Source organism: Neolamprologus multifasciatus, chromosome 5 (genome assembly GCF_963576455.1).
Source record: "Neolamprologus multifasciatus chromosome 5, fNeoMul1.2, whole genome shotgun sequence".
Lineage (NCBI taxonomy): Eukaryota > Metazoa > Chordata > Actinopteri > Cichliformes > Cichlidae > Neolamprologus > Neolamprologus multifasciatus.
The window spans coordinates 23,719,180-23,863,358 of record NC_140443.1 but is presented as its reverse complement, the minus strand read 5'-3'; the positions used below and the strand labels follow the sequence as shown (position 1 = coordinate 23,863,358).

Below are 144,179 nucleotides of genomic sequence, written 5' to 3'. Positions count from 1 at the left end.
TTGCACTTAACTCTCCTGTCTTTCATTTCCAGACCTTTCTCACTATTCAAAGACATATTAAAAAACAAGAGCAGACCAGGTGAGAGTAACGGGGGGCAATGATGTGATAGATGTTCATTTTTGGCAACACAGGGCCCATCACATTTTCACTAAAGAGAATCAAACACATGCACTTCAGGGCATGACAGACTGGGTTTCACCCCTCTAGTGACAGTCTAATCTTCTGCCAGCTATTGTTGTCACATCTAAACTGGACCAAACCTCCTCCAGCAGGGGAGTGATACTTAATCCCCACTCACTGAACCTTTGATATGATAGCCTTCACCCATGGGCCTCTAAGGTTTGTGTATACAACGACACAGAATGACACACACACACACATATGCACACACAACAAAAACCTGTCTGGGGAACTTCCATGTAGCTTCTGGTGTCTGTTTGTCTCCATGTAAGGCTTTAAATCTAGAGGGAAAAACAAAGTGGCATAGCCCTCATAGATGTACACACACACACACAGAGTACTGTACACACTACCATAAGAGGAGTTTATGGCTGGCATGTCGGGTGACTTCAACCAGCACTGGGACATTTTTAGTTATTCTTTCCAAAACAGAGCCAAAGACTGTATCACTGAAAAAGAGTGATGCTAAAATCAGCTGCCAACCCACAAAAACAGAAACACTCGTGTCCACACACAGACGCACTACCGTTTACTTTAAACTAAACTGTGAGGAAGCGTTTTCTTCTTGTCATAAGATAATGACTATTAAAATAAACTTTTGGGGTTGCTGTTGCCATGTGCATGTTTCTCTGAGGAGACTCAAAGTGTGAGTGTTTCCAATCTAAAAGCACAGAGAGCATTACTGGTGAGGAGAAGAAAGATGTAATGGAAGGAGGGAATGCAAAAAAGGCAAAACAACTACAGAGAGATCGCAACATGTCTCCTGACAGCGGGTTGCAACCTCAGCTCTGTGGGGAAAACACGCTAACGTGCTTCTTTCTCAACTGTGCCGCAGAGGCACTGCGCTCTCAGCGGAGGCTCTTCACCCTGAAATGTAGCGTTATGTTTGTGTTTTGGGGGGGGGGGGGGGGGTATGCCCCACAGCAAGGTATACCACCCCTCCAGGTAAGGGTGACATCCCCCTCAGGTGAGGTGAGGTGAGGTGAAATGGAGAGAGCTGATCCCGCTGGCGGTGCTCTGGGAGGAACCGGAGGGTGCTGCTAATCCCATGAAAATGAAAGCAGCAGAGGACAGAGGATATAGTTATGGTAAGGAAAGGAAAAAAAGAGATAAATAAACTGAGGAGGACAAAATAAAATTAGATGGAATGCAAGGAGAAGTGGGTGGAGCTTGAATCCTTCTCTCCTGCTTGCAGGCCACTCATGGAAGAAAAACAGCTTTGAAGGAGAAAGGCGAGGCAACAGGCAGGAAAAGGGCTGAACGAGAAAGAAAGAAAAACAAGGAAAGGTAAATCTAATTACACAGGGCAGATATGGCATCAATGTGAGTTAACACTAAGACAATAAACAGCGCTCTCATGCAGTCACACTGTGTCCATGTGTGTTTTCATGGGAGTGATAGGGACCGGAGGAGGGCAACAGGGAAAGACGAGCCTGTGTTTGTTTGTACATGGCTGTTTCTCAGGCCCTTGACACTGGCATTCCAGAACCACACACACATATGCAGGTCAGTGTTTTGTAAGCACCGGAGGCCAAATCCCATCACACCCTGTGGCTAACTTAAGTACCCTCTCCTGCACTTAGCCCCTAAACAACTATTCAGTCATATTAATAAAGCATACAAACTCACAAAAGCGCCACATACACACCAGCATAAGACTTTTTGTTCCTGAATTAGTTTAACTAGAGATGTTTATAGCTCATAGTGGCAGTGAGAATTCATGGAGATGAATCCTGCCAGCGTGCCGGCCTTGACACGCAGCTAAGAGCATCAGTGGAGAAGGTCTGAAGGGTTTTAATTGATGCTATGCAGTGTATGGTGGAATTACAGGGCTTAAGTAAGAAAGGGAGTTAATTCTGTCTTTACATATTAATTAACATTGCTTTGAAACATGACATTTCTTTTGCGTGCCTACTATGCCTGCACAATGCTGCATGTCGTCTCTTTCTCTCCTGCTCATGCTCATTCCTCCCTTGAATACTTGGACACGTTCACAGCAGGTCCCACTCAATAACACCTGTCCGCTTTGTGAATTGTGAACGTGTGCATGTGTGAATGCATGCGTATGTCAGACACAGGGACCCCCAATCTAACGTAAACACTTCAGAGAGAAGCTTTTTATGCAGCCCGACATTCAAAACAAACCACTGCCTCAGCCACTATCTGTCTATGTAGACAAGCGAGACGTTTTTAAAAGGTGCTTTTACCATACATCAGATATTGAATGCCTCGCAGGCATGGTCTGTGCACGTTCAAACGCACACACGCGCAAGTGCAAACGCACACCCAATCCTTGGTACCCCATCAAGCAGGTCAGAATAAGGAGGGGGAGGTGGGTAGCATACCGTTGTATTAGCGAACTTTTACCGTGGATGAAGAATGGCCATAAAAGGTAAAACCATCCTGCTCAGACCTGCTTACTGTAAACAAGCAGAGAGGAAAGTGGAGCGGACGAGAGATGCCGTCTGGAGAGGTGCAGAAAATGAAGAAAGCAGCAAGAAGTGGAGGAGAGGGGGGACGGGCACAGCGCTGATGATGAGGCCAGAGTTCGAAAGCTGTTTCACCCGGGTGGCAAAGTCTTATTTAAGTGCTTAAAAAAACACAACCAAATTCTGATTATCAAATGAATGTTTACCAAAAAATGCTTTCAATTATCAGTTTTATACCACATAACTTCAACTAACATATAAGTAGAAAACTGCAGCAAACTTCTCACTCATGTTTCCTCAGTTAGAAAACCATTATAGAAACAGCATCCACATGCTTTATGTTACATAATGAATAGACCGTTCTTTCAATTTTCCACTCAATATGTTTATTTTTTTTCTTTTCTCCGCATGTTGAGCAAGTTTTGGCCTTATCTGACTTTTTTCCTCAGTTCAAGGCAATAACAAACCTTCCTTGCAATGCACACAAATCAACTCCACTACATTATTTTGCACCTCAATTTCCAGGTGGACAGAAGTTCAAAGATCAGGGAGAATGTCAATTTGTGCGCCAATTCCCACGAGCAGAGTTAATTTTGCATACATGCGGCCATAGCTGTCAGTTAATTCAATCATCTTTCTGTTTTTTATTACACAATTATTTTGTTCATTCAGTCTACAGGGACTTTAATGCTGCGTGTGACTGAATTAGGTTTTTGTTATTGTGTTTGGAATACATATATGCACAGCCTTGATGGACTTCAATGCAACTCAAATTCATATCTTGTATCCAGGATGTTGTGTATGAATTTAAAAATGACAACAAAATTAGTCTATCCATCGCTTAAATTCACAACTATTGATCGTCCTGCTGTGAAGGAGGCATGGTTTGCGTCTGCTAATTCTACTAGAGGGAAGTGTCACTGCATTCCCCACAGAAATTATCCTGAAAGACTGATCTTATGATAAAGCATTTCTATGGGCTGATCTCTTCCAGGATGACGAAACCCCCACCTGAAAAGCAAGAAAAAGTAATTGAATGCTTTGATGAGTATGAAAATAATATGGATTATATTTATTATTTGTTAGATTTTGGACTGATGTGTTTTATCCCTGCTGCAGAGCTCAAAAGTAATTGCTGAGGTGCAATAAAGCCAGTGGGGAGTGGTGGTGTAAAGCCTTATTGGCTCAGGATGACAATTTCTTTGCAACAAGAAACAAAACCATGGTTCCCTAGTGCAATTTATTCACATTGGCAAAAAACTGTAAGTACCTGTGATGATCAGCTGGTTTCCCAGAGTTTGAACATGCAACACCGTCAACCTCTGGGTGATCGCCATTGCTTAGGTCACCTGTTAGGAGGCAGTCACTCACAGACAGATTGGCAAAGGTTTAATTTGTGTCTGATTAATAAATTCAGCCAGATTTCCACCAGTTTGCAATCAGTCCAACATCATTACCATTACATTCCTGAGTGATTTGGCTGCACTCTAATGATAGTTTTATAGTTTTTGTGTATTCTGTTGTTTTCCTCGCCTGGAATTAATTGCACCATTATAGTTAAATACGTTTTTTTTATTGATAAATTACTTTGACCCTATAAATAGATATATATTTTTTTGTTTTCTTCTACATCAATGAGTACAACTGGTCTGTGATTTGCATCTTTGCAGTGAGGGATTTGATTCAAGTGGTTGCCATCTTGATGTATTGATAAACAAAAGCCAGGTTACCAAGGGGCCTGTGTAATTTTGCAGTTAAATCACCACCCTGCATGAAATCTATTTATTACTTCTAGGCTCAACTATTGCAGTTCATCATTATCACCTCGTCCTAAATACTCCCTGAAACACCTTCACTTGAAAATGCGGACTTCATTTTATTTGACTAAATTCAGAATCAAATTTAAAATCCTTCTCCTCATATACAAGGTCATGAATCATCAAGCCCCGTCTTATTTAAAGACCTCATAATTCCATATCACCCCATCAAAATACTTTACTCTCAGACTGCTGGTTTACTTGTGGTAGAATGGGAGGCAGAGCCTTCAGTTTTCAGGCTCCTCTGTGGAACCAACTCCCAGTTTGGATTCAGAACACAGACACCCTCTCTACTTTTAAAATTAGGCTTAAATTTTTGTTTGATAAAGTTTATAGCTAGCACTGCATCAGGTGATTCTGTAACAGGCTAGGCTGCTGAGAGCTTCCCATGATGCACTTGTTTCTTCTTCACTCACCTTTTTGCATTTCATGTTTTGTCTCTCCAAAATGTGAAGTGGATACCCATGCACAAGGTGCATTATTGTATACAGAAAATACCCGTAGGGGGAGATAATATATTTAAAGCCATGAAGTCATTAGTAAGGAAAAAAAAAAAGAAAAGAAAACCATTTTTTTCCTCCCCAATATCACCAAGTGCTTGCTCATAGGGGGTTGTCTGATTGTGTTATTGTGCCTTACAATATAAAGTGCCTCAAGGTGACTATTGTTCTGATTTTGAAGTATATAAATGAAACTAACCTGAACTATGAGGTTTTGACTATGCAACTTAACTCCATTCAGTCACAAACTGATAGCAGTGTGACTTCCTATAATCGCTGTTTTATCGCCGTCTTGGGGTTCCAAAGTTGCTTTAAAGACGACAACTGAATGCAAGTGGTCAGAGACATTTGTGCCATCTTCAAGGCAACCATTTCAAAGGCAATGAGATCAGACAATGAGTTTATTGTAAAAAACTGCAATGCTTTAAATTGGTCTCTTGTCTTTCAGATCTTCCCGCCACCAATCGCAAGCAAAAATTAATCTGTTTTCACATCAAGACAATTTAAAATAATCTATCCACTGCGCATCAGGTATTACCGGTACCATAGCGACATCTTTTACCAGACTGAAAGATTGTTATGATCAGAATTTCTTAATGCACAAAAGTAGATTTCCACCTACACTGAATGACAGAAAGGTTGATTCAGAGTGAGATGGGATTGTGGGAAAATAATGTGTGCTTTGTGCACCCCCGTCTTCTTGTCCTAACTTATTTCACAGACACAATTTCACCACTTCCCACTCTTTCAAGGTGATATATACTAATGAATAGATAGAAAGATAAATAAATAACTCCCTCTTCTAATTATAAAACTGCATTGACCAGAAGCATTAAATTTTAGAGTTGTAATTGCTTTTAGGGTTTTTTTTAACCATTAAAAGGGCCTGGACAAGATATTTGTATATGCACACACACACACACACAAATAAGCAGCACACACACATAGAGATAGGTTGGCCTGGAGCAACATAATAATGCAAAGTGGAAAAACATGAGTCTGGCTGTTGAGCGTGAAAAAAGATGTCTTCAAATGAATAGAGTAAACCACGGCAAATGAAGAGATGCATCAAGGTGGAGGAGGATGACTGAGAGATGAATGGAAGCAAAAGGGTGAAACAGGGAGAGGCTGATTTGCGTAATCCCATCGTGGAAATTGACTTTTAAATGCAATATTCAATTTTCGCACTCCTGGAAGTGAGAGCGAGAGAGAGCCTGGCTTTTTTGGTTAATGATAATAACAAAATAATGTACTTGAGACATAAAAGCAAATAGAGAAATGAGAATGGGCGAGCTTTGGAAGGCAGAGACACATTTCTGCAGCGCGCAAACAAAGTGCGACAGCCTTCGCTAACAAGGCTGAAAGAATTAGTTCCACCTCGGCCTTTCAGGTTTTACAGTCAGAACACGAAAAATACTGAATTTCAATAAGAGTACAACAGTTACCACAGATATTCAGAAGGGGTGATAGTCTAAGAATGGAACCAATATTGGTCTGTGTGGATTGCTGGCTATTCACGGTTAAAGCTCTGAAAGGCGCGTAAATAAATCTATTCAAGGTGATGCAAAGGGCTGGGTAAAAAAATCCCAAACTCTCTTTGTGTGAGCTGAACAATAATCTCTTCTAAAACATATTCAGCTACTCAAAGTAAAACATAATCACGCTTAAATCACCAGTGTAACTTTCTAAACACCCAGTGAGCTCTGATTACTGTTTAGATGGTGTGTGTGTGCAGCACAGTGTAATTCCTGCTGGTGGACAGTTATTATGTATAGGCCAGATAACCCAGTTTGATAACCTAGTAACACTCGGAGTAATTGTTGTGTGTCATATTTATTATTTTTTGTTAATGTTTATGGAAATAAATCCATCAAGAGTGTGTAATATTTTGATGAATGTAATAATAATGTGTATATGTTAAAGTGCCAAAGCTCAGATTAGCAGAACACAGAAGAGCAGAACACAAGAGAAGAGAAAAAATCAGAACGGGACGTTTCTTGATACGTTTATTGAGCAATATTTTTTTACCAGAACTTTGGCATTGATTATTAAAGTCTGGAACTCTACAAGACGGGCACAAAACCATTTTTTCGAAAGCTTTTTCAAAATTGTTATTATGGGGGTTGAAACCATTTGCAGATAGACGTATATTATCACGGGGTATCATTTGATCAGTTATAAGTTTTCTCTACACACACTGGGGGGTAAAGTGGTTGGAGACCCATAACTATGACAAAAATTTGCAACAGACTTGCACTGTCATCGTCTCAGAAATGGTTGCTTTGAAGACAGAGACCAGGTCTTCGATTTGTCTTTTAAGCAACTTTGAAGCATCAAAATGGCAATAAATTATTGATAAGATAAGATCAGTCTGCCATTGGGGTCACTGTAATTGTTGCAAGATATTTAACTGCAAAATTACATAAAAATATACCCAGAATACAACCACGTAGCAACCAGATGAGTTGAATCCCCTGTTGCAACGAGACGACTACGACAATCTGTTAGTGATTATAAATTAGACAGCAAATACTTGCAAACCAACCTGAGAATTATTGTTAGGGAAAAGGTTGCCTGATACCAGATGATCTGTGCAAATAATCACTACAACTACTTGCAGTCAGTTGCCAAATGTGAGAATCACTGGACTAGCACCAATTTTTACACCCACAAACAGTTTCCCTTTCTATTCTTACTCTTGTGTGACAGAGCCGTAAGAGAGTGGACTAAATAAAAAAAAGTTGAAAACAGTGAAAAAATATATGTATTTATAGGGTCAAAGTAATTTATCAATCGAATACTTTATTTAACAATCATTGTGCAATTAATGCCAGGCTAGAACAGCAACAGCATATTAAACAATAAAAACTATCAATACACTGTAGTCAAATCAATCAGGAGGGTAATGAGGTCTATTGTTTCTTTAGGGCTCAGTTGAAATAGAAATACTTTATTTTTAATTCAACCTTCTGCTAATCCTGAAAGCCTCAACAACTAATATACGCATGCAGAGTGGAAATGTCACGTACCCCATAGAAGATGATGTGTTTTAGATTTCCACCATCACTAAAAAATTGAGTTTAATTCCATTTTATTCTTATAGCACCAAATGACAACAATAGTTACCTCACTGTGCTTTATATTGTAAGGTAAAGACCCTACAGTAATACATTGATATTACTGTAAATATTAATAGAAGCAATAAACAATAAAATAAAATATATGGTTTACAGAAACTTACATATATTCTATATATTCGCTCAATTCTTTAGAAATTATCTGCTAATAAAAAACTGCAGCTTTTATACAGATCAACCTGTGCAAAGGTGCTAAAAAAAAACCCACAACGTATGAAAACAATTTTAGTGTCTGGTCAGGGCATCTATTCACTAGAGAGCCGATCTCAAGTGGATAATATTAACCTCTGGCTTTGTGCTCTCCGGGTCAATCACTGCAATGAGAGGGAAAAAGAAAAGAAGTAGCAGCAGCTTCTTATTTAGGTCTGTCAGATGGTGATCTTTACCGCCTGCTCGGGTCTGTGTGCAGACCTAAATGCAGTGTCACGAGACACAAAACTGGCTATGACTAAATTTAGAGGAGAAGATAATTCCACCAATAAATACCTGGTATCATCACTTTCCAGCGAAATTCAGGTGTCTCCAAGTATGGTTATTTTGAAGCTTTCAATATACTTGAAGAACTGCATGCTCTTTCATGTCCTGAGCAAATTCCACCACTTGCTAGGCTCACAAAAAATCCTTTCAAAACATAACAGAGTGAAACAAAAGTACATTATCATTAAGTTTAACACAAGCCAGCTTTCTTTGTTCCTTAAAACATGGTGTGTTAGGCTCTGTTTAAATAACGAGTTTCAGAGATCGACCGTGCCAAGGATAAATGCAGAAAACATTCCTGCTGTTTTCCTTATTAACTAATCATTTAGATTCAGTGTATAAAGTGGCCATCGGAGTCTCTGAAACAAAGTTTGCAGCACTATTACCCAAACACCTCGGTGCCAAATATCCTACCATGTTGAGAGAAAAACCTGCGCATAGCACAGAATTTATTTTCTAAAGAGAAACATTTGATTCAGTTCAGTTTTCATTCAGCTAAAAAATGTTTCATCATGCATTTATCCAACCCATGCCTCCAAGGGCATGTTGTCAATTCAGTCTTGAGATTAATGGATATCAAAGTATGATGCACAGGTGTGTTTTATGCAGTCTCAAAGTTAATTAGACATTCTTGGAAATTAACCCAACAAAAAAGGGCGTATCTTTGTGCTTTTGAAGCAGACGTAATGGAATAGATGGCCCGCTGAAAGATGCTGCTGCAGCGCTAACACCTAAACACAGGTGTGCTTTTGGCACCGGCCTCTCACACACACACACACACACACATATACACAAACGCATGCTCACAAACACACACATACTGGTCCCATAGCTCTAGTTTTAATCAGTGTGTTTATACAGAGGGTCAAGGAACCTGGGTAGCTCTGACAAAAAGCACCAAGCTAAATGAGGAATGCGAAGACAACTCGCCATGGCGTAGACCTCACCGTACTCCCTCATAACTACACGCGCACACATACACACCCGTACACGCACACACTAACTCGCAGAGTTGTCTACGGCCGGTCACTGACGAGGACTGATAGAGTGAACGGAGATGAGGACAGAGGAGTCAAACAATGGAGTGAAATATGAAGACAAGAGGAAACAGAGAGCCAAAATAAGAGAGAAGGAAGCAGAGGGATGGAGCACAGGATGAAGATGACAGATATTAAAACAGCCAGAACACATGGAGAGAGCTTTCCCTTCCTGAGAGCTAATATACAGAGATTAGTGGGGGGTGGGGATGACTTTCTGGAAACAAAAAAGAGACAAAAGAAAGTTAAAACTGCATAAAGATAGAAAATTCTTTAAACCCTAAACAAGTCTTATAAGTTAATATTACTCTCCATGTGATTCCTGCATGTTAACCTCTTAAGCCCCAACGCCCCCTGATACGGGGGCAAAAGGCAGGAAATCAGTTAGGCTTGGGGCTTAAGAGGTTAAAAAGACATTTGATAGAAAAAAACAAACAAAAATAAACTTCAACTTAACTCAGTTCATTTAAATACTACTACTGTAGTAAAATGTCTTTCGAGGCATCTGTGAAAATAAGGCCTCTTTCACTTCACTCCCAGCCAACAAATAAAGGTATAACTGATGTGCCACAAGCTGCCAGTTAGAGGTTGTTTTATGTCTCATGGTGGTGGAATCTCTTTCACTGTTCTTACCAGTTATATAAGCTTCGTAGGGGACTGGAGGTAAATTTGAGACAAGCTGAGAATGTTGTTTTTTTTCTGTCGTTGTGCTCACTGCACACTGCTACACTCATCCAGACACCATGTACACACACTTTCAAATCCAGCCAGAAAAACACATACGCAACCCCGGCCCTCTTCCACTATGTGTGGGTGGGGGGGAAGGAAGGTGGGGGAAACTAATATTTCTCTTGAGAGAGATTGATGTGATCTGTTCAGCACTTCATTGTTTGAGGATGATTTGAGCGAACAGCCCGTTCTCAGTGGACCTGGTCGTCTATGTATTTCTCTCTGTGTGTGTGTGTGTGTGTGTGTGTGTGTGTGTGTGTGTGTGTGTGTGTGTGTGTGTGTGTGAGTCAATAGCAGATCGTGAGCATTAAGGAAAGAAATTGCTCTATTATTTTAGCGACTGCAACAAATCAGTTGGTTCACCTTTGTCCCTCTCAATTGTTGGAGTGAACATGGACAAACTCAGCTAGCACACATGGGACTGGCTGCTTGTTCGTGCACTGCATAAGCCCAGCCAAGTGAATAGACCCTTTCACATCTACAGATAAAGGGATGAAGGGTAATAAAATGTGTATACTTTATTCGCTTGTACACTTGGGTTGTCCTTTCATGCTATTCATCCGAGCCATCTCCGAGGGAATCAGCAACATGCTGACACTCACGACAAATTACCAAGCTAAAGGCCTGAATACAATAGAAAAACTTTACTCCAAGTGCTGCTTGATCGGTTTGTTTGGTGCGCAACCATTATTTAATAATAACAGACATCCTATTGGCCACTCACAGAAGCTATGCAATAATTTGAGTCATTGCGACAGAGCACGCGGTGATTCAAATCAGTAATGTATTTGTATTGGTAACCCCAATATCGCTCATGATTTTGTTTTTCAGAATTCTGTGGAAAAAAGTCATGTTTTTGTAGTCCTGATCCCTTTCCAAGCAAAAGTTCAGAATTATGAGGTTAAAGACAGAATAATGAGGAAAAAAGTAAAGTTGCGTACACTAGAGATGGGCGCGTTACTGTAATCCAATTACTTTTTTCAAGTAACAAGTAATGTAAGGATTACTGTTGCAAAAAAAGTAATTAGATTACTGTTACGTTCCCATAAGCATGCTGCATTACTGCGCTACTAAACAGTGATTTTGTTTGTGAGAGTGTCTCATGACAATGACGTAAGCAGATTTGACATCCGTGGCAGCAAAAGGCGTGTGTAGATCAACAATGGATAATATAGAGTGCAGGAGAGAGTACAATCATGTAGCGTTAAAAGTGTGGAAGTACTTAAATATGTTTGATTCCGTAAAAAGTGACAAAAACATTAGCGTTCGCTGTACACTCTACGTGGGAAGAAAACTTATCTCTACAGCTATAGATTTAAGAGTGACAGAACTGTGCTGCTGAATCTTTGATTTTATTTATTTTTTGCTGTGTTTTACTTTATCTATTTGAAAGAGTGAGTGTAAACACAAAAAACATTTTATTTTATATAAAATAATTTGAACCAGAAATTTGAACCAGAAAATGGTTTAAATTTCTTCAAGTCAAAGACTGTTGCATGTAATTACATTTTTGCTTAATGCAATGTGCATAAAATAAAAGATTAAAACTAATAAAACTATTTTTATTTTCATTTCATTCAATTTTATATGATGGATTGTGCAGAAAAAAAAACTTGGGCTGAAAGGTCTATTGCATTATTAACTATTCAGTGTGTGTGTCATGTTTTTTAAAAGTAACTAAGTAATAAGTAACTAATTACTTTTGAAAATAAGTCATCAGTAATGTAACAGAATTACTTTTTTTGGAGAAGTAATTAGCAGTGTTGGGTAAGTTACTTTAAAATAGTAACTTAGTTACATTACTAGTTACTTCTATCAAAAGTAACTCAGTTACTTCAAGTTACTCGTTACTTTCAAAGTAACTAGTTCCTAGGGAAAGTAACTTTGGTTTTACTCAAAATTCTCTTGTTAATGTGTTGCTTCCATAACTTTGCCAGTCTTCTAGCTTGCTTACTTGCCACAAGTGCACTGTGCCACCTACCAATAGAAAGGAAAAGATAATACATATTTCCACGAGAGAAATCCCACGCCTGGACCGTCATTGACTGCTGCCAGGATTCTAGCCTACGTCACAGCGTCATGTGCGCCTTTTACATCCAACACAAAAAACTGTAGTCGTGGTGCTTTGATTGTACTCAGAACTCAGAAATTCTGCCTTCTGAATAGGAAGATGTAGGTAACACCAAACTGCAGATGAGCTGCATACAGGGCTGGATGGGGACAAAAAATCGGCCCGGGCATTTTGACTAGAGACCGGCCCGCCATTATAGGAAAAATCATAAAGCCTTTGAATGAAAACAAACGCTGTTGTGACAGTGATGTTCACTGTTTTGATGGTATATATGCATCAATCGTTTGTTGTAAGATTCAGATAATTATTTTTTAAAAGCTAGACATTTTAAATGAGAATAAGAAAGAAAAGTATTTCTTTGTGCCCACCTCTCCCTGTTAATGCCCCACCTGGCGCCCCTGGCAAAACTTTGCTAGATCCGCTCCTGCACAGTTACCAGCTGTCAGCTACCTAAAAAGGATCCTGGGGTTATCTGTCTCTCAGAAACAGTTCATAACTTCCCTTCAACTCATTCATGTCACCTAAAAGGTAAACCTGTATCTCCATCACCTGTTCAGCTCTGATGATTCAGTAAGGACATCTCCTGGTTTCATGTTTCCCTCTCACCAGATAAACAAACCGATATCATGACCAGCAGCTTTTTTGCAGCTGTGGCTCCAGCAAACATCAGCTGATACTAGAAATTAATATTAAATAAATTCTAACAACTGCTGATCAAGCTTAAACGTGCTGCTGTTGTTTAACGCGACATCGGCTGGTTTCCTCTTTCTGGCGCAAAGTGGGCGATAAACAAACAAGAGAGCCGATCAGCTGATCATTGATCAGTTTTCATGATTGAAGTAGAAACGGGAGAGGGAGGGAGGAGAATGAGAGAAGAAGAGGCAGCTGTGCAGCAAAGACACAGAATAACTCCAGCTTTGTGCCTTTTTCAATGTAGCCGAATTACGGGACAAACTGTTCCTTTTCACCTCAATAAGAAATGCGTAATATTTTCTCTGAATACCAGACGGGACGGTTGGCAACTCTAATAACTTATGAACAAAATAAAGTTTAACATCGTTAACATCATAGCACCCACCCAGCTGTATAGAAACTCCGTCATGCTAGCTAGTACGCAGTACGGAAAAAGTCAGCACAACAAAAATAAACTCCACCTAAACTTGGTTTATATCTGACCCAGATAGACTGCAGGTCATAACTTCTTACCTGTAGTTCAGTTCACACTTGGACCGGCGGCCGCCTCGGGTCTCTTTTCCTTCTCTTCCACCTGCTGGCCTCCAACACTTGCTAATGTTATTGAATCTGTGGAAGCTCCGCGATAGCCACCACACGAAGTAACGAGTAACGACCCTATCTAAATCCCAGTAACGACTAACGCGTTCCTGATTTTGGCATAATAACTAGTTACCGTGCTCGTTACCACAATAATAACGTAGTTACTGTAACGCGTTACTTAATAACGCGTTAGTCCCAACACTGGTAATTAGTAATAAGTAACAAATTACTTTTTTCAAGTAACTTGAAGAATACTGGCGTACACACTGGTCGCCACGTGGTGACACAGGGTGAAATTACCGCTTCTAATGTAACCGGCAGGACCCAAGATCACTCACCTGGAAGGTGAGTGCCTGAAGCAACCACCAACAGAAGTGAAGAATACCATTAACTGCAATATCACCTGGTAGGAAATACATTAGAAGGTTACCAAGGCAATCAAAGCCTGGAACATCCACGAGGAACTGGCTGTCAGCTGCATTTCCTCAATATTTTGATTATTTAGACAAAAAAAACCCTGTGACCTGTCCAGTATGTACCTTACATTTTGCCTATGGCAGCTTGAATAGGTTCCAGCACAGCCCATAAGCCCCCATTGGATAAACGGAAGAAAATGCATGGTTGGATGGAAATCGATGAATGGATGAAAAAATTCTGCTAAACGTCTAGCAGAATATGATGTGATGACAGTTTATATCAAAAAGGTTTTCTACAAGCCTCAGCCTGTCTTCACTACATAGAAACAAACATCCGCTTGATTAGTTCCAGCTGTCAAATGAAGGAATAGCAAGGGGTGACCGGTAGCCACCCAAACAAAGAGTTATGCTTGATAGTAGCTACGCTCATAATCATAGAACCGTGGTTACATACAGTAACCAGACATTTTCTGGCAGAATGTTTTTGTTGGAATTATTTATCTACTTCCACGGCATCCACGCAGACACATTTCAGCTCACCAAGAGCGCACTGAATTCCAGTTATCTTATAAACTCTATGCAAAAAATGATATATAAAACCTAGAGTGACAATGTAACTATTGATCGGTAGATGAATGAGGAGCAGGCTAAATATGTTGAACTTTCTGAATTACTGCTAGAAACGCACAAGAGAGATTTTCATCAAAGGTCAGCTTACTCAGCTGTCAGGGTCAACTTGATAAATGGTATCATGAAAGAGAGCAGAGACTATGCACAGCCCTGTGTTGTCTCTGCAAAAAAAGAGGTTTGCAGGACAGGTCCCTCCTGCACAAACTGTATAGCAGTCACACTAGCTCTCTCAGTTCAGCAAATGTTTCATTCATCTCATTCATGTCAGGTGAAAACATGCAAATAATATGTGTTATTGACAAGCAACCTTCAATATTGCCCCAGCACAATTACATCTCACTGCAAACTGTTTCTACATGTAAACTGGGTTTTTAAAATACTTAGTGTCTGACAAGGACTGCTTAGGTTAAAGTGTTGTAGACATGGCATCATATCTGTTGCATTAAATAAAGGTAATTAAAGACTGAAATCAAATGAGAGAGATGTTTAGGCAGAGCTGAACATGATTTTGAAAGAGCACTCATGAGTGTTTAGATGTTCAAAGATAAGTGGGGGGATTAAGTGCATGGTTGTGTTTATGAACACTGCATAATTCACTGGTAAATTGGATGCAGTTGCTGGATGTTTTGTGTGACACATTTGCTTGCTGATATCATTAACCAGTCATAAGAGTTATCTGAAAGTTTCCTAAAGCATGTAACATTCATTTATGAGGAGTGAAACCAGAAATGCATGAAGCAATAAAAAAAAAATGATGGTAAAACATACATGGATGAGTGGGAAAGAAGCAAATACAATATGTAAATACAGTAAAGCCGTGACAACAAATAGTGAATGGGTTGGCACCGCTTTCTAGAGGCTTCGCTAAGTTTGTTGTTTCTTTTGTTTTGCCCTTTTCTGTCTTCTCTTTATGTGCCAAACAATACCTTTATCTTTGTCTTTTATTTTATCACCTCTCATTGTTCGTGACCACAGTAGCATGGCAGTCAAGTTTGCTGCTGCGGCATGTTAAGAACAAAACACGGTTCATTCTCTAGTCTCTGTGGCACACCAGTCTTTCAACTGGATGGGACAACACCGTGTGAAAGCACTGTTAATGAACAACAAGTAACAAAAGAGAGTGCTGTGGTTTTTACAAATCAGTAACCAAATGAGGCAAGGCATGAATTGAATGAAGCTTTCTTTTAAGGTGGTGTGCAGAGAGGAGAAGCTGGTAAATAGTGAGGCAAATACCAACTTTGTCACATATCAGGTTGTGTTTAGTCAAGATATTTCTCTGAAAGACAAGAGGAGCTGTTTTGTTAACATTAGCACAAGTTGTACATGTCTTTGTTAGTTTAATATTCACATCACTGTGGTTCATGACTGTTATTCTAGATATAATTAACTTAAGACATTCACAAGTTGAACCCTTAAAAAAAGAATTATTCCCTGCTGCACTCTCCTCTCAAGTATTTTAACATCCCGCACCAAAAGTGCAACAGAAACTTCATTTAGCTGCACTAAATGAAACTGACATCAGATTTGTTAGCACTTTGAAAGAAACGTAAAATGGGATGTGCCCCTTCCCGTCAGCGTCTTTATGAGATGTGCTTATGATGCTTCGTAATGCCTTATGAGCCGCACTTCAGGCGAAGTGTCGCTACTTTGTTCTTTTCTCAGATGTGTCACGTTAATGAGAAGCGTCAGGTTCCATCAAGCAGAAGAGGACAGGTCCACATTACAGATGCATACATCACTGCTCTCATTTCAATGTAATAACACCTGTCAGGCCCGATGATGGGGGAGCAATGATGGCTTAGTCTCAGAGCAATACGCCCACGCTCTCATGCATGTTGTCACACATGTGCTGATACGCACATAAAATAATCAAATAAACAAAACACATGTTTTTGTTATTATTATTTAGAGGACCAAGGGAATGGCGAGCGTTTCGTGTTTAGGCGTATTCATCTGCCCGTCGCATATCATATTAGCTTTGAAAGCCTGAGTGTTGTCCAACTCCATTATGATCACATACTCAGTCTGTAACGGTGATTATATTTTGTATTGCTCTCTGAGTAAGCAGGGCAAGGAATAAACTACTGGTGTGGTACTGACGACAGTTTTATAGTCACAAAGACCTAAAAAACAAAAGCAAGCTGTTGAGGACTCACCAGTGGGTTGCACCAATTAGATGGCATGGGTTTAACTTTAACTTCCAAACACTGTGCATTGAACAGTGTTTCGGGAAGTTTGTTTTGTGATAAGGAATCTTTGTGTTAAGGATTACACAGTGCTTCACAACTCTGCTCTTTAAAATTTTCAGTAGCATCCATAGACTTTAACTATAATTGCAGTGCATTCCACAGCCTCCTTTAGTCCCCTTTAGTTTTCACACGTCATCACATGAAAACAAGCCTAAATAAAATTCTGACATGCACGCCATTGTTGTACTGTCACATAAATGCTGGACTGATTGGCGACAGCTACGCAAAATGTGCAACCCCTTTTTCTTTTTCAAATCAGGTTTTATTTGCACCAGTAGCATTTATTAAGAGCCTAGAAAATGACGCTGGCTGTGGGACTTTAGTTTTGCTAAGGTTTCAAACTGATACACAGAGTAGGAGTAACAAATACTTAAATAAGAGAATTTAAGAGGCCTAAAAGACATATTTGTGATGACTGCAAACTAATTTGTTCAGCAGAGGGGCCTAATAAATATATGGTTACAATCTGTATCAGTATATGATTGCCAACAAGCAGCTAATGTGTGGTCAAATGGAAAAATGCTAAACTTTATTTAGCAAAGTTTGAGAGAAATGTAAAAAAGTAATTGGCTTCTGCTTCATTTAAAGTTTTATTTTGATTGTTTGGCTTTGATCGTGGCTCAAGAGTTGGGCGTTCATCTTGTAATCGGAAGGTTGCCGGTTCGAGCCCCGGCTCCGACAGTCTCGGTCGTTGTGTCCTTTTTTTTTTTTTTTTTTTTTTTTTTTTTTTTTTTTTTTTTTGCCTGTCCCGTTTGGTTCTTTTGCCATCAGAATTATTGTCTAAAGGCGAAGAAAGATGCCCAACGGATTTTCTTTACCAAATTGACCATCCCAGCTTTGCCGTAATGGTCCATTTGATTCACCTTTTATTCTTTATTTTATTTTCACTTGCTGAATACGGGACAGACTTGACTGGGGGAAAGAAAAGGGAGAAAGAAAGAGGGGAAGAAAAACAGTTGAGAAGAGGGACGGGGGAGAAGGGCAAAAAACAAAAACCAACAGAATAAGCAGAAGAAAAAAAAAAAAAAAAAAAAAATACATATATCGATCACCTGGATCACCTGTTGAGAAAGAAAAAAGAAAACAAGCAGAAGAAAACGAGAGTAATACAATAAACCACATCACAATGATATATGGGAATATGACAGTAAATACTAAATATTAAACATTATTGTGCAGCACGTAAGATCGACAGCACAGTGTGCATTGAGGTAGGAGCCAAAAAGGGTGTAGTTTGTGTGTGTGATCACCCGTGTGTACACCTGTGAGCATGGACGCGCTTGTTTTCTTAAAAGGTTCCCTCATGTAATGATCTGCTAGAGGGTGTGGGGGGCCACTGCCCCGTCCTCCAGGGCATGAAGCAGGTATGGAGGAGATCAAAACCCCAGACATCCAGAGGCCCCCAGAACACAAGAGACCAAGGAAGACCAACAGAGGGGCAGCCGCGCCACTGTCCCAGAAAGAGCTGAGGAGAGTCCCAGATGAGGGGTCACCCAGCAGCCACGGAGCAGAAGCCAGGGGGGGCTGCAGTGACGTGCCCGTGAGCTCCGCCGGCAGCCAGCTGTGCCTGAGTGACCGAGCCCCAGGCCGAGAGGCCGGGGGCACCCCACCTCCGAAGTGGCCCAAGCGAGCCCCAGGCTCCAGGCCCCGATAAGCAGCCGCCAAGGAGTGAGCCGGTGTGTACCCGGACGCCCACCCCCGGACACAAAGAACCACCAACGCACCGACGTCTGAGGGAGTCCGCCCCCGGCAGGGGAAGTGGTGGGGGGAGATAGGCCTCCAAACCTTGGAGGGCCTGAGCTGTCCTCAGAGAGGTGGCATCTGATACCCAACCTGACATACAGACACAGACATACAGGCACACACAGATACAAACATCCATTCCCACCCTCATGCTCTCATATGCACTTACTCCACACTCAACCAACGTGGAGACAGACATAAAGAGACGCTGTACACACAATCACACTCCCCAAGCGTACTCTACGAACCGGGTCTAGGTACCCTTGCCCCTGGAGGGGGGAACTGCACCCAGACCCAGGTTGTGTTACCCTTTTCCCTGCAGTGGGGAGAAGCAGACCGCCCCGACTCCGCAGCAGCAGGGAGGCCCCACACTCCGGACCCCAGTCGGACGGCCAACTCCTCCTCCTAGCCCCCCTGCTCCAGCAGAAAGCAGAGAACGAGGGTGAGAGAAGACTCCTAACCTCCCTCCACCCGCTCATTGTAGTGTTGATGTATGTGTGTTCTAAGGTGCGTTTAAAACCCAGGAGGGCATGGAGCTACCTGCCAGAGAGCAGCAGGTAAGCGCATAGTCCCTCCTGCTAGCCCTCAATGTCTACGTGTATTTAAAATTGAGAGGTGGGCAACGACGCCGGGGGTGAGGTGTACACCCTGATGGTAATTGGGATTCCGTGTAGCGTGCCCACCCCCAAGATCCTATATTTATGTGTAATGAGAATGTGAGTAATGTGAATGTCTAAGTTGCGGGATAAAATTGAGGCAGAGGCAGCCAGAAGGGGACAGAGGGGGGGGGGTTACCTCCTCTGCACCCTGGTGACACACCCCCACTCCAAGGCCCTGCATGTGTGGGTGGTTGTGGTGGAGCGGGAAGAGGGAGGCAGCTGGAGATGGGGAGGGAAGGAAGGGAGGAGCAAGTGACCCCTCCCTGGGGCCAGCTCCCCCGCTGACCCCAGTAGGCACCCCCATACTCCGCGACCCACCAGGGAAGGGGGGCCCAGGCCCATCCGAACCGGGGCCCAGCGCAGCGGCGCCGCCCGGCCCCACAGAGCCCGGGGCAGTCCACTCAACCCCACAACAGAGAAAACTGCACCCACCCCATCATCCACTCATCTTCCAGACTACATAAGACAATAGACGCCCAGGCTGAGATCTTCCTCCACCTCTCCTGTATCTCCCCCTCTTGCAGAGAGAGTTCCTGAGAGAGGAAAGCCCCTGCAAGATGTGACAACCCCCCCCCCACCAGTTGAAGAGCCCCCCAGCTGGCTCGGCGCACCGGCGGCACCCTGCGCCAGTGGCGGGCCCCCATATACCCACCGGCCCACAACCCCGGCAACACACCAACCAGGACCCAGGTCCCCGAGGCCCGGCCAGGGCCCCAGGCCAGAGCCGGAGCGCCCCCAGAACCTCACGCCCGTCCCGGACCCACCCAGGGGCAGCCAGGCTACCAGGTCAGTAACCCCCGTCCGTCAGCACAGACCCTCCCCTAGCCCCGCTGCACGTAGCCACGAGGAAGCCGTCACCTAAGAGCCAACAGAGCCCCTAATTGGCCATGACCGCTACCCCGGGTTGAGCCCCCCAAGGAAGATGCTCCTGGGGAACCCCCCGACGCCCCAAGCCTGACCCTACCCCCACACCAATCACAACAGTGAAGGCGAGACCAAAATATGACCCCCCACCCCCACTAGGTGATGGAGCTGATCAGAGGAGCCCCATCTTGTAATCGGAAGGTTGCCGGTTCGAGCCCCGGCTCCGACAGTCTCGGTCGTTGTGTCCTTGGGCAAGATACTTCACCCGTTGCCTACTGGTGGTGGTCAGAGGGCCCGGTGGCGCCAGTGTCCGGCAGCCTCGCCTCTGTCAGTGCGCCCCAGGGTGGCTGCGGCTACAATGTAGCTTACCATCACCAGTGTGTGGATGTGTGTGCGAATGGGTGGATGATTGTGTATAGTGTAAAGTGCTTTGGGGTCCTTAGGACCAAGTAAAGCGCTATACAAATCCAGACCATTTACCATTTTGTTGCCAAAGTTCGTAATGGGCCTTTGGTAGACATGTCTCGCAGTGCTCTCACAGTGCACTCTTTTCGACTGAGTAATTAAAAATCTCCGAGTCATTCTCGTAGGATTTTTAAAATTAATTCAGGACAGCCCAGCTGTGGTATACCACCCAACCAATATGCTGCTTCCAAGTTCTGGAAGGACTGGAACTTTTAAGTAACAGTTGTACTTAAAAAGTAACATAGCAGGCAGGATCACTCTGTGAAAGACACAGTCCAGTTAGAATTGCTTTTTTAATGAGCATACCTTGGTTTGCTCTTTGGTGTGCTTTCCATCACTGGAAACATTTATTATACATGTTTGTTTTTTTTTAACAAACAAGGAAAAGCAGTGATCTAAGACTCCAACAAGTAAATGGCAAGTTTAATAATGTGCACACATTTCAAGTGGCATTAGCTGTCTCCGCCATGTGTTTAAAAAATCGTCAAATCGTCATATGCTTCATTATTAAAAGATCAGATCTTGCTGCGGTAAGCTGAAATGAAGTAAATGGAATAAAAAAGAGTTGGTTTGCTAATGGACTTCGTACTGTGGCACATTGCTTCATAACAGTCATTCAATGCTTGATGCTGTCACGGGTTTTAAGCTTTTAAACAGGCTGTATGCACCAGGAAATAAAACCTCCTTCAGAAACATCAGAAACCAGTAAAATGTGTGCAGCACTCCCTAGAAGAGTGGTAATGCATGCACACTCACACCTCGCACACATAAGCAGAAGCATACAGCAGGAGCAGTAGAACAAGACATTACCATAAATTCATTAGAGTGGTTGGGCAGCATTTATAAACATGCAGAGATGTTGTTTACAATGTCTGACTGGATGGATTACATGTCCACACAGCCTAGTGTAGGAAATACTCCCAGTATACTCACTGTTTACACTGGAGGAGAGAGGGAAGAAAGAGAGAGAAAGGGGTTTGAGTACATCGCTCCACGAGGTCCCTGAGTGGCATGTTTTACAGAGCGAAATAAACATCCAATAAAATAAACACCCCCTCAGCTGTGCACCGCTGCACACTGCTGCCATGTTCTGCACTGAGACAGCACAAAGTGACCTTTGTGTGCATCTAAACAACATGTAGGTATACGTGCCTGGGTGTCCACAGGTGGGAGAGGAGAGTACATCCGAGTACAAAAACAAAATGTTTATTAATCCAAAAAACAGACAAAGAGTCTGTTAGTATTAATGCACTAATGTGGTGCAGAAATATAAAGGTAGACTGACTTTTATTAAATAAATGTATTGATTTTATTTAAAATAAATAAACGAGTTCACCGATGAATTGGTTTATCCAGGGGGCCTGGGGCCATTCTGTGTGGAGTTTGCATTTTCTCCCCGTGTCTCTGCATACTCCAGCCATGTATGGTACATGTATGGTATCTTTAGGACACTATAAGTGGTGATCCTAAACTGGCCGTAGATGTGAATGCGAGTGGTTGGCCATCTCTCTGTATTAGCCCTGCAACAGATTAGTAACTGCTGATGCTGAGCTTTGCTAGGGGCTCCTGGTAAGAGCAGGATTGAAGGTTATTACTGGTCTGATTCAGAAACTGTGCCATTGTAACGCTTTTATGTGGATCAGAGAAATACTGCAAGCAGGTGTTGGTTCCACCTGCTGCTTCCAAAGTTTGTCCTAAACTCTGCAGTAAGCTAGTTTTATGCCATATTTGGCTATCTTTTCTTTATCTGGCTGCTTTTTATATCTGAAATCTGAGTATGAATACAACGACACATACTGTGTGTACCATTATGCAAACACAAAACAATATGCTGGAATAAATATCCCACAATGCAATGCAAAAAATGACGCAAATGAAAGACTGACAAAGGCAGCTCAGCTTTAACCAGTGACTCTTAGGTTTGAATGTAAGAAAAGTTTATCTGAGAAGATACTATACTTTATTTACACAAATGTATGCTGGGATTTAGTGCATATATTGAGCATATAGTACATAATATGGGATTTAGGACACATTGTGTGTCTATAGTAGAGCAGTGAGAAAGAGAGCACTATACCTTTAAAGTTATTTTGTATTTACTGACAGTTATTTGCTGTTGTGACATTGTTTGTTAAATTAAAGCGTTTCCACTTAATTATTGACTGAATTGCATTTAAGACTGCACAAACAGTATGGGACCTTTACAGATGATTTCTATTGATCTGTGATAGCTTTTTTGCTAAAAGTCACTAAAATAAAACAGTTTTTTATGAATTATTGTTGGCTCTGGCCTTGCCACTTGGTATGATAAACCATACGATAGCAAAGGGAGGCAGAATGGATTAGTAGAAAAAGTGATGAGAGTGTTGATGGAGCAAAAAAAAAAAGATGGAGAGATTTGGAGATTTGTAGAAAAGAGGATGAATTTATTGCTCTTTAGAGAAGCGTATTTAGGGGAGACGCAAGGAGGGGGAAGGTGGTTGGGGTGGAGGAGAGGGAAATAAGACAGGTTGGACTATGAGAGCACACACAGACGCACTCTGTTTAATGTCTCGCTGACATTTCTGCTCTCCATCTCCTCCCCACCGACCCTCTCTCACTGGAAACGAATGGGCAGAGAGGAAAAGCCAGAGGAAAGAGAGAGGAAAAAGAGAACAGATGAGAGTCTGGAAGGAGATTCAACACTCTGCCTGCACTTCACCCAAGGTCACAAGCCCCAGACAAAGTCAAGGGTCAGAGTTCACGGGAGGGACAGCCAATCAGGAGGTGGGCAAGTCTGAGCGAGATCAGGTTTCTCTGCCCAGGAGTCCCCCTGATGGTTCTGTCCAGACGCGGGGCGACTCGCTGGATCATCTTGTGCTTCTCAGTCTTTTCCATTCTTTGCCTTTTTGTCTTTTTGATACCGCTGTTTGTCTTTGGACTTGATTCTTGTTAAGACATATGACAAAGACAATGCATTGTAATGTGAAAAAAAGAATGTGTACAGGGCAGTCCAGGGGCTACCTTATGGTTGACTCCCGAGTCCTTGATAAATTCCTTCTGGATTGCATCACTCCATTAACCCAAGCAGTCAGCGCTTCATGTATACGCATGTATGTGTGTGTATGTGCATCACTGAGGCTTTCATTCACTGACACTGCTCTGTGTCTGGTGCTCATTTCATTGCTTTAAACCAAACCATCTGTGTATTCAGTGGGTGGAATATTCTCCACACATATTGCTGCCTAAACACCTCCCATCCACTGACCCGGTGCTAAATGGCGGTGTCCATATCAACAGATGAAAAATGTTAGCTACCAGCTTCCATGCTGACCTCATATTAATATATTAACTGTCAGCTGCTTTGCTTTTGTGCACCGCTCAAATTCAAAATCTGCTTTTCAGCTGGCCCTGATATATCAAAAATGCACCAGAACTAACAAAAATCATCCTCTCTGTCCTTTATTGCCCCTTTACCAGTTGATAGTGCATGTCCCCACTCTTAGTGTACTTCTGTTTAAACAGTCCCTCAGAGATCTGACTGAGGCAGCTGGCTAGAGTCGTGGAGTGCGGTGCAGTGAGCAGCAGGGACAACAGGCAGTAGTATGCGGACTCCTGGCCAGGCCTGAAAACACTTCACTAACCTGATCAGCACCAAGACAAATAGAGAGGTGATTGCTTCCCCGTGGCCCATCTGGCTTCTCTTAAGGGAACTGGATGGGGGTGAGGGGGGAATGGTGGCAGGCATGTGTGTGCGCGTTCTCTTAAGACTGCCACTTTACATAGGGTATTTCAAACATACCACTGACTTGCCGACCAATTACAGCCAATCGGTGCTGTCGGTCTAACTGCTTTCAGCCGTCAATAAAAACATTTTGCTTGGGACAGCTTGAGCCTCTCTGGACTGCAGCCCGGCCCAAACAAACAGCTCACACGGAGTTCTGACTTTCCGAAACGGAAGCAGCAGAATTCTAGCACCGAGGAATAAAGTTCTGTGTAATTTAACAACGGAAACCAAGGGTAAGTTTAGTCCTGGAGAAGGAGGGGGGAGCAAGCTCACCAAGTAGGTGTGGGTGGCTCAGTATTACAGAAGGGGATGTTTGAACCCTCTGTAGGCAAGTGGATTCCTTCAGTCCTCATAGCAGAGAGAAGTGCAAGGGGACCTCCTCAGTTTTCAGGGCACAGACTGAAACTGAACTGATGAAGTGAAATGCTTCAACCTTAAAGCTATCGCTGGGTCAAAGTTGGAGCAAGACGCTCAGCTCCACGACTGCCTGATGTCCATATCCCCACCTCCTGGTCACCCAGAGAACAGCAGGCAGATAAACTCTGAGGTCCTCGACAGTTCCACGGCATCAACTAAAACACATGTTTATTCTAATAAAAGTCACTTTTTGTATCCACTCAGCCACGCATCTGCCTCTCACTTTCACTGTCTCTGTTCTCCATCTTCTTCTTTCTGTTTCTTTCTTTCAAAGCTAATAGTAAACAGAGATGCTGGGGGCTTGGAGCTGTCCAAACAGCAGGACAATAATAACTGTTTGTTGTCACCACGGATACATACTTTCATTACTGCCAACACACACTAGAGCATCTGGCTTCTGTTAACTGTAACCCAGCTTCTCACAAACATTTGATGTTGTGTGTGTGTGTGTGTGTGTGTGTGTGCGCGCGCGCAGTGGACACAGTTATCTCCAATTTAAATAGATTATATGAGAGTGGGGAACCCTAAAGTTGTTGCCACCTGCAAATTACAATGCAGCACTCAATGAGTTAATATTGTGTTCTCTCCGCTCAGTTTGTGTGTCTGTGCAGGCACATGCATTTGCGCATGCGTGTGAGTGAGTTTGTGTATGCACACGCGTGTACAAGGGTTGAGGAATGCCCTTCCCGGTTAGAGAGTGGGGGCCCAAGCTGGGGGCTTTAGAGAGGAGCCCAGAGTGTGTGTGTGTGTGTGTCTGTGTGTGTGTGTTTGAGTTCAGTCAGAGCTTAGCAAGGGGCCCTGTGTTTTGTTCTGTTCCACATCAATGGGACGTCAAGCCGGGTTTGGGCCTGACAGCACCCGGATTAAAGGTTTTCTACCAGACACTCTCTACCCCTCCCCCGACACACACACACACACACATGCACGCGCGCACACACACACAAACACACAGTGGGCTGAAAGAACACAGTCTTAACTCTTGGAGTACTAAATTGTAATTTGCAGGCAGCTACAGCCAGCAGGACAAGCCCTCCTATTAATTAGGAAAGGGGTTAAGAAATGTGTGTGTGTGTGTGTGTGTGTAGGTGTGTGTGTGTGTGTGTGTGTGTGTGTGTGTTGCAGAACACACACACGCACACACACACACACACGCAACATCACTACACTACAACATCACTACACTACAACATCACTACACTAAACAAAACAAAACAAAAACAATCTCCAGATTTAGCTTAGACTGTTAATAACCTCGTAGTTGACTTTGATCCAGAACCTCCTCGGCTATTCACAATTTTCTTTAGGATGCCAAACAACTAAATTTGTCATTAATTAATTACAGCCATTAAGTCCTATCAAGAATATTTTATCCTTTCTTTTTTTATTCATACAGAAACTGATGTTGGGGGAGGCAGGTGATGCTTTCACAGACCTTCAAATCAGTTAAAATATAGAAAAACTGCATAGAAGGAAACAGAAGGCAGGTGTACAAGGGAAAAAATGTAAGAATGATGCATGTAAGTACACACAGAGGCCAAGCCAACACAAGGACAAATTACAAAACTGGCACTGAAAAGAAAAGCAAATACAGCCCAACACTTTAAAGGCAGTGTTCCTGTTCTAGATCTGGTCACCTTCATCAGTGGCTTTGCAAACAAACAATCACTGAAGATACAATTTCAAAGACGCGGTGAGTAAATACACATGCACGCACACACACAGACACACGGATAAACGGCACACACATACGCAAATGCGCGCACACAATTTTGCACAAAATGAATCTATTCAGTGTCTGCCGAGGTCGTAGAGCAAACAATGATGCTTCAGCTATTCAGAGCTGTGATCATGAAGAATGCAACATCTCCACTTAAACATAGTAATATCCATTCTATTGAAATTAAAATTGAAAACTGAATGTAACATGCTGACACTGACCTGAAAGACAAGTTCATAAATCCATAATTTGTCAGATTTTTAAAGAAATATTAGTCTAAAGGTTCTTTTTTTCCTGCCTGAAAACCAATTAAATGCTGTTTAGTTTTAGAAATAAAAAATGTGAGGTTAAATGAAGGGGTTTTTGCTTCATTATGCTAATATCTATTTACATGTTAGATAGACACTGGCTGTACACATTTGGACACAAAATGGTATTTGGTGCAACTTTCTCAGCTCTACTGGGGCGGTGAGATGGAGAGTCGAAAAAGAGGAGTAAAGACAAGCAAGGGTAAGAAGCTGTAGCTAGTGCTTTTTTTTTTTTTTTTTTGCCCCTCTGGCTTTGAACATCCAGCGGTTCATGCCTCCACCGGACATTCAGCTGACAATAAACACCTTTGATGCTGACTGCTGTTGGGCTGTAAAGTTCCTACTAAACCCCTACGGTCTGGGTGTTGGGGAACACATCCAAGCCAACCGCCTCAGATCCCACATGACTTAATTAGTGCTCTCTGATTCTCCGCATTAGTTTACTGTATAGGAACAACTTTTATCCTTAACTGTAATCAGCTTGCCCAGAAGAGTAGAACACAATAAGAAGCCTGTTTGAAGTTTTCTTTGTGTTATCTCTAGCACTTCAACAAAAGCCCAGTGCAGCTTGCCGAGAGTATAATCTTGGGCCAGTAGGCAGCCTAGTTGTTGAAAACCTGCACTGTTGCACATGCCACCTGCAGTTCCTTTTCCCCAGACTAAGCTTGGAAAAGCAATTGTTTTTATTATGCCTTAATCATAAAACGAGTGTTCTCAAGCTCAGGGGCTGATTAGTTCCTAAAGGATGTGTTTTTGTGGATAGGTAATCATAACCCATTACACACACACGCACACACAGACAAAAATCGATTTTCTTAAATTATTTAAGAACTCAAGCAGCCTGCCTACCAGTCTCATGAAAGTTTCCTCCCCTGATTAAAGGAATTATTCCTAAAGTGAATAAATTCAGCCATTTATTACCATTTGCCCTCCTCGCCCACTGAAGAAAGATTTTTTTTGTGATGAATTCTTGAGGTGTCATTAATATGCATAATCAAGCAAAGCTGGACATTAGTCTAGCCTTTTAGGTCTGTTATCAAGAGATGACCATGACAGACTGCAGCGCTATAATATAATATTATAAAATATTCTGCTCCCACTGATGATCAAGGTGACCGCTAATTTGATGGCAGTCCTCTTCATCTGTCCTAGCCAGTGCAATTATGACATTTGCTTCGAGTGTCTGAATGTAAAATTATTTATTCCATGTGAAAAGGGCAGTAACTCGGTCTTTTCACACTGACGCCCTTTCTGAAAAATAAGCTGGTGGTTTTTGCGCAGAGAGAAATCTCTCTTTTTCTTTTTTTTATTACAGATTACACAACCTGTTAATGAGAAATCAATCAGATTCTGTTTTGTTTTGGGGGTTTTAAATTAAGAATCTATGAGATTTGTCCTTTAGGTTCTTTTTTCCCTGCATCCTCCAAATACAATAACTCCAGCACCAGTGTGGCAAGTCAGCCAAAGTTAGTGATGGTGTCTTTATTCTAAAATGGTTCTTTTATCGGGCTGTCCCTCTACCCATGTGGGCTAATGATGGCCTCTATTTATGGTACAACTGCGCCATCTAGTGTCAAAAACCAAATTTTTATACTTTTCTTTTTAAGTAGACGTACAACACTGATGAGCAACTGCTTTATGGATTGTTTGGAGATGATAGCCTTTCTTCATGTTCTACAGTAAACACTGTCAATCAATGCAAGGAAGCAATTAGTTGTTCTTTTTGTACAGGAACCAGCAACAATCAAACAGTGTGTGGAAAACATGCAAAGATGTTTATACACCGATCAGGCGTAATATTAGGACCACCTGCCTAACACTGGGCTGGTCCCCCCTATTGCTGCCAAAGCAGCTCTGACCCATCAAGGCATGGACTCTGCTAGACAGCTGAAGATGTCCTGTGGTGTCTGGCACAAAGATGTTAGCAGCAGATCCTTTAATTCCTGTAAGTTGCTGTTCCTGTAAGTGGAGCCTCCATGGATCGGATTTGCTTGTCCAGCTCATCCCACAGATGCTCGATTGGATTGAGATGTGGGGAAACTGGAAGCCGAGTCAACAGCTCAAACTAATTGCTGTGTAGGCTACACACCCTATAGCATTAAAGAAATATAAAACACAAAGAAATAAAGCAAGATGAAAACAAATGAGAACAAAAAGACGGTCCCTGTGAGCTAACATTTGACAACAGAGGGATGGAAAAACTAAACTTCCATTTAACAGAAAGAGTTCTTTGAGCTCAGATTGTCCCCAGTCTATGGGCAGCACAAAGTGCATTAAGTCTTTTTGAGTATGATGCTAAAGGCTTGGCACACTAGTTTTGGGCAGTTTCTCACAATCTTCTTTGCAGAATCTCTTGAGCTCCATCACGAATGATGAGGAACGTCTGTGCACATCCGTTTTCAGATATGTCTACCACTCAAGTATGTTCACAGAGTGGGCCTGAAATTGCTCCTTTGTTATTTTGGCTTAGGGTCCTGCTGGAAGATGAAGCGTCACCTCAGTCTGAGGTCCAGAGAGATCTGGAGCAGGATATCTTCATGGATGTCTCTTTATGTTGCTGTATTCATTGTTGCCTCAATCCTGACTAGTCTCAGTCCCAGTTCCTGCTGCTAAAAAACATCCCCACATCATGATGTTGTCACCACCATGCTTCACTGTAGGGATGATATTGGGCAGGTTATGAACAGTGCCTGGTTTCCTTCAGGCATGACACTTGGCATTCAGACCAAAGACTCTAATCTTTGTTTCATCAGTCCAAAGAATTTTGTTTCTCATGGTAGGAGAGTCCTTCAGGTGCCTTTTGGAAAACTAGTTTTACTGAGAAGTGACTACTCTGTCTGGCCACTCTGCCATACGGGCGTGATATGTTCTATATGTATCAGTCAGGTTGGTCGGGCTGTCAGCTCCAGGAAGAGTCCTGGTGAGTTCAAATTTCTTCAGTTTATGGATGGTGGAGGCCACTGTGTTCACTGGGACCTTCAGTGCAGTAGAAACTTTTCTGTACCCTTCCCTAGATCTGTGCCTTGATATAATTCCTTGGACTTCACGGCTTGGTTTGTACAGTGACATGATCAGTCAGCTATGGGACCTTATATAAACAAGTGTGTGCCTTTCCAAATCATGTTCAATCAACTGAATTTACCACAGGTGGACTCGAGTCAAGTTTTAGAAAAGTCTAGCAGATGATCAGTGGAAACAGATCAACTGAACACACCTGAACTAGCGTTTGAGTGTCCTGGCAACAGCAATGCTTTATTTCTGTATAATAGAACATGTACCCTAACTGATCTGTGACCATGCAGTCCCATACATAACAAACTGAGACACAGTTTTGGGGGTTTTTTTTAATGCATTTACAAGAATTTCAAGCATACTTTTTTTATTTAGTCACTACAGGGTTGTGTGTAGAATTTTGAGGTAAAAATGAATTTGCAACCTTGCACTGTTATATCATAGCAATGACCTCCATAAATACAGTACTAGTGTGTTCATTGAAATGCCTCTTTTTGATAGTTTTCCGTCTGGCTCTGGTGACTGAGGTGATCAGCCCATCAAAGAAAACACAAAAATGATTAGACAGGGCTTCATTCACCACGACATTAATAAAAGTAATACTAAGGTCATCACCATGAAATTATCATAACTGAATCAAAAGTACGTTTTTACAAAAACCTGTCTACCAACGAAACCAAAAAAAAGTTTTCCCTGAAGGACACCTCCAACAGTCCAGGTTTGATTTACAGTCGTTGTCTTAAAGATCAAAGAGGTGACACCACATTATTGTATTTTTTCTCAGATTACCAAAATGATGCAGGAACAAAAATCTTATAGGTTCTCCCACTAATTAATCTAATCAGATGTTAATACTTAAAATAGGCAAGGTTTTAAAAGAAAAGAAAAGAAGAGAAAAGAAAAGAAAAGAAAAGAAAAGAAAAGAAAAGAAAAGAAAAGAAAAGAAAGAATAACAAACAATAAAAGTGTGGTTTTAGTGTATTGTAAAAGAGGCCAGTCTGTACTCAAACAGAAATCATATGATGCCATTTATATTTACTGCCTGAAATGTCCACCATTGACAGCAGATCGTTTCTGTGGAAGTTTCTGTGGGTGTTATTCCACCTTACATCCAACAGAGGGAGCCACTGTGCTCTGTTTGAGAATTGTCCACCGAATCACCAGGTATGTGCTATCATATGCTTGGACAACTAAATGCTGGAGGTGTGTGGTTGAGACGAAGTAGTTGCAGACGACTGCGCTGCAGTCAGATTTCCTCTTTTTTATTTATTGGTACAGGCAGTAAATAAAAACACATATCTTTATCTTTCTTATACGAATACTTAAAGTATACCTATAGTAGTAGGTTTACTAAATTAAGTTCTGGAGCTATCTAAAAAACAATCCTGATTTACCATCAAAAGAAAAAAAACAGATTTTTGAACTGCAGTAATTATGATTGCTTTGTGGATTTGATTGAGCAACATACTCTCTTTGTTCACCAGAGGCACTAAATATTTGAATGGAAGAATTTTTTTCACAAGTCATAGCAGGAAGAACGGGACTAATTATGAAGATTAATTATGGCTTCACCTCCAAACTTTCTCCGAACTGTGGCTTACAGAGCATGAAAGTGATCGTTGCGCACAAACAGACATATTCAGCCTTGAAAACATGGCAGCGAACATACGTTATAAGTAGCAAACCCATAGTTGGATACCACGGGGTTGCATATGTCAGTTTTTTGCCACCACAAAACTCTGATTAAACAAAGTGAGTTGGTATGAATGTGTTTGTTTTATCATCTGAAAGTTGTTCATGTGGGATGAAAATTTTAGAATTAGGGCTATCTGGTGTTTCCAGAAGTGTTTTCAATATTGATCTTTAACTTTCCTAAATTGATATTAGGAAGATTTTTTGCACATTCATGAAAAATCACAATAAATCAAGATCAACACTGTGTCAACAGCAGTAAACCAAACCAAGACTGTTAGACTTGCACTAGCCCGTTTTCCTGTAAACCTGGTTCTGCCTGATTAACCACTTAGGCAAAGACAGAATATTGGATTTAATTTATCCACTACTTTTCTATGAAATGAGACTACGCACTATTCATTTGCCCTGCTACACATTCATTCAGAGTCTTACAGATACCTGGAAGCTCTCCTGGAAAACTGGTCTCCTTTTGACTACTTTGTACTTCAAAAGTACAACAATGGTTTAACAGATGGAGTCAAATTTAGATGCAACCTAACATTTGGACCTGTGGTGACATCTATGGTGGAGTTGTTTAAATTGCAGATAAGAATCGACAGCTTGAAACATTCTGCGAAGCGATGCAAGATAAACTCAAAGAAAGGGCAGACGCTGTGTGGGCATGGGCTGTAATGTACGCAGTTGCTACAAAAACATGTGAAAACAGGGCAAGGCACAAGAATCAGATATTTATATCTTTTTTCTCTCTCTTTTTTTTCACTACCTGAGTTGCCCAGTACTTGTCCCAACAGCAACAAAGAATGCTTCATATGAAGGCATGCAAAAACAAATTCCAAAACTTCAGGCAGACCGTTCCAGAAAAGAAGTGAGTCCCTCTGTGCTCTTGTGGAAGTTTACAGTTGCACACCCTGTACTACTAAAAACTGCAGACGAAAGGATTTTTACTTATCCCAGATATGCTCTCTTACTCGTATTCTTCCAAGGCAAATACTCTTTCTCTTTGTAGTTAAGATGTCTACTGGCATGCTTCTCCATCTTCTGGCGTAGTATCCCCATCACTGAAAAGAGCTCTCCTTACACTGTAAACTTTCCAAACAAAGGCTTTCTCCTTGACCTGTCTGTGGAGGAGATTTCACAGACTTCACAGGTAATAATAGGTGGAAAAAACTATTCTTTGGTGTCATGTTAGTTATGAATTTCATACCTTTGCACTGTGGTATAACATAAAACACAACATTCAGATTCTGTATTGTGCTTGTTAAATAAAATAATTCACAGTCAAAACACAATTTGCTTTCCTCGTGATCATACAGGTTTTTGGGCGGGAAATATGCCATCGGTACAAGCGTGCTGACACCATCAAATGTATTCTAAGAATTAAGACTAAATCAACAAAGCAAATTATTAATTACAATAATTAGTTTTTAATTGCTTTTTGTTACAAAATGATCAAATTTAGTTACAGGTGATATTTCTTTTTTCATTTTTATGCAGTATTCAAGGTGTCGTGTCAGGTTGCATCCACATCCACAGCATGTCTCCGAAGTAAACAGCCTGTAGCATATTAACCCTCCTGCTGTCTTGAAGATATCCTCATTTAATAATTTAATATTTAATAATAATTTGGAATGACACCAACTTATCTTGCTCTTCGCTTTTTTTCTGTCATTCACTTTAAAGATGGGGAAGTGCTCTGTTATGCACACATGGTGATGAACTTTGTGATTTGTGCCCATAGTTAAATATTCATTAGACAAATTCATTATCATAATCATGATAATCATATCAGCTGTGTGGATTGGAAAGACTTGAGGGATAGTGTTTTGATGATTATGATGATGAACATAGAAGAACAAGTACAATATTCCACTTTATAAAATTAATTATATTACGCTTTTTTTCACTATTGCAAAAGTCTTTTTCTCTGGTTTTAATGTGCACCAGTGGTTTAGACGGGCTCGTACTAAATGATTTGTGAGTTTGTAAAAACATTCTGTAATAGAGCTCAAGTGAACAGGCCATAAATACCTTTTATATGATAAATTTATGAGATAAGAAGCGGGATTAAAAATTCTGGCTGAAGCAGCTGGGATAGCGTTGGGGTCTGTTGTCAGCAAATTAAAAATATGTGAAGAACTTGCAAGTCTTCCCTATAATTAAATGATACTCCAGGGATGCGGAGGATTTACGGAATATAAAACAGAGCAGAACGCTTTTTCTGGATCCTAACTGGGGTGTTCAGAGACATGGGATGGATTCCTGGCTCAATAGGATTAAAATGTGAAATGATAAAGGCAGTGGAGTCATCTGCTTAATTTGACAGAACAAATAAATAAGTAAAAGATGGGGTAAATAGCACAGTTGTTGCTGATTTGTCGGCTGCACATCCATTATGTGACTCTCCCTTTCCACCACATCCCAAAGGTGCTCAGTTGGATTGAAATCTGGACACTCTGGAGGCTGTTTGTGCAAAATGAACGCATTGTCATATTAAGAATCTAGTCTGAGATGATATGAGCTTTGTGACGCTGCATGTTATCCTACAGAAAGAAGCAATCAGACGATTTGTACAAAAACAAAAGACATCATCAGCAATAATGCTCAGTTGGTGCCAAGTAGTCCAAAAAACTCCAAAAACATATCCTCCACAGTGACTCTACCATCGGAATTTTGCAGCAGAAATCAAGACTCATTAGACCAGAGTATGTTTCGCCAGTCTTCTATTGTCCTATACTGGTGAGTGCGTGTGATTTGTAGCTCGTTTCCTGTTCTTAGCTGATGGAAGTGGCACCTGATGTGGTGTTCTGCTGCTGTAGCTATATCCTCTTCTGCATACCTCGGTTGTAACAACAGATTATTTGAGTTACTGTTGTCTAATATTCAGACAAGATCCCCATGCCAACAACAGTCACTCCATATACAAAGTCACTTATATCATCTTTCTTCACTGATGCTCAGTTTGAACATGGATTGAGTTGCTGTGTGTCTTGGCTAAACAGATGCTTGCATTTGCAGTTGAGCAGTGTCTCTAATAAAGTGTCTGCTTGTTATATACCCAAAAAAAAAAAAAAACTGACAACAAAAAAAAGTTTGGGGCAACTGAGAAACTTTGAAAAAAAAAACAAACTTTATTAATTTAACAAGCATACAAAACAACAAATCATTTTCTTCAAACTACCAATGCAGTTTCAGTGCAATTCCAAAATATACATTTTCAGCAGGGCATGTTAATCAAAGTTATTCACATCCAGACACAGCCATTTAAATAGTTCTTCTGATTATCATTTGACAATTGTCCTAGCCAGAGGAAGCTCACGAGTAATACCTTCTTGAGGTAAAACTGCACACATTCAGTCTTTAAATGTACAAAACAAAGCACTACACAATTAAATATTAAATACAGAAACAGAAACATAAGTACTACAGCACAAAACAAAACAAGCAGTTGTAAACAAATTTTGTAAACAAAAAAACCCCAAAGTAAGTATGTGGTGATAGATATTTGGTTTGTGGATATAATAAATACCTAGCTGATGCACTGTATGGTATCCACACAGACAGTATTTGGTGTGAAAGTGTGACAGACTGTCAGTTATAATTTTTAAAAGGTGATAGATGTGGAAAATACAGAAAAAGTTTCCTCGTTTATGGGTGTATTTCCACAACTAAAGGCTATAGCATAGACAAACAGAGCCCAGTTAAACATTTAAAAAAAGCTGCTTCCTTTCTTCTCCTCTTCCTTCACATAAGAAGTGGGACATTCAACATTTGCTAATTTTTTCCTTTTTCTTTTTTAAAATAATGTTCACCGGCAACACAGGAAGTTGTCAATCATCCACAGAAACATTGTTACTTTAAGACAGGATCATAGTATTAGCAGGGCACAGCAGTGAAACAATAACAAGAGCTTAAGGATGGCACTGCGAAAAAGAGGCTTTGAGTTGAGTCTGTTGTGAATGGAGGATTTTGTAGCTTGCTGAGTAAATGGCCTGGTCACTCAGTGATGACAGGTTAATATACAGCAACAGCCCAGAGGTTACAGTTTAACAGAGGTTCATTTCAGTAAGGCTAAAATATTCAATTTTGGGAGCTTTGTAGCACTGGTTTAAGCATCATTTCAAACAGCTCACAAAAAAAAGTCAAAGGCTTTACTATAAATCAGGCGTCACATGAAGTAATTATCTTTCTAGACTAGGAGGCAATCTGTAAGTTAAACACTGATATGTCCCGTGATTCTTTGGAGTTCACTTTTTCCATCTCCTCATTTGCTACAGGTATGCTGCTACATAAAAAGTGAACAGTTGTGCGACAGAAACAGAGCTAGGACGCTTGCACCCATTTGAGCTCATGTTTTCACAATCTTGTTTCATGATCGGCATCCTTTTTTTAATTGTCACAAATGTAAGTGTTTGTTTATATTGAGCTATTTATTGTTTGAGCTCTGGGTGAATACTCCACTCAGCTGCTCCACAGGCTTGTGTGAAAGCACAACCCATTCATAGGTTAGTAAGTTAGTAAGGAACACTGCTACAGTCAGACTCGGGTGTTAAACACTTAAATGCTGCTATCACAAGTGTAGCAAACACTATTTCAACATCTCAAAATCCACCAATGACAGAAGAGCAGATTGTAAGGTAACCTAAATTAAATATGCCCTTTACGACCAAGGAACATAAATAGATACATCACTCTGTAATTGTGCTATTTCTTCAATATGAGGGATTCAAAAAGAATTCAAAGTTTCAGTTAGCGCCTTTTCATTAATTTGACAGCATCTGAGCATGTTAGCTTTGTGCCTGAATGAGCACTCCGATAACTTTTTAGCAAAAGTCGTGACAATAATTTTTCCGGGTAGAAAAAATTTGTGTCACATTCGACATGGCGTAAAACTGAATGCATGCCTCTGCTGCATCTGTGCGAGTTGAGTATCTCACGAGTTGATCCCAATAAGACAAAAATATTCTTGTATGATGCTTTTTTGCCATTCTTAATTCATAAGAAAGCTCTTTTTTCTTTACGCATCAATAGCTGCTGCCAATAATTCGACATATCACTCAAAATATTACAAACACACGTTTGTCTCTTTGTCAGTCCCCTTAGTATATCTTAATAAAACCGTGAGGAACATGAACGTAAAAGTCACCCATGTCTGAAGAACAGAATGCTGTCACTTTAACATTTTAATGTCCCATATCTGAAAAGGCCTCCAGAGATTAAAAGATTACCGTTAATAGATGTTTTACTTATTACAGCACATTCAACATAAAGATAAGTGCTATTAAAAAAAGGATATAGGTAAATTCCAGACCTCCTACCCAGAAAAATCTGATGATGTTAATGGTGTGAAAAAGCACAGCATTCACTGGTATGTACCATTAATTAATCACACCACACCCAACTTTTCATAAGGCTGATCAAAACAATGAGCTCTGAAAAGCAGAACACACTAGATTATGGAGTCTAGCTGTCTGTTATTTTCAATTTAATTCAGCTGCATGTTTTTTGTTTTTGTTTTTTTTTGTTTTTTTGTTTGTTAAAATAATAGCACACAAATTTACAAAAATGAGAGAAAGACTGAAAAGAATGTGTGAATGTGTGTGTCTGTGCTTTTAACAGTGAAAAGTGATCAGGAAAGGCATGGTCACAGGTTAAAGGGTAATTAAAACACTCAATTACGAGCACCAAAAGCTTCCCCTGTACCGCTCTCTTTGGGTTTAAACCTGCCAGTATTTACAGCCACACACCAAATCACTAATGTCAAGGCAGGTGTTCTCTGCCAGCTTATAGTGGGAAAACACCTGCTGTGACCCCACTTTTTTTCCCAGGTAGGGTCATAAGTGAACAATGGTTTAATCTTTCAGCCCACACAGAGTAGTACAGCAGGATTGCTGGTCCCATGTAACTGGGTGTTCATTTACCCTTTTGGTTCCTCTTCTTTTGTCTCATCCCAGCATGGATTATACACTTTTTTTCTTTTTTTAAATCTCCACCTCTCAAAAGCTGGCACTCCAGGTCTCTCACATTGTCCATATCCCACTCTACCTAATACACTCCTCCTCTGATGGGCTTTCTGATTCTTCATTCTCGCTGTCATCTAGCTCGGGAAGATCTCCCCAAAGGAGCAGATTAAGGCCTGCAGACACATGTGAAGGGGACTTATGAAGTCTTATGTACACATCTCATGGACTATGCAATTGCATAGCATTTCACTTTTATCAAAGGTGAGTTTATACTGACCCGTTGAATCCAGTCTGTTGAGAGTAGAAACAGCATCGCTATTGAACATCCAGAAGTGGCCGTTGTTACAGGAGAGCAGGCAGGGTTTGCAGGGGGCTACAACGTGATAGCCCACAACATTTCCACTAAAAGAGGGAGGGAGCGAGGATAAAGAAGAAACGTGAGTCAGCTATTTGCTGGGGGCACTTCTGAAAAGTGCCAACACTACTAGTGAGTTTCCATTATCTAACACATGTTTGTGTTTGCCCTGTGTACAATAACAAAAGCCCATGAACACAAATGAAACTCTATAAAGGTTCACTGTTTACTGTACTGTGTTGTGGTGTAAATATGATTTAAAATTAATATGTGCAGACATAAATGGCAATGGCTTTAATATTTATTTAACTGACATTTTTAAGTAAAAACAAGTATTTTCCGGTATCATTTGATCACTTGTGCTAAAGTGTATACAAGTGATATTGTGCTAAAGTGTATAAATTGTAATGTCGCTTTTCAAGCACTACCTAATGTTTAGTATAGCAACAGGCTCAAAAATAAAATAATCAGCATATAAACTTACAGTTGACAGGCCTGATTTGTACAGATATGTGTACATATGCAACTACCTGCTTGGTATCCTTTTTATGAATATCAACATATTATGTTTCCAAAGTAAACACTGCAAAGACGAAAAGGAATAATATAATATAATATATACCATTTGAGACATGCGATGTCTCTCAGTTTGCATTTACAGCTTTCAGTGGAGTAGCAGCTGGCCACAAAGTCAACAGTTCTGCGGGGAGGGTTCGTGCAAGGAGACACAAACACACCCATTAAAGGACAAAAACCACAACAACACACACACTCATTTTATATTGTCATACAACAAACCCTATTAATTGTAACGGCAGCTTGGCCAGAGCATTGCGGATCTCCTCCCATCGGTTAAGCAGACAGACATCACTTTGCCACAGTTTTGCCACTTGCCTTGGAAACCGACATAAACAAAAACTAGCAGCACTACTAAGAAAATTAGCTCTTACCTATTGGGAGGTATGTCAGTGGAAAACAGCTCGACCTCGGTGTCTGCAAGTAGCACTGCCTTCATGCCTCTCGTGCAGAGCAGGCTGTCACAAAATATGCAGTTCACCTGGGTCACACACTTGTTTTTAAAATTAGCGTTTGAAGTAGACATTGTTGTTTTGCTAAATGCGGTCTTCGCCCTTTTTTTCACGTTCTTTCTGCCTCCGGACAGCAAACGCAGAAAGGGAAAAAGAACCAGACACTGAGAATTCTCACTAACCGTTCACTTCGGTTTAATAAAGCTGTAAATTAACTTTGCAAGCGTCAACGCTAGCTCCAATGTCCTTGTGCAAACGTTTGCCTTTCCCTAACGATAAAACGGAAGGCAGCTAACGTTAGCTTGTGAAACGAACATACGGAGGGATATATATATATATTCTCGCGAAACCCGCTCTATATGTATAAAACAAGCTGTACTGTTAATTAATCCACGATATCGATGAACAACTGGCCTGTTTTCACGGCTTACTGGGCATCCATTCATGTACTTAACAGCTAACTAAATAGCTGTCAGCTTTGTTTACAACTTCCTGATATTTAACGGGACTTCCTTAAACTATCTTTAAAAGACCCCATACGCTATTTTGATTGGATGTAAACTTTATAGTAACCAACGCTATTGGTCAAATTCATTACGGATTCTGAATGCGATTGGGTAAAAATTCAAGTTGACGAACCCTGATTCAAAATTCTGAAAAAAGCTGATTGGTGGACTTGAATGTCGTTCACGTGTGACCGTTTGACCAATCGTGGTGGAGTGGTAGGTATGAGGCGGGGTCGTAGTTTAGTCAGTGTAAAAGAAAAAGAAAGTTGACGTAGTAATAGGCTGAAGATGGAATGCATTTTAATATATGTATACAGGTATTCTGTTCTTATAAAGGCTGAATTTATGAATGAATGTATGTATGTATTCACAACTAGCGTGTTACAGTTTAAGGGTTAGAATGTATATCTATTTACGCTAGTGTTCATAGCTAAATAAAGCACGAGGCTCTCTTACTTCAGCCACATTTTCAGTGGTCTTCTCCTAAATATTGAGGTGTTCCTCTCCCAACACATTTAAACTAAGCTCAACTAGGCAAATAAATACCCGTCGGTCCTGCAGCATGCAAGCTAAAGGCTTGCTGTAGCAGATTTAGTTGTATCTACTCAAACGTGAATGTGTGCATCCATGCCTGTCCTGCGCACTGGGGGCTGACCAGCAGCCAGCCCCTCCATCTCTCCAGTTGGTTTCTTCTTTCTCACTTCAGGAGGTGGGTAGTGGAAGAGAGGGCAGCACTTTAGACAAGCACACGGGCAGCAGTGAGATCGAGATTCGCTCGGAGCAAGTAACAAAAGAAAAAACTTTCCAAAGTGCTGAGTAAGAAGTTAATCGGGTTTTTTTTTTTTTTTTTTTTTGTAAAGGGAATGACTCTCCTTTCTCATGAAGCTGTTGGCACCATTACTCTTGAGGAGGCGGTGAGGCGCGGCGTCGGAAAGGAGCACACAGCAGCAGCAGCGCCAAACTCACAATGCGCCCTGAGTGAGCAGAGGCAGGGAGACAATACTTATCCACGGGAACACTGAAGAGCTGTAAATATCTCATTTTGGCTGTTTTGTTTCTTTTTTCCTTTTTTGAAAAACCGGCTCCAGATTGACAATCCTTCCATCTACGGCTGATTTGTTGAATTATTAAGAGAAATTTGACTTTACTGCGAGGACAAGTGGTTGATCTCCAAACTCAGCCATGACGTCTCCAGCGAAATTCCGAAAAGACAAGGAGATCGTGGCCGAATATGAGACTCAAGTTAAAGGTAAAACTTTTCAAAGCCCCTCAGATGTTTTCATGCAGCACAACCCGGAGAGATTTAGCGTTAAATCTGTGTTTACTTTACTGCGTGCTGTGTTTGATCTGACTTGGCGTAATGCTTCCCATTTTTTCTGTTACCCTCACCTCTCCTATCCTACCATATCCTATCAGGCGTAAAGGACAGACTTGCCTTTGCATTTCACCAACCATTCGAGAAGGTTGTCATTGTGCAGACGTGGCGGATCACTTTTTGTGTGTATAAATAATGGCAATCATAAATGGTACATGATGATCAGCGTGCCCCCAAGCGTGTGATCGCTCTCCTTTAAGGCAACGCGCCGATGGCCAACAAAAGGCGAAAGGAAACGCTCACAAATCAGAGGTGTCGTCCAGATGTGGTCTCACCCCGGCCTCCTATCAAAGCATACGTTAAGGTGATGTGTGTATGTTTGCGTAGAGGACCCGCAGGGCTGAGGTTTCGACACTGCACAAGGCAGGGCGTTTTCTTTCCCCTTCTGCGTCTCCTGCGTGTCTGTGCTGCTGCTGTGCACCGGCACCGCTCACTCACGCGTTAAACGCAGACTGCAATTAAATGATCGATTTGTGCCCTGGCTTGTTCATCGATCGCAGTTCATCGGTGCAGCTTCTGCCGGTGATCAAGGACACGAGAGGGCTGGGAGAGCAGATTGTAGCTGTTAGGAAGGATCGTTTGAGTTGTTAACTAGTCGCTAGCTGATTGTTGTGTTTGTTGTTTTTTTTTGTCCTGTCATCAGGCAGCACACACTGTCACTCAGAGTGACAGTGTGTGCTTATCAGATCTTGGGGGGTGAGGGGTTGTGTGGTATGTACTTGAGGCTGGAGAGGGAAGGAACAGGCTCAGAGGTACCAGGAAGGGAAGGGGAGTGGGTGTTACAGCATGTTTGCACTGTTACTGCAGTGCCAGATGACTAGATAAGATGGGCCACTGCTTGGCTTATCCCCCAACACCACCACCACCATGACTGCTTGATTCTTATTTCCATTTCAAAAGAAGACACCAGCCCACTTCACGCCCTCGCCTCTTTACTGGCACCTGTCAGCACTCCTCTTCTGCCGAAGAAATTCCCCATGGCGTTCTTTGACAAAGCTTGATAGTCAGTAAGGAACAAAATACTTTTGAAGCGTTATCGAAGATCACAGGGTTGTTAAACAGGAATTACTGGTGTCAATGCACATATGAGTGGCAAACACAAGGAAGAGCGCTCGTCGAGTGTCTCAGTGAGGTGTGGAGCAACGGAAAGCAGACAAAACACACCTTTGATGTCCCCGTTGGCATAGATTTAACAAGTTTATGGAACCTCAGGTCATTGAAGCTAGTCATCCATAAGCTGTTGTTTATTTGAGCAGTTGAGGTAATAAGCTGAGGTTTATTTTAGACCTCTCAAACCTTTCCTTTCAATATTCTTTATTTTATTTTTCTGACACTAAATCTGCAACAAATCCTGGCAGAGGTTTGATTTGGCGATGCACTAAAACAGGTATTTCTGGCATCTGAACAAAACACCAGAGTAATTCAGGGTAACCTGGCTCACAGTTAACCATTTCTTCCTTCTTTGCTTCATTTGAAAACTTTACCTGGCATCACAGTGGCATTAGCGCTGTTGTCTCTGTGTCCTTTTAGACTGCTGTTTATGCCCAGCGGCACGTGTAAAGACTTTCTGTCTGTGCTGTTTTGTGGGCACTGTCTGCTGTGTTTGTCAGACTGTGGACTTAATGTTTGCCCATCGACCCTCTGCATTGATTCCTCCTGTCACTTACCTCACTGCTCCCCATCCTATCTAGAATGAACTGATTATAGGGTAAACCTGTGCATCCTCGTATCTATTTGAGGTGTGTGTGTGTAGAGATGCATCGAGATGCTGTCTCTTCTGTGACATTCCCAACAGCATGCCTTCACTACAGCCTGTCATTACCCTGTGCGCTGCTGCTGCTAAAGACTCCCTTGTAGAAAGCATCAGGCAGCTCTCACTCTTTTTCTCTCTGTTTGCTAACGCGTGTCTGTCTTGTTTTCCAAATCTTCGCTAGATCCGCTCTACAAATTTCAGTCCTGCTAGCCAAGAAGGGCTCATGTGTACCTGCATGACTCCGCTATTATCAGGCAGAAGAGATAGACCTTACATGTCGCAGCCATGCACTGCAGCATCATGGGGAAAATGAATTTAAATCCTCCCCAGATGACATTCATGAAGCTCTGCAGGAAGAGAGGGAGAGGCATGAATGCTCACGCTCTCACTGATGAGTGTGCTTGACAGTGTTTGTCAAGCACACGGTGAATGGATTTCTGCTGATTATTCTGGCTCATTAGCTACTATAAATTTGTGTTTGTGGCCTGTGGTTTATTGTGTCTACAGACTGGTCACACTTCTGCAGTATTGTCATACATACGTACAATGATCATCTGTGCCATCATACTGTGTTCTAGCACAGTTGTTACTTGGTGGAAATAGAGACGGTATCCACGTGTTATGTAGTTTTAGTATTCCATGCAACATTAGGCAGTATTAGGCAGAAAAAGATGAAAAATCATCAAAAGCTCTGGTGAGATTTTGAGATTATTTGTCCCCTTTATATGGCTCAGTGTTTTAAAGCTTAAAATACACACAGTAACTGGTGACTTTGACTTTTACAGATGGAAAATACTTGTATTTGACATTATGATTTGTAATGCTCTGTATTCTTTTGATTACGAAAAAATGATGTTGTGACTCGATACCACAGGCACGGCGATGTCAGTAGACGTGGTCACCTCATCTGTTGACAGGGTACCTGAATAAGGTTTTAAATGCACACCGGCGCTCGAATGCTGTCATCTCTTTGTCTTTGTTATTTCACACAGACAGAGTCCTGATATTCTAATATTGGATTCTGGCTGATGAAAGGAATTTTCCTACTTGGTTTGGAAGAGGGTGTGTGTGTGTGTATATAAGTGCCTGAAGAGAGGCACACACACACACACAGACAGATGTGCTGAGAAGTAAAAGACAGACAGAAAGAGAATCAGGAATGGAGAAAGAGGAAGAGAAAATACGACATATTTGCAGAGGGATAGAGAGGTTATGACTTCAGAGTATTGAGTTTTTTGGGAACTTTAATTTTAAAAAAAGCACTTTAAGTAGATCTTTCTATTGTAATTTTAAAAATCCACACGTGTTTGCAGGCAGGTAAACGAGGGTTAGGGTGAACGCCTGTCAATGTGTGTCGACCAAACACTACAGAGCAACTTCCTATATTCCAGTGGCAGCTTTTAATATCAGGAGCAAGAAATATTTCAGTGGAAAATTAAGGTGTGCCGAGTCTTTTAACAGATGTTTCATTTTTCAAATGCATTTTGGCTCAGCCCTTAAGCAGCTGTCGGTGTTTTACACATCTGGGAATGTTAATAACTATCTGCCTTTGTTGCCACTGATCAATTTTGATTGGCCGTGGTGTTTTTGTGGTCTGCTGAAAAAAAAAAATACAAAAAGGGTACGAGTGGCCATTCAATTTGACGTCGAACTGAATAACTGTTGTTGAGTTTTAGAGTAAATACTGAGAGACCCATTTAAAGAAACAGTATCCTTACTTTACTTACTTTAATAAGCTCAGTCATCTCTGCAAGTGTGATGTGTGTCTGTCTATGTGTACATATAAACTGCGTGTTTACGGTTGCCAGAGAAACATATGATTTAGGATAAATGGCTGCTTTCACTAGCACACAATAGGAAAGGTGGTGTCACAGCAAGAGGTTATATCTGCATGACTGTGGCTCTCTGTCTTTGTTTTATGTTAGGTTCTGTGCTTGGCCTGTATTTCTCTTTGCGACTCCATTGTTGTTGAGTGATGTTTATTTGAAGAGAAGGTGCAGGGACAGTGTGGCGATCTCTGTTTTGTCTTTATCGACGTTAAGGGGCAGAAGGAAAAGTGAAACGACACTTGAAACACTGACCCACTTTTGTGATGGCTTTCATATCAAATGGTTTGTACTATGAACCAGGAATCAGGGTTAAGCTCTTAACTACTGCTTACTGACCAGTCAAGTTTAGTTGAAGGTCTTGCAAACCATAGTAAGACACTGTAGGCTTTTTAGCGAATGTCTTCACCTTTTGGCTGTACTGCAGGAACATCAGGTCTAGATTCTTAAATGGTATGAACTTGCTGGGAAGCCAACATTTCAAACATTTAATTGTTCTATATGTCACATTTATTTTGTGGCATGGCAAGTGGAAAATGGAGAGTTCCAAGTTCTTTAGGCTACTGGACTTTATAAAAGATAGTTAAAGCCTACTTATGGTTTTAAATAATGTTTTTTTTCCTCATATCTGTTATTTCAGTTGATAAACTGAGTCTGAAATGGTTATTATGTGTTACAAGAACATGTCTAGGTGTCATATCAGTTTAACAGTAAACAAAATTATAACCTGTTGCTTAATGACAGGGAAGTGATAGCAATAATCTATTAACTCAGTCTGTGGTTTTTGGTGCTGTTTTCCTCATATTTGTTTAGGATTATAGTTTGCTCTTCTTTTGGCTCCTCATTCCTAGATTCTGAAAACCTGGGTTTACTCATTGACCTTATAACCAGTGTCATTTGACCACTTGGCGTGACTGTGGTTAAGTTTAGTTAAGTCAGATGATGAAAAGATATCCTGGTTGTGTTGAACTTGTTTGCAGCACAGGCCCTGTTTGTGGGTGTGTGGTTGTGAGGACGAGGAAAAGCTTCGTGTGTGATCTTTTTAACGTCTGGCTAACTAGAGCTTGACTGCATTGACTTAGTGGTGCAATTATCAACCGTGAGTCAGTCACACAAGTCTCTGCCATTATTTGGCATATCCTGTGTCAGTGTTTGTGTGTGTGTGTTTATTTATCAGTGTGTGTTGGTATAATGGGGCAGAGGAGGGGGGCCTTGGATTTGAATGTTGTATTGTAAGCTGACTAAAAATGCTGACAGAGCTTAAAATAATCACTCAGGAAGGATGTTTGTGTGCAACTTAGGTTTCGGGGGCCAGGACACACAGGGATCATACAGGAGTGTGTGAAGCTTCCTGTTTGGATCCATGGCTTTGTGTTTGGGCAAAGGAAACAAATGTCTTTCATACACACACACATGCTGTGACCGTGATTCATGCGTGAGGGTCGTTTTCCCTGCAGTTACCGTATTTGCCTTTCATCATATAAAAGAATGGAGAGAAAGATTTTTAAAAAGAAGTTTATATATATATATAAATCCTCAGTTCTCTTTGCAAAGTCACAATAGAGCAATCTGTTCCAAACCAGGTGTCCCACTGTCCTTTCAGTTCTGTGTGTGTGTGGGACAGTGCGCAGTAGCAGTCGTCTTGTGCCATGTCAGTGGCAGACATAACGTGGCTGAAAAATCGCATTGATTTTCTGTTCCCGTTTGCTTGTCTGCTTCCCCATTCTTCACTATTCAGTATGACAATTTACTGTGAGGCTCCTGCGGCACCTGAGAGAAAACACACAGCATTAAATTGACTAACTCTGTAAGTGCTGATCTGGCCTCATTCAGTGCAGACACACACAAATGTAAACACAGATCACTAGTAAGTGAGTGTTTTGTTGCGATGTGGACCGAGATGTCTCACCGACAACGCAGCCGAGTGCTGAGAGATAACAGAGGAATGTCTGTTTCTTACCTGGTGCAGTAGCAGATCTAAGATGTGACAGCTCATTAATGTCTGTGACAGAGAGATGATGACATGTACGGTGCTTTAAAGTGAATGATAAACACAAGAAATAAAATAGCTGTTAGAGGGGCCAAGTGGGTAAGGACAGAGGTCATCTAGTCATCTAGATGACTGCTGTTCACTACTGCCAGATGTTCCAGATGCAAGGATTGGGCAACAGATGTTGTGTTTGCCCTGGTTGGCTACTCCCGACAGTTTGGCTGATACCCCTATACAAGGCCAACAGTGCTGAGGCATGCTGTGATTGGCTGAAATCTTCCCTCCCTCTTTTCAGGTGCCCTTTTTTTGAAGAGCTGCTTGTGTGTGTGTGCGTGTCCATGTGTGTGTTTGGGTGCACCTGAACTTAATTTGTTTGTCTGGTCAATATGTTGCCTCGTTTGTGACATTTTGAAACATGTGGAAGCTATTTGTTCATGCAGAACGAACACACACACACACACACACACACACACACACACACACACACACACACACACACACACACAGATGAAACCTTGCAGACTTTGTTGTTACCTGCTGTAGATTTTGTTTTTGCATAATTTCAACTGTAGCATTCCACCCAGACAGTTGGGTTTTGTAAGCTGATGAAGCTGAACAGTGTTGTGTTGGAGAAGTTACTACTTGCCTATGTTTGTGCATGTGCAGGCAATACGTTTCAAATCTTTTTTTGTAATATTGATCTGCTTTGGGTTTTTTTATTGCTGTATCATATATTTCCAAGAAACTCAACAGATAAACTTTCTGTAGATAAAATAACCAGATGGAAGCGCTTGATTGTGGCTGATACTGAAATTACTAGATATGCAATCGGTGTCGAATCACACTTCATTACAAACCAGTAATGACATAAATCTGTCTTTTTTTTAACCAGAGATATGGAGTAGATGGTTACCTTAGAATAAAACAGCTGGCATATATCAGTTGCAATAAAAGATTTCCGCAAATATCTGCTTCCTCTTTTCTACAGATGTGCTGCTGGTAGTGGTGCCTAAGCTGGATTAAGTTCCTAACATTTCTTTAAAAAACAAAACACAGTCACAAAAAGACATATTTAAACACAACTATTTTGTGATGAGCTTATTTGTACAGACCTGAAACGGTGCAACATCGAATAATCATTCCTCTGTAAACAATCTAACCCCTGAGGTATAATAGCAATGATAAAGCTACAGGTACAATTCCAGTTTGCAAAGCAAGAAAAGTTATATATCTTATCATTTGTCTTTTTTGTTTAATTTTATAAAAGCAAAATAAAAAACTAGCCTCAGATAAGCAAGCTTTTCGTAACGAGAATGCCCAGGAAGGACCTTGCTGAAGGAGATTTAGTAAACAGGAGCCAGAACAACATTTCATTTTGTAATTATTTTTCAACCAGGATGCAACATCTTGAAATTCAAACAATGATTACTGTGGGTCAGAATGTTTGCTTGTGTACACGCTCTGAAGCAAAAGGCTCATTTCAGTATTTATCAGTTTGCTAAAGTTTTTTTTTAAATTATTTGCTCTCCATCCACCCATCTATCCCTTTTCTTTCACTCAACCAATTCAAGGTCATGTAGAGGCTGAAACCTTTGCCACCTGTGATAGGGCAAAGGCAGGGTATACCCTGGCCTTTTGCAGGGTTTTTTGTCTCTAAATAATCAAAATCTAGAGGAAAAAGGCCAGACATGTTCCCCAGAGCCCAAGTTAATCCAAGTAATTGTTCATTTTTGCATAAAAGAACAAAATCGAGTCAAACCAAGTTCTTGATTACAGATGTTTGTAGAATCACATCAGCCAGTGTGAATGTGCATGTTACCGAAGCACCTTTGAGGTATTGACCTCTGTTTGGGTGCCTCTTTGCAGGTTTACTTTCTTTATCTGCCACACATGGCACCAGCAGAGCAGTCAATAACAGCCCCCCCAACACACACACCTTTTTTCCAAATTGTACTTTAATTATACTTCCAGTTTTCACAAGTTTCACAAGACCACTGTGAAAACTACCAGTCCCAAAGACAAATGTTTAGCCCCCCACCCCCTTTTAAATTATTTTGCTCTAATTGGTCTTTCTCATGATGTTGGTCAGCAGTGATGAAATGTGATGCACACACATTTTCAACACACCTCCTATGGCAGCTTAAACCTATAATCATCACTTTATAATTACAGCACACGGACTGTGCGTGCATGAGCCTCACTACCGGACACTGACTCACAACCAGCTGAGAGAGCGAGAGAAAGAGAGAGAGAGAGAGGATGTGTGTGTGTGTGAGAACATCTTTAAGAACAGAGGGATCTATATAAAGCTGAGCACGCAAAAGACAAAGCCCACTCATATCCTCTATAAAACAATCGATTGGGGGGGGGGGGGGGGGGGGAGAGAGAGAGAGAGAGAGAGAGACATCCAGCTGTAAATAAATAGGAGGGAGGCAGAAAGAAAGGAGCGAAAACACAACAGTAGGTTGGATAACACTCCCAAGGGATGCTAGAGGAAACAGGTTGTGTTTGAACAGCTCTCATACTGACCAGAGAGCAGGAGAAGAAAAAAGCAAGGGTTCTCACCGTGGAGGGGGAAAAAAAGGAGCAGGGCTGGGAAGAAGGAGGATTAGGTGAAAGAAGAGGAGGAGGGATCTGCATGAGGAGGGCTGAATAGCAAAGGATTGTGAAGAAAAAAAGTGAAGAAACCCCACTAGACTGTAAGATCCATCTGCTTACCTCAATAAGCGTGTGTGTCTAGTATGCACACTTATTAGCCTTTTCACTCCCCATCTCCATATCTCTTGCCTCTCCTTCCCCCTCCATCAGCAGCTTTTCTCAGCACGTAGGCAGAGTTGGTTGCTAGGGTTACTGAATTGCCCCCATTTTTCTAGGTTTGTGAGGAGCTGAGGGAAAATGTGAAAGAATAATGTAGATTTGCCTAGCCTGTAGGGTCTGGTTAATCAGGTTACTCATATACACAAACACACACCCTGGTTCCATTTTGAACCTTCAGACCTCAGTCCTTTCAGGGGTTTTTTTTTTTTTTGCTTTGCATCCTTGTGCTTTGTGTTTTCTCTCTTCTGCTGCCTTTATTCCCTCTTTTCATTGCTCTCTTTCTGCATGGTGTTACTGCTGTTTCCTCATCTCCCTCTGGCTCCCTCTTCCCATCAGTTTTTTTTAAGCGGGGAAATTATTAAAGCCTGAGGTTGTGTTTTAAACCTGCATTAAGATCAAACACTGTAAATCGGTAGTAGTAGTAATAGGGGGTGGATGAGTTTTACGGGTACCAAGGAGAGAATTTCAGTATTGTGACAAGTGTCTGTGTGTTGGAACAGAGCAATCGCGGCACTTTGGCACTCGCCAGTCGGGTTCACACCTCTCCTAATGCTGTTTTAATGAAGCCATTCATCACCTTTTCTCTCTGAAACTCCACACACAGACACGCTGATGCCCACACAAACATACACACACAGCCTCTTCCTCTCTCTTTTCTTCGGTATAACCGAGTGTGAGAACACAGAGTTCTTCCCCCTGCTATGTGAACCTGTTCTATTTTAGTTTTTCCCAGCGTCAGAGCTCCTCCGATGGAGATTAGTCCCCTCTTGTAGGCTTGTTTAAAGTGCTGATTCCTAGCTTTGGTTTAAATCTACTGTTGTGTGGGAATACTGTCGTTTTCTTTCCCACAGTCAATACATGCTTTTTTGCTGGCATCATGATAAAAAAAATGTTTAGGGGGTAGGTTGCTGCTCTGAAGAGGGAGCATCCCCTGCTCTTTGATCCTTAGAACACAAAAAGCCAGCCCTCAAATTTAGGCCCCTTACCCCACACTCAGACCATATGCACCACCTCTACAGGCAAACACTCGCTTTACTTAAACAGTGTTTTGGCTGAATGGCTCACATTTTGACTTTATCTAGAGGTTACATTGAGGTTAGCTGTTTTTTTAGGAGCAGGAAATAGATGTGTCAATTAAACTCTGCCTTAAACTTTTATTGCATCAATGCGCGGTAACTCATTACAGAGGGCTCTGCTTTGCCGGCAAGAAAACATGGCTGCATGTGAGTAGGAAACAACCACAAAGGCTAAAGGCTCATTTGCTTTTTCTGCATGACACAGCGGGGGTCGATCTCTCCCACAGTCATCCGACCAATCTGGGAATGTAGCTCTGGTGCCCTCTGGGTTTGGTTAACATGTGTGATGTTTCTATAGTGAAACACTGTATGGGCAATAAATACTGGAGTCTTAATCTTTAAATTCAGGTGTTTTCAGTCCCATTGACACAGGTGTATAAAAGCGCCCAGACATGCTGTCTGACTTTACACACAATTGTGAAAGAATGGGCTGCTGCAAAGAGTTCGTTGAATTGGAGCGTTGTTCTGTAATAGGATGCCATTATTGCAACAAGTCACTTCATGAAATTTCCTCCCTCCAGCTGTAAGTGGTGTTACTGCAAAGTGGAAGAGCTCAGGACCCGTGTATCCCGGGAAAACAAATGTAAACCTTTGACCAGTCAAGTTTTTGAATGTGGTCCAGCGTGGTTCAAACACACCTTCTAGGATGTGCATTGTTTAATCACTCTCCAGACTTATTTCAGGTACACTTCTGGGGGTGTGGTTGTATTAACACCTCTGTTTGCTTATCTTGCAGAATGCATTTATATATTTGTGTTAGTAAGACGTGTCGGTGCTGGTGCCAGGCCTGGAGTGGATGATCCACCCTAAAATGTGGTTTACCATGAGTACACGTTGTCCTACAGCTGTCAGAGGCTAGAGGCAGAAGCACATATACCATACCTAATGTCTGATATTTATCTGAATGCAGGAGCTGTAGCTGACTGTCACTGAGCATGGCCAGGGGGCAATACTCTGTGTGTACCTGTAAGAAGAGCTTGCTTATATGTGCTCTTCTCGTGTTTAAGTGTGGCTGGCTGTAGGCTGTGGAGTACAGTTGATACAGACAATAATCGCATACACTGATTTGCCATTTGTATTGTTGACTTATGCAACCAGATGCCATTTAACACAAATGCCCTGCAATCATTTGACTGTGTAGCCACAGTCAGTTTTTTATTGATTCTGTGGTAGACGTGTGTTCGTTCAGGCTGGAGTTAGATGCTTTGCATGACGGGGCTTGGGGGAAATGCAGCGTGTTTTGATGTATGGCTATGGGATTTGTTGAAAAACAATTTATGAACCATTATTTTTTCCAAAACTGATTGTAGTTCATTTCTCACTCTTGTCAGACTAGATGTTATTTATATTTTAGTGCTGCTTTTTTCCCTTTGTAAGTGGTTTAAACAGGGTGGTTTGAAGAATCCTGCATCATAGTACAGTCAGGCGTGTTTTGAAGCTGCAGTGATGCAACTGCAAATTATTAGCCAGAAGAAAAATATCTGGGCCTGGGTCTAATTTAAAGAAAAATAGAAGAAGAACAAACCCCCCAAAAACATGCACATAAGTTAAAGCTAGTGATTTTGCCCTATTTTTGTTTATTAAAGGAGAAGTATCCCCTCATGAAGAAAGTTGGAAGTAGCAGAATACTGAGTTAAAGTTTAAAGTGTAGGTGAGAACATGACTTGGATATTTTTAGGGGAAACAATGACTGTCATTTTGTCACTAAACAAGCATCGTAGGTGGTTAAAGTATGATGTGGTAACCCCTTCAGTATGCGCTGCTGTATTCCTCTATTGAGGCCTGTGATTGATAGTGAAGACTTTTTTGCTGGTATCGCTCTCCTTGTGCACCAGGCTCATAGTAGTGTGTAAAGACCATGTGCTGGCCTATCACCGTGGGATACCCTTCTCAGATTACCGCCTTCACCCATCCCCTGACCCTCCCACTGTTGCTTCCTCCCCCTTTACATTCCGACTCAGCCCATGTGCTTCAAACAGAGTGGAAACGGGAACATCCCACCCCTCATACGTGCACACACACTCATTCCTATTGTGCAGTGGCGCATGCAGGACAGGGGTTGGAGTGGGTCTCCATATAACTTTCCATACAGATAATATACCGTGTGTACTATAATAGAAGTTGTTTTTCACATGTATTACAGCCCTGAACTTGTCTAGACAGCACCTGGTGAAGTTGTACTTGGGAATGCAAACATCTGAATCAATCAGGCTGGACGTTATTGGTCTGCACTGACAGCTCTCTAGTACAAAGAGTGCATCGTGTCCGATTGAGCCCACGTGGGAGTAGAGCAGGTAACTGTCCTGAGAATTCACAGTGTTCACAGGTGTCATGCGTCCTGCCTCCTGTATCCTCTGCTTAGGTGTCACTCCTGACTGAATCCAAATGGAAGCAGTGAGGATCCAGAATACATATAGAAGCTCTTGTGTTCTACATCTGAGAGATAATGCCTGGACCTGATTCTCTCGAGGTCTGTAATAATGGTTCATGTATAAGAGACAGAAGTAGGGAGTCAGCTTCTGCTTGGATCTGTGCAAAACTGAAAATTGAGACCAGGGGGTTTAAAAAAAACTATCCAAAACCCCAAACAAAACTCAGTAATGAAAAGCCCTGAAATTCTGGATGACAGAGATTTTGCCAAAGAAAACCTAAAGGCGGGGGGAAGATGAAGGATGTCCTTCAGCACAGAGAACCTTCCCATCAATCACTTCAGCACATTTGTGGCATAGCTGTTTGACACAAGCACGTTCTTGTGACCTCTATCCCTTTTCTCTTCTTCTTTTTCCCTCAGTAACTTGCTTCACCCACATCTCTTTGTTTTCTTTCTGTCTGAGGGCAGTGTTGCGTGGTAAAGGTTGCTGTCCACAACACATATCTACACAGGCATTCTCTGTAATGTAAAGGCTGAAGTGGGAGGCAGGCAAGTGACTCAGTGTGAGTGGGGCTCTTGTCATGTGTCGTTGGTATTCCCTCTAAGGAATGCAGAGGAGAGTTTCCCAGCCTGGAATGGTGGATTCCTTCTTGCTGAGTCTGAGTATGAATGTGGACCAAGAGGAGTCATTATGGTTGTGTCGCTTTGCACATTTATTGTACTGTTAGCTTTATCTTTTCTTCTTTTTAAAGATCCTGTCGATAAATTGTGGCATCCCAGAAAGTTTTATGCAGACAGATGTGCATTAGGACTTAAGTGCTGGTTAATTTGGCAATAACTTTTAATAACCTAGGTTCAAGAGTTCTTGAAAATGTGCCACCTAGATTGGCTATTTTGAGTATCCAAACCAACAACAAGTCACAACTGTTACAAGTATTGTATTATACAACCCCAACTGCAAAACAAAAGTTGGGATGTAATGTAAAATGTAATTAAAAACACAATCCAATGATTTGCAAATCTCTTAAACCTGTATTTTATTCATAAGAGAACAAATAAAACATATCTGAAGTCTAAACTGAGACATTTTACTATTCGATGAGAAATATGAGCTCAGTGTAAGAGTTTAAAAAAGAGTGTCTTTGAAAGGCAGAAACATGGGCAGACATTCAGAAATCTGTAAAATTGTATCCTTAAAATTGTGGCATAATTTCACAATAATGTTCCTAAGTGTAAAACTGCAAAGACTTTGAATGTGTCATTATCTACAGTACATATTCTCATCAAAAGATAGAACACGAAGAAATCTTTTTTAGCCTTGCCATTTGCACAGAAATGGCAAGGCTAAAAATCAAAATCAGACGAATGTGATCTTCGAGCTCTCAGGCTACACTGCATTAAAAACAGGCGTGAGTGATTGTATCATAGAAATCACTGGAAGACCTCTAAATGAATCTAGTTCATGCAAAGACGAAGCCCTGTGTGGCCACTTTCCCATCTGGAAGGGCATTGTCAATGCTGAAAGACTTCTACAGGTTCTAGAGCAACGTACGCTCCCATCCAGGGAAGAGCTTGCATATTTCAGCAAGGTAACGCTAAACAGCAACCCAAGTGCTGAACTGAGCGTCCTGCAGTCCAAACATATCACTGAATGAAAACATTCAACGCATCATGAAGTGGAATCTACTACAAAGTATTCATTGGTTTCTTTGTTTAATTCTTAAATAATATTGATACTAAAAAGAAAAAATCTAATCAAATCTGGACGTTAATGAGAAATGAACATGGCTGTATGGATAAACTCGACAGTGTTTCTCACCATCTGTTCCTGATGCTGTACTTTTTAAAGACAGCTGAGAGTTATGTTAAATATACAAAAACTGTAGTTAATGAGCTATGACAGGCAACAGCATGTGGAAATCCAGTAAAACCAAGAAATAACAGGCGGGTACAATTTTTTTTGTGTGGTAAAGCTGCTATTGTATCACCACACAGCACGTTGACACTTACCACCCATTGTTCAGTGCCTTTGTTACCGAAAACAGCCAGGAAGCCTTACAGTATGTGTGAGTCAGGTCCCTGGCTGTATCCCTCTCCATTGTGTCCTGCTTTGCTGGTGATGACAATGATAGGCACTGTCCTCTGATTGAAATACATCGTCAACATAGCTTACATAGCTACATGGTCCATATGCACGCAGTGCAGCTGGCCTCAGCGCAGCTTCTACAGCAGCGAGGCCATTTTGAATTCATGAATTATTTAGTTGTTTCTTGTGCAAGAGGGAGAATGTGTCTGATTTCTAAAAAGGAGGGGGGGTGGAGGGCCTGTGATTCTCTCTTTCTCTCTCTTTTTTTCTTTTTTTGTGAAGCAGTAAGAAAAAGGGAGCTCTCCTCTGTAGTGAGTGAGGGAGGAGTGTGTGCCTGGTATCTGGGAGCTGAAGAGCCAGAACAGCAGGACTCCGTTAGATCAAACAGGCTTCCACTGCGGATAAGAAAGAGGACCTGGCAGGGAGACAGAAAAAACATGAGCAGGGAAGGGATAAAGCAAAGTAAGAAGACTGCTCTTTGTAGTATTTCAAGCTAATGAGAACTGCCAAATAATAAACGGTCCTAATGAGCATCTTATTTGCTTTGTGTACCTTGTGGCTTACTCCTAATACTCTGTCTGAGTCCGCTATTGCAAGTTTAGAACAGGTGTTGACCACATTCCTACCTCTGTTCTGCTGCAACCCTTGACCTTTTTGTTTTCCTGACAGCCACAGACTGTGCCTGGGGATCTGCTCCCATCTCTGGAGCCCATCCGGTTGTCAAGCATTAATGTCATGGTATCTTTTCCAGGTGACTCTACGTATATGAGCACAGGTACACTGGGAGATTACACTGAAGGTGCTCCTTCTTCTCATCCTTTAACTCATAGTCATCATCAATAATTCAGCTACACTTGCAGGACACAGCTCAGTGTTTTTGGTCTTAACCTCCCCTGTAGGTTCCCCTGTATTTATCTATGGCTTTTTAGACTATTACTGTACACCCATTTTGTTTCTTTCCATGCCCTCTCCCATTCTACTCAATTTTGTCTATAGAGTCTTGCTGTCAAGTTTCCATTAAAGCTAATAAGCTCTCAAATCTCTCACTCTTACTTATATTAGTATCTTATTTTCCCCTCTTCTCTCCCATGGTTTTCTTTTGCTCTTGTTGTGTTTAAAAAAAAGAAAGTGTCAGGGATTTTATTCTTTTCCCACCTCTGTGCTTTTCTTTTCTTTTTTTAAAAATCTTGTCAAGGCAGTTTTTTGGGGGCTGGAGAAAAGTCTGTTAAGGGGAGCTAAGAGGAAAGGGTGTGGCCACCCACACTGCGGTACTCTATTGTGTTGCAGTGATTCCACCATGTCCTCTCTCTGATAAACACACATGACATCACGCACAAAATTGAACACACACTCAGTGCAGAGTCACTGACCTCGTGTTCCACTCTCCACTCACTCAAGAGGTATATTCTCTCTTGGTATCAGGGCTGTCCATTCCTGAGCACAGATAGCTTTGTTTTCTGTCATGTGTTTGAAACTCACTAGATAGCAGACTTCCAAAGTTTCAAAGGGCAGAAAGCATGAGAAAGTTGACCAGTAGCATTTAACCACAGGGCCGAAAACAACTGGCAGTTTAATCAAAAAATCTGACGCTTCCAGAAGTTTATCTCGTCACTGTCTCTCCTCCTCGGGGAAGTCACCACTCGGGGTCAGCTACCGAGAGGCGATCCTCTGGTCAGCGTCTTGCTTATGCACATTTCAGTAGACATTTACTTGCTTTTATTGAGGATTCAACACAGACATGAAGTTTAATCATTAAGGCTGTCTTCACACTAATAGCAAGTGTGTGGGTTGGGACATGTTATTGAAGGTACTGAGGGAAAAAAGAACTCGGAAGTCCAGTTTTAATAATGCATTCATGAATGTGAAGCCTCATGAGAAGGGAAAACACTGCTCAGCAGGTTCTACTTATTTTGACCAGCAGTCCTCATATGTATCAAAGTAGATATAATTTTCTCCTTTGTCTTTTTGGACCTGTAAGTTAGAATAGTCCATAATAATATGTGTAAGAGCTTTCAATCCACAGCCTGTCCAGATGGGTAGGTGAAGACTAGCAGACCAGCAACACAACTGGCTCAAGACCTAGCGTAGCAAATTAAGGAAATACAACTAACGCAAAGGCTACAGCGACTCGTGTTTGTACAGTCCCAGAATATTGCGTTTGGTCAGTGATCCTAGTTATAGGTCAAGTGCTTATTGGTTAAAAGGATCAAAAACATGAACCACAGTCTACATCACACAGAAATCTACAGAAATCTGCCACTGTGACAGCAAACTACAAGTAGACATGAAGACTTGGACGATAAATGATTTTTAACCCGCTGGCTCCCTGGTATCAAGTCTGTGTGATTGATTACTATTAGCATTGAGTGGATGTCTTTCCTATATGGGAGTACCAGTGTCTTGGTTTATTTAGGTGTCTGACTACAAAGAGTGAAGGATTATGGGTACCAGACGTGCTTTGTGCAGACCGAGTACCAAATAGCCTGATGGGGGTGATGCTATGTGTGTTAGAGTTTATCACCACAAAATACATCAAGGAACAAAGTAAAAGCATGAGAAGGGCAGACGGTGGGTTTAATGAATACTTTTAATTGATTCTTTTTCCAACATAGTCAATTTTTTTTAAAGTGAAGTAGATTGTTCATCCAGCACGTCTGACTGTGCTGATATTCTGACATTGAATTAGAGGGTGATATTTGAGATGCTGATTTGAGGTGCTATGTCATGCTTGCTAATCAAATAAGTATGTGTGAGAAAGTAAAAATAACAGAGTGTTTTTGTGTGTTTGAGGAGCACAGAGGTTGTGACACGGTGTATTAGCATATCCGCAGGCTTACCCTGCAGTGCTTATAAACACATCCTCCAGGTATCACTTCTCTCAGGCTTTATCTGAGAGAATTCTGACAGGTGAGTTATTTCTGAACCTTTTTTTATTTTTATTTTTATTTTTCTAGTTTTTACTTCAGAGGTACAGTGAAGATTAGCTTAAGGCTTACCTGAGTGTACAGTGAAAACATGCAGCCTGTAACACTAGCCTATACAGTGTCTTTGTCCTGAGAGTATACGGTATTGGAAGAATCAGGTCTGGAAATTGCCTGAAGTTGCACTTTCTTACTTTATTCACTCAGCAACAGAAAAGAGCTTAAGTTACTGAACTTTAACTGACCTTAATTTGCTCTGCTGCAGGGAGGTTCATTTTTTTAGATCTTTATTTGGTAAACACCCAATCACAAACCTGCCATGTGCAAGAATGTCTTACTAGGTGTGCAAAAGTCTGCTTTAGTTTGATGCATTTGTGTATGAAAGGATGCTGTATCTTCATTATGAAGAAGTTCAAATGACAACCTGTCCTGTGCTTTTAATGACATTTGGCCAGCTGCAGACTGTCACAGGATATCAAACTTAGAAAGGTGTGAAAATAAATTATTTTTATACTGCTGGCCAGGTCAGGAAGTTCTTGCATGGTCTCTTGGTTTTTTTCTGGTTTTGCATCAGCATACTGCATTAGCATCTCTGTACCTCAAATCCTAAAAATATATGTATAGAGTTCTAACAAGCTTGAAAAGTATTTGGTATGATCACCTATTCTTCAACACAGCTTGAACTCTCTTAGTCAGCTTTCTTGTTGTTTCTTTAAGTATTTTAAGTAGTGCTCAGGAATAATTATCCAGACTTGTTGAAGGACATTCAAAGCTCGTGTTTGGATGTTGGCTGCCTTTTGTTCTGTTCTCTGTTGAGATGATCCCACACTGCGGGGAGGCCAGTCCATGACTGATAGTGTTGCATTGGGTGTTTTGTTTTACTAGGTATGTTTTTACTGCGTTAATAGCAGGGGTGGGTGATATAAACGATATCGCTCTATTACGATAGCGCATGTTGATGATGTCATCAAGCTGCGCCTGTTTTGGTCGAAAGCATTTGCAGCGGCTAAAACCATTATCATCTGCAAATTATGCCGGGCGACAGTCATAGCAAAGAGATGAAGCACTTTTGAAATATGGGGAAAGCCAAAAATTGCGCTTCCTCCACTTCCGTAACATTGATTCGTTAATGTTGAATTCTCTCGCAGCTGTTCTATTCCCATGTTGTTGCAGTATATTAATAACTAACCTCGTATTGTGGATGAATAATCTCAGTTGTTCTCCTGACTGAAGTTTGGCCCGTGTATAGCATCCTGCTATGTGATTGCATTTGTCCCTAACCACCAGAATCCCTCACGTTAACTTTTATCAGTGGAAAAAAAGTTGGCGTTCATCCTCCAGCTTCACTGTGCTAATGTTATGCTAACATAGCTGTGTCGCTTGCAATCACGTAGCACAATATTATGTACCAGGTAGTCCAACTTCAGTAACCCTGCAAACGCCACTGCTGTTTAGTTTCCTGTCTTCATTTATGTTGGAAGTGGTAGCAGAGCTGTACGTTTTAATTAGTTTCAGAAATCTCTCAGTCAGAACATGGTATGTCATGTTTAGGTGGAAACTAGCGGGCTAACTTCCTGTTAACTTCTAACTCCGTTAAATTTAATAAATTCTGTTTTCATGGATGCCTGGATGTTAAACTTAATTGTTACACCTGGTAAAGCAGCAACGCTAATGATTTTATTAAAGATGAAAGAATTTAGACCGTTTTTAACTCTCAGTGTTCGTTTGATTTGGGACTTGAAGTGGATGGAGTTTTGGACCCAGATTACTCCGTGCAGCTCCGCACTACGGCAGCCGTAATGCTCTGACAGTCTATCAAAACTTTTTTTAACAGATTTCTGCACGCCAAAATCGGTTCGAGGTCAGCAAGCACAACCAGAATTCATACAAAAGGCACACTCTCGATTTTTGAGAAAATTAAAGGATTTTAAGTGTGCCTTATAGTGTGGAAAATACATTATACAGAAAAAAAGAATATATCACGATATATATCGTTACTGCACTTCAAATTATATCTCGATATGGATTTTAGGCCATATCGCCCAGCCCTAGTTGGTAGTGTGTTTTTTCAATCACTGGTATGCTGAAAAATGAAGCTGTTGCCAATCAGATGCTTTCCAGATGTGTTGCATGCTGGATCAGAATTTGACCATATATACGTATTTATATTTATGAGTTTTAATTTTAACACAATTCATTTTAAGAGCCCCAGCACTGCTGGCTGAAATGGACCCCCAACAGTGACGGGGGCTTTCAGATACTGTTCATCTGCTGTAGATTGTGTTTTAAGGTCAGCTGCTTTTTCAGTTTCTTCTTTGGTTTTTGTGTTGTTTTGTTTCTCAGGGTAAATTGCACAGCATGCTAAAATGCTAAAAGCTCATACTATTTTATGCCTCTCAGACTGCTCTCAGACATATTTCTGCTAAAAAAAGTGTCAACTAATGGTGTACATTTGTGGCAGCCTGCTAGTAGCAAATGGCTAAAGATACAATTTAAAATTGGTTCTGCACTGCATTGTCTGTTATGTGTAGGTACAACACTGGTTCATCGCTTAATTTAGATGATTTTTTTTATGCTTAATGGTTTACAGGTCAATGGTGAGTTGCTGAACTCATGAAAGAGAAACCTTCCTTTAAAAATGGTGAGGACTGGACTGAAGTATTGTGCAAGACCGCTTTTAAAAAGTTACAAGAAAATCTGGCTCCATGGACACAAAATATAAAGAAATGAGACTTGGACTTTTTTTATTGTCACTGTGCAGTTTCTTGCACAGCGAAATTGAGGGCTGACTCGGGACTTTTGCACAGTACTGCTTGCAGTCTATGATTATTGTAATCTTGTTTCACTCTCATAGCACTCTCCTAAGCCTGCTGAAATGAATAACCTGACTTATGTGTTTTCTGTAATCTCATTTGCTGCTTTCCTTGGTAGGTCGAGAAGCCCAAAATATTAATTAAAGGGCTCAGCGCTAATGGAAGAGGGAAAAATGAACAGACAGAGTGTGGACAACTGAACAATGACCTAGGCCCTTCTTTATTCCCCCCTTTTACAGAAGTATCTGTTTTCATGACATGGGTACTTGGATACACCAAATCTGATAACCCATGATCCGAGCCTCATGGGTCAGTATGTGCGCTTGTGACTCTTCCTGCCCTCCTTCGGTCACTGCCTCAAATAGTTGATTTTGTCTTCAGGACACTGTGATTCCATCACACTTGAAGCAGTAACGTTCAGTAAAAATGTATTTAAATACTGTAAAAAAAGTGCATTTATTGGCCGTCTGTGAGAAGTCTCTTTTGTAACCCTTCGTTGATGATTGGATAATCCAAACCAGTTGATGCTGCAAGCATCTCATTATGTCTGCACATGAAATAATTATGTTTTTTTTTAAAAAAGGGGTGTAAATGTGATAGATGGAAGCCAAGTGTCTAAAATGAAAGCTGGTTAATTGCTTTCCCCCAAGTTACCCATCCTAATCGCAGGCGTAGGACTGTTGTTGTACATTGATTGCTCGGGGTGTAAGAAAAAGTTGTCCTCACTGTCTCGGTCTGCCCCAAGGAAGAAGAGTAACTGTTTTTTTTTTTTTTATCGTGAAAATCAGTGGAAAGCCAGTTAAAGCCCGAACAGTGCTGCAGGGAAAAAGAAGAAGAGGAGAAACAAAAAAAAAATCCCCTTTTTGAAGTTTTTGTGCCGTTACACAGAACTGCATGTGATGGTTTGTTGTGCTGAGGTGTGGAGTTGTTGTCTTTGCTGGTAGCCTCCTCTTGAAGCATGGCCCAGTTTCTATCGCTCTCTCTCTACTCCCAGTCCCTCTGCAGCAGTTAGACTCATGTCTGATTTCCATAATGTGTAAAAAGTGCATGCATGCACACTTGCACAGAGCAGAGAAATTACCATTGCACTAGTGGGTTGGAGAGATGCGTAGAGGTAGAGGCAGAAAGGCAGGTGACCGCATTAGCTGCACTGCAGTCTAATTGTGACATACGTTGTTTCCATCCACACAGAGGATGTTTTAATAATACATGTGTACATATATGTTCTAAATACTTCTATCCCCCAACCAGTGATTACTTTCCTCATCCGTTATTGTTTTAATCAGTAAAATGTGAAGAAAATAGTAGTAAAGACATCACTACATTTTTCCTAGAGTGTCATTTACCATCTGTTTACCAAAATATAAAAAACTAACAGGAAAAAAAGAAGAAGAAGCAGATTTTAAAAGCCGGAACAAATTGCATTTCCTTTCTCCATAAACAACACAGACAGTCAAAATATGCTGTTGTTTTTCTGTTGATAATCGAATTCATTATTAAACCGCTCTTCACAGCCGAGTGGTTGTTCTTCAGGGATTTTTTTTTATAATGGAAGAATAAAGATTCTTCCAGGAAAAAAATAAAATGCTGCAGAGATTTTTAAGAATATTTCTGCTCCCTTTTCAGCACCACGAGGCATGTGGCATCTTGTTTCATTATATTTAAGAGAAAGCAGACATCTCGGGAGCTGTTGTCTCCTAGACTGATATGTATGTATAAACAGCACCCTACTATCATAAGTTGGATATGTGGTTTAAAACATGGATAGATGGATAAGATTAAAAATATAAAAACAACGTCTATTTGATTTTTGGGGTGAGCTGTCTTTTTATATTAGGATTCATGTGGTTCTGCATTCCTTTACCTTGCGTATGTGCCCCTCCTGTTACGGAGAGAGCTGCAGCCGAAGGCTGTGGCGATTTGACCTCGAGTCGGATGCGCTGATAGCATCTCATGTTATCATCTGCTGCTCTGGGTTTCATCCTTTGTGTGATGGTCCCCTTTGCTCTTTTTCTCCTGGCCTCCATGCCTTCCGCCGGCGCTCGGATAAAGATCAGCAGCCATCAGCAGATACAGCCTTTAACTCATGTGTTGCTGCCCAGCCTCTGCTCTCAGCTCTCACTGCGTCCTATCTTGATCTCTATCATTTTTCCTTCAGCCATTTTCAACATGCCACTGATTTCTCATGCAGACTTTGCTGCATAAGGACATCCATACGAGTCACTCACACGTGTTTAGTATCATGCAGCATTTCCTCGCTGAGAATATGCATGTGTGTTTCCCCTCTCTTGTGCGGCAAATGTCATAGCTCTTTATTAAATGACAGAAAGGTTTCCATTACGCACTTCAAAGCCCTGATACTCCTCTCGGGGGGGCCTTTACGTGCACATGCCTACACAGCCCTCAAGGTCCCTGTGAATCATTAGTGATGACTGGGATAATTCTTACTGAGGAGTGAAATAAAGATGAAGATGACTGCACGACTGTTTAATCTAGAAGTAAGAAATGATTACACGCTGCCGCTCAATCGCTGGGATTATGATGAGTGTTAACACGCTAATAAAGACGGGGAAGAACCTTTACCCGCCCGGTGATGCTTCCGCACATGAAAGGCATCCTCTTCCCCATCCTTTGCTGTTTGAAACTAGCCTTGGATGATTGTGGTAATGCTTGTTGCTTTAAGAGAGTGTTGCCTGGAAATGTCGAGGCTGATTTAAGTTATTCCACGCACTGTCAGACAAGACCACTTGCACAGACAGACATACACTCAGTGGGCTTCTTCCCATGCTTGTGTTTTGGATTAGTCAAATCTCCTGACTGGCTGCTAAGCTGATTAACATGGGGGGGCACGTTATGCACTGGCCATTTTGAAACACTGGAAAGGGTGTGGACACACATGCACAGTGGGAGAGCTCAGCTTAATATTGCTGTTGGCTCAGGGTGATATGATATGCGTGCGTGTGTGGGTTTTTGTCTGATACCTGTCCATACCTCCTCAGACAGATGGCATAGAGCTCTATACTGTAATAGTTTTGATCCCTGTGGAGTGTGTGTGTGTGTGTGTGTGTGTGTGTGTGTGTGTGTGTGTGTGTGTGTGTGTGTGTGTGTGTGTGTGTGTGTGTGTGTGTGTGTGTGTGTGTGTGTGTGTGTGTGTGTGTGTGTGTGTGTGTGTGTGCCAAAGCTGGAGAGTGTATGAGATGGAAACAGAGGGAGAGAGAGACAAAGATGAGGCCTGCTGGAACAGACTGAGGCCCAGATGGCTGTGTCCAACAGAGACAGGAAATAGAGGTGACACCAGGTGGATGGTACCCTTCAGCATGAACAGCATCCACAAACACACAGAAAGGACACTGAAATTAGCCTTGAGGCCAAGAATTCAAGATGGTCCGTCTCAAATCTTGTGAGTTGCTAAATTATAGGATAACGTGTGATCTCATTTAGTGCCGCTCATCTCGGTTGAACCGAGAAGTTGATCACAGACTCTGGATATCTGATTGCTGATTAGGTTGTCTGTGAAGTCAGAGTCCAGTACCTACACTTCAATAGCATTTTAAACTAAACAGGAAGATAATCGTTATTCGCTTCTTTACCAGAATTGCTTCCCTCCAGTTCCCGCGTGTGTGGGACGTACCCCTCCCCCAGTGCCGTTCTCGAGTGGGTTAGTGGAGCAGGCGGTGCCTGAAAGGGAGCGAAAGAAGCTAGCTAACTTTTGATAAGCAGCCTTTTTTATTATGCGTAGAAACCCCCAGCCCCCAGTCTTTAACCCCACATTCTGTCTGCCACCACACAAATGCTTGTGTGCTGTGCACGCGATGGCTAGAAAGAGATATGGGTGTCAGGAGAGGTAAATGCAAAGAAGTAGAACATACTCCTGGAAAGCTCGGCTGCAAAAAGAAATAACGATCTGGTAAAAGAATAGACTCTGCAGGAACACTTAGAAACAAGCTGAGCGTTCTTTGGAGCTGAAACCGATAGTTGTAACCAGCTGGTTGACATGGGAGACTGACCCCCTCGAGTAACTTTGCACACCCCTGACCCTTGACCTCTGCTCTTTGCTCACAGAGTGCAAGGAACCCTGACGGTAGCTTGCATGGCCACAAAAAAATGTACTCAATCATAGAAACGTCCTCTGTCTTTCCTACAGTTGGACATAAAGCATCCTACTGTCACGTAAAGGGTTAATGACTTCCTGATCTGACCACAGAGGTGTGGAGCAGTGCTGTGGAATTTACCCCTGCTGAGTACTAAACCCCCTGCAAAAACACCCCCCCTCTTCCTCCTCGTCACCTCTTTTTCATGTTTCTCTCACACTGCCTCCCCCTCTCCCTGCTCCCTCGCAACCACCACCAAAGAGGGCATCATGGACAAAGAGTAACAGTTACCAAGCAAAACTCAGTGGGGAGGGGAAGCGTATCTCCAATATCATGGAATGACTAGTAGTTTTTTCAGAAGTGTTTTTGTCTTATTTTAGCATTCGGTCACTTTGATACTTAAAAACTCCCATTTGATGTCTAATCTTCTGATGTAGTATATCTGGGTCACTGAGAGAAGCATGCTTTTCCCCCTTTATTGCTGAGAGCTGGAAGGGAAAGTTAATATAGGAAACCTAGAAGAAGTCACCGCATCAGCACACACATAATACATCATTTGCCCCTTTGGGTCTTTTGTAGATCGTATAAATGAAGAGTAAGATTGCCTATTGATTAGTGAGTTTTAGGAGTGCTGATATACAAATCCTGTTAGCGCTCAGCCATGCCTTAGAGGCTGTTTCCTTGCTTCCAGGGTAGAGGCTTTATGAAAAGCACCCTTAGATTTAATATAATGTTAAACATTTTTTGTAATATTCTACTTTGCTACAGCGAGAGCAGAGGTAGAGTAGGTTGGTGGAGATGAAGAATGAAGAAATCCATTAAGTGTTGCTGGAGATCCAAAATACTTTCTTTACAATTGTGAAATAAATAAGGCCTCTCTGACGGCAGTGTTTAATTATCGCCTGGGTCAGAGTGACGTAAATTTGGTCATCAAAAGAGTCGGCAAGAGGCTCTGTGCAGATGTCACTCCGCTATAATGCGGCAACTATGCATATGTTCTCAAGACTTCAGATAAGCAATAAGCACAATATGAACAGCTGCTCCCCCATAGCTGTCCGGACGTGGGGCCAATCACTGCTTGAGTTTGCATGCAGACACACGTGCACTCGTGTTTTGGATTTCTAAACGCTGACAAAGAAAATGATAACCCTGCCTGCCAAGCAATCAAGCTTTAATGCTGCTTTGCTATATGAAAGTGTGTGTGCGTGTGAGAAAGGTCAGGAGCTTGCATCCTCGCCTTCCCGAAAGTATCACTATATATTCACCAGCATTATGACGTTAGTTGAAAATGGAAACTAATAAAGTACCATAGTGACACCAGTAAACGTTGATGTTTTATGCCCTTTATTCGTTTATGCCCGACCATAGCCCAGCGTTTATTTCTCTGCCGTCGAACTCGCTGCCGGTCCCTCCTCTCCTCTGCTGAACAGTACATTTGCAGCGGTTTGGCTTCGGGATGGTTTTCCATGTCTACAAGTCGCGAAGCTTGTTAACTTGCCTTCTTAAGACGACACTACTTTTCCTAAAAGTTTTAGGGTCTGGGTGAGAGAGGAAATGCCTCTATAACTTTTAATGTATGCATGTGCGTGTGTGTGTGACAGAGAGTGAGACGCAGAGAGAAAGAGTGAGAGTGTGTGTGTTTGTTTTTGGAGGAAATGTCCAGACCCAAGAAAAAGGCATTGGCTGGAATCTTTCCATTCCTGCAATAGCTTTCCCTCCAACACTTACTGTACTGTAACTCTATCCTTTCCTCCTCTCTCCACAAGTGTGTGTGCATGAGTGTGTGTACATACGTGTGAATGTGTGTACGTACATGTGTGTGTGTGTCTGTGTGTGTATATACACTAAAACAGTATTAGTTTGACATGTCTGGAACTAATAGAGTCCACCCTGCTGAAGAATCTTATTAGGAAATACTACCTGCAACTTGAGGCTTTAGTCTACCTACTCATTCAATGGCCTAAACATCATGTCTCAGTTTCACTCTCACTCACACACTTTTCACTGCCTTCAACCTGTAAGCCCCTGGCCCATCTTCTCTCCCTCAGTCCATCTTCTCTCTTTGGTTGCCTGGTTCAGGGTTGGTGGGTTATACTGGTGAACTCCACAGCTGCCTGTTTTTCTTCAGGGCCTTTTAGTCTGAGAAAAACACAGCACACACACACACACACACACACACACACACACACACACACACACACACACACACACACACACATCAGTCCAACCCCTACACTCCCTCTTACACACACGTACACACACATATGCTTCCTGTAGTTGTTTTAGTATAACCCTCCCCTCTCGTGTTGCTCCCTGCTGGTAATGAACTGGTCCAGCTGACTTCCTGTCAACTGTGTCCTGTCTTCCTGTGTGTATGGAATGAATGGTTATATTATTCACACTGACGCAGTGCCCGCCCTCTTACTCACCTTTACACTACTTTGTGCTTTTTCGCCCCCCCCCCCCCCTTCTTTTCTTCTCTCTACTTCTTTCATTCTTGTGAGGACAATGGTATGAGCTCACAGTGGTACAAAACCACTACCACCCCCCTTCTGCTTCCCCTCCTCTTTTATAAGCTTCTCTGTAGCCTGTGCTGCAGTATCAGTCCCCAGAGCAACAAAGACCAGGCCTTACTGCATAAACACAAACGTAGCAAGAAGAATGGGTAATATTGTACTTTGCTGGGAGCTACATCTCCTAATGTTTGACTTGGATTTCTTAGTCCTAGTTAACTGTACGGTGTGAGTGTGTTCTTGTGTTCCTGCTGTGATTACTGATTACCTGGCCCACAGTTTGTAGGCCCAGAGCTTGCAGAGAGATAATCCTGATGTATACAGCCAGGTTTTCTACTCTATATTAACATATTTCTCACCTTGCATTATTTTGCTCCAACAAAATAATGTCACATAAATAATGTCTGCAGAGAAGGGAAATGGGAATTTCCATGCTTGAGCACACATAGAACGTGGTTACTAAAAGTAATAGGAGCCGTAAACCAGAACTTTACTGCACCCTGTAAATCAACACAACTGTGTGGACTGTCGTAGTTTGTCATTCCTCTGTTGTCTGTACTCTCTGTCACACTCCTTCTCCAGCCACTTCAAGCCTTGTCTCAAACACTCATCACATACTTGTAAACAGTTGTCGTGTGTGTGTGTGTGTCTGGAATAATAATATAGTAACGGAGGGGGACAGAACTAGGGCGGGGCTTCCAGGAGCAGGCTGGAAAGCTGCTGTCAAAACAGCTCAAAGTGACAACTTGGACTCAGAGTGTCACATTGCTCTGTGTGTGTGTGTGTGTGAGTGTGTGTGCCCATAGCTCAGGGTGTTTTCAGGTATAATGAGTCCTTGTAGCATTATGTGTAGCTTCTGTATGTAGGCCAGTACACAATGGCATCCAGGGCAACCATCACTTTTGTCAGTTACAAAACAAAACGGCGTTAAGCTGGTGGGAAATTTGCTGCAGAAATAACTCTAAGCAAAGGAAATGATGGGGGAAAGCTATGTTTAGCCTTCACGCTGTGGTTGTCTATGTACCGTGAACTTCAGGTTGATGGTTGTAATGCCTTTTTTTTCTACTTTAATTTCCTCCTCAGTGTCCATCCACGCATTAATATGCAGCGACACATCTGTCTCAGGTTTGATTTGAGGCAACACAGACAAGCTGCCTGCACTCTTAGTCCAATGAAGTGCCACCTTACTCAGAGTATTCTGTCTTCATCCATCATCTATTTTTGTCGTCTTCCTTTTTCTATGATGATGTATCATAAGCCATGATGTACCATAGGGAGACGTGGGTGTAGGTGGAATAATCTAAATGGGAAAAAGACATTGAACTTCTCAGATTTCACTGCTACTTTGTGAGCTCACTAATCTTCCAGGCATATGATTTGCCCTGATATCATTTATACACAACCTTCTAACTTGCCCAAACACACCAACAAGTGGCTGCTATGTCTGGAGAGAGTCAAAGAGATAAATGAATAATAAAGATCCTGACTGATCCTGAAAAAAGAAAAATGCAGTAGTGTGACTATATTCTATTGGGAGACAAATACACTATGTATGTTAATAGAAACCAAAGAGAGGATTAGCTGCTTCATAGGTAGCAGTCATCTCTTCCTTTTCCAAACTGATCCTGTTTGTGATCGTAGTGTGGCTGGACGGGCGAACAGACTGAAAAGCGTATGGACGAGGCTCGTGCAAACAGAGCCAGACAGCCTTCAGCACTACAGACAGAGGAGGCGGAGGGGAGAGAGGGAAGAAAAACAGGGAGAAGAGCATCAGTAAAGTAGAATCCCAGAGCCTGATTACAAGACCTGCTCTCATCTGCCTGGAAAATGTGACTGGACTGTCTGGAGGGGGTGGAGGCGTCACATTCCAGTTCACATCCCACTTCACATCCCATTTCTTACTTGCTGGGGGATGATAGTCATTGCAGAGGGATGAAACCGAAGGGAAGACCTGTGCTGAATCTATTTGACTTGCTGCCTCTCCTTTTTGTTGTAGCAAACTCCCTTTCACTAAGCAAACGGCTTCTTTTGGTTGTAGCGGTATTTATATGGTTAAAGACGGAAATGCATAGTGATGGCAAATCGAATGAAAAGGCAACCCGCATGTTTTATCCCCTATCAGTCATGCTGACATGGTTTGGGACCACTTGACCCTTTGTATTGACACATTTGAGTGATTACTTTATCCACACGGCACGAGAGGTCAGTGACTGGTATGAAAATGCTCTCACTTACACGTAATGTCTTTTGTGCCCTATGAAGCTGAACACTGATGGGATATTTTCTATATGCATATTTTACAGTGCCCCCCCTCCCCCAATACAGGATGGCTTTATAACCCTGCAGTAGAGTTTCAGGGGCTTGGAGAATGAATATCAAAGCTCAATGAAGCAGTTCTGCTCACATGTGATGAGACTTTATGGTGGATTTTTGCTTTAATTTGTCACCCGTCTGTGCTTTTTACATCCCCCTTAAGGAAATTGTGTCGAGCAGCCAGTACCAATAGGGTTTAGTGGGGAGAGCTCATGTAACGCAGCCATATATTTTATAAATGAAGCATGCTGTCAAACTCGCTCTTCATCCTAATGTAAATGTAAGGGGCCTGAGAGGGGTTTCAGGGCTCAGGGCACGGCCTCCCTATTAAATTAATTTCCACCCATTAAATCTGCTTTTTAAACATTTGGATCACATGGGACTCAGCTGTCGCTTTTTTTTTAAAATTAAAATTCCCTCCTGTACATATCCTCCACCCCTCAAGCTGTTTCCACGCTGATAACCATATGCTTTCTGTCACCTTCTTACGTTCCTTATGGATGGACAGGTTTGTTGTTGTTGGAGGTGTTGTGTGTTGTCGTCGTGGATGGGCTAATTACAAGGTTTTGTGTCACAGCCTTAAGGGGCGGGACATTGACTCACTCTGGATCATTGACAACGGCGTGCGACGAGAAAATTGCACACAAACACGCACGTATGCAGCCGGCGAGACAAAAACACATGTTGTGAAAGCAAATGTTCACACCAGGTCATTAGCACTGATACAGGCTCGGCGTGTGCATTCCTTTGCCCCCCTGCCCACAGTGTCTTAAAACTCCCTAACTCTGGTTTTTGAATCAGTAAAGAACGACAGTGGCCGCTGGCTGGTGGCACAGTGTTTAGGTATGTGTTTATGAGACAGAGCGAGAGAGAGAGAGAGAGAAGTGGGAGGAGTGGGGTGCTCACAGACACATTTAGAGATCCCACTTCTCTTTGTGGTAATGAGAAACTGCACTCTCAGCTGTTAAACACAAAGGCAGCATCAACAGTCGCTGCTGGCTGGACAGGCAGCTGACTGCATGACTGCGCGTGTGTGTCTGTATGTGTGTGTCTGAGTGTGTGAATATTGTTGAAGGGAATCCATACATCACTGAAGCCAGGATGGAGACCAAAACCATCCGCTTTCTGTACAGCCAGCGTTGTAGAGGTATGACAGCTGTGGTAGATTAGCCATGATGACAATTAGAGAAATGCGTGTGTTGTTTCCTAACTCGTTTAAGAGATGCAGACTGCTCGGCATTGGCAGGAAGCTATGGGACCATAGCATTAATCTGTCAGCTGTCAGGACTGATCCAGCTTATCACCTCTGTGTGTGTGTGTGTGTGTGTGTGTGTGTGTGTGTGTGTGTGTCCTTGGCTGTGCAGAAGTGCTGCTGTGTATGATTTGTGTCTCCTGTTCTGTAGCTGCAATGGGCAGGATTCTCCAGAGAACTTTTTTGCGGCCCGTGATTGAATACGGTTACTGAATGTGCCTGCACTGAGTGCACTCTATTAATTTGAGGGCCAGACTGGAGAGCAGCATGGAGGAGCAATGAGGGCGAGGAGGGAGGAGGCAGGAGGAAAATGAAAAGTGATAAGCTGGGATAAATGACTGCCTCTGGAGATATGTCTGTGTGGAAGATGATATCTGATCCCGCACTCACAGATGCACACTTATAAATATGATGATGGGCACGCACACGCACGCTTAGCCGTCTGTGCATTGCGGACGGGTGGGAGGGGAATGGAGTTCAGCCAAGCCAACACAGTGCCAGGTGTTTTACTGGAACATCCAGTCATTCAGCTGTAAAGGGGTTGTTTTAACATCTTACACATCATTGTGAAATGTGTGTTAATGGTAGTGGTGTATAGCCAACAGCAACATATGAAAAGGCCTTTGATTTTTAGCAAAGACCGATTGCACATTAAACATCGATTCGTGTTTTGATTTCACCTTGTTAACCAAAAAGCTAACGTCATCTCTGACTCTGTACTCCTTTTCCTTTTACCCTTTCAGAGGTCCGTGCTCAGCTGGTGGAGCAGCTCAAGTGTTTGGACCAGCAGTGCGAGCTGAGGGTGCAGCTGCTTCAGGACCTGCAGGACTTCTTTCGAAAGAAGGCAGAAATTGAGATGGACTACAGCCGCAACCTGGAGAAGCTGGGTGAAAGATTCCTCACAAAGACGCGCAGCACCAAGGACCATCTACTCAAGTATGAGAAAATCACACAGACAGCACACATAGTTTTATGTTGACAGTAAGCTTTAAGTTATGGCTTTTGGTCACATACGTGTATTTTTAAGTGCGTGGGGCAATTAATATCCTGCTCTTGTAAAAGTCTCAAGTGAGACAAAACTGACCCAGCTTCCATATTTAGCATTTAAAGAAAAAAAAAAAACAGCATTGCTTCAGAGACTGGTGACTTCCTTCCTGATAAATGTGAAATAGCTGCTTGACTTGTAGCTGCGTGCACACTGCATTTTACTCCTTTTGATTGTCTGTGTGGTCCTGTGAGTCAGTGTTCGTGTCTGAGGGAGGGAAATGACAACTTTTGCCAGAAATGGTCAGGTGGTGATTTTGTGCTCTGACTATTTTGTAGTGTCTTGCTGTGAGTGGATCATTGCCCAAACCAAGGATTCTCTCTCTCTCTCTCTCTCTCTCTCTCTCTCTCTCTCTCTCTCTCTCTCTCTCTCTCTCTCTCTCTCTCTCCCTCCCCTTATGAAACTACATAAGTTGCACATAAATACATACTGGAGCTCATCGGCATTAGCAGCCTCTGGTGCTCTTGTAGAATTGTCACTTTTTGAGTGGGGAATGATTTAGCAGTCAGGATTCACTGAACTGCTAGCTATTCATAAACTACACACATACAACATATCCTATAATGTAATGTATCCTATAATACACGGGTTTATGCTGGCAACAGCCTTTAGATGCAATAGTACATATAATGGGCAATCCCTGCCGTTTAGCTGAACAAGCAATAAGCTCCTGTTGTCGTTACTGCAGTATCATTAATACGTCATTAACCAACCCATAGGGACACAAATAGCTCCACTAAATGTCTGATGACTTGTCACACAGCTGTGTGTCATCTGTAACTGCTTACTCTTAAATGAGCAGAGACAGCCCTTTCTGCAGAAACAATATCGTCATCCTTCTGTGCGTTTGTCTCTTTCATGTTCCCTGCTAGGGCTGAAGGCCCAATTAAAAGAGTCACATGAGAAAACAAAGAGACACACAGATTCTGTAAATTGAAATTTACCCTCATAGGGTTTCAAACCAGCTTTCAGGTTTTTTTTTATTTTTTTTTTTATGTTTGTCACAAAGGCTTTACTTTAAGGGACAAAAACAAGCATTTGATTAGACAGAAAACATAATTTAGTACTTTGATTTGCATTGCCTTGATGTAATTAAGGCTATTGTACAGATTAATATGTTTGTCTGTCATGCTCAGAAAATGGGAATTCATTCATGGAGCAGCAGCTTATGTTCAAATGCTAATTGATGCCTTTTGTTAATAATAATGGACAGATACAGTGTTTAACCCTGTGTTTGTGAAACTAACTGGTAATAACAATAATCAAAAAATCATTAGCAGAGGCGCTTTTAGCTACCAGCTTTTGGTTTTAGAAGTGTTAGAGGTATAGCTCATTTCTACAGAAATGATCTTTTTAATTTTTGATACTCTGGATTTTCCAAGTTAACTGAAACTGTAACGAAGGACAGGGACTTTTTCCTGCTCAGCTTTTCTATATTTTCTTTGACTTCCTCTAAACTATTACCTCCTAAATACCAGCCTTCCTCTTTCTTCTGTTCTGTTCTGTGACTGTTCCCTTTTCTTAAGCATCATGCACCCTTCCAGAGATATTAATATCCCTGCTGGGGGCAAACCCATGTTTACGTGCTCTCTCGCAGACTAAAAAGGATCAATAGGTCCTCTAAACGAAACCCAATTCCGACCGTGAGGACATACCCCACATCGCACACAAATTCACTCGGCCTCATACACACCCTCCAGCCCTGATCAATACTGAGACGGTTTCAGATTGTGCGATGCATATTGGTGGGGTGGATGAGGGAAAGAAGATGATGAGGAAAAGGGAGAGCAATAAACAGAAGAGAAGATGTAGGTTACCTGCTCGACTGGAGCTCCAGCAGCAGCAGGTGTGCTCCCATCATATCCACTAAGTCATCGTAAGGCACCAAAAGTATGACTGAAAACTGTTCAGTTTGTAGTTTTCATTCATTTCTGTGCTCTTCTCCCACCCCGTTTGCTTTTCTTTTCTCCCAACATCTGTGTATTTAACAGTCTTGCTGCATCTGCTGCTGCTCAGTCCGGGTGCCATGCTGGAATTTCAGTTATTTTCCGGCTATTTGTGCTTATTTGTGTGTGTGTGTGTGTGTGTGTGTAGGTGTGTGTGTGTGTGTAGGTGTGTGTAGAAGGGTGCTGTGGATGTTTCTCGGCACAGCCAGGCGTTGATGGTGCTCTAAGCAATGTGGGGTGTGAGGGTTGTCAGTGTGTTGATCCCGTGGAGACCCCTGGTATTCGAGTTATTTGGCAGACTGCATACAGCAGCGGTTGGGGGGTGACTGCACGGTTTAGCCGTATTGTGTATGTCCTTGTGTGTGTGTGTGTGTGTGTGCGTGCCCTTAGGCTGACAGGCTGATTGGTCACATGGAGAAGCCCTCACAAGTTGTGCACTCATTCAAAGCCTGCCCTTATGTTAAATATTAGGACAGTTTGACTGTTAATAAGATGCAGCCTCTTGCACAGTCCAGTACTTGAATGAGATTTTTTGAGATCTGATCACATGATTGCATGACCACCCATGGGATGAAAAAAGTAAAAATCCATTTTACATGTGCTGTTACTTTTTAAGTTTAAGTCCACGGCTTTATCTATTTGCTCCTTTAAAATGCCACAAAATCAAAAATCCTGCACCAGGAATTAAAATCAGTTTTCACACAGATTCATGAAAGCACATTTTAGTTCTCCCAGATTTCACATATTGCCCCGTTTTTCTTTTTTTGTAATTTGTATTGTCTAGTGTCACTGTCTAAATCAGGCGCTCAAGTAATCCTCACGCACAGATGCATTGCTGCAAAAGCTGTAATGCCTGCAAGGAAGTAATGAAAATAACTTCATGCGGGGTGAAGCCTTTGTAACAGTATGGAACAGCATCTGCACCATGTGACCTGAGGGGGGGCCAATTATGTTTCAGTGTTTACCTTGCAGTAGCTGAAGGTCAGAGAGGGATTTGGATGATATTTCACCCAGTGCCGCAGTGCCATTGCCATGGTTATCGCTGGTGGATTCAGGGTGACGAGTCACATGGTGGCGTTGAGGCGGTCTTCTTGAGCTTACGGAGGAACTGGAGTCATGTTTTTTGTCTGTTGTGCAACCAGTAAAGACAGACATGAATCAGACAGAAGAGAGAAGTTTGAAAGGAAAGTGAGGTACATCCACATAACAAGTGCGAGACGGGTTTCAGTATTGAGGTGGTGCGGATGGATTGTCTGTTAGACTCATGTAGTTAGTCATATGACATTGAGACCAGTGTCACCCAGTACCAGTTTATCACATCACCACCATTGAGTCATCTCATTCGAACCACCCTTACACACCCCCAGAAAACCTTCTTTACTCACACACATGCACACAGTCACCTCACCGCCCCCGCTGTATACCCCCACTTAGTCAAATCAAAGACTTTCTCTGTCTGTCTGGCATCGTCTGTGCTGGGGTCACTGTTCTACTTTCCCTGACCCCTGTGTTTTGTGTGTGTGTGTGTGTGTGTGTGTGTGTGTGTGTGTGTGTGTGATATAATTGCCTTGCAGCTCTTTGCTGTCTCTATCCAGTTAAAGCTCCTCTTAACAACACAAAGGCCTTCTTTCATCCACTTACACTCACTCATAATCCATTTTGCCCACTAGATCATCCATAACTCATACTATAGTACACACACACACACACACACACACACACTTTTATAGTGTGCACACCCCATAAAAGCTGTTGTATTGTCGTGTAAGCAGAGCATTAACAGCTTTGCATTTGTGTAATGGCTTTGAAACAAAGAGCGCAACACCACTGAACCATTATATCGTTAGTGAAATTATTACAGTCTTCAGATTGCCCTCTTTCTTCCATCTTTTTCTGCTCTCGCTTATTTCCCTCGACAGCAGCTGTGCTTGCAGGGGAGCCTTACCTCTTCCTGCTGGGTTTTGTACCCTGGCTGAATCCTGCGTTGGGGCTGGCTTACCAACCCTTTGTGTATGTATGTGTGTAAGAGAGTCTGTCTACAAACTCTCTGTCTATCCCTGTTATCCCAGTGCCCTGTCTCATGTTTGTAAAAGCTGTATTATGGGTGTACCGCTTGCTTGATTTTATATATAACATAAAATAGACCTGTGTGTACAAGTTTGCAGTGAACGTTGAATGAATTTAGATTACAGCTTCCCTTGAATAAAGACATGTTATTTCTCTCTGTGCGTACAGGAAGGAGCAGAGCATTTTATCTCCGGTGAATTGCTGGAACCTGTTGCTGCAACAGGTGAAGAGGGAGAGCCGCGACCACGCCACTCTGTCTGACCTCTACCTCAACAACATCATTCCCCGCTTTGCACAGATCAGTGAGGACTCAGGGCGCCTCTTCAAGAAGGTAAGCACCCACTCAAACACGCAGAAACATCAGAGCCTCGCTCTGATTGTTTTTCCTCACTGTAATTTTGTTTAATTGTCCATCACGGTTAGCTTGATTTATGTGGGGAACCTAACGGCATAAGGATTGCAGTTATTTCAGAGCCGTTCTCATGTGTGAATCCATGCTGCTGCTAGGTAGATGCTCCTTCCCCATCTTTTCACTTCACGTAAAGAAGTGAAAGAATTCAGCCCGATGTGCTACATCCATGTCATATTTTGCCATGTCCAAACCCCACCCCCCCACCCCCGGCATCTGTTTTCTGTCTTGGCTGATTAATTGACTGACAGTGAGGCAGAAGAACCTCAGGCCAGGAGAGTTTATACTGTCTGTTTCATAGCGAAACCTCCTCCTTGTCCGCCCTGATCTTTGCCTTTATAGTCTGAGAGATGAAAGAGTAAAAATGTGGAGGAAGAACAAAAAAAAGAAGAATAAAACGAAAGAAGTGGAACAGAGCGAGTGGGCTTTACATGACAACAAATGGCAAGGAAGTATTCTCCCCTGGGAGTTTGCTGCTCATCTCCAGGATATGAGACCAAATAAACAAGCCCTTAGTGACAAAAATGAAAATAAAATTTCTAATCTGTTTAATACAACCACTTACTTTTCTCCAGCGCTTCCTTTTTGCTGTGTGTGAGCTTCAGATTGTGAACATTTCTGCAGGGTTCTGGCATTTTTTTTAGCAGCCGTATTGGAGCTTTGAGCGATGGACACAAAGGGCTGAATTTAAATTTACAGTAAGTGTTAGTTTGGATATTAAGAGTTGACTTTAAGGTTAAGGTCATGTTGAAGAAGGCTAGGGATGGGTGCAGGGAAAAAATTAAATCAGAGGAAAGCCGCTCCAAGCATAGAAAGATAAGTGTCTGCTCCGACAGCAAAGTGAGGCCATCTGTGAGTGGAATGTCATGGCAGAGGCTGCTGATTTCCAACCCGATAGGCTGTCTTTGAACTACATTTACAATCAGATCCCAAGTGGCAGGAGCGCACACAAACCTCTACTTTCATTTCTCTGCCTGTCCGACATGCAGCACTCATTCCTGCCCTCTAGCCTCTTGGACATTGATTTTAATTTTTCATGTTTTTTTTAATACTGGGTGCATGTGCATGTGGGTTGTTTCCATCATGTCTAGGCCATAAGCAGGCTGCACAGAGAATGCTCTGATGGCTAATTAAGTGGATAATCGGTTCATTTATGACATTTCCAGTCAGTGGCATGAATACCAGTAGTGCCAGGGGCTATTATACACAAACACAACTCATGGAGATGCAAAGCACAACCCGTATTAGAGAAGCTAACACATTCATCTCAGGCTCTTGAAATAGAGTGGGAGTGTGTGAGATTTTAGTCACTGGCCAACAGGAAGCAATAATGAATCAAGCTGCACTATTAACACGTACACAATCTCCACCTAAGCCACAAACATCAGGACTAATGAAGCCGTTGCTAGTTTCTGCTTTGTAGTCCCTGTAGAGTGTAAAGTAGGCGACCACAGGCAAAACAGGAAGTTCAAAGGTCGACATCCACGGTAGGAGAGCTCAACCATGACTATTGCTTTTTGATTGGCTGTGGTCTGGGCTTTGTCACCTAATGTGAACCTCTTTAGAGAGCAGGAAAACTACAGTTATCCTGTTACCTCTTTTGTCTGTCGTGCTATCCTAAATCTCCTTCCGTACCACTTTATCCCCTCTGTTCCTGACCTTTTTGTCCCTTGTAATGATGTAAAATAGGTTTGACATTATGATATCTGATCCCCTACACGCCTCGCCTTGTCTTTTTCATACACCACCTTCAAACCTCCCACCTTTAACCCTTTTTTGTTTTCGCTGACCTGTAAGCCTCCGAGCCTTCTCTGCTCCTTTTTGCGCCCTCATCCAGGAGAAGACAGATGTTCAACATGCTCTGCTTTTGCTTTCAGTCTGCATTCCTCTTCTTTTTTTTGTTACTTTCACTGTCCTATTTCTCTCCTCCTTTCATTTCCCCCCTCCCTATCTGCTGCTGTCTCTCACCATTGAAGCCAGTTTGTGTACACAGATTTGCATTATGTGTAAATCTGTGTACACACATATCGTAACCACTGCAAACACTTCCAATAGTGAAAGGGATATTGTTCAGGTAATGCGTCAGATATTGGTTTCCTTATTTCTATGAGTTCCAGTGGCAATCAATCTGACCTTTTACTCCCACGACTAGATTATCACAGAGGTACATGCCACGTTTTACAGAAGGCACACATGCTCTGAAGCATATCTGCAAGAGGCTGCAATGCTATTGAAGTATATCAAAAGAGGAAGCGCATGTGTGAGTTTGTGTTGAGTGTGTTCTGAACCCTGTCAGTGTAATTTCATGTCATTCAATCACCAGTCCAAGCTACAGTGACTATGTCACAATGGAATGCAATGGTCTTTTTGGCCTTTTCGGTTATTTTTTTCTGCAGAAACAATTGTGAATTTAGAAAAAGTAGAAAATCACAAAAGAAAGAGAAAACAACAACACGATTTCTATATTTTCAGCTGCCATTGCAACCATCCATCCATCAATCATCCTTTTCTTATTTAAATCAGGTCCACGAGAGCGCACTGGAGCCTACTCCAAACTGATTAAAAGGCTGGGATACCCACTTGGACAGGTCGCACCTCTGTCACAGGGAGAGACAAGCAATTACTCTTGCTCACAATTACAGCTCCTTCATTGTCAGTTTAGAATTACTGCTTAACCTTACATGCATGTCTCTGGATTGTGGGAGGGAGCCTTAGTACCCGGAGACAATCCACACAGGCACAGGAAGAACATCTAAACTCCCCACAGAAAGGCCCCAGCCGGCCAGTGCTAGCAATGCTAACAGCTACACCGCCATGCTGCCCACATTTGCTACCAAGTGTTTAATATGTTGCATAAAAGATGGGAAATTGTGGGACTGTCTTGAAATATCAAATATTGATAATGTATCACACTCCAGTGTCTTCTTGTCACTCTAACATAGGTCTGCGTGTCTGCTGGGAAAAACTGTTTGATGCAATCTTTTCTGCTTCCGAATTCTGATAAAACTAAAATGATCAAGAGCAAGAACTGACAGAAAGATTTTTGTTGGCAGTTATTGTACTCTTTCTTTGGATCCGCTTATCAAAGATATCACAAAGACTTAAAAATGTCTTTTCTGGTGTTGGCTGTCTCAGACAATAATTCATGCCTTTGTTTCATCCGAATTGATTATTCTGTTTGTTTTTAAGGTACTTAAAGTCTTCTAAGCATAATTCTAAGTAAAACTCTTTGATTTGATCCCATTTCAACAATTTGGAACTTGACTTGAGTTAATTCTAACCTAAACAGATCTGAAGGTGGTTTTGATGATGTACATAATTCAAAATAGGAGAAAGTGGCCCCTCATCATTCTGAAACAGTCTGACTATGCTCATTACTCTTAATACAGTAAGAAGCATGAGCTCTTTCCTATTCATATTGAGATTTGAAAAGAAATCAGCAAATTCCAGGGCAGTTTCCTGTCATGGCACCACAGACATCTGCCTCCATGACTCTGTTTAGGCCTTAAAATCTAACCCAGGGATGTCAAATACATTTTACGTCTTGAGCCACTTTGATCTTAAGTGGGTCGGACGAGAGATTTTCCTCTTTCTGTCAGTATAAAGATGTTTGACTACACATTGCATCCCAGATATATCTTAATACAAGAAAAGGAAGTGCAATTTCAGTAGCATGTTTAAGATTTTCTACATGATAAATGTGCAAAATTACAGAAAAGGTTTTGGTAGCTGCCCAGATTGTCCTGTGAATATAGAGTTTTTGTTCATTCACAGTAGGGCTGGGCCATATTATACCGTTCACGGTAATACTGTTACAATGCTAGGCAACGATAAGAAAATGAAATATCGCGATAGAATATGGGTAAAACGCGCACGCGCGGTGCCGAAAAAGCACGGCGGTAACGGAGAATGAGGAAAGCAGATTGTTGAGTGAAACGGATGAACCAGAAATAGTTTGTAAAAATGGTGCAACTTAACTGGTTTGGTTTTTGTCCATCAGATACACAACAAGGCACTTTTTTTGATTTCATAAATGAAGACAGGAAGCTACACAGCAGTGTCGTTTCTAGGGTTACTGAAGTTGGGCTAGCTGGTATTTATTGATGTGCTACGTGATCGCTAGCGACACAGCTATGTTAGCATAACATAAACAGTGAAGCTGGAGGATGAACGCTAACACTTTTCCACTTGATAAAAGTTAACGTGAAGGTTCCTGATGGTTAGAGACAAATGCAATGCATGGCAGGATGCTGTAAACGGACCAAACTTCAGTCAGGAGAACAACTGAGATAATCCATCGAGGTTAGTCATTAATATACTGCAACAACATGGGAATAGAACAGCTGTGATAGAATACAGCATTAATGAATCAATGGTACAGAAGTGGAGGAAGCAAGAAGAATGAGTTGAATAAAGTTTGATTTATCTGACTGCTTTGTTTTGCTTAATGTGCCTTATAATCCCGTACACCTTATGGTCCGAAAAATACATATTTGACTTTTTTATTTGGCACACTGCAGTTTAATGTAGCAAAGCACCTCTTTTTAACTTCACTGGATATTATACCGCGGTAAAGTGAGCCGTCATTTGTGAGCCGCGGTCAAGCCAGCCGCCTCTTATCCGCCGCATAAATTTCCTTGCGCTTTTACACCAGTCTTTACGGTAGCGCCTTTTCGCTTTATATCCCGATTGAGAGCCTAGACCCGCGCACACGCGCGCACACATTACGATGGAACAGCCCAATACAGTCAATACAATTATGTCTATTACAAAAATTCATTAAAAATCATCCTTAGTAGTTGAGGTCCAACTTTCAACACATCCCTCCTCTGGGACACCTACTGTACCTGTGTGCCAAGTTTCATCCAGATTTACTGTAGAATTCCTCAGAAATTAAAGGAAACTTATATTCAATGCAATACAGTCAATACACTACAATTATGTCAAATTTCAAAAATTCATTAAAAATCATCCTTAGTAGTTGAGGTCCAACTTTCAACACATCCCTCCTCTGGGACACCTACTGTACCTGTGTGCCAAGTTTCATCCAGATTTACTGTAAAATTCCTCAGAAATTAAAGGACATTTATATTCAATGCAATACAGTCAATACACTACAATTATGTACATTTCAAAAATTCATTAAAAATCATCCTTAGTAGTTGAGGTCCAACTTTCAACACATCCCTCCTCTGGGACACCTACTGTACCTGTGTGCCAAGTTTCATCCAGATTTACTGTAGAATTCCTCAGAAATTAAAGGACATTTATATTCAATGCAATACAGTCAATACACTACAATTATGTACATTTCAAAAATTCATTAAAAATCATCCTTAGTAGTTGAGGTCCACCTTTCAACAGATTCCGTCTCTGGGACACCTACTGTACCTGTGTGCCAAGTTTCATCCAGATTTACTGTAGAATTCCTCAGAAATTAAAGGACATTTATATTCAATGCAATACAGTCAATACACTACAATTATGTCAAATTTCAAAAATTCATTAAAAATCATCCTTAGTAGTTGAGGTCCAACTTTCAACAGATTCCTTCTCTGGGAAGCCTACTGTACCTGTGTCCCAAGTTTCATCCAGATTTACTGTCGAATTCCTCAGAAATTAAAGGAAACTTATATTCAATGCAATACAGTCAATACACTACAATTATGTCTATTACAAAAAATCATTAAAAATCATCCTTAGTAGTTGAGGTCCAACTTTCAACACATCCCTCCTCTGGGACACCTACTGTACCTGTGTGCCAAGTTTCATCCAGATTTACTGTAGAATTCCTCAGAAATTAAAGGAAACTTATATTCAATGCAATACAGTCAATACACTACAATTATGTCAAATTTCAAAATTCATTAAAAATCATCCTTAGTAGTTGAGGTCCAACTTTCAACAGATTCCTTCTCTGGGACACCTACTGTACCTGTGTGCCAAGGTTCATCCAGATTTACTGTAAAATTCCTCAGAAATTAAAGGAAACTTATATTCAATGCAATACAGTCAATACACTACAATTATGTCAAATTTCAAAAATTCATTAAAAATCATCCTTAGTAGTTGAGGTCCAACTTTCAACAGATTCCTTCTCTGGGACACCTACTGTACCTGTGTGCCAAGTTTCATCCAGATTTACTGTAAGATTCCTCAGAAATTAAAGGACATGTATATTGAATTCAATACACTTACTTAAATATTGCATCATATTCAAAAATTCATTAAAAATCATCCATAATAGTTGATGTCCAACTTTCAACACCGTCTTACTCTGGGCGACCTACGGTATCTCTGGGCCAAGTTACATCTCAATTCACTGTAATCTTTATCAAAAATTGAAAGAACAATTATATGTCAATGCTGGCTGTGTGCCTTTCAAAGTGACACTAAATAACAGAACTCAGGCACATCAGGGAATAATCCAAAAGGCGGATTTATTAAACAAAAACAACATACAAAATATCCCTAACCCATACTACATAACCTAAAAAGAAACAAAGGGACACTTAGAAGCACAAGAAAACAATACTATACTGAAAGGGCAAGAGACACAGCCCAAACATAATCCACAACTAAAACGCCAAAAGAACAAGTCATCCCACATAGCAGACGGGTGTTGCCTGGATCTGGTGTGAAGCCGGCACTGCTGGCTGACTTCTGGCATGGTAAGATGGCACTGTTTATGTGATGGCATGCTACATCTGGCCTGATTGGGTGAATGTGACATGTTGTATAGAGCACTTTGAGTAATATGGGTGAGTAAAAAGGCGCTATATAAGAATCAGTCCATTCACTGTCTGAACAGAGTTTTGTCATGACAGTTTATTTGATTGTCTTCACTGACTCGCTTTGAAATCCAGATTTTAATTTTGGAATATTAAGTGTACTTGTGGTTCCTATAGAATTTTAAGGTTGAACAGGAATCATCTCTCAGGCCTCTCTTCTGTGGATGCAGCTCACATCATTCTGTACAATACGATAATTTTTAATTCTACAACTGTTTATAACCTGCATATTTCACATTTGTGTATAGCTGTATATCTCATATTTCTGTATAGTTTTTTTAATTTCATATTCTGTATAGTTTTTCATGTTTATATCCTGTTCATAGCCTGTACATACTTATAGTTATAGCATATTCATAACATACCTTCATACCGTGTACATTATAACATACCATAATAGACCCATTTCTGTAATATACTTACATACCTATATTATTGCTAATATATATTGTAATATATCTATATCATGGCTAAAGCACTTCTTGATGGATGCAAACTGCATTTCGTTGCCTTGTACCTGTGACATGTGCAATGACAATAAGGTTGAATTCTATTCTATTCTATATTAATTCAGAAGACAAACACCCGTCTCTGCTTTTGAGATTAGCATTAAAACCCTCAGTTTTGACAAATAATACAGTTAGAGTGGATCAGGTGACCCTGAATCTTCCCTTATTTGTGCTGCAATAAGCTTAGGCTCTTGTGGGCTTCCCATCATGTATGAATTTTGTCTCGCTGTCTCTCCTTGAGCCTGTTTCTGCCAGATGTCTCTACCTCTTCAAATGGAGTTTTTCCTTCCCACTCACACTAAATGTTAGCTCATATGGGGAACTTAAATTGTTGGGGCTTTCTTTGTATTATTGTTGTGTTTTTAACCAGCAACATAAAGTGTCTTTAGGTGACTGTTGTTGTGGTTTGGTGCTGTATAAATATAATAGAATAGAATCGAATAGAATAATGTACTTCAGACCGGGAGATTGGCAAAATGTATAAATAGGATGGTGATTAGGGGAATTGGAGACAGCTGTGTAACACAGCAGGGATACATTGGGAATAAGAAGACAATGGAAGTAAGACTCAACACAAGAAAGAGACAAGAGGCCACCAAACTAAAACACAGACTAAGACACACGAGCTTGACACAGACAAAACCAGAAACAGACATGAAGACAAGACTGGCTTTAACACTAGAGTGTTTTCACAAGTGTTCCATCCACTTGTGGAATGCTTAAAAAGAACTACACTTAAAAGCAATATGGAACTGAAAACAAAAGAATACATAATGTAAACATATCATCAAATAATCCAGGACTCACAAACAATGATATGATGAACAGAACTATAAAGAACAAAACTGAGAAATGCTTGGTAAACTGACCAAGGACTATGTCATCATGTCAATTTTTTAATATCATAGTTAATGTGTCCTGATTTGTAGATAGTGCCACCTGACAATTACCAGGAAATCCAACTGGGTGACAAGCCAGAGTTGTTTGCCTACACACCCACTGACTAGAAAAAAGGTCCAGGACTCTTCAAGCTGGGATACAGGCATCAAAGACAAAGATGTAACCAGATAGAAAGTCATCAGGAAGGCATTGCCTGTTGTTGCTGCTGCTGTCAGACTTTTTAATTCATCCACTTGTGTCAGACACATATTGAACAGGAATAAACATGACTCACTGCACTCTCTCACTTTGTATGCCACAATGTTTGCTTAGACACCTGTATGCTTATATTGTTTATTATATCCCAGAAACATTAATCTTAAAACTTGTGTTCCTATGTCTATATATAAGTTTATTTTCATATCTCTATATTAATCTATTTATAGCTCCATTCCCTCACTTCATTTTATACAATTGCTTTGTTCCTGCATGAGAGCTATTTAAAATGGTTTCACACAAAGTGCCTCCAGATGAATACAGAGTAGTTTTGGACAGCAGAGGCTGGAGAATGGTATTGCTCTCTGTGTGAAAAATAACTACTTATTTGAAATGAAGATGAATGTATGTTGTCAAGGCAAAAAAAAGATTTTTCTTTTAAACAGTACATTGCATAATGAGAGTTGGCAGTTCGTCTTGTCACCGGAAGGTTGCTGGTTCGAGCCCCAGCTCCCACAGTCTCGGTCGTTGTGTCAGAAAAGCGGCAGAGCTACGCCAGAATGCTCTTTGTGGACTACAGCTCAGCCTTTAATGCAATCATCCCAGACATCCTCTGCTGACCTTCCACCACTCGCCCATTGAGAGCCTACTAACTTACTGCATCCGAGGATGGTACGGCAGCTGCACTAAGGCGGATAGCGAGTCAGTGAAGACAATCAAATATGCTGTCATGACAAAACTCTGTTCAGACAGTGAATGGACTGATTCTTATATAGCGCCTTTTTACTCACCCATATTACTCAAAGTGCTCTATACAACATGTCACATTCACCCAATCAGGCCAGATGTAGCATGCCATCACATAAACAGTGCCATCTTACCATGCCAGAAGTCAGCCAGCAGTGCCGGCTTCACACCAGATCCAGGCAACACCCGTCTGCTATGTGGGATGACTTGTTCTTTTGGCGTTTTAGTTGTGGATTATGTTTGGGCTGTGTCTCTTGCCCTTTCAGTATAGTATTGTTTTCTTGTGCTTCTAAGTGTCCCTTTGTTTCTTTTTAGGTTATGTAGTATGGGTTAGGGATATTTTGTATGTTGTTTTTGTTTAATAAATCCGCCTTTTGGATTATTCCCTGATGTGCCTGAGTTCTGTTATTTAGTGTCACTTTGAAAGGCACACAGCCAGCATTGACATATAATTGTTCTTTCAATTTTTGATAAAGATTACAGTGAATTGAGATGTAACTTGGCCCAGAGATACCGTAGGTCGCCCAGAGTAAGACGGTGTTGAAAGTTGGACATCAACTATTATGGATGATTTTTAATGAATTTTTGAATATGATGCAATATTTAAGTAAGTGTATTGAATTCAATATACATGTCCTTTAATTTCTGAGGAATCTTACAGTAAATCTGGATGAAACTTGGCACACAGGTACAGTAGGCTTCCCAGAGAAGGAATCTGTTGAAAGTTGGACCTCAACTACTAAGGATGATTTTTAATGAATTTTTGAAATAGACATAATTGTAGTGTATTGACTGTATTGCATTGAATATAAGTTTCCTTTAATTTCTGAGGAATTCTACAGTAAATCTGGATGAAACTTGGGACACAGGTACAGTAGGCTTCCCAGAGAAGGAATCTGTTGAAAGTTGGACCTCAACTACTAAGGATGATTTTTAATGAATTTTTGAAATTTGACATAATTGTAGTGTATTGACTGTATTGCATTGAATATAAGTTTCCTTTAATTTCTGAGGAATTCTACAGTAAATCTGGATGAAACTTGGCACACAGGTACAGTAGGTGTCCCAGAGGAGGGATGTGTTGACAGTTGGACCTCAACTACTAAGGATGATTTTAATGAATTTTTGTAATAGACATAATTGTAGTGTATTGACTGTATTGCATTGAATATAAATGCCCTTTAATTTCTGAGGAATTCTACAGTAAATCTGGATGAAACTTGGCACACAGGTACAGTAGGCTTCCCAGAGAAGGAATCTGTTGAAAGTTGGACCTCAACTACTAAGGATGATTTTTAATGAATCTTTGAAATTTGACATAATTGTAGTGTATTGAATGTATTGCATTGAATATAAGTTTCCTTTAATTTCTGAGGAATTCTACAGTAAATCTGGATGAAACTTGGGACACAGGTACAGTAGGCTTCCCAGAGAAGGAATCTGTTGAAAGTTGGACCTCAACTACTAAGGATGATTTTTAATGAATTTTTGAAATTTGACATAATTGTAGTGTATTGACTGTATTGCATTGAATATAAGTTTCCTTTAATTTCTGAGGAATTCTACAGTAAATCTGGATGAAACTTGGCACACAGGTACAGTAGGTGTCCCAGAGGAGGGATGTGTTGACAGTTGGACCTCAACTACTAAGGATGATTTTTAATGAATTTTTGTAATAGACATAATTGTAGTGTATTGACTGTATTGCATTGAATATAAATGTCCTTTAATTTCTGAGGAATTTTACAGTAAATCTGGATGAAACTTGGCACACAGGTACAGTAGGCTTCCCAGAGAAGGAATCTGTTGAAAGTTGGACCTCAACTACTAAGGATGATTTTTAATGAATTTTTGTAATAGACATAATTGTAGTGTATTGACTGTATTGCATTGAATATAAATGTCCTTTAATTTCTGAGGAATTTTACAGTAAATCTGGATGAAACTTGGCACACAGGTACAGTAGGCTTCCCAGAGAAGGAATCTGTTGAAAGTTGGACCTCAACTACTAAGGATGATTTTTAATGAATCTTTGAAATTTGACATAATTGTAGTGTATTGAATGTATTGCATTGAATATAAGTTTCCTTTAATTTCTGAGGAATTCTACAGTAAATCTGGATGAAACGTGGGACACAGGTACAGTAGGCTTCCCAGAGAAGGAATCTGTTGAAAGTTGGACCTCAACTACTAAGGATGATTTTTAATGAATTTTTGAAATTTGACATAATTGTAGTGTATTGACTGTATTGCATTGAATATAAGTTTCCTTTAATTTCTGAGGAATTCTACAGTAAATCTGGATGAAACTTGGCACACAGGTACAGTAGGTGTCCCAGAGGAGGGATGTGTTGACAGTTGGACCTCAACTACTAAGGATGATTTTTAATGAATTTTTGTAATAGACATAATTGTAGTGTATTGACTGTATTGCATTGAATATAAATGTCCTTTAATTTCTGAGGAATTCTACAGTAAATCTGGATGAAACTTGGCACACAGGTACAGTAGGCTTCCCAGAGAAGGAATCTGTTGAAAGTTGGACCTCAACTACTAAGGATGATTTTTAATGAATTTTTGTAATAGACATAATTGTATTGACTGTATTGGGCTGTTCCATCGTAATGTGTGCGCGCGCGTGCGCGTGTGCGCGGGTCTAGGCTCTCAATCGGGATATAAAGCGAAAAGGCGCTACCGTAAAGACTGGTGTAAAAGCGCAAGGAAATTTATGCGGCGGATAAGAGGCGGCTGGCTTGACCGCGGCTCACAAATGACGGCTCACTTTACCGCGGTGATATTATACATGGTTATGCTCAGGATATGTCAGCCCATTTCTACTGGAAATGTCTTTTGGTTAAACTTTCAGCAAGGAATTTACTTTTACACTGTTAAATGTTTATATAGCTTTAATGCACATAAAAAAACAGCTGCTTGTTTAAATAAATAAATAAATGGGTGGGGTTTTTTTGCGCTAGTAAAGTTGTGGAGTTCTATTTTGTCTCGCAGAAATTATATCGTCAGTTATATATAGCAAATTTTCAAATATATATCGTGATATATATTTTTGGCCATATCGCCCTGCCCTTATTCACAGGAAATGTTCTTCTTTCTTTTAAATCAAAATTTGATAAAGAAAAATGTGATGACAAACGGGAACATTTCTATCATTTAATTCTCTGAATGGCCTTTGGGAAGGTCTTTCTCAATAGGAAATACAGTTAAAAACCCCAAAATGTATACCCTCCTTTTCCAGCCTTCCAGTGGCCTGGATTGTAGTCTTTGTCGGGCTGATTTTGACCCGCGGGCCCTATGTTTGGCACCCCTGATCTAAACTTGATAATAATATTTTCTCTTTATTGTTCAATCGGTTGCTCCTCTTTTACCTGTCATCAGTTATCATTTTGGTATCTTCCTACCTTGTATGTTCACACTGTACATTTTCCATATGGATCCATTCTGAACACACAAAGCATGCGTTGCTGGTCAGACAGAGGTATCCTTTGTCTGTTACTCTTCCTGTTTTTTGGGACAGGCGCTGTCCTGAGGCAAATCTGTGATACTGAGTGATTTTAAAATTTTATGTTTCGGTCTGTGATAATATTAAACCCAAGTCTGGATGGTGCCCTTTTAGCAGATTAGCAAAGTCCTAACATAGAAATGTTGAGAAGGGCTCTGAATGGATGTGTGTGTTTATTCATGTGTGTGCACTAATGTGTGTGGAGTCTACTCATCTGTGGGCTGCTGTGAAGTCATCAGTCAGTAGTGGCTCCTGGCAGTTATGTCTGGAGAATGGTAGCGCCTGTATTACTCTCTGTCCTCCCTCTTGTTTCTTTTTCTGTCTTTTGCCACTTCGTCATCCCACCCTGTCCTTAGCTCTTTTGTCCTCTCGCCATCTCGGCCATCATGTAGAGATCAGTATCTGTAGCTCCACATCCATCAGGACCATTACCGCCTCACTCATTTGTCTGGATTAGACACTTCTCCACTGCTGTTTGGCCAGATAATCTACTCTTGATTTATTGATTGACCACATGGCTGAGTGGGTATAGTGGGACCCCATCAGTGGACAGCCCTTAGAAGCTGCAAGTTATAACACTGTGTCAATGGTTGGGACTGTTTCACCACATGTGTTCTCTGTTTGTCTCTTTCTCTGTCTCATCAGAGCAAAGAGGTTGGCTTACAGCTGCAAGAAGACCTGTTGAAAGTTCTTAATGAGCTTTACTCGGTAAGGAAAACCCTTTTTATTACAGTCACAAGCAAGATTATAATTTTGTCTCACGATCGCCTGCATTTCATACAGAACAATGAGAAAGAGCCCTGCCCTTGTTGTGCTATGGGTAGGTGTTAGCAGACACTAAAACTGCTTTCTTTTACCTTTTTTCACAGTGTATTTAGACAAATATGAGCTCATAAGAAAGTAAACAGTTGAACTACAGTCACCTCAGTCATTTCCTTACGTTCTGTGGAGTACGACCAGCAGGTGTGAATTTGAGCAGCATTTCTTGCAGTCATCAGCTTTATGGTACCTTCAGGGCCCCTAAAGTTTTTAGTTAGCAGTATCGTGACATTCATATTTAATATTTTGCTCGAGCTACTCCTTTGGTTCACCACCAAAATGCCTGCAAAACTAATGACATCAAATTCAACTGTACCCTGTTTTTAAAGCTAATTAGTGGATGTGTCAAAGCTAAATGGTGATCGTGTTAAACATTATAAATGCCAAAACTCACTGTCTTCTTCCACCATCACGGGCATCTAAGAGTCTGGCTCCACATTTTCATGCTACTGCCAAAAGCACTAAAGCAGTCTGAGTTTCACTGTCTGCGTGTGTGGGTTTTCTACTACAGCTTAAAGCTTCAGCTAAGGCTCAGCCAGGCCCATAAAAGCAACTTTTGCACTGTAATTATAGTCTATAGTAAGAGATAGGAATAGATCTGGTTTGAGTGACGCTCACATGCTTGCTCATAGACAAACCAGTGTGTCTGTCTGCAGTGTTGCTGTAGGGTTTGAGCAGAACAGCATAATGATGGCTCTAGTGGTGGTCGCTTGAATAAGGCTGACGCTGCACACGCTCTTGTTTCACGTGTTTAACTCTTCACGGTAAACTCAAACCACACCCCTCTGCCGTCCAGCACGGTGCTGTGACGCGTTCTCTTCAATATTTTGAAGACAGCCATTGCTCGAGGTTTATCCAGAAAAGAGAGCCAGTTGGTGTTTTGAGCTGTGTGTGCACTGAGCTTTGGTGCTTCGCTTGCTCACTGGCAAAAGGCCCGCTTTTGATACGGAGCCACAAGTGAGCGAAGAGACACACATCTGTGTTTGTCTACAAATCTCGACCCTTGTTTCCAGGTGATGAAGACATACCACATGTACAACACTGACAGCATCAATGCTGAGTCCAAGCTCAAGGAGGCAGAGAAGCAGGAGGAGAAGCAGATGGGGCGCTCTGGTCGACAGGATGACCGCCAAACGCCGCGCTCCCCAGACACCCTGGCCAGCATAAAGATGGACGAGAAACCAGTCCGGCGTTCCAGCGTCAAAAAAATCGAGAAGATGAAGGAGAAGGTGAGCAAGCCTGCGTGGGATTAAGGGGGGAGGGCGAATCGAGGGGAGCGAGTAGATAGATGACGGCTGTTTCTGGGCTCCCCACCTGTTGTCAAACAGATCTATGTTTGTGTCTCATGAATGATTTATAAGTGCGCGCTTGGCTTATTGCTAACCCTGTTTATTATTACTGGAGCCTGTCACACCAGCACGGTTCCCCTCTTCTTATTACCGGCAATCAATACTGAGACGTTACACTGAAACGCATATTAACCCTCTCTCTTCCTTCTCTCATTCTGTCCCTATTCTTCTTTTCTCTCTTATCAGAGGCAAGCTAAGTACACAGAGAACAGACTGAAGGCCATCAAAGCCAGAAATGAGTACCTGCTCGCCCTCGAGGCCACCAACAGCTGCGTCTTCAAATATTACATCCATGACCTCTCTGACATCATTGATGTGAGTATAAGCGCACCGCGTTGTTGTTGTGTCTGCGTTTGAGCCAGCGGTGGCTCCTCGGTCAGTCTCTTCACATTAGCCTCAGTACTGTCCCTCTTCTTAAGTCCTTATGCTTCCCAAGTGCATAACACAGGGTTTATTGTGCCTCTCCATTGACAGCCAGAGGCAAAAAGAAAAAAATCTAGATTGCACAGAAGCTGTTAATTCTCTGCTTGATTATAACGCGTCACGGCCTGTTGAAATAACGAAGCAGTCATCAGCACGTTTCATTTCTGAAGAAACTGACACGTGTCTGGACAAGCAACACTTAACTAGGTAGGAGGTGGCATGTAGCAATACATCAGTTCTATTTATTTGTTTGTTTGTTTTTTTACAGGTTTTTTTTGTTTCGTTTTAGTTTAAAAATTGTGTATAATTTTGCTTGGAACCAGCAAGCAGGTACCAGCTGGAGACAGTGTTCCTATCATGCCTGTGAAGCAAATTAAGGAAGCAGTAATCATGCAATTATTCATGTGTATGCATAAACAGTTTCTGCAAGGGTGACCTGAAAGGGCAGCGAAACAGGCTCATGACCTGAGTGTCACAGAAAGCTCCAGTGGCCCTGATGGCGCTGGACAGCTTCCTGTTGCTGGAAAAGAGGATACTTATCTCAGCATATATTCAGCCTTTTTTCTGTATTTATTCATCCTGTAAGTAAGCTACTACACCTTTAGGTATTAGATTATATCCAGTTTTATATTTTAAAAATGACACATCTTTATGGTACTTCATGATAAATAACCATGAAATCACTTAATAGTAGCAGGTACAGAGAGAGGGACATATGCTATCGTAAAACAGCAGAACCAATATTATTATCAGCACTTCTTTTTTCTTTTAGCAAGATATTCCTCCTCTCCAATATCACAATGTTCATTCATTGTTTAAGACTCTGAGGGTCAGGTTTAAACCAGTTCTTTGTAATAGCTTTTTTAAAATATATTTTGAATGAATAGACTACGGTTATTGTAGTAAGACGATATTGATCGTACAGCACTTTCTACATGTATTTGATAAATGACGCTGGCATAAAAATACAGGTCAGCAATGTGTGGGAGACGTCTAGTGACACTGTCATATACCATGTTAATTCAGTGTTTCTGGTCTGTTTCTGGCTTTCTCTCAAAACATTTCCCATGTGCCTCTGAATAAATGAATGAATTGCAGAACAAAGGGGCAAAACTATAAAAATTACAAAGTTAAAGAGAGTGGGTTCTTTTTTTAACCAATAATGTTTATTCATACCATATGTCTGCATGTGTGATAGTGCTGTGACCTGGGCTACCATGCCAGCCTCCACCGAGCGCTGAGGACCTACTTGTCTGCTGAACAGAATGTGGAAACATCCAAACAAACAGGGCTTGGTGCTCTAGAGGGAGCCACAGAGAGTCTTGAAGCCAACGGGGACAAACAGAAACTGATGGAGACCTACAACAATGTCTTCTGCCCACCAGCTCGCTTTGACTTTCAGTCCCACATGGGAGACACGGTAGAGTCCCGTTGCTCGTTTGTGTGTTAGAGTAAGTGTATAAATGTGATTGCTCTAATATGTTTCGTTTTTATTTTTTTCATTTATAGATGGGAGTGATGTGTGCACAGTCGCCGCTTGAAAGCGACCTGATCCAGAGGTGTCAGCAGCTGCAATCCCGCCTCTCCACGCTTAAGATTGAGAATGATGAGGTCGGGCATGTTTCTTTTCTTCTTCTCGTTTTATTTATAAATTTAGCCTCCCACACTTTCCACCTGCGCTGCCTGTTAATCCCAGCCTGTTTTATATCATTGCTGCCATTCAGGTGAAGAAAACCATGGAGGCTACTCTGTCCACCATTCAAGACATGGTGACTGTGGAGGACTATGATGTCTCCGAGTGCTTCCAGCACAGCAACAGCATGGAGTCAGTCAAATCCACTTGTGAATCCTATCTCAGCAAACCCAGCCTCGCCAAGCGACGGGCCAATCAGCAGGAGACGGAGCAGTTTTACTTCACAGTCAGTTCCAATTAATGCTATCATTTATCTAGCAATGACTCTGGTCATTAATGTTCATTTGTGTTGGCTGGAAAGGATAATCTGCACAAACTGTAACTTCATCATGTGTGTCTTTGTATTGTAGAAGCTGAAGGAGTTTCTGGAAGGCAGGAACCTGATCACCAAGCTGGAGGCCAAGCATGACCTCATCAAGAAGACCCTGGGAGAGGGTGAGTATGACTGCCAGGATGTCCTTCATATCTTTTAGAAGTTGATCTTTTTTCCTTCCCATCTGGGTGAGTGTTTACGTGCTGGGAGTCCTCCAGTGGGACTGAGCAGGATTCAGGATTCATGAACAGTCTGGTGCCCAGAGGCTAAACAGGGAACAAATCTGAGAGATGAGTGGTGCAGTGGGGCGCATCAGTGAGCAACGCAGGGAAGCAGAATCACTTTAATATATCTAATATCCACACGTTCAGTGTGTGTGACAGAGGGCAGGGGTAGGTCAAAGTGACAGTGACCATATGTGGATGCAGCTGTTTGCTTAACTTAGTTTGTGTGTGGGGAAGGTGTAACAGTGGGCTGAAAGTGCCATTCAGTTCACAGCGTTATGGGAGAACCCCTCCTGAGTTGTGTGTGTGTGTGTAAAGCTAAAAGTGGGAAGTGTGTTTCTCTTTTTTTCTGTTCCATCAGGCACATTTCCTCATGTGTCCTGTTTCTGCTATAACTGCCTATCTCTCTCTTCTCTGTCATAACTCCCTTTACCCCACTCCACCCCCCATTTCCTTTTCCTTCCTGCTTCTCCCTATTTTAGGTCAGAAGACTGACTGTTGCCTTGCCAGGTAGGTGTGGCGTAGGAAGGAAATATGCTAATATACACATATAGGGACCCACACATGCGCACACACACACATATATTCACACACATATTTACCAAAGCAGTGTTAAAGCCTGATTTCTTGGCAGGCAGGGTTATTATTTTCCTTGTCAGTGTTTATAGATATCCTCAACACATGTCCATGTGTGTCTGTGTATACAAATAGAGTATTACCAGAGTTGGGAGTATAAATAGAATTTCTCTGGAGACATAATGACAGAGTGCCGTTCTTTTTTTTTCCCTTTTCTCTCTCTGCTGCGTAGCGGACGGAGAAACTCAACAGTACGGAAGCAGGTAATTATTTTCTGAGCGTTTTGTGTGTGTGTGGGTGTGTGTGTGTGTGTGTGGCTGGGTAGCTTCTCAGTTAGAGCCACTGCAGCTTTGTTTTTAACTCAGGCCACGTGATTTCTTACAACATCCTCCTCCCATAGGGTGAATTTGTACCTATTATTTGTATCGTATTACTCATTTTAATGTAACCCTATATAACAATGCACAAACGTACATGTCTGCTTCTACAGTTACATCTGTAGTAGCTCATCAGCAGGCAACCTTTTCATTAGAGAATCTGCTGTTTGTAGCTCCCCCTTGTGGTTGTGTTTGTTTTAATCACTGGCTTAAAATGTAATCCCAGTAATTGTTAATTTTAAATTACATCTAAAAATTAAAAAAAAAAACATATAACTGCGATGAAATATCTGTATATTCTGAGCATGTACTGTCTAATATGGATTCCTTGGACTCACTGCTACAGATTTTTTTGGAATCCCCAAACAAACAAAGGGAAAAGGAAAAGGTGCCGTCTCCTAGCAACAGCTGGGAACCCAGTGCCCACTGTCCTTCCCCCATGTCTGATACCCGTTCCTTCTAAATGTGTGCACCCATGCATGTGCATTTGCAGACATGTCAGAAGAAAGAAATGTGCCGTTTTCTTCCTCTGACAGGAGTAACTCTTTTCCCTCTTATTGCAGGAGTCGGGCGAAACTATTCCCCTGATGGTTGAGAGCTGCATCCGCTTCATCAGTCGCCATGGTGAGAAAATTCTGCGGTGAAGTGATAGGTTTAGGATCAGCTTTTTTCTGTCTGCTGATTGGTTAAACTACTACAAATGCAATTGGTTCTGGATCTCTTTGAACTGGAAAAAATGTATCAGAATTCTTCCCTCTAATTTCAGATTTGTGAATCTCTGAAATTGAACAAGGGAATTGATATTGACTTGTGTGTGGTTGTGTATATGTGTAGGTCTGCAGCATGAGGGAATCTTCAGAGTGTCAGGCTCACAAGTGGAAGTCAATGACATCAAGAATGCTTTTGAGAGAGGTAACACTGTCCTGCAAGAAAAACAAGCATTTCCCTTCTGTTGTGTTTATCGAGCGCGTTATTATCTGTTGTGTCCCACGGTCTCTCCTCTTCTCATCCGGTGTAGGTGAGGACCCGCTCGCAGGGGACCAAAATGACCATGACATGGACTCAATTGCTGGTGTGCTCAAGCTTTACTTTAGAGGCCTGGATCACGCCCTCTTCCCTAAAGAAGTCTTCCATGACCTCATATCCTGTGTCTGTAAGTGTTACTTCCTTTTGCCTGTTTGTGTGTTTATAAATTTGAGAGTGTGAGTAATCTCATGGGGGTTCATTTTCATTTTCAGCAATGGAGAGCCTCACAGAGCGGGCAGTTCATATTAAGAAGGTTCTGCAGTCCCTACCAAGTAAAACCCTCATCATCATGAGATACCTTTTTGCCTTCCTCAACCAGTGAGTACCAGAGCGCTCAGAGGCCAGATGTTTGGGATTAAGCTATAGATGTATCACTAACTACAATTTTGAACATAGATGGTGTGTATTAATGTGGTAGCACAGTCTAGTGTAACGCTTTGCTGGGAAACATACTGGGCCACACCTTTTAATCTTTGAATTCAGGTGTTTTCACTTCCTGTGTCACACATTACCTGCTCCTGCTCCTTGACACAGTAGGAACAGTGGATACACTAATCTTAAAACAAACAGCACAAAAGTAGGCAAGCAAACCTATCACAGAGCTACTGCTAATACTTAAATGTCATCAGACTGTTGATTTGGACAACAGAGTTCAAAATGTATGTATAAAAATTTAAGTAATTCACTGAATCTTCATTCATGAAGAAATATACTTTCAGTATCAATCAATGTAGAAAGAGTCCACAGAGCAGAAGTCTAAAGGAAGTATGGTTAAAAACAATATCTACTACATAAAATCTAAAACTTGCCTAACCACGTGTAAAAGTCACTATAAGCAGCACTATTCTGATCCACTTGACCTATAGCAGTGGTTCCCAAACTTTTTTGCTGGGCCCCCTTTTGTTTTACAAGAAAAATGTTTGCTGCCCCCCCCCCCGCCCCCCACGCACAAACACATATTTTGTTTTCAAACTTCATTGCGGTTTATTTCACACCTCAAACATTTAGTAAACAATTAAGCAAATACAAGTAAACTGCAATAAATTACAGGCAGCAATATAATAAACTACTAACTCTTTTACGCTACGTCCCCACCTACACGGGTATTTTTGAAGACGCAGCTGTTTCATCCACACGTAAACGGCGTTTCAAATCACCAAAAACTGAGATTTTTTAAAAACTCTTTTTTTGCGTTTACGTGTGGACGAGGAATACGTCACGCAACGTCAAAGGTATGTGCCTTTTTTCACGTCACGCTGTGCGCCACGTTATTGTTTACATGAGATGAATAGCAGAATGGGAGAAACAGAAACAGTATTTTGTCTCTATCTTCAGGTTTTACACGCTTACATACACACACACACAGTTACTGTCCCTCTATTTAGAAAGGCAGAGGCGTCACGGTGTGATTATTTTACATGTAGTTGTTTTTTTCCTGTGTAATAATATTCAACATTGCTATCAATACATTTCTCAAAAAATGCCTCTCTGTGCAAAATGGGTTCAAAAACATAAACAACTGTGGGATACTGTTAGTCTGTGATTTGAACCGGGGAACAAATCGTGGCAGGATCAGCCTGATATTATTTGTATCCCACTGTAACTTTACTGTATAAAGAGCTAACATCTCCAAAATGTCAGGAGTAGTTAGTTATTACAACAAGTGTTTGTGAACTAAAAATCAAGAATGTGGGATCCTGTTTGTCCATGATTTGGAGAGCCCAGCGCTGCTCCCGACGCAAGGGAAACTAATTCTGTCGCAGAAACCTACCTCGGCAAAGGAAAGATATGCTTCACCATATTTTCTAGTCTTTGGCTTGGAATGAAGTTGGTTTGGAAACATATTTGGCGATGCTTTGCTTCATCTCCAGCTTTGCGTTTGTGTGGGAGCCCCGTCAAAAAACTCTCAATGATGCTAGCAGTGTCCAAGGGTTCTTTTTTTTTTTTTTTTTTTGCAGGCCCCACACTTTGGGAACTTCTGACCTATAGTCACTTGATTATTTGGTAAACATCCGATTTTATGTGGCCATCTCACACAGAATCAAAACATCCTTCAACTTTCATGGAAAGTCAAGTTCAGGGTCATAGAAGTCCATAAAAGAAACTATAACAAGCCCTTTATTACTCAAGAAACTGTAAGCTTTCCTCTCTGTGAAATTAATTAATTTCCTCCATTGAGTTTATTTTAGTAGTTCAATATTCTGAAATGGACTCAGTTTCATCACACTAGCCAAAAATCCAATCTCTTTAAAAAAATAGTGAAGGGCAAACGAAAAAGCTTTTTTTAACAAAGGTACTAATCTTGTATCAGTTCAAAGAAATATTAAATTAAGAGGAAGACCACAAAAAAACTGTCTGAGTGCATGTACGGCACGCAGAGACGCAATCCATTCTGTCCAGTCTGTCCTTAAAAGCCGTGACTAAACCCTTCAGTTAAAGGGAGAAAGGGTAAAAAGCAATATGGTGTGGGAGACGTGACATTTGAGACTCATGGGTAAACCAAGTGGTCCCAGACAGCTCATGTGGAGAAGGGGAGTTTCTTTTACGTGAGTGATTTACAGTCACCCCCTAAACTCCTGCTTCTTCTCACTCACTGAAACGCGCACACACATCATTGGAGTCTCTCCATCACCAGGTTATAAATGACTTGTCATGGTTGTTTGGGTTTATATGTTGAGACTCTGCTTTCTCTTCTGCCCAGCCTGTCTCAGTACAGCGAGGAAAACATGATGGACCCCTACAACCTGGCAATCTGTTTTGGCCCCACCCTGATGTCTGTCCCAGAGGGTCATGACCAGGTTTCTTGCCAGGCCCATGTCAACGAACTCATTAAAACTATCATCATCCACCATGACACCATCTTTCCTGGACCGCAAGACCTGCAAGGCCCCATCTACACTATTCCTGGAGTTGGAGATGACTTCTGGTGAGGCTTGGGGAAGAAATCCCACAAATCACAATGGGATGAAACTTAAATTGCTAAAGCTTCTTGAAGCTAACTGGATATATCTTCCAATTGTTTTTCAAACTGCTGTAGAAGGGACTTAGAGATGATGAGTAGGCCAGAAATGGGGAGTGGGGGTTGATTTAGAGGCTCCCGGGGAGTGATGGAGGCTCAGCTTGTCTGCCCTACTCTGGGTAAGGGGCCACGAGGATCAGCTTACCCTCTGTCACACTAACCGCAGAGCACAGCGTGTACACACTCACACACCACAACGCACACAATGGTTACTTTCAGTTTTACTATAATGACAAGCCTGGGCACCAGTTATTATGATTGCTGGCAGTCATTCCGGTTGTACAGACTGTATGTCACACAAAGTATGGTGACTACATTCACTCTAGCATATGCTAACTTTATTTGAATCGACCAGAAAGATTCTGTGAGTTTGTGTCATATCTCATCAGAAAATATATCCACAGGGTAGTCGATTGTTTGATTTCAATATTTTAAACATCTTATAACAATCCCTGCAAATGACAAAGAAATTCCAGCAGTCAGTGTTTTTCTGTTACATTTAATTCACCAACCTTCCAAAACTATAATTTGTTTTTGATGGCAGGCAGCTCAGAATGGGCGAACACCACGTTAAGCACTATGTAGAACCTGTCTAACCTTAAAAGGCTCTATATAACTGCAGTCCACAACTTGGTCTGCAGTTATAACTTGGTGGAGGATTGTGAGCTCAGATTGTGAGTTATCAGAGAAGTATGGCATCCTCTAACTCCTGCTGCCCTCCATTTACTGTAGTGACAGTCAACACTGTGAGCCCCCTCTTGTGGAAGAGCCAGCACCTGACACTGTCTCTGTCAGCCATAACAGCGAAGATGGTAAGTAACATACAAAACTAACTACATGCACTGTATGTGCTTTATATACTGGCTGGTTTTTCATTAGTTTAGGAGATCTCATGCTTTCCTAACCATTTACTGTGGCTTAAATTTTTTTGTGCAAGCTCACGTCTTGCTCCCATTAATCTGTTTTGTTACTGCGCAGCAATTTTTAACGTGATTGCAGTCACTGAATGAAACAGCACTAACCTGCCATGTGCTAATCAGGCTTCCTCTCTCCTACACCTCTCTATTCCCTCATTTTTTGCGGCTCCTCTGCTCCTCCGCTCCTCTGCCACGTCCCGCGTCTCTCCGCCGTTCTCTGAATCTCAGGCTCCTTGGCTGTTTCAGAGTCTGATCCAATCGAAGCCATCGCTAGGTTTGATTATACAGGCCGGACCGGTCGGGAGCTGTCATTCAAGAAAGGTGCCTCTCTGCTTCTGTACCACCGAGCCTCTGATGACTGGTGGGAGGGACGACACAATGGAGTGGATGGACTGGTGCCACACCAGTATATTGTGGTCCAAGACACGTAAGATCTGTTCTAGTAATTAATCTTAATATAAGCATCATACATTTTAAGAGGCTGACTTTTGTATTTATTAAATTAGATGTTACTTTAAAATTTTTGTCTGATATGAATGTTGGTTATAATAATAATATTTTACCCAGAGAACAAAGAGGCCTCTGTCAAAAGCATATACTGGAATGATGTCAAACACTGACCATGAGTAAATACAGAAACTAGTCCAGTGGAAATCCCCGTTGCTAAGGAAGTGCAGTCATACAGACTGCATATCATAGCAGATCAATTTCCTCTTCAGCTTAGCCTCTTGTATATACAAGCATGCAGAATGGCTTGTTGCGTTAGTGTAAGGATTTTCCCTCCCTGCTACCCAAGCACAAAAATCTGAACCTCATGTTCACTTTGCTGTTGTTAACTGTTCTGCAACTGCATTGCAAATTACTACAATGATATCTGGGATTTATATAGAGAAATACCTTATTTCTTTTGTACAAGTATAAATGTAAGAGTAGGTCAAGGCAGATTTCTATTATTTATTTAATGCAGCTAAGACTGTGGGGTTTTTTTTGACTGCTCGTGGTTCCCGTGGAAGTAAAGAGCAGCTGCTATATAGATAGAAAGTGACTTTAAAATAAGCTTTTTCTTGCAGATGTGTCAGTGTGCGTTATATTCTCTGCTTTGTAGGTTTGATGCAAGACAGAGGCAGAGCAGGAGTAACGCGATTTTGCTGCGTTTTTTTCCCCCCCCTCCAGGTCTGATGTGGGGCGAGGAAGTCCAAAGCCGGACTTGGACAGCAGGGATCTGCTGGAGGATAGAGTACCCACTCGAGTCAGTGCTGCCTCTCCTACAGGAGCTCATGTAGCTGACATCTATCTGGCCAACCTGAACAAGTGTGTATCGTGTGCAGATACGTCTCATAATATATACGTTTCAGTCAGATGTCAGTTCGTGACATTAGTCATGTGTGGTTTTATTCTTTTCAGATTGTTTTTCCATTAGTTCCCTGAACATTTCCTAATGATTCACAATAGTATAGAAAAGAAATGAGTAAAACATTTGTGTTATTCAGGCTGAGGAAACGGCCGGAGCCCGGGAACATCAGAAGAACGTTCCGCTCAGAGAGCGACAGCACAAGTCCAGGAACCAGCGGAGGTGGGGGAGGAGGCATGAGGACCGCTTCTCTTCCTGTTGGCGGCGCTCTTGTAAAAGAAACCGGGGACAAGCGACCCGTGAGCGCTCATAGCATCCTCAACTCAGTTACTCGCCACTCCTCACTCAAGACCAAGGTACTGTAACTGGATCTCCTTTTGTATGCAGACATGGAGTGACTGGACTATTGCTGTCTGGGAAAACATTTAATTGAGGCCATTGTGCCGCTTTTAGGTGGAGAGTCCACAGTTGCGGAAGACGACTACAGCAGGGCGCTCCAAGAGCTTCAGCAACCACAGACCACTGGACCCTGAAGTCATAGCCCAGGTGGATCCCCTCTCACAGGTACTGCTTTCATTTCAGCTTCAAGTTTAAACATCTGGAACATTTCAGCTTTCTGTGTGTGTGTGTTTACTTTATGTCTGATTCCTTCTTTACAGGACATTGAAACAACCATAAATGAGTTCAGTAAGTTCGAAAGACAGAGCACCCCGAAACATACACATACCCCTGATGTGGTGCTGGACACCCTGGAGCAGCTGAAAAGCGGAGGAGGAGCTTCAGAGCCCTCTAGTCCACTCCACTCCCGTCTGTTGCGGGACAATGAGGGAGGCTCACACGCCCATTCACTCCAGCGCAGCGCCTCCTCAGCTAGCGACGTGCCCTCCTCCTTCCGCCCTGCCAAGAGCCAGCCACGGAGCCCCCTGCCCTCTGCCACGTCCCCTTCTTTGTCCACCTCTCACTCCTCATCCCTATCTTCCTTCAGAGAGCCGCGCCCGCCAGCAACAAGGCCCAAGCCGGTGGTGTTCCCAAAGGGTGGAGGAGGTAGCGGCAGTCCAGCAATGGGCTCCCCAACCTCCACTGTTCCCCCTACGCCTCCTCCTCCACCTGCAGGCCACACACACTCTCTCCCCCACACGCCTCCCCCTCCCCCTCCATCCCAGTCTAATGATAAATCTTGCCCTGCTTAAGTCCCAAAATGGAAATCCTGATTCTTGCAAACTCTTGAGATTCTTACAGCTCTTCTGTCAGGTGCCAAAAGCACTTCGCTTGTTACACATAGAACCCGTAACCCAATTCTCACATGTAGCATTCACTACTTGGAGTCCAGATGAGTTCCTTATGATGCCATGTTCAATTTAGTGTCAAGTTTTTAATCTGCCCTCTCCTGCCAGCTCTGCTTTACTACAGCTCAACTATCGCTGATAAAGCAAAAGACACTTCTTCTCTCTTTCTTTTTTTCCTTCTTGCTACCACAGAGATTCCAGACTTTGCTGGATTTTCAAATCTTGTACAGGGGAGCAGGACTCAGGGTGGACTCATACAGGCCCTGGAGCTTGCATACACTAGTTTGCATTGTATGAAATTCCATTTGAGTGGGCGTGCAAGAGTGTTACTTGCCTTTTATACACAGATTTATGTGAGGAATAAAAAGCACTGTTTTTTTTTTTATTTGTTTGGTTTTTTGTATAGTAGACACGACAGCGTTTTTTATCTTTTTAATGACCCCGTGACTAGCAGACCAGATTTCAGAGAACAGACTGTGAAATGCTAACCTCTAACTCACACACTGACCTGCTGCTTCAGAAGTGGAAAGCTGGAGTTAAAGGCAGACTTTTAGTATGATAACAAAAAAGAAAAGAAAACTGGTCCAAATACCTGTGCAAGTCATATGATGGAGAGCTTTACTTTGTCTTTTTCCTTCAGTGTTCATTATCATTTCGAAATATTCTTATTTTTTAATATTTCTTTTTTTGTATTCGCACCACAACAGGAGCATAAAATAACATAGCCAACAATAATTTTAAGTCTACGTAAAGCAATACAAATGCTAAACCCTGGTAGTTTGTGGCATTATGTGCTGCTCGTCTCCTGCAGCTCGGTTTTGTGTGTAGGGGACCACTGAAGACCCAGCATTTTCCTATGTAGTGTTGGACTGTACATGCAAACGTACGTTTTCTTTAAACGTATGTGCGTGGCAGTGCTTTTGTTTTGTGGCAGCTAAACCCCTTTCAGGTTTTCCTTGCATGCTGGGGGCCGCTGACTGCAGCCACTGCAGCAGCAGCTGTCCGAGTCCAACTCCAAACAGAGCTACATTTTTCTCCTTTTAACAACATCCTTCAAACATAGCCGTAAAAAAAGGAGTTTTGATTATTCTAACAGTGTGTATGTATATTTAATAATCACAATGATAACTGGAAGCTTGGAGCTGAGAATCCTCCTGAGTGTGTTTATATAAAAGCACAACCAACCACCTCATCGAATACGTTCTTAAGCAAAGTTTGTTTATATTCTCATTTGGGTTTTTTTTTTTTTGTTGGGTTTTTTATGCTCAGAATTTGTAAATTGTGGAGTTTTGTAGCCACCTGGGTAAATGCACATGCGTGCGCCTGTGTCAGGCACGCATTGGCAGAGTATGTATGCACCTCACCCAGCCCTTGCCTAAGCAAAAATGGATGCTAACCAACAGCGACTGCCTGGAGATACACAGAAACTTCTCCGGTGTTTTGGAGTGCTGGCCGCCTAAGCGCTGAACAAATATGCACTGTATAAATGTCACCAGATAAAACGCATACAGGGATACTTAAAATGTCTTTGTTTGCCAGTTGTCTTCACCCAGATCCAAGAAAGAAAGCCTTCTTTTGTAACCGTGTTGAACAAATGCTAAACTCACATTACCCAGCACATAGTGCACGCCTGGATGCTCTCTCTCTCCCAGGTAATGATTTGTTAGTGTTAAGGTTTATTTTTAATTACTGTATACTGATTGTGTGTTACCTGGTGTATTTGTGTTGCTCTTACCTCATCATGAGAACTGGAGGGATTGTGCGCGCGTGCATGAGTGTTCATGTGTGTGGTTGTGGTGCAGAAACGTGAAATGACATTGTCGGCACAAACACTCTCGCACATACACACCATGCATGTGGGTGGTTGGTGTGTTTTGTCCCAGTTGTGCTGTCCAAAGGGAACTGGGAGCCTCTTTTGATCTCAAATCAATCATCGTGCACTTGAACAACTTGGCTTGCATGTGGACTAACTGTGTGGGGATGATAATGTAGGCATTGAATATTGTTACATATGCATTTTTGTGTCAGTTTGAAAATGGCAGAACTTAAAAACAAAACAAAAAAAAGACCGTAATGTCAAATCTATTTATAGTTGTCTCTGTATTACTGGAGAATCCTGTGTTCAGATTTACTTTGTAAATACAATGTTGTACATTACAGAGGTACACTCTTTTTTTGGTACAATATTGTACAGTAATAGCAATAGTAGTTTAATCAAATAGGCCTTATATAATATTTCACGTGTAGTTCTTGTTGTAGATTTGTTGTTTTTTTTTTGTTGTTTTGTTTTTTAATAAACATTGCTTGCTATAAAGATTCTTGATTTGTTTGTAACAATAAATTGACAACATGAAACTTCCAGGAAGTCGTTCTTTAAAACGTTATTTCCAATTTTATGTCTGTCCACTGTTATTTGTTTATTACGTCTTACTATTGTGCATTAGTAAGATGTAATAAACAAATATCCACGGCACGAAGATACAGCTGTAAGTCCAAAGGGGAGTTTAATCGATTTAATGTTAAGAAAGTCAGAAAATCCCTTAAGCCGTGCAGAACTCTCAAAGAACTCTGCAAAGTGCCACACAGAAAGATGGATGAATGCATTATTATATCTTCAACATTAGAAAAGACTGTGAAACGGGAGAAGAGTCGGTCAAATATGAACATTAAATGGGGGCAATGTAACATTGTGTGGTGATATTATGTTTATACAGGGACACCAATTATCAATATTTTATTAAAGTATTAAAAAATATCATATTGCCATCAGTCTAAAAAGGTCTGATAAGGACTGGATGGATTATGATGTAGTCACAATAACACAGTAATAAAGACGATTGCAAAATAAGTCATTTCTATATAACCCTTCCGTAAATCCGGTTGACTACAGCATATTTTCCATTAGCAAATGCTTAACTCATCATTTATATCTCATTACTCCTCCTTAGTATGCCATTTATAAATACAGATCTGATACTATGATGATTATGATTAATGCTAGCAGTGATGTAGTAGGAGTGACAGCTGTACATAGTTACAGCATGTACAGCAGTGATAGCTGTACATGGTGTAACAGTAACAGGTGGATAAACATAACACAAATGGTATGCTAAGGAGGAGTAATGAAACACTTGCTAATAAAGTGCTAAAAACACACAAACAGCAAAATTAAGCGGCCAATTTTCATTTTAATCTAATTCTTTGGGGAAGTCAGTGGTGAAAGGAGCAAAATGCACAGAGATAAAAAAGCATTCATTACCAAGTACACTTAAAACTATTATATGGTTATGTAAGAGAGTAGCAAAGTTTTTTTAATTTATTTTTTGCTACAACTTCCCTCTAGCAAAAACATATTCCCAGTATGGCTCCTGGGTTTTCCAGCCCCAGTTTCTCTGATCTGATCTGCGTACTATTACGGCAGTCACGCTCACACAGACACAGAGGGAAACTACATTTCCGCCTTCATCTAAAGTCCGTCCCACAACGTGAAGTCCGCACTTCCTAAATGATAACACCGCAGCGCAATGCGGCCAGCTGCTGGCTCTGAACGAACCCTCCTGGATCCCCGTTACAAAAAGTGACCCACGGCACACTGAGCCCGTCTCCAGCAGCAGCTCCTCTCTGCGTCTCACCTGTTCGGAAAGGAGCCCTTCCAGGTATGAAAGCTGCTTCTAACTGCGGAAGAAGTTTCACACGTAGGCGTATTTTGTTTTCAGACGAGCTGGATTTACAGTAACCCAGAGGGCAGTTGGAGTTAGTAACCAACATTACCAGCAGTTATTTGTGGCGGCACGGCTGAAAAAAGCTGTTTTCTTGCTCCTGCCACGTTACTGTCAGGGCTAAATTAAAGGACGACTGACGAGCAGCAGCACCGGGTCCAGGTGAGCTACGGCTACAGCTCCTACATAGGTTAGTAGCGCGAGCCCTGCTAAACTAATTACACACCTAGCTTCAAGTAGCTAACCGCGTATTAACGTCGTTTTAATAGAGCCTTTGATGTAGAAGTTTAGTAAAATGTAAAAAATCGTGTTAGTGGAGATATCCGTGGAGGTATTTGTCTACTGACAGAGCTTTAATTAATGTAACACCTGCTTTTAATGGGAAAAATGGATGCTGTGATGACATGAACTCAACTAGCCTGTTTAAAGCTAATAAATAAATGCAAATACTAGAGGTGGGCGGATCGAGTCAAAAATTGAAAGTATCGATACCAACGCCGGTATTGGTGTCAGATCGATACTAGCATAATAGGATCGATACTTTTTTTCTATTCTCAGTTTGACATGTAGCCCACTGCATTGTGTTAAATTATTTATTTATTTATTTTAGAAATATAAAACCTCACCTCAAACATCAATCTATCCAACATTTCCTTTCCGTTTAACCTTATTAGTGTCTCGGGTGTGGGTTGGAGCCTGTCATGCAGTATGAAAGATGTCTCAACCTTGTTGTGTTTACTGTCACATTGATTTTTGTTTATAGCCTACAGCACATTTTAATTAATAAAAGACGACCAAAAGTGCTTTACAGACAGGCACATTTACATTCCAGGCCTCCCAAAAAAACCCCCCCAGTTTCACAATAAATGAAAAGCCAAAAGGTTTTGTTTTAACAACTAATTATTGTAGAAAGTAAAAACCACCATGATTTAGTGATCTTTAAATCTGTTTAGAATACTTACTAGTTAATCATTTACAAATCAATATTGTCTGTATGGACAGCAATTTAAAAAAAAAAAGTGAACATGTAAAACTGTCGTGTTAAGCGATGCGGTTGAAAGATTTGGGTGCACCTAACTTTTGTGCTGGTGCACCTAAGAAAAAAGTTAGGCACATCAGTGCAACCGTGGCAAAAAGTTAGTCTTAAGCCCTGATTAGATAACTGCTTGACCTATGCTAAATGAAAGCTCAGACAACGTGATTGGTCAGTTGCGATGGTGATTGTCGACCGACACTGCTATGATGATGTAGGAACAACACCAACGCTGGGATATCAGCAGATGTACATGCTTCCATTAGCAAATTGATCCTGGTGCATCTCGTATGTCATGATGCACTGCTATACCCCAGGTAAAGTACCGTTACAAGTCAAAAGTATCTATATTGATAATGCTGGCCCTGCATTACCTGGTATCAGATTGACACCAGAATTTGCAGTATGGCAATGCACTGACAAATACTACAACAGCAGGCCGTACGGTTATCCGATACTAACCTCTTTATTTTAGCATTTGTTTGTTTTATGATTGGATAACCTTGGTTCTGTCTCCCAAGGCTTTTCTAATAATAGTAACCCTCCCTTCTCATTTCTTCCAGTATGTCAGGTATTACAGCCAGTACAATAAGCTACCTGTGGTCTGTAGACGATGTCCTCGGGCAGGGGGCTACTGCCAGCGTCTACCAAGCACGCCATAAGGTAACCACAGGATGGTTTTATCATGTCATCGTACTCACAGGAAAAGTCATTCACATCAGTGCTGCTGTCATTATTGAAATTTCAGCCTGCTTTTCTTCTTCTTCTTTTGCTCAGAGCAATACCAGGATGTACTATAAGAAAAGCTGTAGTTTCAGAGATGCTGTTGATTGCTGACACATTTGCGCAATGCTGTGATGTATCTGTGATGCAAATGTGCATGCGTGTTTGCAGAGGTCGGGTGAACTGGTGGCCGTCAAGGTGTTTAACATAATGAGCTACAACCGCCCCCACGAGGTTCAGATGAGGGAGTTCGAGATGCTCCGGAAGCTCAATCACAGCAATATTATCAAGCTATTCACTGTGGAAGAGGTAACAATACAAAAAGATATCTATATTAAAAAAAAGAAAAATATTAACAACATGTAAAAGAAGCACACCTCACGGTTAATCCCTCACCTTTCAGCTGCCCTCTAAACAGAAGGTGCTGGTGATGGAGTATTGTTCAGGAGGGAGTCTCCTAAGCCTGCTCGAGGAACCAGAAAACGCCTTTGGTCTCGCTGAAACAGAGTTCCTCACAGTATTGCAGTGTATAGGTGGGTGTGTATATGTGGTATCGGTCTGTAATTTTATGCACCTGTTTCTGAAACTTTCCACCCTCTGTTCTCTTCAGTGCAAGGTATGAATCACCTGCGGGAAAATGGAGTGGTACACCGGGACATTAAGCCAGGGAACATAATGCGGCAGGTTGGGGAGGACGGCAGGTCTGTTTACAAGCTGACAGACTTTGGAGCAGCAAGAGAGCTCGAAGATGACGAGAAGTTTGTCTCCATTTATGGAACTGAAGAGTATCTGGTAAGATAGCGGACTCACTGAGCATACCTCTGCCAGGTTTCCTGAATACTTTGGGGACCTTCGAATAAGTGAAGACTGATTACAGTTTATTATGTTTTTAGTGCTGGTTTGCTTGTGATAGTAGCATTAGCAGGGCTCTAGAGTGTGACCAATTAGGTCGCACATGCGACCTAATTTCTGAATGGTGCGACTAAAAATATCCTAGGTCACACCGGTGTGATCAGCCGTTTGAGTAAAAAAAAGCAAATATTCCTGTAGGCCTAGGTGTGTGTGTACGTTTGAAAGTGCAGGCGGATAGAGAGAGGTGAGTAGTCAATAATCAATTCGATTCATTAAATCCTGATATAATATAAATATATTTTATCAGAAACGCCAGAATCTCAAGTTAAACCTCACAAAACTATTTCAAAAACCACCAAACAGCTAAAACAGTAAATGAGAGCAGGTAAAAGGATTCCGGACAAAGACGTAAACACAAAGCATGGACCCGATGCATCAGAATCTGTGAGATGTCGGTGTGGTGTGAATAAGGCACGGCGAGATTTAGAGCCATTTATTGTTAATGGCTGCAGCTCTTAAGCTGCCAGCCACGCATCACATCACACAACAACTTCCAACCCACAACCCCTGCTCCCCCGTGTTTTAACACAGCGGGCGTGATTGCAGATGCCGTGCAGGTGCGTCTGCATCGATGACCACGCCTCACCACAGTCGGCTTTCTCACCCGACGGCACTTATGCCCCCACGCTGTTGGGGCTGAAAGCCGACAGCTCACAGATGGTGAAGCTGCAGGTGTTGTCTCTCTCCAACCAAAATTCACTGAAGAAGATCAAAACTACACTTCACATTTGATAAACATCGCCATTAATTCCCTCTTACTTTTGCTGTTTTGCTTCCACCATGATAAAATCACACTTCCTTCACAGCTCTCTCTCTCACTGTATTTTGAGAACAATTTCCCATCTCAAATCTGTTTTCTGCGTTATTCGTTCGCTTTTTACGCACAAGTCGTGTACAGCGCTGTTGGCCGCTGTTTTTTTTTTTTTTTATTGTATTTTTCCCAAGAATGACCTCTGACAAGAAAACCTAATTTCTCCTGTTTAATACTGAAGAAATGTAAACTTTTTTAAAAATGATGCCAAATTGCAAAACTAGCTGTGTCTCTAATAAAACCTCTGTAACACTGGTCCAGAGACAGCATCAGATAATGAGCCACATACGATTGACTCCGAGCCAGAGCCCATTGAAAGCAAAAGGGGGAAAGTGTATACAATAGAAGAGAGAGGCTTGACCAGTTTCCCTGGCTTAGATACAGTAAAGCTGACAACATGATGCACTGCATTTACTGTCGTGAGTGTGGAAGGACCATGGCCGGCAATACTGCAGTTATGATTGGTGCTAATACGTTTCGAACTGAAATGCTGAGACAGCACAGTGTATCCAGAAAACACATTATATGCCGCGATAAATGCACTGCCCAAGTGTCCCCTCTCCCCACTGCCTTTCACAGCAGGCAGCAGGAAACAGGTCATCAGAGGAGGCAGACATCATGATTAAGTTTAACATTGGCTACAATATTGCCAAAGAGTGGCAAAGTGCCAAAGCACTTTAAGCACAAGCACTTTTTCAGTAACTTATCTTTCTTGTAGAACTGTGCTCAAAATAAAGAACTTTGTGCTGACAAGATTGTTAGTTAATCATTTACAAATCAATATTGTCTGTATGGACAGCAATTTTAAAAAAAAAAAGTGAACATGTAAAACTGTCGTGTTAAGCGATGCGGTTGAAAGATTTGGGTGCACCTAACGTATGTGCTGGTGCACCTAAAGCCCTGATTAGATAACAGAACATTCCTGCTGCTTGGCTAATGCTAAATGAATGCTCAGACAACATGATTGATGTTGTCTGATGTGATGGTGATTGTCGACCGACACTGCTATGATGATGTAGGAACAAACACCAACGCTGGGATATCAGCAGATGTACATGCTTCCATTAGGACAGCAAACAGAGGAGTTTTTAGCCACCGCGCACGTGCTGCCGTGCAGTCCTTCAAAATCCTACTGCACGGCACTGGACTTGAATCACCTAGGAGTCAATCGAATGCTGATTCACTGACGAGTGGACCAGAATAGAAAAGGGAGAATGTGGAAAAAAAATCAGCAGGAAACGCACAGACAATAGCTGTAGTGGATACTTTCCATCGTTTTTGTCTGTGGGACGAACAATAGGACAGGGAAGAGTAGCCCGCTCACTGACTGAAATACATGTTTTTTACACTGCCTTCATCGACAGCAAGCGCTCTCTGTAGGTCCACTATCCCGGCTAAAGAATAAAACAAGCATTAGACACAAAACATCCCCAGTTTGAGACCAGGAGGAGACACAAACCTAACCTCAAGGGGTCAAAAATAAATGATCAAGCCTGGACAAATGAAAGGAGTGAGGAAGGATATCTGTGGCAAATCAAACAAGCAGATCCATCTGCTGTGGCAAACACTTGGAAACTAAGAGAGCGACAAAAAGTTTCTTAGAGAAAATGTTGTGTCGCAGTAACTTTATATAAAAACCTTGTATGCATCAGATTTAATAAAACATAACATGAAAGAAGGCTCTGTATCTTCTCACCATATTTCACTTTAATCTTTGAAGTAATTTAATCAAGATATAAAAATAGGTCAGATGAAATGATAGAAGACATCTGGACATTCCTGCTGTCTTACTGAATTTTGTCTCAAGCGGTTAGTGGACATGCAGTTGTCTTATATAATTTTTTTCAGGTTCGGGTTAGCCTGCAGGTGGCCTTGACATGGTCCGTTGCATTTATGCTCCATTTGCACTACAGTTAAAAACATTTATGATGATGAGTTTTTCCATTAGAAAATCTTTTTACTGGCTTACTGTAGGGACAGTGGTGAAAGAGTGCATTCATTCCCATCTAATAACTGGGGTCAATAAAAAGTATATAACATAACATGTTCGCAAGGAGTGTTGATTTTTAAAGTAAAAGCTTTAAATCGATACACTTTCATATTGCAATAATTAAAATGCTTCCTTCAGCACTCGGCTTGCAGCCTTTTCCCCACTAAACTATTTTGCTTTTCCCAATTTCCCCAGTGGAATAACTTACCTTGTAAACTCTGATCTGAATCTCTGTGTTATGTTAGATTAGGTTGAGACCAACACCTCTGCGAGTGATTTAACCTGAGGTAGATGTGAAAATGTTTTGTTATCAGGGTCCGATTTCACAGCAAAGTGAACAGTATCCAAGTGACATTTAAATAACAATCTTCAGGAGCCCAAATTTGAATATTCAAAGGCAACCTACATGATCAGGACTAGGTAGCCATCTAGTGGTCAAATTTATTAGTTATAACAGCCATTCCTAAAATCAAGAGTGCTGCAGCCCACTTAAAAACCAGAAAATCCCATGGGGCTCATCTAGTCTTAAATCTTCACTCACTAATCAAAATACAAGTGATGTATTTTCTTGAAAATTTTATCAGAAAACCGTAAAAAAAACATGATTATGGCTATAAATTTCAAATGCTACCCAGTCATACGTAACGTCTTAAAGGCCAATGTGTGACCCACCTGCCACTGGCACACAAACTTTGATACAAGAGCAGCGACTTTAGGCTAAAATAATGAGTAATATAAACTCACAAGCTTTTATCACCAGTTTTAAGTCACTTTTTATATAAATAAATATATTTAGATAAATATGTAAAAGTACATACATCTGAGGAATTTCAAACTGACCTGTTGTTCTGCGGCCCATCTGTGGTACCTTTGCACCCCACAAGGGGGCCCCAGCCGGGGAATCACTGCGTTATCAGAACAAAAGATGAACTATGTAGACTTGACTGATACACAGTGCTGGATTGAAATGGCGCACTGTGGCTCACTATGAAGGTGCTTTGACTGTGCTTTCTCTTCTTCATGTGTGTGTGTAGCACCCAGACATGTATGAGCGTGCAGTGCTACGTAAACCTCATCATAAATCTTACGGGGTGAGTGTCGACCTGTGGAGTATTGGTGTGACCTTATACCACGCTGCCACTGGGAGTCTTCCCTTCACACCATATGAAGGACCACGAAGGAACAAGCCCATTATGTAAGTTAATACATTACAGTTCTTCAAGCCCCCAACTGAAACCACAGGTAACATCTGTACATCTACATGTACCAGCCATGATCAATGTGAGTAACTGTGCCTTAGGACATATATTTATGTATTTCCTCTGAACCATTTTGGGTTTTTTGTTTCGTAGGTTCAAAATAACCACAGAGAAACCTATGGGGGCGATAGCTGGAATACAACGGAGAGAGGGCGGACCTATAGAGTGGAGCTATCACCTACCTCACAGCTGCCAGCTGTCACAGTATGCCACCTAATAAAAACAACTAAATCATATTTAAACACACCTTGTCACCATCAAAACCTCATGTTTTTTTTGTCTCTCTTTGTTGTTCCCTTTTCTTGCTCTCCCTGTCTCTGTGGCTGTAGGGGTCTAAGGGTGCAGCTAGTTCCAGTACTAGCAGGTATAATGGAGGCTGACCAGGAAAAGTGTTGGTGCTTTGACCAGTTCTTCACAGCCACCACAGATATATTGCAGCGGCAAGCAGTTCACCTCTTTTCTCTGCAGCAGGCCATGGCACATTGCATCTACATACACCACTACAACACGTAAGTCTGCAGAGGCCTTTATGGGTGGCCTTTTTTTTTTCCCTTTGGCTGTTTTTGTTTATTAAAAAATGTAGTGCAAGCTCAGTATCTTGATGAGAGTTTGCATTTGTTACTGACAATGACGTGAAACCATTTTGTTTTCTGGAATTTATACAAGAAATACGCAGCAGAAGAACTCGCAGAATAATGAGGTGTAATATGTGTTATAGTTTTAATGTGGTAATGCCAGTAAATTCTGTGCTGAGCTGTGGATTATATCTGTAATCTCAAATTGCTTTTTTAAAGCCTTTCACTCTCAGTTCATTGAATCTGTGCAGTAGAACTCAGAGCGTTTGAGGACAGAGCAGATTTGTATGTTAAGTTTGTAATTTAAGAAATCGTGATTTTTATGCAAACAGAACTGTAAGGCATTGTTGCTGCTATTTCCTCATCTTTTTTGACCCCACGTTTCCTCTCTTTGTCTCTGCCAGTACTGAAAAAAAGACAAAAAGCTAAAACAAATACTATTAATAATTATTTTACATTTATTTTTGTATAAAAATATGTCTGCAACTCAGCTTTATGGTAATCTGACCATTATTATTTTGTCATTGTTTATGAAGCGAACTAAAGGTTTAAAAGACTTACTGACACATGCAATCACCTAAATTTAATACACTTTATTTGTGGGGATTTTGACATTAATAAGAAAAACACCAATGACAAGAACAAATCAAAAGGGTATTCAAAGCCTCCAGCTCCAGGAGAAAACTGTGTGTCAAAAAGAAAGAAGTTAACTAAATAAGCTTCACTCCAAACAGCAGCGACCAGGCGCACTGAGAACAGTCTTAAGAAGCAAACTTGCTCCTAAAATTTAAAAATGTGTCTAACAAAATTAAAATCTGTCTCTCTTCTCAACCAGAGTATCAATCTTCTTCGAAGAGGTGGCATCTCAAACAGGTATAGGGGTACAGCAACAACATCTCATGTACCTCGGACATGACCTGCTCTTGGAGGGCAACATGAAGGTGGTCAATCTTCCACGAACTTCACCTTCTCAGCCCCTCATTCTGCTCAGCTATGCACCTGAAGCAAACACCAGCCTGCCATTCAGAGAACGTAAGACCGAGACTTGCATAACTGAAATATGTATGTGTTAAGTTTGAGAAAAAAGAAGGTGTCAGTTTCTGTCTCAACAGAAATATTTTAGCTGGTTTAATAACATAGCAATCACACTTGAAATGTGTGAGCATGCAGTTGTTATCACACAGTTGCACAGACATGATTGCACATTTTCATGAATTATATATTTTTTGCGATGTATTTCTTTTGTCCTCTGCAGCAGAGAGTCCCGTCATCCCAGCCAGGTTTGACGTCATGGCAGATTACAATTTCTCCAAGGTAAATGCTCCCTGTTATTAGTTTAAAATATTATTTAATATATTATTTTATATACTAAACACTTTTCATATCTGCCTTCTTTTCCCCCCGATCCCCTTTTATTTTTAGATTGTAGTAGGTGTAGTCCACCAGTATCTGAGGATAGTACAGCTGCTGCACACGCACCGAGAGTTGCTGCTGCAGGGATATTACAGCTACATGTGAGACCAAACACAGATAAAAAATTATAATTCTGTGCCTCCCAGGTGTTTTTTTCCCTTCAGTTTATGTTCTGCGTTTCCCTATTTGTCTTGTTTCTTAGAATGAAATTGCGCAATGAGTGCAGAGAAGCTTTGCACAGTATTGCCATGGTCACCATTAGACTGCAGTCCTGCCTCAACGCAGAACACAGGATTCGCACGCTGTAAGTTTGTCTGCACACTTTTTAACCCTAAGCTGTAAAAGACCGAAGAGGTATTGTTGTTGTAGGAAGTTTTCTGGAAATCTTGTGAATGTGATAGCTCAAGAAGGAAGTCACCTGGGATTTTCAAATGAATACATACAGTGTATCTACTAGAAGGCTGAAGGGTAGCACTGGCACCCGTACGTGTTTTTAGAATAAGCACAGAGAATTAATTCTGTAAAAGTGCACTCGAGATGGTAAAGTGCACTTTTACACGAATTTGTTAATAATTCAGGCATACTTGTTTCCTGAGGTAGATTTTTTTTTTTTTATCTTGACAAATGAGGCTAGGTCTTGTGTAAACATAGACACAAAACATTTCTAATGTTCCTGATACTGTAATAATGCCATCTTTAACCTATAACCTTCCTTTCTCCTCCAATGTCTGCTACATTTCTTAGAGGCCCTTACACTTCAGAAAATCAAGGCTCAGCTGCTAATGGTCAAAGGTTGCGGCAGGTGAGTACCAAGAGAAAAAAACAGAGACGAGCTCGACTGATGCAGTTATACAGGTCCCAATTAAAACTGTACAATTAAAACTCGAATTATGTCTTGTCTTTGTGAAGGTTTAATACCTTTTTGCTGGCACTGTGGTAGTAGTACTGGATGCTGCAGTTTGTGGTGCACCTGATTTACATGCTGTTATTCTAAAAACATAGTGGGAAAGCAGATATAATCATCCTGCTTTTTATGCTACCTATTGGCAAATATTAACACTGATTGAGTGTCTTTGAGAGGGATATTTAGTTGCTACTAGAATTATAAGGTACTGTATTGTAGTTCAAATTTTAGAGGATGCTAAATTTAGGTTTATTATGAATTTATATATAAACAGGCACATTGGCTTAGTGTTATAGTAAGATTTAAACCTGGTTTGCAAAGGAGTTAGAGTTCCCTCGCAGTTGACTGAAATTCAATATCACGAGAGACAGGCAGACAGCATAGCTTATATTTGATGCGTCTCATATTGAATCCCCTAAATGTGAGAGCTTGAATCAAAACTGATCGCACAGATTTGTGCTTTGTTGATGTGTTGTGTGTAAGAATCTGAGATGTTTGTCTCCTCAGGTTCATCAACACCTACCTGTGTACAGCGCTGGTATCCAAGAGTTTCAGAACCGACTTGATCAACTGCAGATAGAACAGGCCAAGTTGGCAGAGACTCTGTCCAATGATAAGAGGTACTATCGGGGGCAGGGATTCAAAACTGCAGGATGGACAATTGGTTCTATTATAAGTGTTTATTAGAACTAATTTTTTTTCTTATAGCTGCCAGAAGATAGAGATGCTGCTACAGAAGATAACAGCAATTCATCAGCATTATCGTAAAGACAGGCTGACTGGCAGTATGCACAACTTCTCTATAGATACTATAAATTTCTTGTTTGTGTTTCATATTATTCATCTGACAGATTTCTTCCTTTTCCCACAGAGCTAGCATACAATGATGAGCAAATCCACAAGTTTGAGAAGTGAGTGCGTGTGTGTGATTATGGATTTGTGTTCGCACAGCTGTGCCCCAGCCTGTAAAGTACCTGCGCTGTCGTGTAATCTGTTTGTCGTTCTTCCTTGACAGAATCCACCTGTCGAGCCACATTAAGCGAGTGAAATCTCTGTTCAGAGAAGACTGTGTGCAGAGATACAAAGAGGTTTTAGCCTCAACAAGAACATGGAACAGGTCAGAGCAAACTACTCCTTCATTAAAATAACCTTTAGCAGTCATTCAAACAGTTGATCAAAGCTGATATTGTATGTTATTGATTAACCCTGGTCATCATCACTGTATTTTTGTGTAGCATGGAATACAGGTGACGTACTTTATGCACTTTGATTCTCTGTCTTTCAAATGTGTTTAAGTAGAGTAGAAACATTTTAATTTAAAATACAGGTTAAAAACATATATGGTATAAAAGATGGGTGGAGCCACGCAGCTTGTGAAGCCTCAAACTGAGAATTTTTGCCACCTTGACCAGACAAACGATTGTGATTGACAAGTCATTATCCAGTGAATACATGATGGCTTATCCTTCTTTTTGGCTCAAGTAATGACCATAATGAGGCTGGGTGGTTTGCTCCCTACTCCAATCGTCCTCCTTTGGATGATAGCATCACCAGCAGCAAGCAAAGATGTTACCCACCCTCTATGATACACAATATGTGTTCCAAACAAAAACGCACACAAAGAAAAAAATTCTTACTTCCACCATGAAGAAATGTCTCCATAGTTGACATACAATACTGATTGATTTAGCCATCTGCAATTTGTTGCTGGATTTCAGCTGAATCAGTGAAATTTTCTTCAGGTTTATTTATTACAGCTCCAAGTCACAACAAGAGTTGCCTCAAGGTAAGGCTTAATATTTTAAGGTGAAAAAACTACAATAACACAGAAATAACATAGAAAACACCAACAAACAGAAAACCCCCAATGAGAAAGTATTTGGCAACAGTGGGAAGGAAGAACTCCTTTTTAACAGGAAAAAGCCTCCTGTAGTACCAGGCTCAGGGAAGGGCAGCCATCTGCCGGCTGGGGGTGAGAGAAGGAAATCTGTGGAAGAGAGCCACAGATTAATAATAATTAATGATTACATCAGAGTGCTGTATAAACACATGGACAGGGAAAAAGGTGAGTTTTTCATAGGAGGCTCCAAGCAGCCTAGGCATATTGCAGCGCGACTAAGGGAGAATTCAGGGTCACTTGATCTAGCCCTACCTATAATTTTTATCAAAAAGGAAAGTTTTAAGCCTAATCTTAAGGTTTGACTTCTCTGAGGTCCTCCTCTTTTCCCCCTGGCTGGCAGTTCAGTATTCTTTATCCTTTATCCAATATATCCACGGTCCCTCCTTCAGTTCAGTTCAGTTTTATTTCAAACATGTGCATTACAAAATATCATTCCATTCTTTTCTTTGAAAAGGGGTAGGCAGAAGTATACACTTATTAGTCCCTACCGCCTCAAGTTTTACCTCTCATTGATTTAATTTTCTTTTAGTCTTAAATTAAACAAACTACATATGAAGCAAAAGTAAAGCAAAGACAAAACAAACAAACAATAAAACAAAACAAATAAACAAGCCCCACCACAGTATAGTTACTTTCATATAAATAAAGACATAATGGTTACACTGGCAGATTCACAAATTATGAAACAAACAAACTAAAACACTATTACGAACGACATTACCGCCCTGGGTTAACCCTGTTTTCTTCATTCTTATATTTGTTTAAAATTTGTTTTTTATATTTTATTTTAAACTGGTTTATGTTGTTACTTTCTTTAATTTCTTCTGTTAGACTGTTCCATAATTTAACTCCTGCTACAGAGATAGACATACTTTTTAAAGTTGTTCTAACACTTTGTATTTTAAAATTCCATTTCCCTCTAAAGTTATACCCACCTTATCTTTCTATAAACAATTATCAGATTTCTTTTGGAAGCATTTTATTTCTTACTTTATATATTATTTGCGCTGTTTTAAACTCCACCAAGTCTTGAAATTGAATAGCTTGCATTTTGAAAAATAGTCAATTTGTATGATCCCTGTACCCTGCATTATTTATTAATCTAGTGGCCCTTTTCAGTATTATTGTTATTGTTTGTGTATTACTTTTGTATGTGTTTCTCCAGACCTCTACACAGTAGCTCATATACGGCAGTAGTAAAGCACAGTATAATATGTGCAGTGCTTTCTGATCCAGTGTTTGCTTTGCTTTCCCCAGGACGGCAATGCCCCATGCCAGTTTCCCTTGAACATAAGTCATTTGTGGTTTCCAACAGACCTTGTGGTCAATGATCACACCAAGAAATTTTATTTAATTTACTCTTTTTTAAATATACATTGTCAATACATATTTTTACTTTGATATTTTTCTTTTGGTTTCCAAACAACATAAATTTGGTTTTATCTAGATTCAATGATAATTTTTTTTTATATCAAACCACTTCTTTAATATCGTTAAATCCTGTGTGATCATCTCCAAAACACAACTCCTCTGCACATGTACAAACCACCATTTTTTCAGTAATGCTTTTTTAAATTATCTTTCATCATCGTTATAAAGTGATTGGACAATAAAAATGTAAAAAAAAAAAAAAAAACACTACCACCATGATTGTTTATCTCTAAGCATTTGTTTCATTTGGCAGCACTGTCTGTCAGTGGGTATCCAATCTCCGTGGAAAATTACTTGATGCTTGAGCAACTAAAACAGGAATAGGATGGCATTTTTGTTTACTCGTGTGGCCAGCGATAGCTTTCCCATGGCAGGCAGTGGAATAACTGGAGCAACCGGAAACTCCGGCTTAGGAAAAGAAGGTGAAGGAGTGCGAGGCCAAAGGGACACAAGGGTGAACAACATTTTTGGCATTCGCTTGATGGTTAAAAATTTGAAGAAAAGGTTATTTCTATGAGGTTGTTGAGCCTTAAACCCTGCCTAGTTACCACCAGCCTAATGATGGTGTCTAATAACTGAAAGCAGAGTGGTCTTTCCAAGAATGGTGCAGGATGGTGGGTGTGGGTTTGTAAACCTGTCTGTTACCAATTCGGTTTACTCCAGTGTGCTTCTACATTTGTTTGCAGCCTTATGCTGGAGATGCAGACCCGACTGCAGGACTTCAGTTCTTTCTCTGCAGGCTTAATAGCAGACTTAGAGATGAGTGAGCAGTGCCAGAATAAGGTCAGTATCACTCTTTTCATGCCCAGGAGACACAGTCTTGACACCTTATGCATAAACATGGAGTCTGACATGCATTTTTCCTCTGCTGCCTTTTTGTTTGTGCTCAGTAGTTATTGTATTAGTGATGTCGCGCATGTGCAGTGACTATGTCATGTCTCATTTGTCGTCCTCAGGTTATGGACAGAATCCTTTACAGTCTGCAGTCCAAAAGACCAGAACAACAGTCAGCAGTCATACCCAAAGACAATGACCAGATGGTCTCCAGGTGTGTGTGTGTGTGTGTGTGTGTGTGTCTGTAAAATTAAGACATTTCCCGACTGCCATTGCAGTATTTCTTTCTTTTTTGTAGGATGCACCATTTGAAGGAGGAAATGGAGATTCTGGTGAGGGAGCTACAGTGTAACAACGGTATTATAGAGAGGTCAGTGGTGTGACCACCTTACTGTTAACAAATCTCATCTGTCAAAGCACATGCAGCATGATGCTGATGGTATTTCTGTGGTTCCATAGCCTGGGAGCCGTGAACTCTCCTGCAGCTCTGGAGCCGACTCTGGCCAGACCTTCTACACTGTGACACAAGAGCACTGTCTCTGGATCTTGCCTCTGAAAGGCGCACGCACACTCTCTGAAAATCACCTCATCTTAAGTGCCATTAATGAATGTACTGGCCTTTCAAGGACCATCTACAGTGTTTGTTTTTATCTGCTTCCTCTTCCTTTAACAATCAATGAAATGTCTTTTATCAATTTAGAAATAAGATAAGCACAAAGAGAAAGGAGGCTTCAGGTGTGTGTGTGTGTGTGTGTGTGTGTGTGTGTGTGTGTGTGTGTGTGTGTGTGTGTGTGTGTGTGTGTGTGTGTGTGTGTGTGTGTGTGTGTGTGTGCTGAGTATAGCAGTAATAAAATCAATAAAATCTTCATTAATGCCTTAAGTGTTATTGTATTTGTAATAGGCTGCCACAGAGATAGACAGCCAGGATGAAATGAATGCATAGTCAGCTCTTACTCTGTTTTTTGTGGTCCTTTGTTTCACAGAAGAGGAAGAGTAGGCTCTGGAGAACCTTGAATACTATATTTATCCAGACAGAGTGTGTACTAGTATGCAAGTTTTGATTATATTTGGGATATAGAAACATTATAACATTATTAAAAAACAGTATAAGATGTTTCTGTACAAATCTGCTCATAAACAGGGTAATGGTTGTGCTTGTAGACTCTGTATTTCTTTGTGTCTGTGTTTGTGTGTTTTTGATGAAAAAAGGCCTTCCAATGATTGATCATTCCACTTGATGATGAATTTGCTCTATTTCATCTTTTTAACCCACATTTGTTTCTGTTCCTGTTGGTTTTTAAGCAGAATGATAAAATAATTCTGTGTGTTTCATCATGGGAATCCCTGTAAAAGAGAAGCACGACCATGGGGAACTCAGGACTCACCACAGTGTCTTCTTTCTCTTTGCAGAAGGGCATTAAAGCTAACACTTCGATAACAGCTGACTAAAGTGACATTATAAAGTGACATTACCACTGTGGTGTATGCTGGGGAAATCCCAGCTTTATTATTTGTTGATCATGAAAGGTGGTATTTAGGGGGGGGGGAATACTTGCTTTTTTTTTCAACTTTTATTTATTTATTTGACTGTTTTGTAGTCTTTAAAAATAATTCAGTCAGAGCCAGATTTCAGACAGAAAAGTGGATGAAATCCTTTCCTGGCCCCTAATGTCAGGTTATGGTGGGTGTGAACGAATATCGTTGCTCTTAAACACCAAAAAACCCTGAAGTGAAAACGTAAAACAAGTGTGAGAAATTGAAAATGAAAGAAAGTGTGTGGGCAGGGCGTGGGCGTCCTCATGGACTTTCTCAGATCAGTTGGGGGCGATGAGCTCAGCTGCCTCTGTGGTTATTTTTTTCGGCTCATATGACGTGTTTCTGGCAAATTGGAAAACTTTACTGTTTTTAGCCCACACAAACAAGTGTAACAGACAGACTTTGTGATATTTTACATTGAGACAAAATTCATCATACTGTCAGTCCAGAGTGAGGCCTACAAATCAGATTCATCAAATGTGTGTTTTTTTTACGCCTCCCAGTCAGTATTAGTAGTAACCTGAGCCATTCTGGGTTTATTTTTTTGTTATGTGAAAAAAAAAACTATGCTTCTAAAATAAATATATACATATATTGGACAAGATTTGAGTTTTTGTCAGTTTGCTCAGTTTTGGTTTCACACCCTTCCTGATGAGGCTTTGGCACTAAGGTCTGTTGAGACTTGTCTTGTTGGTTAGAGACTTGTTAGTCTGCTGCCCAAAAAATGCTGTTTGTCTTGCAGTACTGAGTCAGAACCTTTCATTTTGCCCCTGACAAATCCCCTTCATGCAAAATAATACTAAAAATAATAGTGAAACTGAACAGAGTCGACAACAAAAAACTCAAAACAGAAATCAAATCATTTGAAAATACTTAGAATCGAAAGCCCCCATTAGAAATAAACACACATAATCACAAAAAGTGATTTTGTCCATAATTTAAGAATTTAAACCTTAAATATAAAAGGGATTTGACACAAGATGAAAATATTTACCTGAAGGGTCAAAGGTGAACTAAATTGGTGGTAATAATCTTTGGTGTAAATTCAAAGTCTACATATCTAATCGTCTTCCGTAACATATATCTGGACTCACAGCATAAACAGAACTTGACTGGATGGCGGAAGCATACAATCTCGAGGTGGTAACTCCACTTTAAAAAAATAAATAAATTGAGGTAAACATGTGGCATGTCAAATATCTTGGCCTTTAATTTGCTGTCCCATTAAAAACAAAAAACACCAAAACAAAACAAAAAACCCACTTGAAACGTACTGTTTAAGTAAGAGACCTAATTTATCATTTTTAAGCTATTCGTTTCATTATACATCCAGTCTATTTCTCTGCATATCCCTGAACTGTGATTCTTTAAGAATGCATTTTCTGGTTTCAAGAGATTGTTGCTTTCCCTTCATTTACAGTAAGTGGCCGGGTGGAAACAAATTTCACTGACTCGTCATCAAGTTCAATATCACCCAGTGAAGTGGGCTGGTTAGCGTGCTAAAACGTTAAACAGAAATTCATGCGCGCTACTATCCCTCGTGTCTTTGGGGAAGCGCGCTCGCGCTTTAAAAGTGTCGTGTCCCTTGCGTCACTACTACAGGCGTGACACGGCGGGGAGAGCTGAGTTTACAGTCAGGGCACGGAGTGAAAACACGCACACTGAGACCCCTCAAACAGACGAACACACGCGCTTACAGGAGGGGGTTTGACAGGATAATGGCGTCTGTGAGTGTGGTGGGGCAGCAGCCGGGTCCGCAGTTCTTCGGGCAGCTCGGTGGCAGGAAGAAAACCACCCTGCCGAGGAAAAAGTCCTGGGAGATGTTCAGGAGAAGCTCAGGGAGCGGGGAGGAAGATGTGTCTGTCACTGCTGGAGGAGACACAGGGACGGTGGTGAGAGGAGGAATGATGCCCGGTGAAGGATGCGGGGCTCCGTCCGCCCATTCTGCGCCACGTAGCCCGGAGCAGCAGCGGGACAGCGGCGCGAGCACCGCCGCTGGGGCACGGCAAAGTCACAACGGGTACATCACCGGCGACTGCAGCAGCAACAGCTACATGGACTGTCACGCCAAGCACACCGCCCGCGGAGGTCGGAGGAGCTCCTCGCTGAAGGGACCGGGCACTAATGTCATACCGAGCGAATCGCCGGCGAGTGGACATAAAAGATTGCACCGGCATCGGAGCGCGACGCAAGCAGACTCTGTGAACGGAGACGGCGGACGTCAGAGCATCTCCTTGCGGCATTCAGCGCCAGGGAAAAGCGGCGGTCTTCCACTGGAGCGGGTTACGCAGGGCAGAACCGGAGTAGTGAAGCTGGCTCGTCCCGAACCTCACCGCATGGAGGCCTGGTCCATCTTCTCTCAGGGGACGGACCCCCGGGTGAAGACGGAAAGGGGTGAAGGACACCGTTTCGAGGCCAATCCCGTTAAGCAGGACTGGTGTGACGCGTGTAGCCGGCAGGTCACTGTGGAGGCACTCAAATGTCAAAGTAAGTAGTTAAAGCAGGCTACTGCAAGTGAGTTGCTTTTTTTTCTTTCCCGTGGAAATGAGTGATTAAAGGCGTATGTGGTGCCACGCCACACACTCGGTGTATACCTGCTTCATTCACTTGTGTGATTACTGTTTCATTTCCCCACACGAGACAGACTGCGCACGTGAATGCAGAGTGTTTTGAATTAGAGATCCGCGTCTTGTTCCTGCAGCGCAGTTTTTATGAAGGGCACGTTGTAGCTGGGTGCCAAACCATAGCCGTGGTTGTGTGTTTGTACACACACACACACACACACACACACACACACACACACACACACACACACACACACACACACACACACACACACACACACACAGACAAACACACAAAGATTGTGCATGTGCCTTTGTGAGTGACTCGGAGTGACAGGGAAGGACATTTCCAAAGATTTTTTCACCACAGGCAGCCAAAATCCTTCCACGGAAAGAGCATTATCTAGTTCTGCAGCTGTGCCTCCCAGAGTTCCCACTTTGCTACCAGACTTAGAGAAAGAGGGCGAGATGGAATCCACAGTGGTGTACTGGTGAAATCCTGAGTAGTGGAAATGTCTGCTCAGACACATTTAATGGGGACAATTAAATTAATTAATTAGTGAAGCTGGCTCGTCCCGAACCTCACCGCATGGAGGCCTGGTCCATCTTCTCTCAGGGGACGGACCCCCGGGTGAAGACGGAAAGGGGTGAAGGACACCGTTTCGAGGCCAATCCCGTTAAGCAGGACTGGTGTGACGCGTGTAGCCGGCAGGTCACTGTGGAGGCACTCAAATGTCAAAGTAAGTAGTTAAAGCAGGCTACTGCAAGTGAGTTGCTTTTTTTTCTTTCCCGTGGAAATGAGTGATTAAAGGCGTATGTGGTGCCACGCCACACACTCGGTGTATACCTGCTTCATTCACTTGTGTGATTACTGTTTCATTTCCCCACACGAGACAGACTGCGCACGTGAATGCAGAGTGTTTTGAATTAGAGATCCGCGTCTTGTTCCTGCAGCGCAGTTTTTATGAAGGGCACGTTGTAGCTGGGTGCCAAACCATAGCCGTGGTTGTGTGTTTGTACACACACACACACACACACACACACACACACACACACACACACACACACACACACACACACACACACACACAGACAAACACACAAAGATTGTGCATGTGCCTTTGTGAGTGACTCGGAGTGACAGGGAAGGACATTTCCAAAGATTTTTTCACCACAGGCAGCCAAAATCCTTCCACGGAAAGAGCATTATCTAGTTCTGCAGCTGTGCCTCCCAGAGTTCCCACTTTGCTACCAGACTTAGAGAAAGAGGGCGAGATGGAATCCACAGTGGTGTACTGGTGAAATCCTGAGTAGTGGAAATGTCTGCTCAGACACATTTAATGGGGACAATATATTAAATACATCAGTCTGATGCTGTGGGATGTGAGAATGTGTTCAGAGACAGAAAGCAGCATCTGATGATGCCACTCCTAACATATCTGCATGGCTCTGTCACAGACAGTTTGGACTAGAACTCAACCTGAGGTACCTTTGAGCTTCTCTGCACACCTACTGCACATGCGTTCATCCTCTATGTGTGTGTGTGTGTGTTTGAGTGTATGCGGCTGCTGAGCAGGCATTGTGTCAGCAGTAGTTTGTCATGGGGAGGTTGGAGCTGCAGAGTAGTGTGAGATAAGGTGGGCTAAAGGATGATTGGAAAGGGAGGGATAATGAATGAAGCAGGTTAAAAACCAAACAAACAAACAGTGAAACAAAACCAGGAGGAAATGAAAGAGAAAAATAAAGGATGGCATGTGGTTGCAAACAGTGGGTGATGGTAAGTGACGGGAATCAGGAGAGACAAAGAGCTAAGAGCAGAGAGTGCACAAGAGAGAGGGATGGAGGAAAAAGAGCGCAAGTTTGCCCGGCACTGCGGAGCTGTCTGATTTAGTGTGCTATCAGCAAGAGCTCACTGAGGCAAGAGCAGAAAGATTACTGGAGCATATATACCCACATACCCACAGAAACATTCACACACACAAAACACACACAGTTTCTTTACATCTCAAAAACTTCATTAACTTTTTCACTCCCCTTCACAATTACTCTCTTCATGGATAAAACCAATTAGTTGTACATCTGCTCTCTTTTATCAGAAGACATCAGAGGTGAATGCGGTGAACAGCCGTGAAGTTCAGCAGGCCAAATGTAGGCATTTTAAGGTATTTTTGCAGTGGAAGAAATGCAGCCGTGACTGCCAAAATAGAAACGGCATGCACGCACCCCGCTCCCTGCAAATGACAGGGAGTGAGAGACAGGAGGCCCTGCAACCATAAACAACCATCATTCTCCATCTTTGTCTGGTTGCCTCACTCGCTCGGTCTTCCTTTAATTTATCACCCTCACTCTTGTCTGTGTTTGCTTTGTTGCATACGAAGCCCAAACAGCTGTGCAGCGTGCACCCCTGGGACAGTTGTGGCCTTGCTCTGCACTGGAATCTGTCAATCTCCCAAGAGTTCCCAGTCTTCTAGTCTGCTGCTCTGTTGGTGTACAGGCCTTTGACTTTCTTCTGCTGCCTTTCTTCTGTGTTTTCTTTATCTTTATTGCTCCTCCTGGGTGATGGATGAGAATGTGATTTGTGGTAAAGCTTAAAGACTTTACTCACATATATGAGCCATATGTGACATCAGGCTTCAGTGGAGCACGACATATGAAAGCATAAAGACCAACACAGATTCTGATGACGGTGACAGTCAGGACATTTATGAGCTGCTTTACTGGCGCTAGTCTGTCCCATTAAGACACCCCCCCCCCCCACACACACACACACACACACACACCGTTGAGCCCCTGTTCTTCCATTTGGTATCTTAAAATTTCAAAGCTCATTGTCATATAGGCAGAAAACATGCACACAGTTTATGTTGTGGGCCACATACGGCCCACTTTGATCTTAAGTGGGCCGTAAAGATGTTTAACTAAACATTAAACCCTTAAAATATCTTACGATAAGAAAAAGAAGTATAATTTTAACAGCATGTCTCAGTTTTTTATCTGATAAATGTTGAAAACTTTACTGATATTTCCATAGATGGTGATTAAAAAGGAACATTTCTGTCACTTAATTTTTTAATTATTATTACTTAATTCCTTTGGTTTAGCATGACTGGCCATGGAAGAGTTTTTTATCACCAGGAAAAGCTGAAAAACAGTCAAATGTCCAAAAATGTATGCACTGCTTCTTTTTCTTTGGCTGACTCTGGTCCCTAGGCCTTATGTTTGACACCGCTGCACTACACATACTATTACAACTTGTTATAAAATGCTAATTTAAACACACTAAAAAGAAATGAGTGTGTAGCAGATACATACATAAATCTATACACTATACCAGGGAGGAGGAGGGGTAGGGCACTCCCACTAATCTCAGCTCTGAGTGTCTCCAGCCCTGGGATTATCTCTCCAGAGTGGAATCACTGGGATTACAAACAGACAGGATCAGACGTCAGATTAATATTTAATTAAAGCTTTCAGAGAAGCGTGCTGTTGTGGCATTTGTACACTGATATGCTGGATCTGGTCATCTATAAGACATGTGGCACTGTCTGTATTTACACTGTTTCTTCCTAAATGCTATTTTAACCTCCTTGGAGTTAATCCCTGAGCGTAACATCCAGGCAGCAGATGAACAATTCGCAATTTAATGTAGATGTAAGCTGATTTATAAGTGTCAAATGCAGCATAGCATGCTTTGGGATTTGTTAAATTTGTTATCTGGGGCCATTATATGCTGTATAAGAGGGCTATGAGAGCCTCAGAGGAGGAAACATGACTACTGACAATTGCAAGGATGCCCTTAAATGTCCTTATGTTTCTCTGTACATTCAGTTAAATAAACAGTTTGAAGGGATAGAAACGAAACATTTCAAAGAGAAATCAGAAGGAAATGAAAAGAAAACTGTCAGAGTTAGCATTTTTCCTCATTGGTTATGTTGTCCCAGCACAGTATAATGTGCAATAATAGAGAAAAAGAACAAAAAAACCCTGAAATGCCCCAAAGTTTTGAAGCAACAACCAGAGAATCTGAAACCTCATTTTACTTAACTTCTAGATTACTCAAGTAATTCAACTATTTTAGATCAATATGTTTTTCAGAGATTTTTCACGGTGGCCATGTTTGCATGAACTTGTACTTCGACCACCGTTTGTGAGCTTTGCTATCGGTTATTCTGCGTGTCTCTGCTTCTCATGTCAGAGGTTTGTTTGACAAGGTGAGCACCTGAGAGGTCAGTGATCCTCAAATTTATGACAACAGCAAAAGCATTCATGAACAAGTGTGTGAGCCCACACACGTCTCTGAATTTGTCTAACAGGAAGCCTGTGTAAGTGTACACACATACACACACTTTTCACCTCGGGGCATACCCCCTGTCTGTCCAGGGACTGTATTATTTCCCCGAACTCCATCCTTATCCTACCTCTTCCTGTGGTCCACACAGTACAGGCCTTGTCTCAGGAACTGCTTTCCTTTGGCCTTTTTCACCACTGAAGAAGAAAACATGGGAGGAGGGTTGTGTTAAATGGTTCATAACCTTCTTGTCCCTGCATACCGCTGCTGCGCTCTGCCAGCACTGAGCTGAGCTGAATATAGTATGAATAAGACTTCATCCAAAGCATTCCTTTGGAGCTCATGTGTCTAAAGTTGAAATCAAGTTGAGTCTGAGTACAAAGCTGCTTTGAGTATTGAACAGAGCTTGATTGAATGCCTATATTATAATCTGTTTATTTTTAATGTCGTTTCAGTGAGGCTTTATGCATCAGGGTGATTAATATGTTTAGCTGTAATAGAAGCAGAAATGTAGGACATGAAGGGTTTTGTTGTATTTTTGCCTCACTTTGCATTGCCACTCTGCTGTATGTATATGGGGGGTTCAAGCAGCCTATATTTAGGTTGCCCTTGGTGGATATTGATAGCAGGACTGAGGTGGTTGGAGCAGTAAGGACCAATGAAAACATTCTCAAGAACCTGTTAGGTGAGGTCGATTCGGGGGATTTTAGACTTTAGCAACACACATTACATCACAGGTTAAAAAACAAACAAACAATCAAAAAAACAAAAACAGGCACATCAGTGGGAAAAAGCAGTGAGAATAGAAGAAAATCCTTGTAATGTAATGGATTTGTGTGAGAATGGTGAGCATCTCTTTCCTTTGTACTGCTCATTTCTGTAAGTGGGGCAGGACGAGAACTCTCAGGAGCTTTCACTCTTTCTCTTTCACCGTGCATATTAAGAAGCAACGGACTGCGTGTCACAGCGACCCACACAAACTCACACGCACACAAGGCGAAGCATATCCTTCACACTGACAAGATTCAGTATGTCACTGTTGAGGGGTTAGACAGCATGGCTGACTCACTTCCTCTTCGCTGGGATGTGGATTTCAAACCGAGGAGACAGAAAAGTGGGGAACGGCGCTGGGAGCGTCTGCAGTGATGCCTGTGACGTCTGAAGATGTCATCAGATACTGAATGAAGTGAGGAAAGTCAGCCACTGATGGGACAGAAAGACTCCTGTTGCTATAAAGAGAGGAGAGAGAGAGGCTCAGAGAAGCTAGGTCAGTGGTTGCATTTGGGGGTCTCTGTCTCTTTAAGCTGGCCGTTCTTCACTGCGGAGTGTGTGGGTGCTGCAGCAGAGACAGACAGAGGGAGAGACGAAGAGAGGATGAGAGCAGCGGTGAGAGAAGCAGCAGGACGACAGAGGAACAAGTTGTACCGCAGAGATTTGGGGCTCGTGTCCTCACGCTGAGGGGTGAAGACGACTGTTTTCAGGGGTAGACCCAAGGAGGACAGTGTAGGGCAAGAAGAGGGGGTTGAGCACTGGGGAGGGTGTGAGAAGTACAGGTGGAGGGGTGGCAGAGCGTGTGGAGAGGGGGCTGTTTATTCGGAGCGTGGCACCGGTGGCAGAGTGGCTGCGCTGGGATGGCAGAGGGGGGCAGTGGGGGGGCTGGCGCTGGTGCAGTCCTCAGAGAGAGAGGGGTGGCCAGCGGCAGGACAGGAGGTCCTCCAGCGAGGGTTACGCACACAGGACTGTCCCTGCCGGATGGTGCCACCATGTTCCATCCATGGCACAGATAGCACCTCCCGTCCCAGGGCAGGAGGAGGTGAAGGGGGAGGCAGCGGCTGGAGTTGGGGCTGGGGGAGCCGAGCGCGTTAGGGTGGGCAGGACATTTCTCGGCCAGGTTTCACTGTGTCTGGAGGAGGTGACGGGTGAATCGGAAGGGGAGGCCGGAAGCGCCTGCTTCGGTCAGGTGTCACGGCGGCTGGGCCGGCTGCTGAAGAGGCTGCCCAAGTCTCGTTCCTGGAGCGACAGCTTGCGAATCCTCCGACGATCATCCTCCAATGGATCTCTGCTTAACACCTCAGGTATGGAGATGATCAAGATGACCGCAGAGTGTGTACAAGTTGTGAAACCTGGAAACGTGGGCAATGGGGCGTTGATTAGTTAGGGTCAGTGCTCTGGACAAGGGGAAAGATGATGAGTAGACGGGTTGAGCTGGGTTGGCCTCAGAGGTCGGCCATGGGCCAAAATATTTGTGTATTGTGCGCACCGAGCCATCTGTCTTTGAAATGGGCCGGTAAGCTATGTTAGTCTTTGTCAGTACCCCTAACGGGTCATCTACCCCCTGTGTGCTTTTGTGTACAGCACACAGTATGTAGAGTTTATTCTTAACCTGCACATTTTCAGTCTGCCTGGAAAAACCTCTGTAAGTCAATTATCATATTGACTTTCATATTTGTAGCAGAAATTTGAGATTAAAGTGAGCCTGCCTGAGGCTGCATGCCATTGATTTTTCCCATGTTTTCTCCAAATAGAGGACTAATGTAGCATCAGCACAAAGTGTGAATGGGTTAAAATAAAAGAGGCAGGGAGTGAAATGGTTGGGTGCTGCAGAATCATTGATTCAGCCAGGGAGTGACAGCAGCTGCTTAAACCCCCACCACCACTAAAAAACAAAGAAAACTTCAGCTTATTGTGTGAATGTGTGTGCACATCTTTTGGGGGAAGGTGTAGGAGCGCCCTCCTGTGTGAGCCTGATAAGAGGCTAACTAAACATGACTCAAGGAGCAGGTCATCATTGCACCACCTGAGTAACGTCATGCTGCGGCCTCAAAAGCTTTAGAAACACCATCAGTAGTACAAGCTGCCGCAGACAGATAGCAGCTATTTTTGGATGGTGTTTCCTCTAAGGAAACCCAATTCATCCTTTTAAGAATGAACCTGTCCAATTTGGATTCCTCTGTTCTGTCTTCTACTGCATCTTTAGTCTATATTTGTCTGCCAAAGAGTCTTATAAATGGTGGAGGATGCCCGGGGCGTCTTCTTAGATGCTGTAACCTGCTGAGAATATAATAACTGACCTGAAACAAAAGACACAGTTACATAATTATATCAGGGGAGGCTTTTGACAGTTCTTCCTGCCAACACGGGGCTATAATTTAGCGCTACTGCATATTTACAGAAATAACTAGAAAAGGGGCACTCTGTCAGTTTAAAACCATGTCGTCAGGGCTCAGTCTGTGTATCCGTAGCCCATCAGAGGTTGTGCTCAGAAGCCAAATGGAGGCCATTCCATTAACCATAAAGTACTTTTTAAGCATTAGCACATAGAACATGAAAAAAAAGAAACTGCACAACATATAAAACACCATATAGCTACGAAAATGTGTCAAATTTATTGCGCTGCTATAAAATCTTCCTGTTCTCTCAGTCTAAGTACAAGTAGTATCAAATCTCCTCATTGAGTCAAGCTATTAGTGGCTTATTAAGGCTTCTGTCGTGCACATTTTAAAAGTTTTGCCTCACTGGAACGCAGTTTACTATGCTGGACGTTCTTCTATTGAGGTTTGAGAGTCATTTGTGAATTAGAAACTGGGAAATATTAGCACCATAGAATGATGGGAAAACTCTCAAAGTCTGCTTGCTTGTTCAGTTGTCAGCACATAACCTCAGAATGAAGCTTTACATTCGTGACAACAGATGGGGACATGTGTTAAGCAGCCTCAAATAAACGCTATATGGACATACTGTACAGTCAGTCTGCTTTACCGTAACTGTATTTCATTTAGCATGTAGTATTGATCCATCCATCCATTTATGACCGCACTTCAGATGGACTCATTTAGTAAATAGTAGGGTGATGGTTAGGTTGGGATCCATAACTTTTTACGGAAATTTTGCTTATTTGACATTTATGGGGCCAACATGCAGGTATGGACTTCATATTTTTTAAAAATGTGCTTTTTTTTTTTATCGTGCAGCCTGTCGTCATTCCAAAACATTCACTAACGATGTAATCATTACCCACAAAAATATTCAGCTGTATTTATTTACAGCTCACAGCACAGACTAAAAAAACAAACAAAAATAAAGCCCACTTCCTGTCTTGTTTGTTTTGCTTATTCTCAGAGCATCTGTAACCTCGCAGATGGGAGTTTTGCGAGAGGAGAAGACAGACTCTGCCACGATGAAGATTAAAAATGTCAGAACGAAATATGAAATGACTGTTTACACAAATAAAAACAGATGTCAAGGGGGTAAGAGGGTCAGATTAAATTCAGATTTGGGATTAGATTCGATCTGTTCATGTCCGATGTGGCAGCATATGGAGGGGTCGTTTGAGTTATGAATAAGGCAGAGATGGAGACAAGTATAAAAACGGAACGGTAATATTTTTATTCACTAATGTGCCGAGAGATGAAGAACAACTACGCAGTAGGAGAACATGGATAACTGCTTCAAATCAGCTATGATGGGATCAGACTAGCTAAAGGCCCCCCAAAGACCCCCAAAGCTACTCTAAATCCTACAGAGCTCCCTTCAGGTTCATTAGTGTGTTAATATCCTCGCCCCTTTTTTATCGCTACCTAACCCCTGTGTAACCCCTTCATCCTCAGCCAGACAAGGCTGGCTGAGGAAACTACCTTCAATAGTAGTTTCTACCTACAATATGCCCCCCCCCCCCCCCCCCCCCCCCCACTCGTTTCTATCTGGAACCATACAGACATCCTCCATAACCAAAGACTCACTGATAATCTGTGTTTATACCCACGCCTGTCTCTCCCACACCCACCATGTCGCAGAAAAAACAACCACAACTGCCCACATGCCCTATCTGCCGATTCTTGGCATAGTCAGATTTTTTTGATTGCGCACAGGAACGTCTCACAGTACTTCAACTGAAACTAAACGGGGAAGAAAACCCCCCCAGAAAGAATGAAAACAAACAAAACAGCCTCATCCTCCTCTGAGATCAGAATTTACTTCACAAATCAGAGCTCGTCCTCCTTCTGCTCACAGCGGCTGTTGTCGACCCAAGCTCAACTGGTATATCCACGGTGACACTTAACACCAGAGCCCTTCTTCACGTTGAAATAGCACAGAAATAGCGCAGAAGGAAGCTAGGCTGATGACAGTGTACTTTGCTACATTCTCAGGAAAGTTTCTGAATATCATGTACCTGCTCTGCATTCTCTGCCAGCAAAGTGTCTCCACCTCATCCCCATTTAATCAGAAGTATTTTACAGGGGAAAAACAACAATTCAAATCCTGAACCCTGTAATGATGGGAAAGAAAGCACCAAAAAAAAGCCCTATAGCTTTAGAAGAGTCCAATGTGGACAGTGGTTGAAGTTTTTTTGTTGTTGTTTTTGAAAGGTAGTTTCCAGCCTAATTTCACATAAAGATATGGAAGTAAAATGGCATTTCCTGTAAATATCTCCTACTGCAAAAATCTAAAACTCCAGCAGGGTGGAATCTATTTAAGATTGAGGAACTTCTCCACTGATTGGACGGTGTAAGAGTGTACTGTACTTTCCAGAATAGAAAGTGGAAAGCCCCTTTTGCAAGTCCCAGCGAGGAGCTCGGGGCTGGTGGGGTCAATTTTATTCGACTGCAATTACTTAGAAAACTCACACAAGAAAACTGCTTACTCTTCTCCTACTTACTCTTTCTGTTCTGCCTGTGCGTACGTCAGTACGCCTGCATGACCTTCAGAAACCCTCTGGTTCACTGGATCTGCTGCTGCTCTTTTTTCCACCTGCTCATTAGCACTCATCTGAAGGAGTCGCATGTAATACCAGGCCTGCATGCACCAGCATGCCAGCAGACGCTCAAACATTTACCCTGAACATACAAGAAAAACCTGAGCTCAAACAATTCAAAAGAATGGGATAAGGAAGGTGCTGAAACCTGTACAGGAGCACTTCTGTGAATTTTCAAAATACTCCAAAACACTGAAATGCCATTTCCATTCTTTTTTTGTTTATGTGCGAGGCAGAGGTATGCTATCAGCGTGGGAATAACGTGAAGTTTAGGTGAATAACGTCTTGCTGACAGCGGTGTATCATGTAGGTGTTGAGCAGGGAAAGACGTTCCACCCTTACAGTGTGGCTCTTAACTTTTGCAGTTACTTATCAGAGAAAAGGGTGGGGTCCGTCTTTAAATTGTCACCCAACCAAACACCAGCAGTGGTTTTTCTGTGTAAGCGTAGCCAAATGCAGAGGAAAAAAGGCACAGCGTGCCAGCCAGAGTGTGGATGGAGGGAGTGAATGAAGAAAAGCAGGGCAGGAAAGGAGTTTCTCCTTTTCCTTCCCTTGCGTGCTTCCTTTCTATCTCTCTTTCTCTGCAATGACCTCTAAAGTGTCACGAGCAGAGCATCCCCTATCTGAACTCTCCTCTCGCTTCAACACATCCCTCCTGCCGGTGAGGCACTGACGTAGAGCTACAGACACACACCAGCAGTTTAGAGGTCACTGCAGAGAGGCATCTCAATCTGAAGTGACTTCTAAACTGTCACGGGAAAACTTTTTTCCCCACGTAGCCCGGCTTTAAAAAGCAAGCCCACCATTATCCAGTGTCTTTAATGCCCACATAGACCTTTCTGGGTTTTTTTTAATCAGTAGCGGATAATAATGTGAAACTGCTAGCTAATTTTCCAATAAGAAAAGCTCCACACACAACTTTGTAATTAAAGCCCTTCTCTTTAACAGTGGTCATTAATTCAATTCAATTTCAATTCAATTTTATTTATATAGCGCCAAATCACAACAAAAGTGGCCTCAAGGCGCTTCATTAAGAAGCTTGTTACTATGGTTACTGATGCTGAGTGTGAGAGACGTAGTGATACCCCCCTCCTCTTTCCTCCCTCCCTCCTCTAAGAACAGCAGACAGAAAAACAACATGCAGGGCTCAGCCTGGCTTACTCATTCAGCTCTAGCTGCAGCAGAGGTGTAACAGAAAACAACACATGCTGATTTGAGGTTTGATCTCGCGGAGCGCATGAAGTATAGCCCACTGTGTGTCCTTTATGAAGTTTTAAGCTCAAAAACCATGAAAGGCGTTTGACTCAGAGCTTCCACAAAATACACTTCTCTCTTTGTCCGTGCAGCTCTATAATAGTAATCTTTTTTCTTTTTTTTTCTATCCTCGTGCATGGATTATCTCACCAGCGGAGGAGAGGTGAGATCTGAAGCTGCGCGTTGCAATGGGGAAAGTCTCTGACCACAATAAAGTCAGCAGGGCATAAATAAGCAGACGCTGACATACACAGAACCACCTAGAAATTAAAGAACAACGATGGACTATTTGGGGACATTTTAGGGGGGGGGGGGGGGTGTAGTTGAATCTATTCTTTTCTAGCTGGGCGGTCGATGGGAGTTGACCAATGGCAGCATTGCACCATTTGTTCCCTTTAAATGGAGTAAGCCCATCAGTTATTGCGGTGCATTACAACTGTGTTACATTATGCGTTTGATTTTTAATGAATGTGACATGTTCATTATTGACTGACTAATGTAGTTCCACTGGAGGGGAATTTACTTCTCTGAGCAGTAATATTATGACAGCCAATCGATTAGATTTCACCGGGCCATAAACTAGTCAGTATCAGGTAAAGTTGCTTGATTAGAGCACATGTTCAGGTATCAATGCCTCCAGTTTTCCCGAATCACTACACACATGCATATAATCTCTTAGCAGTTTAACACCGTATAAGCTGTGAGTCTGCCCTTAGCCACTAGATGGAGCCAGATTTCTGTGCAAATGGATCTTTTGCACGATTTCGCCTTTGATTAAGTCAGAACTGGGTCTCATTTATAACTTACATGCGACTAATCACCATTTCACACTTTCACAGGGGCCACATTATTAAATCACCACGTGATTAAATTCACTGCTGTTCCCCCTCGGTTCTGCGCCTCTGTTCTTGTCTCTGACTGGAGTGTTTTGTTTTTGTGTGTGTGTGTGATCAACAGACTGCAGCTACACATGTCACCTGGAGTGTAAAAGTAAAGTACAGATTGACTGCAACAAGAGGGACAGAGAGCCCGAGGAAGCACCTTCTCCCAGACGGCACAGCTCCTCCACAGGTTCTCAGTGCAGGGTAAGTATTTTAAAAGACATGACAGGAAATGGGTGCCATTTTTTTTTTTTTTTTGGGGGGGGGGGGGGGGGGGTACAGGGGAAGAGTAAGCACTTTGACGTGTGCAGCAGAGGTGTACGTGAGTCAGGGCTGGGTAATGGAAGAGTTCTTTCCTTCCGTGCCCACACTTTTACATAAACATCCTCCACTTTGACTGCATGCGGTCTCTCCTCCTTGGCTCTCCACTTATGAATGTATTTATGCACTCATTTGCTTTTTTTGGTCACAAAGTGTTCCCAGGACAAAATATGCTACGTCACATTAGCGTCTGCTCTCCCACTTTCATGACTTCTCTTGCCGCCCTCTCTCTCCCAGCTTTGGCTCTCCACCACCTCTCTCCAGCAGTGTAGAGGTTTGCTTCTGTATGTCCTAACTTTTGGATTGCTTAATGAGTTTATTAAGTGCTTTTTAGTTGCATTGACCACTCAAATGGCTTTATTCACACACCCATAAAGCACTTTATCTATCTGAATATACAGACAGGAGGAGCCGGAGAACCACTCACACTGCAATTAGTGGACATTCCTTGTCCACAGCACTAACTCTGTGTACAGGAACCTTATTTGTTGCTTGCTCTATATCAGAGTTTTTAGATGTTAAAGGAATATGTAATTTTTAGTATCCATGGATGATGGTAAGTCAGTAACCTATAAAAAGAAGAAATCAACAGTTTTAAACTTGAAATTCAAAAATCCTATTCTCCTACTGTACAAGTCCGGAGGCGTCCAAGTGATACAGTAGTTATGCAAAATCCATCCTCAAAATAGTGCCTCATTCACTCTTTGTGTAAGCACATGGTTGTGTTTAGGGACCTATAAGATCGTGAGTGTGCTGCTCTTGGCATGCCATCCACAGTCACCCACGCAATGTGGTCCATCCACACACGCACGGACACACAGATATCAGGCACAAGAGTACTCTGGCTAACCAAGCAGGCCTGCAGCAAAATGTTGGCAGCTCCTCTTATGTCCCGAGGTCATCTAGAGAGTGTGAGCAAATGCATAGAGAGTAATACAATCAAAACAGCGTGCACAGAATTGGAGCAAAGTGTGTTTGTCGTTCGATCCAATAGCACCACTTGTTCTTTATTAGTTTCAATCAAAATCTCTAGTGGAACATAAATGCCACAGTCCCAGTTGTTTCCTTCAGTTTTTAGTTGTTTCTGGTGTCATTTTGTTTCCGTGCATCATGTTTAGCATCAGTTTCCTTGTTTCAGCGTGTTTGTTATTTATTTGTCTTTCAGTTATTTCCTGTTTTACTTTGAAGGTTTATTTTCTCATGTGTGGTGTTGTTTTATGTACTTCCTGTTTTTGTTGCTTTCCTTTCTTTGTGATTGTCTGCTCGCCTTTCATTAGTTTTATATTTATATGTGCTTTGTTTACTTCACCCGCTCCTTGTCCCTACCAGTGTCTCATTTTGCAGTTAACCCCAGAGGACAAAATCATTATGAATTTTTTTTTTTGGTCAAACTTTCCCAAGTGCTATTTTTAGTAGAGCAAGGGATTTTCATCACACCAGCTCCTATTTATACAAACACTAGTTTTCTTTAGAAATGATCAATTATTTCTATTTGGCAAAAGCAAAAGACATCAGTTTAGACTTGAGAAAAAGAATTGTTGTGCTCTGTGCTCATATAACAAGAGAGAGATATACAAAGTTGTCACAAAAAGTGTCAAGAACTGAAGAGAGCCACACAGTACAGAACGAGCCTGGCAGAGTTAGGAAGCAAAAGATTTCAAAGACTCTGGAAAGAAAACTAGTCAAAGATGTGTTTAAAGACCCCAGAACAAAATCAAAACTAAAATTCTCATAGGAGGGTTAATAGCCCTGTCTTCATCTGTTCATATGGACTTTGTGTTTCCCTTTGTTTGTGCTCAGTGCTTTTCCCCTGCATTCCTTGTGCTTCTTGTGCTCTTATTTTGGATTCTTGGTTTGCTGCTGTTTGGACTTTGTGTTTCTGTGTTTTTGTACTCGCCATTACCGGTTCCTGTCCTGTTTACTTCATCTGCCTTGGTGTCCTACATTCAGGTCATCTGTCCAGCTACACATGAACAAAAAAATAACGACAAAATTGCTTTTATGTATTTTACATTTTGGCCATTAGTGAGCATTAAAAGATTATGTCAGTTTTAGTGGCATATGAACTTAGTGACTGGTGTGCTTCAAACAAAGCCTCTTGAATGGCTAGAGGAGAGATGACACTTTGTTTCCTGCAGCCCCCTTTTTTTCCATTGCTCTGTTTTATAACTGTAACCATGTGTGTGTGGTTAGTACGAGTCCTTTTTGTGTGTACATCAGCAGAAATTGATCGCCTTTTGCCCCATATGGACGGAGACTGCTGCAGCCACACAAAGGATCATCACACTGACCAGGTTTCATCGACTTGAGACCAGTAGTGTGTGTGTTGTTCTAGTTTGTGTGCAGCACCCCCTGCTAGCACTCTTCTCCTATACTGATTACGCTGATGGAAGCGAGGAGCAGAGCTGCAGGTTATCAGTCATCAGCTGACTTAAACCTGATGAAAAACACCCCAGTAAACGGCTGACACACTGTTGATGCATGCCACAGTTCTCCCAAAGCTTATTGTGTGATTTTAAAATCTTGCTACATGCACTGAAGAAGCCGACAGACAGATGGGCACATCAATCTCAGCAGCAGCAAGCGTCGGCTGCTTTTTGGCAAGGGGGTCGCTGGCAGAGTTAGAGGGCAGGTTGTAGGGTCGCTCTGAGGTTAGGGGTCATGGTAATCTCTATGCTAACAGCCATCATTCTTCATTTTCTTTCTCTCTCTGTGGGCATCATAAGCCTATCCCCTCATCACCAAAACAGCAATGATTATGCACCTTTTTGTTGTAGTACTGTGTCTGTCCCTGCCTGTGTTTCGGTGCTGACAAATTAAGAGTCGGGATGGTTCTACATAAAAGTGACATTTACGGCGGTTATGATGGTTTCCAGTCAACCGTTGCACGCTGCACCCGAATATCAGCTGCAGGGCAGCCATCTTGCCCGGCTTCTGTGCTGCTTCCTGTTTGTGCTTGTGTTTTGTATGTCATACAGAAGCTACGGGCCTTCATATCTCTCACTCATCAGCATTTCTCTTTCTATTTACACATACCTCTCTCTTTCCCCTCTGTGAGAGGAAGTGGCCATGCTTTGCAGGGTGCAGTCGCTTACAGGAAGAGAGAGAGAGAGGGAGAGAGAGTGGAGGGAGAAGGGGGAGGGTGCTTGCAGACTGATAACACACTCAACCACAGATGGTTGAGCAAGGTTGCAAGAGAGTGAGGCGGTGAAGCTGGTGCAAAGACAGGCTGAGAAAAGAGGGAGAGGATAAGAAAGAGAGGAGCTGAGTGTGAGGATTCTGTCCTTTTTTTTGGTAACATTGTCAAAACGATGGGAAGGAGAGCAGAGAGGAGGTAGCAGGGGATCTGTGAGCATCTCGTTTCTGCAGTCGAGGAGCTCTGCTGCTGCTATTTACCCAAGACCCTGGGGACGGATGGATGCTTACACAAATAAATGCCAGCATAATTGACTTGGTTGTGCATGAGGGACTTTAGTTGGACTGTTATTCGCTCCTTCTCAGTGGGTCTTCACAGAGACACAGAGCAGGATCAAAGCAGGATGTGGTGTTGCTTGCATGCATGCCTTAACGAGTGTGTGTTTGTGGGCATAACAGGTGCTCTCAGGTGAGCGAGCTTAACTTGAAACCAGTCTGTAAGCTGACTCCATCACTCCGCCGCGTGCCTACGTTTGTGCGTGCGTGCATGTGAGGTAGTTACAAGCTTTGCGTAAAAGTGTCTGTATGTCTAGCTGAGAATACTCAGGTGCACATACAGAATGGCCTGTTTGTGACTCTCACACACACTCACACGCATGACAGGAGGAAGTGACACGTCTGTTGCTCGCTCTTGCATTTCCTGGTCGTCTCTCCGGTAGCACCCAAAGTGCCGAATCGAAGCCGAGTTCACCTGTTTCGCCCTCGCAGGTGGGATCTAAACCCTCTGGATGCATCAGCACAGGAGCGCAGACTATTTCTGGATGAGTAAAGGGCAGTTGTACGCGTGTAGACTCTGACTGTGGCCAAGCGTCACTTCGAGACAACCCATCTCTTCCTCGAGCTGCCAACACGCTACTCTGGTGCTTTTCTGGTGCCAGAGGCTGTCCTCGGACCTCTCCATGACCGTCAACACAGTGCTGACCCCCTCCATGACCAGCAGTAACAGCATGAGCAGTGGGTACTGCAGCCTGGATGACGAGAGCGAGGACTTCACTTTCTTCACAGCCAAGACCTCGTTCTTCCGCAAGCCTAGGCAAACAACTAAGGTACAGAATCAGGAGTACAGTCAACCTGATAATTGAAATTTTAATATCAGAGCAAGCTCAGTCGGTGCGCCAATCATGCCGGCAAACAAACTCTACTGCACTTTTTCTATATTTAAAAAAAACGAAACTTTTATCCAAAAAGGAGAAGTTAGGAGAGGAAGCGGTGGCGTTTGTGCATGGTTAAGTAGGCCTCTAGGTGTGTGTGTGTGTGTGTGTGTGAGAAAGTAGGAAGGGGTTACTGTAATACAGCTGTATTGTTCAACGTTGATCTGTTGGCTTGTCAGGTTTGCTTGTTTTTAACCGACTGATTTCATGGAGGCTTCTTCTCTACAGTGTGTGGGAGTGGAGAGGTTTCCATAGAGGCAAAGCTGATACTTTTGCACGAGAGCAAGCCTGCGTGTGTGTGTGTGTGTGTGGGTAGATGTGTGTGTGTGTATACTGTTTAACTGCACTTTTCTAGTTACCATAGCAACCCATTGCTGGTTTTACTGGCAGTCTTCACACTTCCTGAGATTTAGTTTAGCTCTACTGTACATTCGGTGACCTGATTGTGTAACAAACCATAACCAAAGTATTTAAAGTAGTACTTGAAAGAAAAGCAGCGCTGTCAATACTATAGACAAAAAAGAGAAAAGAGACCCAGGAAGTGGGAGACGGCCTGACAAACCAACACAGACAGTTGGCGTTCATGTAAAACCTGCTCATCCCCCTTCTTTGCTGTTCTTGCCTTGTGCTGCCTTTGGTGTCTGACTTGAAGAAGGTATAATCTCTGAATAATTGACCAGCTGTGCTGTCAGGTTGTGGAGTTAGGGTTGCAGCCAGGCTCACACAGAAGGGTAAGGAGGCTGACCTGCCTGATCTGAGAGAACAGAAGCTGCCAGCTGATTGAGACTGATGACCCCGACGCCCTGTAACCAAGAAATATTATATGAATTATAATGTAGTAGCACTGTTAGCTAGACAACATGGTAGCTAGTCTACATACCCAATAGAAACTGGATTGTGTGCTTGCGTTAAATGCAGCCCTGTGGGGCAGTGCGTCTTTAAAGAGCAAAGTGCTCTGTTTATCCTCGTGTTTGAATATGGAAAAGGAGTATGCAAAGATCTGAGCTGCATCTTGTAAATAGAGACATTATCATAAGTTTTGTGCATAAGGAACTGAACTGAAGTGTCACTGTGCAGGCAAAGCTTACTCTATGATTGTGTTTGCATTTAAGTACACACACACATATTCATCCAAACAGTTGAATGGAGTTCATGTACTCTTTTATCTATGAATTATTTCCAGAGCTGAGCCTTTTGCTCCAGATTAGCCAGCCATCTTGAATGTGTGTGTGTGTGTGCGTGTGCGTGTGTGTGTGTGTGTGTGTGTGTGTGTGGCAGAGAAAGAGAGAGAACTGCTATGTGCCGTTCTCTGGTATAGTTCAAATAAATGAGTTATAACACTGATATTCACCCGGAAACCTGTAACCTTTTATTCAGAAATAGACCGTGTTATGCTAATAAAACAAGAATATTGTGTCTATTACTTCCTCCTACATTATCTTAGCCAATAGAAACTTGGCTAATATGATCCAAACACATCAACCTGTCGTGAAATCTCTCACTTCCTTCAGTGTACAACCAAGTGTTACTGTGTCACGTAGCTTGCCTTATTAGCCACCTAGCTACCTGTGGGGCCCAGTCCAGAGCATCAAGTGATGCTAAATCCAAACCAGCTGAATCAACTGTAGCTCTCGTGTTAGTCATTGCACAGATGATTGTTGCTTGCACTCAAACATACAACATATTAAAAACTGAGCTACAATCCTGCTCTAAATTAGCATCGCAGTGAGACCACGAACAACAACCGTAGATATCTGCAGTTTCAGTCATCATAAAAAAATGCAATAAGTTGTGGTAGTAAATCTATTTTGATGCTGGTGCTTAGGTTTGTGTGTGTTTGTTGTGTGAGTGCACACTCGTGCACAGACCTGCACTGCTGGCAGTGATGGCACACACACAGCGCTCTGTGGGCTGTGAAATAGAATCAGCTTGCAGTTCTCCTTGACACTTGACCCAGTAAAGACAGCACTCTGAAACAAACTGCTGACAGTTTGTGTGTGCATAGGTCCATGTGTGTATTTTATGTATGTGATTGCATGTGACCATCGCACACTGTTCAAAATGTTTGTATTTTTGTGAAAACGCCCATCACTCGTCATGTTGTCGGTCTTACAAGTTTGAATTAAAAAGGTCGTCAGGTGATACACACAGACAGGTGTGATACATGATTTCATATCGACTACACTCCCGTGATATTTCAAGCAGTCGTAAAACCTCTTGTCCAGCTTCACAAGAGTGAGAGCATCAACACTTATCTGCGTCACCTTGGAGGGACTGTCTCAGTGTCTGTGTATGTGAGAGACTCTTATGTAACAGTCAGAGATGTTTTATCTATGTTTTTCAAGCTTTTTAGATACACAGTACCTTTAGATGCATTCAGCAACAAATTCAGCTAAGAACAAATTTGAGTTGCTTCAGGTTTGCCTCAAGCGCCCTCCCCAACACTGTGAAGCTCAATCAAGTAGCATAATAAAAGCTGTGTATGTGGTAAAAGTGTGGTATCTAAATTATGAAAACAGGAGCGTTTAAAAACCAACATGGCAACAAGAGCTGATTGTTTCATATGAGACTGAGACAGTATAATCAGATAACTTATTATATGTATGCATTAGATGATGGAAGTGTGCTTGCACATTGGCTAAGAGACTTTCAAGCACTTACAGTCTAAAGATATCTAACTATCTAATGTAGTGAAACACTTAGCTCCGGAGCCAATAATCTACAGTGCAAGTCCATCAAATGTGTTATCCTGGAATGTCTCTGCAGACTCTGTGCGCCTCTGCGACCTGGTCACAGTCAGGGCTTTTGCCGACCTCACAGGAACGAAAACTGTACTATTGTCCGGCTCTATTGTCCTCTGATCACTCTCGCTGGTATGCAGACAGGCAGGGCAGGGCACTGCTTCTGATACATTTATAAACTCACATACAAACGCAGGAATTCCTGCGAGGTTCTTTGCATTTTGTTGCTTTCCACTGCACGGAATTCTCGATACGAGTCCGCTCCTCCGTATCCCTCAGATTCCTTTCCTAACCTTGGATTGCACAATGTGCTCTTTATTTTATTTATGTTTTTATGAATGCAGCTGGGTCAGTAAACTCAGTGGCTTTTTATGGGTCTTGTGAGATGCAGAACAGAAGGCTTCAAATTCCCTCATGACAGAGATGCTTACATTCATGATCCAGATATGAGGCAAAAACACTCGTATTTGGGTCCTAATTAGTAAAACATTTTATTCTCAAAGGCCACCTTCATTCTGCTGCACTGCTGCAACTTTGGCATTTTTACATAATTGTGGGACTATAATTGGGCAGAGTCTGGTAGCGCAATAAGAAGAGCAACAAAAAGAATAAGCAGTGCAGCGTTTCCCCTGCCAGATGCCCAGTTTTAGCCAGAATGGGTCCTTTTATTTGTGTTGTTTGTTACCATAAGGGTGCACTTATTGCATTTCCATTGAAAAAAAGAAACGGTGACTTCATCTTCAACCTGAGGACTTCCCTCCAGAAACCATAGCTGCATCACATTTTCTCTCTCTCTCACACACACAAAGACACATAAGCTCTCTCTCCCACCTCCCCGGAAAATGCAAACGAA

The 144,179-nt window shown here is 41.8% G+C and overlaps 4 protein-coding genes across 13 annotated transcripts in view; 3 read left to right on the top strand and 1 right to left on the bottom strand.

Moving 5' to 3' along the window:
- Positions 1–33,766: 33,766 nt before the first annotated feature.
- On the bottom strand, positions 33,767–39,467 carry LOC146518741 (protein FAM72A). Its single transcript, XM_085158737.1, has 4 exons — positions 38,860–39,467; positions 38,532–38,609; positions 37,832–37,956; positions 33,767–37,727 (listed from the first exon to the last, which is right to left on the bottom strand). Exons 1-4 carry the CDS (start codon positions 39,009–39,011, stop codon positions 37,633–37,635), a joined length of 450 nt encoding a protein of 149 aa, XP_085014863.1. The 5' UTR covers positions 39,012–39,467; the 3' UTR covers positions 33,767–37,632.
- A 265-nt stretch (positions 39,468–39,732) lies between these two features.
- On the top strand, positions 39,733–103,541 carry srgap2 (SLIT-ROBO Rho GTPase activating protein 2). 4 transcript variants are annotated; one of them, XM_085158728.1, is made up of 23 exons: positions 39,733–40,692; positions 71,384–71,576; positions 75,867–76,029; positions 89,412–89,474; positions 90,599–90,814; positions 91,121–91,249; positions 92,556–92,777; positions 92,867–92,968; positions 93,082–93,276; positions 93,401–93,485; positions 94,070–94,097; positions 94,396–94,426; positions 95,104–95,164; positions 95,375–95,452; positions 95,559–95,693; positions 95,779–95,884; positions 98,268–98,492; positions 99,318–99,397; positions 99,731–99,929; positions 100,676–100,813; positions 100,993–101,209; positions 101,307–101,417; positions 101,513–103,541. In XM_085158728.1, exons 1-23 carry the CDS (start codon positions 40,626–40,628, stop codon positions 102,041–102,043), a joined length of 3,375 nt encoding a protein of 1,124 aa, XP_085014854.1. In that variant the 5' UTR covers positions 39,733–40,625; the 3' UTR covers positions 102,044–103,541. The 4 variants fall into 4 exon arrangements, with proteins under 4 accessions (XP_085014854.1, XP_085014852.1, XP_085014851.1 ...); XM_085158726.1 differs by lacking the exon at positions 39,733–40,692 and adding an exon at positions 48,774–55,199 and having other exon boundaries at positions 99,749–99,929; XM_085158725.1 differs by lacking the exon at positions 39,733–40,692 and adding an exon at positions 48,774–55,199.
- A 1,929-nt stretch (positions 103,542–105,470) lies between these two features.
- ikbke (inhibitor of nuclear factor kappa B kinase subunit epsilon) lies at positions 105,471–121,318 on the top strand. Of its 7 annotated transcripts, none has more exons than XR_014873987.1 (22): positions 105,472–105,795; positions 107,455–107,554; positions 107,786–107,923; positions 108,018–108,147; positions 108,225–108,406; positions 112,362–112,522; positions 112,680–112,790; positions 112,916–113,095; positions 113,997–114,193; positions 114,417–114,475; positions 114,584–114,675; positions 114,777–114,878; positions 115,319–115,376; positions 115,986–116,098; positions 116,187–116,263; positions 116,350–116,389; positions 116,494–116,595; positions 119,496–119,592; positions 119,766–119,857; positions 119,942–120,013; positions 120,103–120,412; positions 120,486–121,318. XR_014873987.1 is itself a non-coding variant. In XM_085158732.1 (21 exons), the coding sequence occupies exons 2-21, from the start codon at positions 107,456–107,458 to the stop codon at positions 120,164–120,166; spliced, it is 2,166 nt and encodes a 721-aa protein (XP_085014858.1). In that variant the 5' UTR covers positions 105,471–106,020; position 107,455; the 3' UTR covers positions 120,167–121,318. The 7 variants fall into 7 exon arrangements, 4 of the variants coding, with proteins under 4 accessions (XP_085014858.1, XP_085014857.1, XP_085014859.1 ...); XR_014873986.1 differs by having other exon boundaries at positions 120,103–120,418; XR_014873985.1 differs by having other exon boundaries at positions 120,103–120,422; positions 120,481–121,318.
- A 1,400-nt stretch (positions 121,319–122,718) lies between these two features.
- Positions 122,719–144,179, top strand: part of rassf5 (Ras association domain family member 5) — a 25,369-nt gene continuing 3,908 nt past the window's right edge. Inside the window, exons 1-2 of the mRNA XM_085158738.1 lie at positions 122,719–123,666; positions 135,995–136,122. Coding sequence (XP_085014864.1) covers positions 122,898–123,666; positions 135,995–136,122 — 897 coding nt within the window. The 5' untranslated portion in view covers positions 122,719–122,897. The remainder of the gene's footprint in view (positions 123,667–135,994; positions 136,123–144,179) is intronic.

Coding starts and splice junctions, on each gene's coding strand:
- ikbke (XM_085158732.1), top strand. CDS start 107,456: ATGTCAGGTATTACAGCCAGTACAATAAGCTACCTGTGGTCTGTAGAC. Junction 119,593..119,765: donor GTGAGCAGTGCCAGAATAAG/GTCAGTATCACT, acceptor TGTCGTCCTCAG/GTTATGGACAGAATCCTTTA. Junction 120,014..120,102: donor AACAACGGTATTATAGAGAG/GTCAGTGGTGTG, acceptor GTGGTTCCATAG/CCTGGGAGCCGTGAACTCTC.
- LOC146518741 (XM_085158737.1), bottom strand. CDS start 39,011: ATGTCTACTTCAAACGCTAATTTTAAAAACAAGTGTGTGACCCAGGTG. Junction 38,610..38,859: donor ACTGACATACCTCCCAATAG/GTAAGAGCTAAT, acceptor CCCTCCCCGCAG/AACTGTTGACTTTGTGGCCA. Junction 37,728..37,831: donor CAACAGACTGGATTCAACGG/GTCAGTATAAAC, acceptor ATGTGTCTGCAG/GCCTTAATCTGCTCCTTTGG.
- srgap2 (XM_085158725.1), top strand. CDS start 54,833: ATGGTCCATATGCACGCAGTGCAGCTGGCCTCAGCGCAGCTTCTACAG. Junction 95,453..95,558: donor CAAGAATGCTTTTGAGAGAG/GTAACACTGTCC, acceptor CATCCGGTGTAG/GTGAGGACCCGCTCGCAGGG. Junction 99,398..99,730: donor CAGCCATAACAGCGAAGATG/GTAAGTAACATA, acceptor TCTGAATCTCAG/GCTCCTTGGCTGTTTCAGAG.